Source organism: Salmo salar, chromosome ssa20 (assembly GCF_905237065.1).
Source record: "Salmo salar chromosome ssa20, Ssal_v3.1, whole genome shotgun sequence".
Classification (NCBI taxonomy): Eukaryota; Metazoa; Chordata; class Actinopteri; order Salmoniformes; family Salmonidae; genus Salmo; species Salmo salar.
Genome location: NC_059461.1, coordinates 32,106,476 through 32,250,654, shown reverse-complemented (window position 1 = coordinate 32,250,654; position 144,179 = coordinate 32,106,476). Strand labels below are relative to the sequence as shown.

General features: G+C 42.6%; 7 protein-coding genes, 2 long non-coding RNA genes and 1 other non-coding gene across 14 annotated transcripts; 6 read left to right on the top strand and 4 right to left on the bottom strand.

Moving 5' to 3' along the window:
• Positions 1-1,522: 1,522 nt before the first annotated feature.
• LOC106580453 (poly [ADP-ribose] polymerase tankyrase-1) lies at positions 1,523-26,780 on the top strand. Of its 4 annotated transcripts, none has more exons than XM_014161536.2 (28): positions 1,523-2,016; positions 3,001-3,225; positions 3,674-3,769; positions 4,068-4,104; positions 4,233-4,308; positions 7,725-7,745; positions 9,285-9,379; positions 9,526-9,592; positions 9,732-9,918; positions 14,287-14,408; positions 14,752-14,843; positions 15,039-15,117; positions 15,292-15,463; positions 15,729-15,808; positions 15,953-16,098; positions 16,377-16,542; positions 16,790-17,009; positions 17,382-17,491; positions 17,843-18,031; positions 20,106-20,346; positions 21,113-21,195; positions 21,356-21,476; positions 22,823-22,920; positions 23,732-23,806; positions 24,302-24,407; positions 24,625-24,811; positions 25,011-25,167; positions 25,372-26,780. In XM_014161536.2, the coding sequence occupies exons 1-28, from the start codon at positions 1,569-1,571 to the stop codon at positions 25,456-25,458; spliced, it is 3,783 nt and encodes a 1,260-aa protein (XP_014017011.1). In that variant the 5' UTR covers positions 1,523-1,568; the 3' UTR covers positions 25,459-26,780. The 4 variants fall into 4 exon arrangements, with proteins under 4 accessions (XP_014017011.1, XP_014017010.1, XP_014017013.1 ...); XM_014161535.2 differs by having other exon boundaries at positions 24,616-24,811; XM_014161538.2 differs by lacking the exon at positions 7,725-7,745.
• Positions 26,781-33,417: 6,637 nt separating this feature from the next.
• On the top strand, positions 33,418-45,282 carry idua (alpha-L-iduronidase). 2 transcript variants are annotated; one of them, XM_014161532.2, is made up of 14 exons: positions 33,421-33,814; positions 34,379-34,519; positions 34,656-34,738; positions 40,064-40,171; positions 40,274-40,369; positions 40,539-40,741; positions 40,935-41,114; positions 41,288-41,504; positions 41,979-42,188; positions 44,054-44,175; positions 44,385-44,510; positions 44,658-44,734; positions 44,807-44,907; positions 45,000-45,282. In XM_014161532.2, exons 1-14 carry the CDS (start codon positions 33,666-33,668, stop codon positions 45,098-45,100), a joined length of 1,914 nt encoding a protein of 637 aa, XP_014017007.1. In that variant the 5' UTR covers positions 33,421-33,665; the 3' UTR covers positions 45,101-45,282. The 2 variants fall into 2 exon arrangements, with proteins under 2 accessions (XP_014017008.1, XP_014017007.1); XM_014161533.2 differs by lacking the exon at positions 41,979-42,188 and having other exon boundaries at positions 33,418-33,814.
• Positions 41,595-41,670, top strand: trnae-uuc (transfer RNA glutamic acid (anticodon UUC)). Its single transcript has one exon. It is a non-coding gene; the product is annotated as a tRNA-Glu (tRNA).
• Positions 45,258-47,625, bottom strand: LOC106580452 (purpurin). The gene is made up of 6 exons (XM_014161534.2): positions 47,357-47,625; positions 47,099-47,217; positions 46,769-46,905; positions 46,469-46,581; positions 46,144-46,356; positions 45,258-45,843 (listed from the first exon to the last, which is right to left on the bottom strand). The coding sequence occupies exons 2-6, from the start codon at positions 47,213-47,215 to the stop codon at positions 45,833-45,835; spliced, it is 591 nt and encodes a 196-aa protein (XP_014017009.1). The 5' UTR covers positions 47,216-47,217; positions 47,357-47,625; the 3' UTR covers positions 45,258-45,832.
• A 944-nt stretch (positions 47,626-48,569) lies between these two features.
• Positions 48,570-50,505, bottom strand: LOC106580450 (uncharacterized). The gene is made up of 3 exons (XR_001322894.2): positions 50,198-50,505; positions 49,164-49,262; positions 48,570-48,922 (listed from the first exon to the last, which is right to left on the bottom strand). It is a non-coding gene; the product is annotated as an uncharacterized lncRNA (long non-coding RNA).
• An 864-nt stretch (positions 50,506-51,369) lies between these two features.
• On the bottom strand, positions 51,370-54,441 carry LOC106580449 (potassium voltage-gated channel subfamily V member 2). The gene is made up of 2 exons (XM_014161529.2): positions 53,034-54,441; positions 51,370-52,414 (listed from the first exon to the last, which is right to left on the bottom strand). The coding sequence occupies exons 1-2, from the start codon at positions 54,366-54,368 to the stop codon at positions 52,154-52,156; spliced, it is 1,596 nt and encodes a 531-aa protein (XP_014017004.1). The 5' UTR covers positions 54,369-54,441; the 3' UTR covers positions 51,370-52,153.
• Positions 54,442-55,094: 653 nt separating this feature from the next.
• LOC106580485 (uncharacterized) lies at positions 55,095-58,774 on the bottom strand. Its single transcript, XR_001322897.2, has 3 exons — positions 58,609-58,774; positions 58,144-58,223; positions 55,095-57,988 (listed from the first exon to the last, which is right to left on the bottom strand). It is a non-coding gene; the product is annotated as an uncharacterized lncRNA (long non-coding RNA).
• Positions 58,775-68,737: 9,963 nt separating this feature from the next.
• On the top strand, positions 68,738-71,434 carry izumo1 (izumo sperm-oocyte fusion 1). The gene is made up of 8 exons (XM_014161597.2): positions 68,738-69,184; positions 69,381-69,455; positions 69,547-69,630; positions 69,782-69,802; positions 70,098-70,181; positions 70,524-70,651; positions 70,797-70,947; positions 71,259-71,434. The coding sequence occupies exons 1-8, from the start codon at positions 68,899-68,901 to the stop codon at positions 71,432-71,434; spliced, it is 1,005 nt and encodes a 334-aa protein (XP_014017072.2). The 5' UTR covers positions 68,738-68,898.
• Positions 71,435-75,491: 4,057 nt separating this feature from the next.
• Positions 75,492-78,405, top strand: dusp2 (dual specificity phosphatase 2). The gene is made up of 4 exons (XM_045703226.1): positions 75,492-76,160; positions 76,460-76,590; positions 76,758-76,977; positions 77,422-78,405. Exons 1-4 carry the CDS (start codon positions 75,764-75,766, stop codon positions 77,634-77,636), a joined length of 963 nt encoding a protein of 320 aa, XP_045559182.1. The 5' UTR covers positions 75,492-75,763; the 3' UTR covers positions 77,637-78,405.
• A 27,552-nt stretch (positions 78,406-105,957) lies between these two features.
• Positions 105,958-112,232, top strand: adra2b (adrenoceptor alpha 2B). The gene has a single exon (XM_014161528.2). The coding sequence runs from the start codon at positions 107,301-107,303 to the stop codon at positions 108,906-108,908; it is 1,608 nt and encodes a 535-aa protein (XP_014017003.1). The 5' UTR covers positions 105,958-107,300; the 3' UTR covers positions 108,909-112,232.
• The last annotated feature ends 31,947 nt before the right edge of the window (positions 112,233-144,179 follow it).

Below are 144,179 nucleotides of genomic sequence, written 5' to 3'. Positions count from 1 at the left end.
CCCGGGGAAGGACTGCCCGTTCCATGATCTCGTCATCACGGTTGACAACTCCATTGTGTCCTCCTCCCAGAGTGCTAAGAACCTTGGCGTGACCCTGGACAACACCCTGTCGTTCTCCACTAACATCAAGGCGGTGACCCGATCCTGTAGGTTCATGCTCTACAACATTCGCAGAGTACGACCCTGCCTCACACAGGAAGCGGCGCAGGTCCTAATCCAGGCACTTGTCATCTCCCGTCTGGATTACTACAACTCGCTGTTGGCTGGGCTCCCTGCCTGTGCCATTAAACCCCTACAACTCATCCAGAACGCCGCAGCCCGTCTGGTGTTCAACCTTCCCAAGTTCTCTCACGTCACCCCGCTCCTCCGCTCTCTCCACTGGCTTCCAGTTGAAGCTCGCATCCGCTACAAGACCATGGTGCTTGCCTACGGAGCTGTGAGGGGAACGGCACCTCCGTACCTTCAGGCTCTGATCAGGCCCTACACCCAAACAAGGGCACTGCGTTCATCCACCTCTGGCCTGCTCGCCTCCCTACCTCTGAGGAAGCACAGTTCCCGCTCAGCCCAGTCAAAACTGTTCGCTGCTCTGGCACCCCTATGGTGGAACAAGCTCCCTCACGACGCCAGGACAGCGGAGTCAATCACCACCTTCCGGAGACACCTGAAACCCCACCTCTTTAAGGAATACCTAGGATAGGATAAAGTAATCCTTCTAACCCCCCCTAAAAGATTTAGATGCACTATTGTAAAGTGGTTGTTCCACTGGATATCATAAGGTGAATGCACCAATTTGTAAGTCGCTCTGGATAAGAGCGTCTGCTAAATGACTTAAATGTAATGTTAAATGTACCAAGACATTTTTGCAGGAAGTTGAAGCTCAACAGATGTTGGGTGATGCAACAGGACAACGACCCAAAACACAGAAGTAAATCAACAACAGAATGGCTTCAACAGAAGAAAATACGGCTTCTGGAGTGGCCCATTCAGAGTCCTGACCTCAACCCGATTTGAGATGCTGTGGCATGACCTCAAGAGAGCAGTTCACACCAGACATCCCAAGAATATTGCTGAACTGAAACAGTTTTGTAAAGAGGAATGGTCCAAAATTCCTCCTGACCGTTGTGCAAGTCTGATCCGCAACTACAGAAAACGTTTGATTGAGGTTATTGCTGCCAAAGGAGGGTCAACTAGTTATTAAATCCAAGGGTTCACATACTTCTCCCACCCTGCACTGTGAATGTTTACACGGTGTGTTCAACAAAGACTTGAAAACGTATCATTGTTTGTGTGTTATTCGTTTAAGCAGGCTGTGTTGTCTGTTATTGTGACCTAGATGAAGATCAGATCAAATTTTATGACCAATTTATGCAGAAATCCAGGTATTTCCAAAGGGTTCACATACTTTTTCTTGCCACTGTACGTACACACACACACACACACACACACACAGAACACTTCGCTTCGTGAGAAAAAAAAACGCCACCTGCTGGAGAAGACAGATTTTGGGCCGATTTATCATTCTTGCGCCGCCTCTTCCTCTCTAGTCTGACTTGAGAGCTGCTGCGAAAATGGCGGTGTCTCGTCGCTCATCGCAGCAACAACAGGGTAACCTGCTATCTCCGCCACGAAACGGTTCTCTTTCGGTAAGTCCGCCGGGCTCTCCCTCGCTTAATCTTGTGACAGCGACGTTAGTGCCTCCGGATGGTGAGCGTGGATGCAGCACGGGCATGGAGAATCCTTTGGCCTCCCCGGATCTTCAAACCTCGGCCCTCAGCAGTGGGAGCAGTACAAGCCCGACCACAACAACCTCCGGCGGGGGGAGTAGTAGTGTCTCGAGCCCGGGTTCAGGAGGAACGACCCCTGGAGACGGTAGTGGGATCGGTGGAGCTTTCAGGGAGCTATTTGAGGCCTGTCGGAATGGAGATGTGTCCCGGGTGAAGAGACTTGTAGACTCGGTGAATGTGAATGCGAAGGACATGGCCGGACGAAAATCTACCCCTCTGCATTTCGCTGCTGGTTAGTTAAGATAGCGCTAACAAGCTTTGTTTTTGTGTTGTCAGCGCGAGCTGGCAGGTTGGAGTGTTTTCAAACATCGCATCGGGCTTGTGAAAAATATCAAAATGCTGGTCTGCCACGAAGAGAATGGATAACTAGTTATTAGTTAGCTACTGTACTGTAACTAATTACGAATGCTCATTTAATTTGCTGCTGTTAGTTAGCTAACTACTTTGCCAAGATCAAGGCCCATCGAAAACGGCTAGCTTAGTTGGCTAACTAGCTAATACTAAAAACAGTTTGGCACACAGACCGATAGGGACAGAAGGCCTCAGTTTCTCAGCCTTCGTTGTTACTAGCTAAACATAAACAAAAGTGTATTTTTGGGTGTTTCTCAAGCTATTCCATGTTGAACCCCAGAGTGTGTACTTTTTGGTTCCAACCCAACACTAACACATCTCTGATTCACTAAATCAATAGTTGCTTACCAGCTGATTTGTTGAATCCGTTCTGTTGCAGGGCTGGAACCAAAATATGCATACCTATTTTGGCATTCTAGAGCAGGGTTTCCCAAACTCTGTCCTGGGGCCCATGCAGGGTGCACTCGTCGTTTTTACCATAGTATTACACAGCTGATTCAAATAACCAACCAAATAACCAACTCTTCAAGCTTTGATTATTTGAATCAGTACTTTGATCGCAGGATCGAGTTTGGGAAACCATGTTCAAGAGGAACTGCTAAAAAGTAGTTTGGTTGTTGATATTATGCTCTCTTATTATTTTTTAAATCATAGAACTGACATTACATTTTTGTAATTTAACCTTTATTTAACTAGGCAAGCCAGTTTAAGGACAAATTCTTATTTACAATGACTGCCAAACCCGGACAATGCTGGGCCAATTGTGCGCCGCCCTATGGGTCTCCCAATCACGGCCGTATGTGATACAGCCTGGATTACTGTCACCCTGTATGCACTGACCATGTTTTGTCTGTCATTGTCTCAGGTTTTGGCCGGAAGGATGTGGTTGACCACCTCTTACAGACTGGAGCTAATGTGCACGCCAGAGACGATGGTGGCCTCATCCCACTGCACAATGCCTGCTCCTTTGGCCACGCTGAGGTGGTCAGTCTACTGTTGTGCCAAGGTGCAGACCCCAATGCAAGGGACAACTGGAACTACACACCTCTACATGAGGCAGCCATCAAGGGCAAAATTGACGTGTGCATCGGTAAGGGTGGATGTCAAAAATAAATTGTCTTAAGATGGAGGCTGACATGCACATCCTAAACTTAAGAATACCTGTACTTGGCTAAAAATGATTTCTGTGATAAATGAGAAGACTGCACATGGAATATTGCTGCTCCCAGTGCCTTGTTACTGTACCCAAATATACAGTTTTGTGTCTTTCAACACTCCTAAACCCTGGTAATTTGTCCAGGAAATGTTATCTTGACAATATTCAATCAATCAAATTTATATCAAATTTACATCAGCAGATGTCACAAAGTGCTTATACAGAACCCAGCCTAAAACCCCCAAAAGCAAGCAATGCAGATGTAGAATTGACTTTACTACGGTGATTTACTATAGGTATGTTAAAATACTGTAAACTGTGCAAGGTATAAGACTAATTGAATTAAAATAATGAAACTGTTTCCTATGTCTCCTTCATACAGTGCTTCTCCAGCATGGTGCTGATCCCAACATCCGTAATACGGACGGCAAGTCTGCTCTGGATCTGGCAGACCCTTCCGCCAAGGCTGTGCTCACCGGTGAGTTTCATACAACTACTCCCTTTCAGCCAGTTCTCTCCCCCATTACACTGGGTGTGCTCCTATGTTGTATATTGTATTTTACGTGACTGCAACTATAACGACCTGGGCTCGCTTTCCGAAAAGCATCTTAAGGCAAAATGAATATGGGAACCATAGGATCCTATCGTTCTAACTATTAACTTAGCCATAAGATGCTTTTGGGAAACTGGGCCCCAGCACTGTAACCTTTTGTCTGAATCATGGCTTGTCTTGACTTGGAACTCTGTGCTGTTCTAACCTGATATTTTGTATTCAGGTGAGTATAAGAAAGATGAACTCTTGGAAGCGGCAAGGTGAGTATCTTTATAGACTTGTTTCATTGGAGTGATCTGTTTGTAGTATTAGGCTACCTACCACATCTTTAATCATTTTCTAATACAAAATATTTTCTCTCTCTTCTCTTATGAACTGTGTGCTACAGGAGTGGCAATGAAGAGAAGCTGATGGCACTATTGACCCCACTAAATGTCAACTGCCATGCCAGTGATGGCCGCAAGGTAAGAAGGATATCGCCTCCACAACATTACATGCCCACACTTTATATTAATGTTGTATAATATTGTAGCATATGCTTGATTTGTTCTAAAGATTGGTGTGACCAATGGCAAGAAAAGTCTGGAGAGAGACTGTGTTTTCAGCCTACATTCCAAAACAAAGTCACTTGTGTAGGGATTAAAAACACCATCTCATCCTAGGCGGATTATTATATGTAGAACACTATGAAGAGGATTTGTCATTGGATTGGATTTAGGCAGGGGACGCTTTAACTTGACTCAACTTCTGCCCAGGCCATATTCTCTATATACTGTACTGATTTAACAGTGATATCATGGGTTTTTCTGATTTGACCTAAAGGGTACCCATCTGTCCAAATATTTTCTGTGATCGTAGTTGAAATGTAATCCTTTTCATTGTATATAAATGTATGTTACCGTATTTAACCATTCCCTGTGTGCAGAGGGTTCATTTTGGTACAATGTTTTTGTAAAAAAAAAAAAAACGGTTTAATAGACTACGGATAATTAGTATTTTTGTTCCTACTCCTTCAGTGTTTAGCTATTGCTCCAAATTAATTTTGCAGATGGATTTTCGTGTGAAATATTTTCACTTTTATTTGGGTCCCTCAGTTACCCCTTAATTCTAGTAACACTTATCCTCGGTCTTCTGCACATCAAACATTTGCTATAACCAAGTTGTTGCCAATATCGATCAAATTGTCCTATCAAAGCTGTTATTTGAATATACTAGCTTGAAGCTCTCAGATCTTTGTTTTTGAATAGTTGGTCATGTTTATCACATCATTAATATTCTATCATGTAGTGCAGAGTTTCCCAACCCTCTCCTCGGGGGTTGTTTTGTTTTAACCCTAAACTGGCACACCTGATTCAATTAGTCAAAGGCTTGATGATTAGTTAACAAATTTAATCAGGTGTGCCAGTTTAGGGTTAAAACAAAAATGTGAAACATCTGGGGGGTGGGGTGAGGACAGGGTTGTTAAACCATGATGTTGTGCAGTGATTCCCAACTCTGGTCCTAGAACTCCCAACAGTAAAAAAAACAACATAAAATAAATAAAAATAAAATATTTGTGGCCCATGACAAGCACACCTGATACTACTTGTCAACTAATCATCAAGCCCTTGACAAATTGAATCAGGTTTTCAAAAATGTGCTGTTGGGGGTACTCAAGGACCAGAGTTGGAAACATGGATTGTAGCGTGTATATGTTATGGAAATTCAATTTTAGCTTAATGCATTGAATCTCTAGAACTTTCACTGACCACGTTTACATGCACACTAATATCTTATTATTCGGGATACTCATGTATTGTTTGAGTTGATGCATATAAATATCATATCCCGTTTACAATATCCTGAAAAGGCTTGTATCCTGGTTATGAGAAACCTGGATAAGTTGCCTGGGATTTGCTGATCTTAGATGGGATACTGTGGCATTGAAACATCTTATCCCATTTACTGTTGTTTTTCACAGTCTGCGCAGGCTCAGTTTCACATTTCATGGGTGTTGGGCGACGTTTTCTTCTCATTGTCAAACAAATCACTTCAAAATGTAGGTTACCTGCGGAATTCGATCAACCATAATTCCATAATTTATTTTGCTGATACTCTGTACTGGACCATATAGCCTACTGGCTATATAGCCTATAAGTTTCTGCTTATAATTCCCAACATTTGGTAGGCCATTTGTTTGTCAACTAGTTAGATACATGCAGCTTCTCTTCTATCAACGTATTGCACCAGAAGACTAAATAAAGTAGTGCTCACCAGAATGTCTTGCATCGATAGAATGAATGCATTAGTAACCTGGTTAACATGTCTGTTTCGTTTAGGTGCTGAGGAGAAAATGCAGTAACTCCAAAACAGTGTAAAGATAGGTCCTGTGCAAAATGTCCTAATATCATCAGTTTGACCGGTTTTAAGGAAATGTAAAGCTGAGGACTATGAAACACGTTTCGGATAAGACTTCAGTTCGTCTTGGGTGCATATTTTATGTGGTTGAAATACTGTCTGCTTGCATAAGTGTCAAAGATGACACACTCATTCGCATTTTCTCGAGATGCTGAAAGAAATCATATTTTTCTGTTTGAGACAAAATTAACATTTGTTTAATTTTACTGCAAGAAATGCATAATTCTGCAGGAGTTAATATGATATTACGCTACATGAGGTTAAAGTCCTACAGTCCGTGTCCATATTTCAGTTACTATTCCATTTAACCCCTATGAACTTAAATTATGAATATTCATTCATAGATACAGGGATACTTGTGAGTGGGATATCGAAGGTGAAAGTAAATGGCTTATCCCGAAAAAGACCTCTAGCAGGATATGAGCTACTATTTGGAATACTGTGAACATGGTCATTGGCTTACTGTCATGAGTGCTTTGTGGTAATGGGGTGGTTGTTTAGGATTATTTTAATCTTTGCATTGTTATTAGCTGTTGATGAGTTTAGAGTTTGGATCAGAGGATATTGTTTCACCAGAGCACTCCTCTCTCTACTCAGGGTGTCATGACTTGACAATTAACTTCAGTCTGAGGAAAGTGTACTTAAAGTCAAGGCTCTACTTTGCATTGGTAATTGTGGAATAGTATTGGCTCATTTGTAATTGTATTTACCCCTCGTCTTGTTTGGCACCAGTTTTAATTATTCAGTTTTTCACCCCCAATGCATTCTCATGAGTAGAGAAGTCATCGCCAAAAAGCTAGAATCTATCTCTGAGTTGGCAAGAAACCATATCTTTCTCCTTTTCATAATTTTGAATAATGCATAATCTAGAGTCTATTGGCTCGGATGAGCAGTATTTTTCTGTCATCATAATTCACTCTGGCTAACCAGGTCCCTAAAGTGTATGTTTTAAAATCCTACTCATTATTCTTTGACATTTAGGTTTTCCAAGCACATTACCTTGTTCCTAACTGACATTTAGGAAATCCTAAACAACAACAAAATGTCATCATAACTGCGTTTCCTTCATCTGTTTTGTTTGGGTTTATATGAATGGGCTGTTTTGTTAAGAAGACTCTTGGGCACACTGTGGAGACAACAAAGCACTCACTCCCTGCACCTCTGTGTGCCTGTGCCAGTCTGAGGACTTTGTGTGGGTGTAGGATAAGCACTTTGGCTTTTCCCGAGGGGATAACCAGAGAGCCTGTCTGCCTTATTAAGAACTACGGCGCAACAGTGAGAGTAGTCACATTTCCCTAAAGCTGTGTACTCATTGTAACTGGTGTCACTGAATTTATATGTATGGTTAATTCCGGTGTGTTTCTCACTTCACTCTAAGGGTGATAGGCTAGAAGTATTCTTTTTTGCTGTGAAATAAAAATACTAAAATTTTGTAATTTTTTGTTTTGTTTTTTTGTGTGACTCTGGCAACATTGTCGATCAGTCAACATCCCAAAAAATGCTGGTAAGTTTCTCGATAACTGCCACCTGATTGTTGCACTGTTGTGATTTGTATTTTTTCTTTAATCCATGTTTTATTTGACCAATACGCTGGCTCTCACTTGTAATTGCGCATCATGGAAATGGGTCTACTGGTCACGTTCATATTTCCCACCCCAGTGCTCCTGTCCTGTGAATATGTGTGTGTGTGGGTGGGCGTATGTGTGCCAGACCTGGGTTTAAATAGTATTTGTTGTCTTTCAAATACATTAGCTGTGCTTGATTTGAGCTTTCCTGCTGCAATGGTACAGACGGAATAGTCCCCTAAGTGGACTACCAAAACCATGCCCATCAAGCACTCCAGCAACGCTCAATCACATGCTGAAAGGATTTAAAAGAAAACAGCTGGGCCAACCTACTATTTGAACCCAGGTCTGGTGTGTGTGCGTGTGTGGTGGAGGTGAGTAAGTGGTTCTGAGGCCACGGCCCGCTTCGCTCGTTGGTTTTGGAAAGGAGCTCAAATATACCACATTGCCTGCTTTTCCAGAGTGCCACCCTCCCCTTTCTGCACTCCTAACTACTTTACACACACCCACCTCTGCTAAGTTTCAATCACTTCTTGCTCTTCAATCATATTTATTGTAGGACTGTAACTTTTCTGTTTTGGTCACATGTGCATGTCTGGATGCCTGCACCTGCATTTTGTCAATTGATTCTTGTACTATATTGTATGTTTGTGATTTGACACTGTCCGCTTGTCACGTCTCGTCCTGAATGGGTCATATTCCTTGGTTGAAGAAAAAATATAATTCCTCATCTTTAAGTGCTGTGCCGTCGTCGCTGCTCATGCTTTTTGTATTATTCGATTTCTTTCCGTGTGATTGCCTTCATCAAACATGAATGATATTGTTAGTCTGTCCTGTCTGAGTTGTTCAGTGGTCTTATTTTGTCTTGATACCTACCAGTGCATGAATGCTACTGTTTCTTCCTTTCTGTCCGTGAGGTAAACTGTTGCTAAACTCCTGGGTGGAGAACTATTCCACAGCTTTACGTACACTAACATTATTATGCTTGGCTCACATGGGCACCATGTGATTTGGAATGGCCAAACAGATCTACACAACATATTTTTATGAATAAACAGTAGATTCAATCCATAGCCATATTTTTAGCCTCCTGTATATTATGTTTAGGAAGGAAGGGGTGTAGTTGAGGGACAAGTCAGATTTCCATTTTTCATAACTTGTTTGAGGTAAGCTAGCGTCAGTGTGCGGCCTTAGAAATATATTTTAAGATGGATGATCTGAGAGTTCTGTCAGACTTGCATAGACAGGGCGGTTGAGAACAGGTTGATTTTGTTTTGGGCTGTAATACTCAAGAACCATTCTGAGCTTGCATCCTTTCACCATTCAACTGCAATGAGAACTCAGACCGCTCGTCAATGCAATTTGCTTCCTAGCATAATCAGCCATTCACTCACTCTCTCTGGCTCCCTGAAGGCAGTGTGTTCTGATGTGCATTGACTCTGAGCTCTGTGTGTCTAATGACATGTCCTCTCTTCCAGTCCACCCCACTGCACTTGGCGGCTGGCTACAACCGAGTCCGTATCGTCCAGCTACTGTTGCAGCACGGGGCAGACGTCCATGCCAAGGACAAAGGGTAAGACCAAACTCAATAAAGTCCCGTTGAAGGCCTGTTTTCCTCCACTGTTTCTTCGTCTAAGACCATTCTCAGCTGATAAACGTCTCAATCACAGATTCATAGAATACAAGAACTGTTCATTTGAATGACTATCTCTCTGGCAGTGGCCTGGTACCTCTCCACAACGCCTGCTCCTATGGACACTTTGAGGTCACAGAGCTTCTGCTCAAGGTAAGGGCTCTAAAAGATTCTAGTTCATTTTACAAAATTGATTTCTGTAGAACCGTCATTGATGCCCCTTTTAATTAGACAATTTTAGAATGTTGGTTTTATTGGAGAACAATGAATGAACTCTCCTGTCTGTCTACAGCATGGAGCGTGTGTGAATGCCATGGACCTGTGGCAGTTCACTCCTCTCCATGAGGCTGCATCTAAGAACCGTGTGGAGGTGTGTTCGCTGCTGCTGAGCCATGGTGCAGACCCCACCCTTCTCAACTGCCACAGCAAGAGCGCTGTGGACATGGCCCCCACCCCCGAACTCAAAGAGAGACTAACCTGTGAGTTCAGTGGGAGACTGGAGAGAACACGTGCATGCATACATGCATACAGTGGCAAGAAAAAGTATGTGAACCCTTTGGAATTACCTGGATTTATGCATGAATTGGTCATCAAATTTGATCTGATCTTCGTCTAAGTCACAACAATAGACAAACATAGTGTGCTTAAACTAATAACACACAAATTATTGTATTTTTCTTGTCTATATTGAATACATCATTTAAACATTCCAAGTGTAGGTTGAGAAAAGTATGTGAACCCCTAGGCTAATGACTAGTCAGCTAACCTGGAGTCCAATCAATGAGATGAGATCTCAAAATTTGCGTTTGCTATTCACAAAAAGCATTGCCTGATGTGAACCATGCCTCGAACAAAAGAGATATCAGAAGACCTAAGATTAAGTATTGTTGACTTGCATAAAGCTGGAAAGGGTTACAAAAGTATCTCTAAAAGCCTTGACGTTCATCAGTCCACGGTAAGACAAATTGTCTATAAATGGAGGAAGTTCAGCACTGTTGCTACTCTTCCTAGGAGTGGCCGTCCTGCAAAGATGACTGCAAGATCACAGCACAGAATGCTCAATGAGGTTAAGAAGAATCCTAGAGTGTCAGCTAAAGACTTACAGAAATCTCTAACATGCTGACATCTCTGTTGACGAGTCTACGATACGTAAAACACTAAACAAGAATGGTGTTCATGGCAGGGCACCACAGAAGAAGCCACTGCTGTCCAAAAAAAACATTGCTGCACATCTGAAGTTTGCAAAGGTGCACCTGGATGTTCCACAGCACTACTGGCAAAATATTCTGTGGACAGATGTTTGAAAGGAACACACAACACTATGCGTGGAGAATAAAAGGTACAGCACACCAACATTTTATTTTTTTATTTCACCTTTTATTTAGGCTAGTTGAGAACAAGTTCTCATTTACAACTGCGACCTGGCCAAGATAAAGCAAAGAAGTTCGATACACACAACAACAGTTACACATGGAATAAACAAACATACAGTCAATAATACAGTAGAAAAGTCTATATACAGTGTGTGCACATGAGGGAGGTAAGGCAATAAATAGGCCATGGTGGTGAAGTTATTACAATACAGTAATTAAACACTGGAATGGTAGATGTGCAGAAGATGAATGTGCAAGTAGAGATACTGAGGTGCAAAGGAGCAAGATAAATAAATACAGTATTGGGATGAGGTAGTTGGATGGGCTATTTACAGATGGGCTATGAACAGGTTCAGTGATCTGTGAGCTGCTCTAACAGCTGGTGCTTAAATCTTTTGAGGGAGGTATAAGTCTCCAGCTTCAGTGAATTTTAGATTTTTTTTTGCAGTTCATTCCAGTCATTGGCAGCAGAGAACTGGAAGGAGAGGCGGCCAAAGGAAGAATTGGCTTTGGGGGTGACCAGTGAGATATACCTGGTGGAGCGCGTGCTACGAGTAGGTGCTGCTATGGTGACCAGTGAGTTGAGATAAGGTGGGGCTTTACCTAGCGGAGACTTGTAGATGACCTGGAGCCAGTGGGTTTGGCAACGAGTATGAAGCGAGGGCCAACCAAGGAGAGTGTACAGGTCGCAGTGGAGGGTAGTATATGGGACTTTGGTGACAAAACGGATGGCACTGTGATAGACTGCATCCAATTTGTTGAGTAGAGTGTTGGAGGCTATTTTGTATATGACATCGCCGAAGTCAAGGATCGGTAGGATGGTCAGTTTTACGAGGGTATGTTTGGCAGTATGAGTGAAGGATGCTTTGTTGCAAAATAGGAAGCCGATTCTAGATTTAATTTTGGATTGGAGATGCTTAATGTGAGTCTAGAAGGAGAGTTTACAGTCTAACCAGACACCTAGGTATTTGTAGTTGTCCACATATTCTAAGTCAGAACCGTTCAGAGTAGTGATGTGGGCAGGTGCGGGCAGCGATTGGTTGAAGAGCATGCATTTAGTTTTACTTGCATTTAAGAGCAGTTGGAGGCCATGGGAGGAGAGTTGTATGGCATTGAAGCTCGTCTGGAGGTTAGTTAACACAGTGTCCAAAGTGTCCCAACTGTAAACTATGGTGGAGGGAGCATCATGGTTTGGGGCTGCTTTGCTGCCTCAGGGCCTGGATAACTTGCTATCGTTGACAGAGAAATGATTTCCCAAGTTTATAAAGACATTTTTGCAGGAAGTTGAAGCTCAACAGATGTTGGGTGATGCAACAGGACAACGACCCAAAACACAGAAGTAAATCAACAACAGAATGGCTTCAACAGAAGAAAATACACCTTCTGTAGTGGCCCAGTCAGAGTCCTGACCTCGACCCGACTGAGCTGCTGTGGCATGACCTCGAGAGCAGTTCACACCAGACATTCCAAGAATATTGCTGAACTGAAACAGTTTTGTAAAGAAGAATGGTCCAAAATTTCTCCTGACCGTTGTGCAGGTCTGATCCAGAAAACGTTTGGTTGAGGTTTTTTCTGCCAAAGGAGGGACAACCAGTTATTAAATCCAAGAGTTCACATACCTTTCCCACCCTGCACTGTGAATGTTTACACAGTGTTCAACAAAGACATGAAAACGTATCATTGTTTGTGTGTTATTAGTTTAAGCAGAATTTTGTCTATTGTTGTGACCTAGATGAAGATCACATTTTATGACCAATTTATGCAGAAATCCAGGTATTTCCAAAGGGTTCACATACTTTTCTTGCCACTGTATGTACGTACATACACACACACAGTGCATTTGTAAAGTATTCAGACCCCTTCCCTTTATCCACATCTTGTTACGTTACAGCCTTATTCTAAAAAGGATTAAATAAATAAAAAATGACCTCATCAATCTACACGCAATTCACCATAATCAAAGCAAAAACGGTTTATTTTTTGCAAATGTATTACTAATTTTAAAAAAAAACTTATTTACATGAGTATTCAGAACCTTTGCTATGAGACTCAAAATTGAGCTCAGGTGCCTCCTGTTTCCATTGATCATCCTTGAGATGTTTCTAAAACTTGGTTGGAGTCCACCTGTGGTGAATTGATTGGACATGATTTGGAAAGGCACACACCTGTCTATATAAAGTCCCACGGTTGACAGTGCATGTCAGAGCAAAAACCAAGCCACGAGGTCTGAGGAATTGTCCATTGAGCTCTGAGGCAGGATTGTATCAAGGCACCATCCTTACGGTGAAGCATGGTGTGAGGATGTTTTAAGGGCGGCAGGGATTGGGAGACTAGTCAGGATCGAGGGAAAGATGATCGGCGCAAAGTACAGAGAGATCCTTGATGAAAACCTGCTCAGGACCTCAGACTAGGGTGAAGGTTCACCTTCCAACAGGACAACGACCTAAGCACACAGCCAAGACAACGACCTAAGCACACAGCCAAGACAACGCAGGAGTGGCTTCGGGACAAGTCTCTGAATGTCCTTGAGTGGCCCAGCCAGAGCCTGGAATTGAACCCGGTCGAACATCTCTGGCGAGACCTGAAAATAGCTGTGCAGCGACGCTCCCCATCGAACCTGACAGAGCTTTAGAGGATCTGCAGAGAAGAAAGGGAGAAACTCCCCAAATACAGGTGTGCCAAGCTTGTAGCGTCATACCCAAGAAGACTCGAGGCTGTAATCGCTGCCAATTGTGCTTGAACAAAGTACTGAGTAAAAGGTCTGAATACTTATGTAAATGTGATATTTCAATTCTTTATAAAAAAAATTCTCCCCAATTTCGTGGTATCCTATTGGTAGTTAGTCTTGTCTCATCGCTGCAACTCCAATACGGACTCGGGAGAGGCGAAGGCCATGCATCCTCCGAAACACGGCCCACTGCTTCTTGACACAAACCCGGAAGCCAGCCACACCAATGTGTCGGAGGAAACACCGTACACCTGGCGACCGTGTCAGCGTGCATGCGCATGGCCCGCCACAGGAGAACCTAGAGCACGATGGGACAAGGAAATCCTTGCCGGCCAAACCCTCCCCTAACCCGAACGATGCTGGGCAAATGTGCGCAGCCCGATGGGTCTCCTGGTCGCGGCCAGCTGCGACAGAGCCTGGACTCTAGTGGCACAGCTAGCAACTGTGATGCAGTGCCTTAGAACACTGCGCCCCTCGGGATGCCCTCAGTTCTTTATTTTTGATAAAATCCAGATTATTTCCTTTGTCATTATGGGTTATTGGGTGTAGATTGAGGCAAAATACCTTCCGAATGCACTGTATACATGTGCACACTTTTTATACCTGATAATGAAATAAACACTTGTGCACAGACTACTCTCACAATTCACAAAGACTATATACAGATGAGAATGTCTGCGTGGGCCCATGGCTTTTCTCACATTTCAATCTAACCTTTTTCGTTCAATCTCCTTTCTGCCATCCAGATGAGTTTAAAGGTCATTCACTGCTCCAGGCAGCTCGGGAGGCAGACATGGCCAAGGTGAAGAAGACCCTGGCTCTGGAGATCATCAGCTTCAAACACCCACAGACCAATGAGACAGCCCTGGTGAGATCATCCCTGTTCCTTCTGGCTGATGCTCAATGTCACAGTGCTGACATCTAACATTACGTCATAATCAACAGCTTTGGATGTCACAAATGGCACCCTATTTCCTATTTAAAAAGTTATGGGCCGTGCTCAAAAGTAGTGTACTATATAGGGAACAGGGTGCCATTTTGGACGTATCCTATGTCTGTCAGAATACATTTGTGTAACATGCATAACCTTGCTCCCTTTGTGACATGCATGACCTAGGATGACCACTATAAAAACAAGCACAAAACCTGAGAAGGCATTCACACACACTCCATACAGTGATGTCATTGAAGGTGTTGTCCTTCTGTTTCAGCATTGTGCCGTTGCCTCCCCTCACCCCAAACGGAAGCAGGTGACAGAGCTGCTGCTGCGCAAAGGTGCCAACATCAACGAGAAGAACAAAGAGTAAGACACCATGTCCGTCTTTCCAATAACATTTAATCGGAGGGGGGTGTACCCCCCCCCCCCAAAAAAAATAGTTTCGCATCTATTGGTTTCAATTGAGAATGTTGGCTTGTTAAACTGCAGAATGAGAATCCTCTGAGGCTGATTCCAGCACAAGTAAAGCGATACCTCTCTCTGTCTCTCTTCTGTCTGTAGCTTCATGACGGCCCTGCATGTTGCATCTGAGAGAGCACACAACGACATCCTAGAGGTGCTGCAGAAACATGGAGCCAAGGTACACACTGCAGGCTTCTTCAGTCTCACAAATACCACTTCATTTAATTTATCTTGTCATATCTCTCTCACTGGCTCACAGCCTCCATATCTGATAACTTCAACAAAAAAGATTTTATGAAATAAGTGTATCACATTCCCTCTGTCCTTCCCCCTCCCCCCTCCATCCCTCCAGGTGAATGCGGTGGACACCCTGGGTCAGACGGCCCTCCACAGGGCAGCCCTGGCGGGCCACATCCAGACATGTAGACTACTGCTGAGCTACGGGGCTGACCCAGCCATCGTCTCCCTGCAGGGCTTCACTGCCTCACAGATGGGCAACGAGGCCGTGCAGCAGATCCTCAATGGTACAGTAGTAGAGCGTCTTGGGTTAAATACAAAGATTCTCTTTTTATATTCTACTCTACATTGGGATTGACAAAGATGTTTTATGAACTTCGATGAAAGATGCATTACATACATATGGCCTTTAAATCTAGCCTATGCAGTGATGTTAAGTTAGCAGGATGTATAACAAAGAAATGATCGATTATCTTGCCCGTAAATATTACATAGTGCTTTGTCAAATTTCCCAGTATGTTTTATTTCATGATGTTGATCCATTAAATACAGAAAATGTTCCAACTCGTAACTCTGACGTGGACTACCGGTTTCTGGAAGCCGCTAAGGCTGGAGATTTGGACACTGTGCAGGTAAGCTAATCAGCTACATCGTCTCGGTGTCATGAATTCAATCATGTTACATGCCTCAACCATCGACCTACCATCATGAACCCAAGATATCTTCCTCTGTCACTTTTGATATTATGTCTATGTTGTCTCGTCTTTGTGTTGTAGCAATTGTGCACTCCTCAGAACGTGAACTGTCGGGACCTGGAGGGTCGTCACTCCACCCCTCTGCACTTTGCTGCAGGCTACAACCGTGTGGCCGTGGTGGAGTACCTGCTACATCATGGAGCTGACGTACACGCTAAAGACAAAGGGTACGTGTTGTCTTACTAGTCCACCCTACTACCTCTGTCTTCCTTACTGTCTTTGCTGAGACTTTTGCTTTCACTTCAGAGAGTCAGCAAAAAGGCTTTCACTTTGTATTGAATACATATCTTTACATTTGCTTTCATTCTGCATTGAATACCTCTATCATTGGATTACATTTTGCATTCAATACATACAATACTTGAAAACTGTAGTCATAGAATTACATGACTTATAGGATCTCTGTGCTTTTACTGGTTTAACTAGTCTTCTGTCTGTCCTGCAGTGGCCTGGTGCCCCTCCACAACGCCTGCTCCTATGGTCACTATGAGGTGGCTGAGCTGCTGGTCAGACACGGGGCGTCGGTGAACGTAGCTGACCTCTGGAAATTCACCCCCCTCCACGAGGCTGCTGCCAAGGGCAAATACGAGATCTGCAAACTGCTGCTCAAGGTTAGTCTAGCTGTGCCTTTCATATCAGCTCTTCAGAAATGATCAGGTCACAAAGGCATCAGGCTATATATACTGAGGCAAACGGAAGTATTTATTGTGATAGCTTTTTATAGACTTTGCGCAAAGTGCCAAAGTGGCTCTGTGTATAGCTAAAAGAGATTTTCAGCGCCAGAACAAAGTATTTAACACATTTTTTTAAACATTTTTTTTTATGTACATTCAAGATGATGTATTTGTGTTTCACCAGCATGGAGCAGACCCCACCAAGAAGAACCGTGATGGTAATATGCCTCTGGACATGGTGAAGGATGGAGACACGGACATCCAGGACCTGCTAAGAGGAGACGCTGCCCTGCTGGATGCTGCTAAAAAGGGCTGTCTGGCCCGCGTCCAGAAACTCTGCAGCCCAGAGAACATCAATTGTAGAGACACACAGGGACGCAACTCCACTCCCCTGCACCTTGCAGGTACTGTACCTACCAGAATCAATCAATACATTTTCATATTTTTATAAAGCACTTTTTACATCAGCAGTTGTCACAAAGTGCTTTACAGTTACCCAGCCTAAACCTCAAATAGCAAGCAAAGCAGTGGAATCAATTTATTGAATGGAAAATGTGGAACCCAGACACAAACTTTTACAACCGAAACAGAAGTGGATCCCCTTACATAAAAGGATGACAGGCAACTCATCAAACCCTGGACACTTTGATCATTTGGAGCTATACTATTACTTTGACACATTACATAAAGATCTTTCATTCATGTTTTTTTTTTTTTTTCATAAGGTAGACTGCCATGTTTCATGTTGTCATCCGTCTTGTTTCCCACCTCTGTAGCTGGCTACAACAACCTGGAGGTGGCGGAGTATCTCCTGGAGCATGGTGCTGATGTCAACGCACAGGACAAAGGAGGCCTCATCCCCCTGCACAACGCTGCCTCCTACGGGGTGAGTCGGCACAAACATTACGCCAGGCCGCGGAAGACATTGTACATGCTGTATGGTTTGGCCTAAGGTTTTATAACATAGACAATACATAAATACCTATGCTCTGTAACAACTTGGATGATGACTTAGAAGATATTGTTTGGGTTACAAAACCTTATAGAAAATCCGTACAGCAAATATAAGGACAAAACACCCACACTGTGATGAAAGTGACCTTGTGGAAAGCTTAAGATATGTAACAGTGTGGATGTCATCAGTTTCTGGTCATATCGTGTTATTAATTTCGTCTCTCCTCTCATCTGCTACTTCTATCCTCTGCTCCTCTCCTCTCCTGTCTCTTCTCTCCTACAGCACGTGGACATTGCTGCCCTCCTGATAAAGTTCAACACGTGTGTGAATGCTACAGACAAGTGGGCCTTCACCCCCCTCCATGAGGCGGCTCAAAAGGGCCGGACCCAGCTGTGTGCTCTCCTGCTGGCCCACGGAGCAGACCCCACCATGAAGAATCAAGAGGGACAGACGGCACTGGACCTGGCTACGGTAACACGCCTTGATCTCTTACTGTTAGAACAGCTAGCAATGCCACAAAATGAAGTGTTGTTTTTTGCTGTTACTGGCAGACATTTGCTCGAATGGCGAAGGTGCATAAAGATAGGAATTCAGACATGACTCCATCGTTTGAACACTATCCACAGTTTAACTACGGCGTGCGACCTAGTTCTGAATTATAGGCAGATTGAACCATCTAATTTTTCTCTTTTTTCTAATTGCCGCCGTCTTGGAGCTAGAATTGGGATCATGTACAGTGCATTCGGAAAGTATTCAGATCCTGTGACTTTCAAAAAACAAATGACGTTACAGCCTTATTCTAAAATGTATCCAATTATATATATTTTTCCATCATCAATCTGCACACAATACCCCATAATGACAAAGAAAAAGCAGGTTTGTAGAATGTATTAAAAAAATTAAATAAAAACTTATACATAAGTATTCAGACCCTTTGCTGTGAGACTCGAAATTGAGCTTGGGTGCATCCTGTTTCCATTGATCATCCTTGATGTTTCTACAACTTGATTGGAGTCCACCTGTGGTAAATTCAATTGAATGGACATGATTTGGAAAGGCACACACCTGTCTATATTAGGTCCCACAGTTGACAGTGCATGTCAGCATAAACCAAGCCATGAGGTCAAAGGAATTGTCCGTAGAGCTCCGAGACATGATTGTGTCGAGGCACAGATCTGGGGAAGGGTACCAAAACATTTCTGCAGCATTGAAGGTCCCCAAGAACATTAGTGCCCTTCATCATTCTTAAATGGAAGAAGTTTGGAACCACTAAGACTCTTCCTAGAGCTGGCTGCACGGCCAAACTCAGCAATCGGGGGAAAAGGGCCTTGGTCAGGGAGGTGACCAAGAACCTGATGGTCACTCTGACAGAGCTCCAGAGTTCCTCTGTGGAGATGGTTGTCCTTTTGGAAGGTTCTCCCATCTCTGCAGCCCTCCACCAATCATTCCTTTATGGTTGAGTGGCCAGACGGAAGCCACTCCTCAGCAAAAAGCACACGACAGCCCGCTTGGAATTTGCCAAAAGGCAATGAAGGAGTCTCAGACCATGAGGAACAAGATTCTCTGGTCTGATGAAACCAAGATGGAACTTTTTGGCCTGCATGCAAAGCATCATGTTTGGAGAAAACCTGGCACCATCCCTACGGTGAAGCGTGGTGGCAGCATCATGCTGTGGGGATGTTTTTCAGCGGCAGGGACTGGGAGACTAGTCAGGATTGAAGGAAAGATGAATGGAGAACTGTTCCATGAATGAAAACCTGTTCCAGAGCGCTCAGGACCTCAGACTGGAGTGAAGGTTCACCTTCCAACAGAACAACGACCCTAAGCACACAGCCAAGACAATGCAGGAGTGGCTTCAGGACAAGTCTCTGAATGTCCTTGAGTGGCCCGGACTTGAACCCGATCGAACATCTCTTGAGAGACTTGAAAATAGCTGTGCAGCGACACTCTCCATCCAACCTGACAGAGCTTGAGAAGAATGGGAGAAACTCCACAAATACAAGTGTGCCAAGCTTCTAGCGTCATACCCAAGAAGACTTGAGGCTATAATGCTGCCAAAGGTGCTTCAACAAAGTACTGAGTAAAGGGTCTGAATACTTTGGTAAATGTTATATTTCAGTTTTATTTCTATACATTTGCAAACGTTTCTTAAAAAAAACTTTGTCATTATGGGGTATTGTGTGTAGATTGAGGATAAAAAAATATATATATGTTTAAAAAAATTCAAGGCTGTAACGTAACAATGTGGAAAAAGTCAAGGGGTTTGAATACCATCTGAATTCACTGTATACTGTGCTAATGTCCATACAAAAAAAGAGTAACGATACATTTCGGTGAACATGGCAAATGAGCCGTTTGTTATGAGTACATGGGGGCCGCCATCTTTATGCACCATACCATTCTAAATTCCTACCATTTTTCCCATTATATATATTTTGACACACTTAGCAGAAACTAGGGATTTGGTCCACAGCCTGAAATTCAAACTTTTAGAACAACCAGCTCTCACACATGGTTTTGCCATCTAATTATGTCCTCCTCTCAGGCTGATGACATCCGGGCCCTGCTGATGGATGCCATGCCCCCAGACGCCCTGCCCAGTTGCTTCAAGCCCCAGGCCACAGTGGTCAGCGCCGGCTCGGTCATCTCCCCGGCCTCCACGCCCTCCTGCCTGTCTGCAGCAAGCAGCATCGACAACCTGGCCGGGCCACTCAACGAGCTGGGGGCCGCAGGGACCTCCGGGGTGGCCGACGGGGCCACGGGCTCCGATAGGAAGGAGGGAGAATGTGAGTAGAGAGAGAGAGCCAGGAACGAAACTGGGGCTGGGGTTTTAGCATGAAGCTGATATTCTACTCGTTTTGATATTCTTGTAGATTCAACAGCTCTGTCAACAGCTTTGACTCACTGGTTGAAGTCTAACATGCTGACTAGACCAGTCCCTGGCGTGTGCCATCGCACGCATGTTGATTTTTGTCCAGTCACACCAGACGTGATCAGGACATGCAGGTTGAAATATCAAAACCAACTCTGAACCAACTACACTAATGTGAGGACTGGTTGAAACTCATTAAACATTCATGGCAATTTTGCTTGCTGTTGCTTGCTAATTTGTCCTGGGTTATAAACATTGGGTTGTTATTTTACCTGAAATGAGCTATGTTCTCTACTCCAACAATTAATCCACATATAAAAGGGTAAACCTAGTTTTAGTTTTATAGTCTCTCCTCCTTCAGTCTTCTGACTTTATATTGGTTGGCAACCAACTTTAAGGTGCATTACCAACGGGACTGGAGTGTGGATCTCAGTTCATCTTTCAATCACCCACGTAGATATATGCTCCTAAAAACCAATGAGGAAATGGGAGAGGCGGGACTTGTAGCGCATCAAGCGTCTCAAATAGAACCAAGGTCTATTTTGGCGCCTGGCTATGCAGGCGCGTGTGAGCAGTTTGGATAAAATTATTGAATAACGTGTGGTCAGCATGTAAGTCAATACAGAGGAATCAATATGGCCCATTCATTTCACATACTGAATCTGCTCTTTGTATTCCAGTGGTGATGTTGGACATGAACATCAGTCAGTTCTTGAAGAGCTTGGGTCTGGAGCATCTGAGGGACATCTTTGAGAGAGAACAGGTGAGTGTTTAATGATTTGAGTTTATGCTATATCGTAATTTATTTAATAGGGCATCTAATTAGTCTGACATTTCATGTCTTTTTCCCACTCCTGAAGTAGCTGTTGTCATGACACAGTTTAGGATCCCTGCTCTGTACTGAATGTCCTGTTCTCTCCCAGATCTCTCTGGATGTGCTGGCTGACATGGGTCATGAGGAGCTGAAGGAGATTGGGATCAACGCCTACGGCCACCGACACAAACTCATCAAGGGAGTGGAGAGGCTGCTGGGAGGACAACAAGGTCTGGACCAATGTTCCCTCAAAGGATATTTGCCACTGAGTAAATGTCAGGCCTGCTGAGTGCAAACTTGAACTTTGTGAAAATTCTGTGCAACTTCCAGCGCACATTTATTGTGAACGCTGAGGCTGTACCTGCTTTAAGTTAGTTTTAACAGTGGCCAAGTAAGCTACTGTGGCTATTTCACCATAATGTAGGCCTACCAGAGTGGAGACAAACAATGGAGAAAATACATCCCGTAACATTTTAACATGGAAATAGCTGTTCTATCATTCAGCCTACAGTAACAGCCAATATGTGGTGTTCAATGTAGGCCTACATTCCATGAGACTTTTGAAAACAACAGGCAGTGCTTGACATTAACCTGTTTATCCACTTGTCCTTCAGACAAGGTGACTGAAAATGTTGTTTGATGCAAGAAACCACTTTACAAAATAAAATGCATTATTATTCCCATACGATTTATTACAGGGAATCAGACAAATTATGCTAGCTACCCTCTGCCTATTGGCTACTTAACTTATTCAAGCCTGTCTCAAAATACAACACTTCCCCTTAACATAAAAAAAAGCTTTTTACCTGACTTGCTTTTCAAAGTTTTGTGCTCTTGTAGGAAGAAATCACTCCCCTCACTAACTAGCAAAAGATATTAACAAAATGTGCACACATGACTACATGCAGCTCCTGCTTTGATCTCAAAGTAAGCACATCTACTCACGACCGCTCATGCTGTAAATGGTCCAGATCCATATATGGCAATGGTTGATTTGCATATAGGTCTACTGCAGCTCTGATTGTTTACGCTGCACCGGACTGAGTCTTGTGCATCAATGCAATAGAATCCTACTCTGATAAGTTCTGCCTACAACAAAATTTCTTGCATAGTTTTGCATGCAAAGTCTTTCATAGTTTTTGTTTCGGTATGTTGCATTTAAAGTGGCTAATATTGTGTTGATTCGATCATAATTGCCACAGTAAAGGGAAACATTGATAGTGTTAACTAACAGAGAAAACTCTAGAAAGTTGAGTGAAGTTCAATCTCGTGCTTCTCTCCGTGGGCTGATATTTCTTCTGTGCGGCAGTATCGAAGCTACTGCGCGAGGGATCATTGGTCAGGACATTCCCGAGAAATCTCTGAGGAGCTGATATCTTTTCCCATTTATTGCTGCCTCAGATACTTACACTACTCCTCCTATTCCTGGAATGGAGATTCTCTATTGAAAGTTATTTTTAGTCCAGGACTAAGCCTAATATACGTGTGGGAAACTGGCCCTGAAAGTATAGGTGGGAAGCCAACCCAATGTGTAACCAAGTATGAGTGTGTAACAGGTTATTTGTTTGTTCTCCAGGTGCCAACCCATATCTGACATTCCACTGTGCCAACCAGGGCACGGTCCTCATTGACCTTGCCCCTGACGACAAGGAGGGACAATCAGTGGAGGAGGAGGTGGGTACACCCATACAGAGAGCGATACACTGAGTGTACAAAACATTAGGAACACCTGCTCTTTCCATGACAGACTGACCAGGTGAAAGCTATGATTTATTATTGATGTCACTTGTTAAATCCACTTCAATCAGTGCAGATGAAGGGTAGGAGACAGGTTAAATAAGGATTTTCAATCCTTGAGACAATTTAGACATGGATTGTGTTTGTGTGCCATTCAGAGGGTGAATGGGCAAGACAAAAAATGTAAGTGCCTTTTAACGGCATATGGTAGTAGGTGCCAGGCGCACTGGTTTGAGTGTGTCAAGAACTGCAACACTGCAGGGTTTTTCACACTCAACAGTTTCCTGTGTGTATCAAGAATGGTCCCCCACCCAAAGGACATTCAGCGATCTTGACACAACTGTGGGAAGCATTGGAATCAACATCGGCCGCATCTCTGGAATGCTTTTGACACCTTGTAGAGTCCATGCTCCAAAAAATGTAGGCTGTTCTGAGGGCAAAAGGGGTGCCACTCAATATTAGGAAGGTGTTCCTAATATTATGTTCACTTGTGTATAATGTATACATATGTACGTATTCTATTTGATTCTGTGAGTTGACCTCATCTCACTCTGGTCTGAATGCTGATAAAAACGGAGCCTTTGACAACACTGATCCACACCATCCTAATGAAGCTGAGTGAAGGTTCGGTACCAACTGTCGCTCAGGGGTGAAAGAGTACCATGTTTAGAGAAATCTAATGAAATTCTGTGATTAACAAAAACTGTTTTAAGACGTTTCATGTTTTTTTTTCTTCTCTCTGCTCCAGATGCAAAGTACCATCCGAGAACACAGGGATGGAGGCAATGCAGGAGGGGTGTTCAGCAGATACAACATCATCAAGGTCAGCTTTACATTATATTACAGTACTACACGCTCTACTCTACATTTGCTCATAGGATGGATCTCTTTGAGATAGAAATATACCCATATCTTCAATTTGATACCATCCTCGATCAGTTATTGGTTGTTAAGAATGCACTATGGCAGGGGTCGGCAACAGACGGCCCAAAACTTGCCCGCAAGTGGATTTTATTTATTTATTTTTTAATAGGAGACGTGTTCGTGTTTTTAATGTAATCAATGTATGAAATTACTGTTATTTTCAAATAGTCTCTTTTTGGGCTTAGTTGTGGTCAGTTTGCAGTGTACAAATTATTAGAATTATGTTCCGGCCCCCAATCGTCCACTCCGACAAAAATCAGCATCGGGCTGAATCTAGTTGCCTACCCCTGCACAATGGTTTCAGGAATTTTGATCCCATCTTTTGAAAAGGAAGGAAGATTAGAAGTTCTTAGTATTGCTGCTATAGTTGATTCCTGTCTGTGTGTCCATGCAGATCCAGAAGGTGGTCAATAAGAAGCTGCGAGAGCGATACACACACCGCCAGAAGGAGATCTCCGATGAGAACCATAACCACCACAATGAGCGCATGCTCTTCCATGGTAACAAGACATATTCATATTACAAAGCTGTTTTTTTTTTTTTGTATTTAGTTTTTTTTTACCATGCTCCTTGTTATTTCAACAACAAAAATGATGTCTTAATTGATTATCACTAGAGAAATGTTAACCCTGTGTCATTATTATAATTTTGTTTTTACAAATATCAATTTCAATCGTATTTCACATTGTTCTTGTTTCATGTCTTTTGGTTCTCCAGGTTCTCCGTTCATAAATGCCATCATCCACAAAGGCTTTGATGAGCGGCATGCATACATCGGAGGGATGTTTGGAGCAGGGATCTACTTTGCTGAGAACTCCTCTAAGAGTAACCAGTATGTGTATGGCATCGGGGGCGGCACCGGATGCCCCACTCACAAAGACCGCTCCTGTTACCTGTGCCACAGGTGAGACATGATTGATGGAAAGAACACACATTTAGGTGAATTGAGGGTTTACTGCTATTACTCATGAATAGACTGTTACCAAACTAGTGGCTCTCTCTCAATCAATTAATCCATCAATCACAGCTTTCATCAGAGCTATGATAATTGTGAAACCTCATTACTGAACCATTATTTGACCCCTGTTCTCCGTGACTTCCAGGCAGATGTTATTCTGCCGTGTGACCCTGGGGAAATCCTTCCTCCAGTTCAGTGCCATGAAGATGGCCCACGCCCCCCCTGGACACCACTCTGTGATTGGTCGGCCCAGCGTCAACGGCCTGGCCTACGCAGAGTACGTAATCTACAGAGGGGAGCAGGTGAGACTTAAATTGAATACTATTTTATTTATCCCCTCAAAGGCAAGTCCAGGCAGAAGTTTTACAAATTAGGGGCTGGTCTCCCAGACACAGATTTAAGCCTAGACCTGGACTAAAGCATCCACAGTGGAAATTTTGCTTTGTAATCCAGTACTTATTATTTGCTCTTCTTATTGCCCTTCACTGTCTCATGTTTGTTGGCAGGCCTACCCAGAGTATCTCATCACCTATCAGATCCTTAAGCCGGAGAGCACAGCCACGTCTGCTGCAGGAGAGGATCAGAAGTCCTAGTCCTGCGCCACCAGACCAATTTCTCTCTTTCTCTCTCACACACACATTCTCCTGACCCACAACATTATTGTAATGCCTAAACCTTTTTCAGACTGAGTTCCATTCTTCTTGTCCAGTAACAGTAAACTGGGCAGATGACATTAAATATATTGTAATATACTGTAATATATTATGAAATGTACTGTAATATATTAATGCAATAAGGCCCAAGGAGGTGTGGTGTATATGGCCAATATACCATGGCTAAGGGCTGTATTCAAGCACTCTGCATTGTGTCGTGCTTAAGAACAGGCCTTAGCTGTGGTATATGTCCAATATATGGTATATGTACCACAGCTAAGGCCTGTTCTTAAGCGCAACGCAGAGTGCCTGAATACAGCCCTTAGCCATGGTATATTGGCCATATACTACAAACCCAGAGGTGCCTTATTGCTATTATAAACTGGTTACCAACCTAATTAGAACAGTAAAAATTATGTTTTAATCTCAACTGTCGTATATTATCTCCTGCTTGTGGTGATAGTCTTTCAGTTTCCTTTGCATTGGCTGCATGTATAGACAGGCGCATGTATGGCCAATATCGGGTGTGGGTTCCCCACTAGCTACCCTTGGAGAGGGGGTTGTAGAGATTCACCCTCTCATCTGCCCTGCAGTGTCAGAATAATTGGCTACCATTCTCACCTAATCGTGACTTGGAGAATCACCTATTTTCAACCCTATTGTTCTCAACCAGTCTGTAACCCCTGTAATACTGCCCCCCGCCCACCATCCTTACATACATACTGTATAGCCGTAGAATAGCTTAGTGATTTATAATGATGCAGATAACACTAGTACCACTTGGATTACTCAATATTATTAATAGGATTGTTTTTCTTAACTCTTCTTGAATTACATGCCTGAGGTATATTCCAGATAAAGCAGAACTGAGGAATTAGGATGAGGAATTCTAATTCTATGAGGAGAACACACATGATTTGGAAGAGAACAGTCATCTACTCTGACATATTATTTGTTGTACAAGAAATGTGAACTCCACAACCCAGATTGCCATGGTCTTATTCATGGACTTCTTCAAATTCATGAGTAAAGAGTTGCACTTTTAAATAGATACTATTTAAGTTATTTGACATTAATTGCAAATGTTATGGTAAAAAAAAATGTATGTACAGGTCGTGTAAATGGATGTGTATAACTGTTTTACAATGTCATTTGGAGTTTATTGTAAATTAAGTCTAAATTCCTTTCTGGCCTTGATTCTCTTTACTTTTTTGAATAAACGTTGTCCATGTAAGAGCAGTTCGTTGGACATTTTGTTTTCATGTTGGCTCTGATTATTCTTTACAGTTGGTAAGATACAGTAATATGCAATTAGTATAGCCAAACATGTTACAAAACATTATCTTTAATGATGTATGAAAAAGTTAAACATGATTTAGTAGTAGAGAAAAGTAATTACAGCACTGATAATGCTTTTAAAAGCACTGAATTTGAAAGATGTATGAGGTATGGATACCTTGAAAAAAAATACAAATAAATCCCAACCGCTTGATCAGTTCAACCCCTGATTATTAGTTATTACAGCTCCATAGATAAAATAGTCATACATAAAAAGAAACAAGTCAATGTTTCAACTAAAACCATTACTAAATAATAGCTACTGGACTTTAGTTTTCTGCAATGAGCATTCTGTTTCAGTTGAGTGGAGGTCAACTTGTATCTGGCACTCGGTCACTGTGGCTGGTGTTGTAGGGACTATGGTCAGAGTAGTGGCTGGTCTCTAGGATTATGATAGGCTGTACTCCAATAGTTGGAGATACAGAGAACCTGTTTACATAGTATTGATTCAGGGAATAGGGATTCAAGTTGTTGGGAAACTGGATATAGATGTTATCCATGGTGTACATAGGGTTAAGGTATGAGGGGGGTACGAGGGTTGGTTTCAATGGTTCCTCACTGCTGACCCATCTGTGTCAGTATAATACTTAGATCCTGGAACATTAACAGTTAGGGTTTGGGGTCACTAATGAGAATGTAAAACCAAATATAATGCCATGAAAAGCAATATTTTTCAAATACAGTTCTTAAAGTAAAATCCTTCAAACAACCAATATTTGGCCTGGCTAGTGCAATAAAACACAGCTTACCTCATAGCTCAAACTTCTGGCCTTTCTGACATGGTTTGATCCACCTAAATAACAAAACAAGTTTTAAAGGAGACTTGGATACAGATTAATATAACAAAGACATTCAATCTGGTTATCATGTATATTTTCACTTACTGGAACTGCTAAACAAAGGTATAAAGAACCAAGCAGCAAAATGAAGGTATTCATATCAGACATTCACCTGTCAGACAATGATTGTTTCTTCACAGACTAGTTTTGACTAGTTTTGCTAACTTCGCTTGTGCATTTAAATGCATTTCCAATCACAGAGCAAAATCAAGCATGCCATGCATAAATCATATAAAATCAAAAGTAATTAAAAACTGATGAGAATGGTCCTCATATAAAAAGCTTTTTTTTTTACCTTTGAAAGTGTATTTAGGTTTCTCTCGCAAACTCCTGAGGAGTTATTATTCTGATATACCAATACACTTTACCCCTTTTCAAAAAGAATTATGGCCTTTGAGCCAATCAAAATAGCACACACCTACAGTTGAAGTCAGAAGTTTACATACACTTAGGTTGGACTCATTAAAACTCGTTTTTCAACCACTCTACAAATTTCTTGCTAACAAACTATAGTTTTGGCAAGTCGGTTGTGCATGACACAAGTAATTTTTCCAACAATTGTTTACAGACAGATTATTTCACTTATAATTGACTGTATCACAATTCCAGTGGGTTATAAGTTTACATACACTAAGTTGACTGTGCCTTTAAACAGCTTGGAAAATTACAGAAAATTATGTCATGGCATTAGAAGCTTCTGATAGGCTAATTGACATCATTTGAGTCAATTGGAGGTGTACCTGTGGATGTATTTCAAGGCCTACCTTCAAACTCAGTGCCTCTTTGCTTGACCGTATGGGAAAAGAAAAATAAATCAGCCAAGACCTCAGAAAATTTTTTTGTGGACCTCCACAAGTCTGGTTCATTCTTGGGAGCAATTTCCAAACGCCTGAAGGTACCACGTTCATCTGTACAAACAATAGTACGCAAGTATAAACACCATGGGACTATGCAGCCGTCATACCGGTCAGGAAGACGACGCGTTCTGTCTCCTAGAGATGAATGTACTTTGGTGCAAAAAGTGCAAATCAATCCCAGAACAACAGCAAAGGACCTTGTGAAGATGCTGGAGGAAACAGGTACAAAACTATCTATATCCACAGTAAAACGAGTCCTATATCGTCATAACCTGAAAGGCCGCTCAGCAAGGAAGAAGCCACTGCTCCACACTCTACGGTTTGCAACTGCACATGGTGACAAAGATGGTACTTTTTGGAGAAATGCCCTCTGGTCTGATGAAACAAAAATAGAACTGTCATACTCTGGACCTAGTTTTGTCCCATGGAATAAATGTTGTGGATCTAAATGTTTTTCCTCATAATCCTGGACTATCGGACCACCATTTTATTACGTTTGCAATTGCAACAAATAATCTGCTCAGACCCCAACCAAGGAGCATTAAAAGTCGTGCTATAAATTCTCAGACAACCCAAAGATTCCTTGATGCCCTTCCAGACTGACTCTGCCTACCCAAGGACGTCAGAGGACAAAAATCAGTTAACCACCTAACCGAGGAACTCAATTTAACCTTGCGCAATACCCTAGATGCAGTTGCACCCCTAAAAACTAAAAACATCTGTCATAAGAAACTAGCTCCCTGGTATACAGAAAATACACGAGCTCTGAAGCAAGCTTCCATAAAATTGGAACGGAAATGGCGCCACACCAAACTGGAAGTCTTCCGACTAGCTTGGAAAGACAGTACCGTGCAGTATCGAAGAGCCCTCACTGCTGCTCGATCATCCTATTTTTCCAACTTAATTGAGGAAAATAAGAACAATCCGAAATTTCTTTTTGATACTGTCGCAAAGCTAACTAAAAAGCAGCCTTCACAAATGGAGGATGGCTTTCACTTCAGCAGTAATAAATTTATGAACTTCTTTGAGGAAAAGATCATGATCATTAGAAAGCAAATTACAGACTCCTCTTTAAATCTGGGTATTCCTCCAAAGCTCCATTGTCCTGAGTCTGCACAACTCTGCCAGGACCTAGGATCAAGGGAGATACTAAAGTGTTTTAGTACTATATCTCTTGGACGCAATGATGAAAATAATCATGGCCTCCAAACCCTCAAGCTGCATACTGGACCCTATTCCAACTAAACTATTGAAAGAGCTGCTTCCTGTGCTTGGCCCTCCTATGTTGAACATAATAAACGGCTCTCTATCCACCGGATGTGTACCAAGCTCACTAAAAGTGGCAGTAATAAAGCCTCTCTTGAAAAAGCCGAATCTTGATCCAGAAATTATAAAAAACTATCGGCCTATATCGAATCTTCCATTCCTCTCAAAATTTTTTGAAAAAGCTGTTGCACAGCAACTCACTGCCTTCCTGAAGACAAACAATGTATACGAAACGCTTCAGTCTGGTTTTAGACCCCATCATAGCACTGAGACTGCACTTGTGAAGGTGGTAAATGACCTTTTAATGACGTCAGACCGAGGCTCTGCATCTGTCCTCGTGCTCCTAGATCTTAGTGCCGCTTTTGATACCATCGATCACCACATTCTTTTGGAGAGATTGGAAACCCAAATTGGTCTACATGGACAAGTTCTGGCCTGGTTTAGATCTTATCTGTCGGAAAGATATCAGTTTGTCTCTGTGAATGGTTTGTCCTCTGACAAATCAATTGTAAATTTCGGTGTTCCTCAAGGTTCCGTTTTACGACCACTATTGTTTTCACTATATATTTTACCTCTTGGGGATGTCATTCGAAAACATAATGTTAAATTTCACTGCTATGCGGACGACACACAGCTGTACATTTCAATGAAACATGGTGAAGCCCCAAAATTGCCCTCGCTAGAAGCCTGTGTTTCAGACATAAAGAAGTGGATGGCTGCAAACTTTCTACTTTTAAACTCGGACAAAACAGAGATGCTTGTTCTAGGTCCCAAGAAACAAAGAGATCTTCTGTTGAATCTGACAACTAATCTGGATGGTTGTACAGTCGTCTCAAATAAAACTCTGAAGGACCTCGGGGTTACTCTGGACCCTGATCTCTCTTTTGAAGAACATATCAAGACTGTTTCAAGGACAGCTTTTTCCATCTACGTAACATTGCAAAAATCAGACATTTTCTGTCCAAAAATGACGCAGAAAAATTAATCCATGCTTTTGTTACTTCTAGGCTGGACTACTGCAATGCTCTACTTTCCGGCTACCCGGATAAAGCACTAAATAAACTTCAGTTAGTGCTAAATACGGCTGCTAGAATCCTGACTAGAACCAAAAAATTTGATCATATTACTCCAGTGCTAGCCTCCCTACACTGGCTTCCTGTTAAGGCAAGGGCTGATTTCAAGGTTTTACTGCTAACCTACAAAGCATTACATGGGCTTGCTCCTACCTATCTTTCCGATTTGGTCCTGCCGTACATACCTACACGTACGCTACGGTCACAAGACGCAGGCCTCCTAATTGTCCCTAGAATTTCTAAGCAAACGGCTGGAGGTAGGGCTTTCTCCTATAGAGCTCCATTTTTATGGAATGGTCTGCCTACCAATGTGAGAGATGCAGACTCAGTCTCAACCTATAAGTCTTTACTGAAGACTTATCTCTTCAGTAGGTCCTATGATTAAGTATAGTCTGGCCAGGAGTGTGAAGGTGAACGGAAAGGCTGGAGCAACGAACCGCCCTTGCTGTCTCTGCCTTGCCGGTTCCCCTCTTTCCACTGGGATTCTCTGCCTCTAACCCTTTTACAGGGGCTGAGTCACTGGCCTACTGGTGTTCTTCCATGCCGTCCATGGGGGGGTGCGTCACTTGAGTGGGTTGAGTCACTGACGTGGTCTTCCTGTCTGGGTTGGCGCCCCCCCCCTTGGGTTGTGCCATGGCGGAGATCGTTGTGGGCTATACTCGGCCTTGTCTTAGGACGGTAAGTTGGTGGTTGGAGACATCCCTCTAGTGGTGTGGGGGCTGTGCTTTGGCAAAGTGGGTGGGGTTATATCCTGCCTGTTTGGCCCTGTCCGGGGTATCATCGGATGGGGCCACAGTGTCTTCTGATCCCTCCTGTCTCAGCCTCCAGTATTTATGCTGCAGTAGTTTATGTGTCGGGGGCTAGGGTCAGTCTGTTACATCTGGAGTATTTCTCTTGTCTTATCCGGTGTCCTGTGTGTATTTAAATATGCTCTCTCTAATTCTCTCTTTCTCTCTTTCTGTCTTTCTCTCGGAGGACCTGAGCCCTAGGACCATGCCTCAGGACTACCTGGTATGATGACTCCTTGCTGTCCCCAGTCCACCTGGCCGTGCTGCTGCTCCAGTTTCAACTGTTCTGCCTGCGGCTATGGAACCCTGACCTGTTCACCGGACGTGCTTGTTGCACCCTCGACAACTACTATGATTATTATTATTTGACCATGCTAGTCATTTATGAACATTTTAACATTTTGACCATGTTCTGTTATAATATCCACCCTGCACAGCCAGAAGAGGACTGGCCACCCCTCATAGCCTGGTTCCTCTCTAGGTTTCGTCCTAGGTTTTTGGCCTTTCTAGGGAGTTTTTCCTAGGGAGTTTTTCCTAGCCACCGTGCTTCTTTCACATGCTTTGCTTGCTGTTTGGGGTTTTAGGCTGGGTTTCTGTACAGCACTTTGAGAATATCAGCTGATGTACGAAGGGCTATATAAAAATAAATTTGATTTGATTTGAACGGTTTGGCCATAATGACCATTGTTATGTTTGGAGGAAAAAGGGGGAGGCTTGCAAGCCGAAGAACACCATCCCAACCGTGAAGCACGGGGGTGGCAGCATCATGTTGTGGGGGTGCTTTGCTGCAGGAGGGACTGGTGCACTACACAAAATAGATGGCGTCATGAGGATGGAAAATGATGTGGATATATTGAAGCAACATCTCAAGACAACAGTCAGGAAGTTAAAACTTGGTCACAAATGGGTCTTCCAAATGGACAATGACCCCAAGCATACTTCCAAAGTTGTGGCAAAATGGCTTAAGGACAACAAAGTCAAGGTATTGGAGTGGCCATCACAAAGCCCTGACCTCAATCCTATAGAAAATGTGTGGCCAGAACTGAAAAAGCGCGTGCGTGCAAGGAGGCCTACAAACCTGACTCAGTTACACCAGCTCTGTCAGGAGGAATGGGACAAAATTCACCCAATTTATTGTGGGAAGCTTGTGGAAGGCTACCTGAGACGTTTGACCCAAGTTAAACAATTTAAAGGCAATGCTACCAAATACTAATTGAGTGTATGTAAACTTCTGACCCACTGGGAATGTGATGAAAGAAATAAAAGCTGAAATAAATCATTCTCTCTACTATTATTCTGACATTTCACGTTCTTAAAATAAAGTGGTGATCCTAACTGACCTAAAACAGGGACTTGTTACTTGGATTAAATGTCAGGAATTGTGAAACTGAGTTTAAATGTATTTGGCTAAGGTGTATGTAAACTTCTGACTAAAACTGTACCACATCTACACGGGTGTTATCAGAGTTCTTGTGTTGACTTGTTATATTTCTAATTGACTTTAGATTTGTAACTCCACAAATAAATTTGTCTCATGAAGATGGAATTTACCACATGCAAAACCATTCCCCACATTGGTATCTTGGTTTTAACAGGTACTACCCAATTGTTTTATGTCACCATCCTCTAAATTAAGATTTATGTCAACCTCTGTACAGAATTTGTACCAGATGAAGCTGGGAAAGTGTTTCATGTGTTAAATTTTTTTTATGCTACGAAGAAATGGAGTAGGCAAGAGTAAAAGTCGCTGGTGTTTTACGTCGGCACAATCAGCTGCGCGAGCGGAACTGCAACGTTGATATATGACAACAAACTACTGTACTTAGCTAGCTATCGTTAAAGTACTGAGATATATCATTTAAAATGCTCCTTTATTTCAAGGATGATGCCTAGCTGCTAAACATGTCATAACATTTGCAGCCATTACTTGTGCGACAATGTTTATCTACGTTTTTGTTAGCAGCTTGAGCTAGCTGTCTTGCTAACATGTTCAGTTTGAAGCATCCTGTAAACTTGTTTGTCTTTGCATTGTTGATGACAATACCTAATGCTGTAGGCTCTTCATATGAGATCACAGTGGATGTCGGAAAGCCATCAGGACATCTGAAACATTTCTGGAGGAGCACTGGTTTCTGGTAGGCTGATGCACCTTTTTGATTTCGTTTAGAGTCATGTCATAGAGTCATTTTGTGGCTATGCTACCTTTCATGGCTACTTTCTGTTAGTCAATGACCACTTTGCAACAGTGTTAAAACAAAATATTCAACTAAAACTACCTTATTAAAATAAGGGCAGGACCACATGCAAAAAAACTATTTGTCATAGGCTATTTTGTATTCGTATTTATTTAGGATCCCCATTAGCAGCTACTCTTCCTGGGGTCCAACAACATTAAGGCAGTTAAACAATTTAAAATATTACTATAACACTTTTCACAACACATTACCTGTGTTCCCTCAGGCCACTACTCTACAATCGCATATCTACAATACCAAATCTGTGTGTAGAGTGCATGTTTTTATCGTGTGTATGTGTGTCTCTTCACAGTGCCCGCTGTTCCATAAGGTGTATTTTTATGTTTTTTAAAATCTGATTGACTTTGGTAAACACAGGGATTCCCAATGAGGCAACCACAGAGGAGGCTCAATTTGCCCGACTACTCAGTTCATTGTAAACACATGCTTTCTACCCCTCTCCAGCCCCCCTCTTCCACACACCCATTCCAACCAGTATGACCTGAGCAGGGACCAGGAGCTGAACCTGGCCTACGTGGGCTCTGTCCCCCACAGGGGGATTCAGCAGGTTCGGATCCACTGGATGCTGGAGCTGATCACAGCACAGTGAGTATGGGGGTGCCTGCTTTAGGGCCTTGTGCTGGGTTAGTAAATCAAATATGTAAATGTGAAGTGACCTTTGTAGGTTGTATATCCCATTGTGATATGTCGCGTTAATCTAATTCAGAGTATTGTTTTGTAGCATTGACAAAGGAGAACTCCAGTACAACTTTAGCCAACTGGACCAGCTGATTGACCTCTTGTGGATAAATGGACTACTCCCAGGTACAGTACTTTAACCCACCTGATCTGGTGAAATGTTTTTTATATATATATATATAGAAACAGTTGAAGTCAAAGTTTGCATACACCTTAGCCAACTACATTTAAACTCAGTTTTACACAATTCCTGACATTTAATCCAGGTAAAAGTTCTCCGTCTTAGGTCAGTTAAGATCACCACTTTATTTTAAGAGTGTGAAATGTCAGAATAATAGTAGAGAGAATGATTTATTTAAGCTTTTATTTCTTTCATCACATTCCCAGTGGGTCAGAAGTTTACATACACTCAATTAGTATTTGGTAGCATTGCCTTTAAATTGTTTAACTTGGGTCCAACGTTTCGGGTAGCCTTCCACAAGCTTCCCACAATAAGTTGGAGTCATTAAAACACGTTTTTCAACCACTCCACAATTTTTTGGTTAACAAACTATAGTTTTGGCAAGTCGTTTAGGACATCTACTTTGTGCATAACACAAGTCATTTTTCCAACAATTGACAGAGCTGGTGTAACTGAGTCAGGTTTGTAGGCCTCCTTGCTCGCATACGCTTTTTGAGTTCTGCCCACAGATTTTCTATGGGATTGAGGTCAGGGCTTTGTGATGGCCACACCAATACCTTGACTTTGTTGTCTTTAAGCCAATTTGCCACAACTAAGTATGTTTGGGGTCATTGTCCATTTGGAAGACCCATTTGCGACCAAGCTTAACTTCAAGACTGTTGTCTTGAGATGTTGCTTCAATAAATCCACATGATTTTCCTACCTCATGATGCCATCTATTTAGTGAAGTGCACCAGTCCCTCCTGCAGCAAAGGACCCCCACAACATGATGCTGCCACCCCCGTGCTTCACAGTTGGGATGGTGTTCTTCGGCTTGCAAGCATCCCCCTTTTTCCTCCAAACATAACGATGGTCATTATGGCCAAACAGTTCTATTTTTGTTTCATCAGACCAGAGGACATTTCTCCAAAAAGTACCATCTTTGTCCCCATGTGCAGTTGCAAACCGTAGTCTACCTTTTTTATGGCAGTTTTGGAGCAGTGGCTCTTCCTTGCTGAGTGGCCTTTCAGGTTATGACGATATAGGACTCGTTTTACCGTGGATATAGATACTTTTGTACCTGTTTCCTCCAGCATCTTCACAAGGTCCTTTGCTGCTGTTCTGGGATTGATTTGCACTTTTTGCACCAAAGTACGTTCATCTCTAGGAGACAGAGCGTGTCGTCTTCCTGACCGGTATGACGGCTGCATAGTCCCATGGTGTTTATACTTGCGTACTATTGTTTGTACAGATTAATGTGGTACCTGCAGGCGTTTGGAAATTGCTCCCAAGAATGAACTAGACTTGTGGAGGTCTATAATTTTTTTTCTGAGGTCTTGGCTGACTTCTTTTTATTTTCCCATAATGTCAAGCAAAGAGGCACTGAGTTTGAAGGTAGGCCTTGAAATACATCCACAGGTACACCTCCAATTGACTCAAATGATGTCAATTAGCCTATCAGAAGCTTCTAAAGCCATGACGTAATTTTCCAAGCTGTTTAAAGGCACATTTAATTTAGTGTATGTTAACTTCTGACCCACTGGAATTGTGATACAATGAATAAGTGAAAAAATCTGTCTGTAAACAATTGTTGGAAAAATGACTTGTGTTATGCACAAAGTAGATGTCCTAACCGACTTGCCAAAACTATAGTTTGTTAACAAAAAAATTGTGGAGTGGTTGAAAAACGTGTTTTAATGACTCCAACTTAAGTGTATGTAAACTTCTGACTTCAACTGTATATATATATCTTGTGGCAGACCAGGGGGTTGGGTCAAGACATTTACACAGATCAGACACGGACAGAGTATGATTAGCTCGGTTTCAAGGGTGTTTATTAAATAATAAATCAATAGGGAAAGGATAGTTCTCCCCTATGAGACCCTCTCCGGGATACTGTCTTCAACTATACGGAAGTCACCTTACTTCCCCCAGTCCCCCTCCTCTTTATGGGGCTTGTACAGCTGGTGAGCAATCAGCCCTTGATTACTCACAAACTCCCCAATCAGCCCTGGGCGGAGAGCTCGTCAAGACCTGGCACGTCCGGCAGATGGAGCCATCGCCTCGTGATGTATACTCTGCCTGTCACCAGGCCTCGATGAGTCTCCCCCTGGTGGCTGACCTGCTGTAGGCCCCTATATATGTATATGTGTATATATATGTATATGTGTATATATATGTATATGTATATATATATATTTTTACTGCTCAAAAAAATAAAGGGAACACTTAAACAACACAATGTAACTCCAAGTCAATCACACTTCTGTGAAATCAAACTGTCCACTTAGGAAGCAACACTGATTGACAATTCATTTCACATGCTGTTGTGCAAATGGAATAGACAACAGGTGGAAATTATAGGCAATTTGCAAGACACCCCCAATAAAGGAGTGGTTCTGCAGGTGGGGACCACAGACCACCTCTCAGTTCCTATGCTTCCTGGCTGATGTTTTGGTCACTTTGAATGCTGGCGGTGCTTTCACTCTAGTGGTAGCATGAGACGGAGTCTACAACCCACACAAGTGGCTCAGGTAGTGCAGCTCATCCAGGATGGCACATCAATGCGAGCTGTGGCAAGAAGGTTTGCTGTGTCTGTCAGCGTAGTGTCCAGAGCATGGAGGCGCTACCAGGAGACAGGCCAGTGCATCAGGAGACGTGGAGGAGGCCGTAGGAGGGCAACAACCCAGCAGCAGGACCGCTACCTCCGCCTTTGTGCAAGGAGGAGCAGTAGAAGCACTGCCAGAGCCCTGCAAAATGACCTCCAGCAGGCCACAAATGTGCATGTGTCTGTTTCTGACCATTTGAGCAGACTCCATGAGGGTGGTATGAGGGCCCGACGTCCACAGGTGGGGGTTGTGCTTACAGCCCAACACCGTGCAGGACGTTTGGCATTTGCCAGAGAACACCAAGATTGGCAAATTTGCCAATGGCGCCCTGTGCTCTTCACAGATGAAAGCAGGTTCACACTGAGCACGTGACAGACGTGACAGAGTCTGGAGACGCCGTGGAGAACGTTCTGCTGCCTGCAACATCCTCCAGCATGACCGGTTTGGCGGTGGGTCAGTCATGGTGTGGGGTGGCATTTCTTTGGGGGGCCGCACAGCCCTCCATGTGCTCGCCAGAGGTAGCCTGACTGCCATTAGGTACCGAGATGAGATCCTCAGACCCCTTGTGAGACCATGTGCTGGTGCGGTTGGCCCTGGGTTCCTCCTAATGCAAGACAATGCTAGACCTTATGTGGCTGGAGTGTGTCAGCAGTTCCTGCAAGAGGAAGGCATTGATGCTATGGACTGGCCCGCCCGTTCCCCAGACCTGAATCCAATTGAGCACATCTGGGACATCATGTCTCGCTCCATCTACCAACGCCACGTTGCACCACAGACTGTCCAGGAGTTGGCGGATGCTTTAGTCCAGGTCTGGGAGGAGATCGCTCAGGAGACCATCCGCCACCTCATCAGGAGCATGCCCAGGCATTGTAGGGAGAACATACAGGCACGTGGAGGCCACACACACTACTGAGCCTCATTTTGACTTGTTTTAAGGACATTACATCAAAGTTGGATCAGCCTGTAGTGTGGTTTTCCACTTTAATTTTGAGTGTGACTCCAAATCCAGACCTCCATGGGTTGATAAATTGGATTTCCATTGATTATTTTTGTGTGATTTTTGTTGTCAGCACATTCAACTATGTAAAGAAAAAAGTATTTAATAAGATTATTTCATTCATTCAGATCTAGGATGTGTTATTTTAGTGTTCCCTTTTTTTTTTGAGCAGTGTGTGTATATATATATATATATGTATGTGTGTGTGTGTGTGTGTGTGTATACACTGAGCAAAAGTATAAATGCAACAATTTCAAAGATTTTAGAGTTACAGTTCATGTAAGGAAATTGATTTCACATGACTGGGAATACAGATATGCATATGTTGGTTTCAGATACACACCCCAATTATTTTTTATTTTTTTAAAGGTATCAGAAAACCAGTCAGTACCACAATTTGCCTCATCCAGAGCGACACATGTCCTTCACAGAGTTGATCAGGCTGTTGATTGTGGCCTGTGAAATGTTTCCCTATTCCTCTTCAACGGCTCTGCGAAGTTGCTAGATATTAGCGGGAACTGGAACACGCTGTCGTACATGTCGATCCAGAGCATCCCAAACCTGCTCAATGGCTTACATGTCTTGTGAGTATGCAGGCCACGGAAGAACTGGGACATTTTCATATTCCAGGAATTGTGTACAGATCCTTGTGACATGGGATTATGCATTATCATGCTGAAACATGAGGTGATGGCAGCAGATGAATGGCACGACAATGGGCCTCAGGATCTCGTCACGGTATCTCTGTCCATTCAAATAGACATTGATAAAATGCAATTGTGTTTGTTGTCTGTAGCTTATGACAGCCCATACCATAACCCCACCACCACGGGGCACTCTGTTCACAACATTGACATCTGCTAACTGCCCGCCCACACAACGCCATACACGCTGTCTGCCATCTGCCCGGTACAGTTGAAACCGGGATTCATCTGTGAAGAGCACACTTCTCCAGCGTGCCAGCAGCCATCGAAGGTGAGCATTTGCCCACTGAAGTTGTATACGACGCCGAATTGCAGTCATGTCAACACTCTGGTGAGGACAAAGAGCACGCAGATGAGCTTCCCTGACAGCTTGTGCAGAAATTCTTCAGTTGTCCGGGTGATGGTCTCAGATGATCCCGCAGGTGAAGAAACTGAATGTGGAAGTCCTGGGCTGGCGTGGTTACAAGTGGTCTGCAGTTGTGAGGCTGGTTGGACGTACTGCCAAATTCTCTAAAATGACGTTAGAGGCGGCATATGGTAGAGAAATTAACATTCAATTCTCTGGCAGCAGATCTGGTGGGCGTGCCAGTTGCATGCTCCCTCAACTTGAGACATCTGTGGCCTTGTGTTGTGTGACAAAACTGCACATTTTAGAGTGGCCTTTTATTGTCCCCAGCACAAGATACACCTGTGTAATGACCATGCTTTTTAATCAGTTTCTTGATATGCCGTACCAGTCAGGGGGATGGATTATCTTGGCAAAAGAGAAATGCTCACTAACATGTAAACAAATTTGTGCACAACAGTTGAGAAAAAACCTTTTTGTGTGTATGGAAAATGTCTGGGATCTTTTATTTCAGCTCATGGAACCAAAACTTTACATGTTGCATTTATATTTTTGTTCAGTATATGCTTTCTCAGTAGTATTTTTCTCTTTGACTATGGTTCAGAATGAGTTTTTTTTCTACTTGTTTGTTGCAGGTTTTGAATTGATGGGCAGTGTGAACAACTACTTCACCAACTTTGAAGACAAAATGCAGGTGGTGGAGTGGAGAAACCTGGTGCATCTCATTGCAAAGAGGTATATTGGTGGGTATACTGTTCAGTGATAGGGGAACACACAGTAACATATGTAATCTTATGGATCATATAAATGGTATACTCAATAACACTATTCATCCTGAATTACAGAGAAGTATGGCTTGGGAAGTGTATCTCTGTGGAACTTTGAAACATGGAATGAACCAAACAATCATGACTTTGACAACGTCACTGTGTCTATCCAAGGTATAAAAATAAATAAAAATATTCCGACAGGTGGCATCAGTACTGTACCATCATACTTTCTGTCAGGAATGAAAGAAAGCATAATATAATCTCATCTGATGAATAATAATTTGTATGGAGTCTGTATCTCAGCACCCACTAGAGGCTATTGGTCTGCTTCCACCTCCAGGGTTCCTGAACTACTATGATGCCTGTTCTGAGGGTCTGCGGGCTGCCAGTAGGGCCCTGCGCTTCGGCGGTCCAGGAGACTCCTGCCACACCCCACCACACTCCCCCTACTGCTGGGCCATGCTGCAGCACTGCTACAATGGCACCAACTTCTTCACTGGGGAGACAGGGGTGCGGCTGGACTACATCGCCCTGCACAAAAAGGTGGGCCTGGGACTGTGGTGTGTGTAAACTGCACACCTTCGTTACTATGTTTTAACCATTATTCTGTCTGACTCTGGTCTCCTAACAAGAGAATAGTGCCTAATCCTGACAATTGCAGCACTCACAGTTTCAGGATGAAAACTAGCTTGGGCTTGTGAGACTCAGTTCAAGTTGAGGTTTTGCTTTCTTTCAGGGTGGAGGCTATTCATTACCCATCATGGAACAGGAGATCCAGACAGTGAGAGAGATCCAGGAGCATTTCCCTCTCTTCCGAACTCTGCCGGTTTACAATGATGAGGCCGATCCATTGGTGGGCTGGTCGAAACCTCTGGCGTGGAGGGCTGATGTGACATATGCAGCCATGGTGGTCAAGGTATGAAATAGTTAACTGACTTATCTGTTGTCTGTCCTGATTGCTGTCTCCTATGTCCACCAGGTTTGGGGTCAATTCCAAACTTTCCTCATTGAAATTGGAATTTCAGTATACTGTGCTTATTGAATTGACTGTATTGAAATGGAATTGACCCGAACCCTGCTTTCCACCAGGTGATCTCCCAACACCAGGACCTGCTGTTGTCTGACCAGAACAACACCATCAACTACACCCTGCTAAGCAATGACAATGCCTTCCTCAGCTACCACCCTCATCCGTTCACCCAGCGCACCCTGACGGCACGCTTCCAAGTCAACAACACCGAGCCCCCCCACGTCCAGCTGCTCAGGAAGCCTGTACTGACCGTCATGGGGCTGCTTGCTCTGCTAGGTGAGGCTTTCTCCTGTACTGACCATCATGGGGCTGCTCGCTCTATTTATTTACTTCACCCTTATTTAACCAGGTAGGCCAGTTGAGAACGGTCCCGTGTGGCTCAGTTGGTAGAGCATGGTGTTTTCAACGCCAGGGTTGTGGGTTCGATTCCCACGGGGGACCAGTACGGGGGAATAATGTATGCATTCACTACTGTAAGTCGCTCTGGATAAGAGCGTCTGCTAAATGACTAAAATGTAATGTAAATGAGAACAAGTTTTCATTTACAACTGCGACCTGGCCAAGATAGAGCAAAGCCGTGCGACAAAAACAAAATAGAGTTACACATAAACAAACATACAGTCAATAACATAAGTGTATAGAACTGTTTTTTTTTTTTTTCACCAAATTTAGGTGGGACTTAATCTGTCTACCCAGATGTTATAACTTTATGAAATGTTTAGTTTTTTTAAATTGTTGTTTTGCAAAAAGGAGAGACTCAGGTACTGTCTGAGGTTGTGGAGGTTGGGGGGACCAACAACCGCACTGTGGGGGTCCTTGCCAGCACCCATGACCCCCTCATGTCCTGGACCTCTGACAGCTGGCAGGCCACTGTGCTGATCTACAACAGCGATGACAACAGCACATCTACCACCACTGACCTCATTTGGGTCTCTCTCAAAGGATTCACAGGACAGAAAGGTGGGTGTTGACGAATGTCTCTGAATCAGGACTAAGTTTTACTTCATAGTGCATTCAGAAAGAATTCAGACCTCTTCCCTTTTTCCACATTGTTACGTTACAGCCTTATTCTAAAATTGATTAAATAAAAAAAATCCTTAAATCTACACACAATACCCCATAATGACAAAGCGAAAACAGATTTTTAGAAGTCTTTGCAAATGTATAAAAAAAATAAACATACCTTAATATTTATGTAAATCAGACACTTTTCTATGAGACTCGAAATTGAGCTTAGGTGCATCCTGTTTCCATTGATCATCCTTGATATTTCTACAACTTGGAGTCCACTTATGGTAAATTCAATTTATTGAACATGATTTGGAAAGGCACACACCTGTCTATATAAGGTTCCACAAAACAAAGCCATGAGGTCAAAGGAATTGTCCGTAGAGCTCCGAGAAAGGATTGTGTCGGCACAGATCTGGGGAGGTGTACCAAAAAATGTCTGCAGCATGGAAGGTCCCCAAGAACAGTGGCCTCCATCATTCTTAAACGGAAGAAGTTTGGAACCACCAAGACTCTTCCTAGAGCTGGCCGCCCGGTCAAACTGAGCAATCGGAGAAGAAAGGCCTTGGTCAGGGAGGTGAACAAGAATCCAATGGTCACTTTGACAGAGCTCCTCTGTGGAGATGGGAGAACCTTCCAGAAGGACAACCATTGGTGGAGTGCTACACAAATCAGGCTTTATGGTAGAGTGGCCAGACGGAAGCCACTCCTCACTAAAAGGCACATGACAGCCCCCTTGGAGTTTTCCAAAAGGCACCTAAAGACTCTCAGACCATGAGAAACATGATTCTCTGGTCTGATGAAACCAAGATTGAACTCTTTGGCCTAAATTCCAAGCGCCATGTCTGGAGGAAACCTGGCACCATCCCTATGGTGAAGCATGGCGGTGGCAGCATCATGCTGTAGGGACCATTTTCAGCGGCAGGGACTGGGAGACTAGTCAGGATCGAGGCAAAGATGAACGGAACAAAGTACAGAGTGATCCTTGATGAAAATCTGCTCCAGAGCGCTCAGGACCTCAGACTGGGGGCAAAGGTTTACCTTCCAACAGGACAACGACCCTAAGCACACAGCCAAGACAACGCAGGAGTGGCTTCGGGACAACTCTCTGAATGTCCTTGAGTGGCCTAGCCAGAGCCCGGACTTTAACCCGATCGAGAAACTCCCAAAATACAGGTGTGCCAAGCTTGTAGCGTCATACCCAAGAAGTCTCAATAATGTAATCGCTGCCAAAGGTACTGGATTAAAGGGTCTGAATACTTATGTAAATGTGGTGTTTCAGTTTAATTGTAATAAATGAGCAAACATTTCTAAAAACGTTTTACATTTTAGTCATTTAGCAGACGCTCTTATCCAGAGCGACAGTAGTGAATGCATACATTTCATTTCATGCATTTCTTTTTTTGTACTGGCCCCCCGTGGGAATCGAACCCACAACCCTGGCGTTGCACACACCATGCTCTACCAACTGAGCTACAGGGAAGAGCCTTTTTAAAACCTTTGTTTTATCATTATGGGGTATTTTGTGTGTGTGTGTGTATATTGATACAAAAACTATTTAATACATTTTAGAATAAATGTAAGTAACAAAATGTGGATGAAGTCAAGGAGTTTGAATACTTTCCGAATGCACTGTATGTACTCAACTTTAAATGCTTCTTTGATGTTGCAAACAACATTGCAGTTGGATTAAAATGTATTACTCATTTTACAGTATGTTGACATACTCAGTTCTGTAAGTATTGGATTTGAACTGTGTTAGTAGATGAGCAAAAGAGTGACTTCAGCAGTTTCATGAATTGCGATTTTGACTTCAGGACTTGTGTATGTGACATATTACCTGGACAACAATGTGACCAACCCATCCCAGCTGTGGCAGAGCATGGGCAGCCCAGACTACCCCACAGCAGAGCAGTTCAGACAGCTGAGGAACATTGAGGTACAAATAAAAACACCCTCTTCCATGAAAATAACATTTCTCTCAAATAACTAGTCTCACTCTCAATAAGTAAGCTTGTATTTCAGTCAATCACATCATATATTCCTCTTTGTTTTAAGTGACAGCAATGTATGAACATGGTCTTTTTTTATGGAATGAACTACAGCCATTGTAGCTGAGCTGAATGGTTTGTGTTGATTTACCCCCAGGATCCTCAGATGGATGGACCTCTGCCCTTCCCTGCTGAAGGCATCCTGACCATGCGGGCCAAGCTCTATGTGCCCTCTGTCCTCCTCATACATGTGTGTGCCCAGCCCAAGGCCACGCCAGACCAGGTCAGTGCCACCAGCTGACATGGGCTTTGATGACAGTATTATCCACACCTTGGTGATTAATTTGTCTATTATTTCTCAGGATGTTATTTTCAAACTGTCCTGTTAAATCATCAATACCCTAACTGTATTTTATTGATCTCCTGTAAGGTGAATGGATTGCGATTCATCAGCATCACAAAAAGCCAAGTTATGATTGTGTGGAAAGATCATTGTGTAAATTCCAAGTAAGTACTTTTTTGGGGGGGGGGGGGCTCTTCTACTTAGTGGTGAGTTGACATGTTGTATTTTATTTGTAGGTGCATTAAGACGTTTGAGGTGGAGTTCTCCAAAGACCAGGAAGAATTCAAGAGGGTAAACACCCGGGATACCATTTTCACGTCCTATGTATTTTCACCAGGTAAGAATGGTTTAGAAAGTTCAAACTTTCTTTTGTGATCTTATGCAATAGTTGGCCTGTATTAAGCATTGTGGATTCTCATTTGATTACAGAAAACCTGGAGGTTAGTGGTAGCTATAGAGTACGAGCTGTGGACTACTGGGGAAGAACTGGAGAATATTCACTGACTGAGAAATATTCAGAGGAAAACTAAAAGTGTTTCCTACATGGTACCATGACATTGTACAAAAGCATATTTTTTGTTGTTACATTTTTACTTTCAGAAAATATAATCAGCATTATTGCTGCTCCAATGTATTGTTGACATGGAATAATTTTTCAATACAAATATTTTGTCATTTCACAATCAATAAGTAAAATTATTTATTTGATGTATTTTTTTTATACCATTTTGAATCTTTTTTTAATGCTCATGAGACAGTGATAACATTAGAATGCTCATGTTTTTCCCCTGGACAATGTACTCACCAAGCCAACTAAGTTTCTTTAAACTGTATTGTTGCCATCACAAACTGATGTACAGTGAATGAGCGAAAACGCAGTGGTGTTAATATTCATATAGGTATTTCTGTGATGTAGCATCTACCTCCGTTGGATTGGTGCAGGCATCATGCTCAAATGTACAATTATTTTTATATACAGTACCAGTCAAATGTTTGGACACCTACTCAATTTTTACATTGTAGAATAATAGTGAAGGCAATAGTTTTGATGTCTTCACTATTATTCTACAATGTAGAAAATAAAGTAGGTGTCCAAACTTTTGACTGGTACTGTACATGAGGGGCATAACATTTTAACATTTTTATATAAAAAAAAATCTCTTATGCCATTTCCCTCTTCAGTCATCAGTAAATATCTCTGTCCAAGCCAACACGTTGTAGGGATCCCTTGACAGCACAACATGTTCCTTCTTAGTAGACATTCAGCAAGCTCCTGTTGAGCAGAGAAAAATCAGAAGTGGGTCAACTGGCATGCTAAATTTGTTGGACATCCCAAAAATAAACATTTGCTTTAGTTGTAGAAAGCACATTTATGCTGGTAATAAATATTTGTTGAGTAGGAGATGAGTTAAGTAACTCTCAGTGAATGTTTGTAAAGGCGGCACTCAGCATTTACAGTAATGCAGACTGATCCTTCCTCTTTGATGGTGTAGTCCGGATTACTGTAAAGCATTTCATAACAATTGTTGATGTAAGGGCTTTATATATAAAATAGGAAAAATGTAACCCTTACCAGACTGCAGCACGGGCTCAAATTGTCCGGCCATGCAGATCTCTTCCTGCTTGGCGCGAATGCTCCTCTGGATGGCTGGTGGCAGGCCACGGGGGTTACGGGAGAATATCAGGGAGTAGCCATCCTCACAGCTTCCATCGTCCTTCAGGGTACGGCAGGCATATGTGATGGCATAGTTGTCATAGTCGGTGTCAATCACCCAGTAGTTGTCACCTGAGAGAAGAGGAGAGTATTGTGAGTATCGAGCGCGGCTTACTGGTTGTTATTGCTGCGTCTCTGTGCCTGTAAGTGTATTTGTATATAACGATATATTCAGAAGACGTACCTCCGCTGGACAGATAGCTGGCCAGGCCCTGGTAGTTCATGAACATCTTTCCAGGGTTGGCAGAGTCTGGCACAGTGTACTGGGCAGCCATGTCAGCGCACACAACCCAGAATCTGTAAATAGGTGAAAGTATTTCCAATCAACTTATCATAGATACAGTATTCATGTAAAATGGCTTTAAGTTACAAACATGTAGTAGATGTAAGGTTTTCAGTTTGACCCTTATACACAGATTCGGAAAGCCATGTTCAATTTTTAAGACTAATGTTTCATCAGAAATAACCTTCATGCAGCTCTTACCCGAAAAGTGTGACACGTCCCTTGGAGGCGGCGACCATGGAGCCGTCGTCACCGATGGTGTACTCAGCTGAGATGTTGTCCTGGAGGAACAGTCCCTCAGGGTCCTTCTTCTGCAGAGCGTACCACTTCCCTGCGTACTGGAGCACACACAGATAAACTGGTTGAAGAGCCTTGCAGGTAGCCTAGGAAATTATTATTTCCTCCATACTGGAGCAGGAGTGTTGCAACTATTTTTCTAGCTGTGTACTGTGGCTCTAGCACATAAAAACATAGATGTAGGGCCTTGCAGGACAGCTTGGTCTTCTATAGAGGGCTGTTTGTTTTACTCACTCTCTTGGGGTCAAAGTCCTCCTTGACATTGAAGCTGTCCACCACACAGGAGGCAGCCCAACTCTGCTCCAGACCCGCCAGGAGCACCACTACAAGGGCCAGCATATGGAAGTCCATTTCTAGAGAAGAGAGATATTCTATAAGTATAACTTCATATGTAATAAAAACAAATCAATATTTTGATAGAGCACAATAGCTGTTCCTCTCAATTGGGAACTACATTCTTATAAAAAGCCTATAATATTCGCAAAAACGTACCTTTTCAGGAACAAAGCAAGAGGTTAAGCTTCAATGAAGTTGCAGGTATGCGTTTCTCTTCTGTCAAGGATCCTTATATACCCAAGGCATAGACGAGCTCACTGATTATTTTCACATCTTGGTCCTAAATGGAGGGTTAAATCTTAATCTATTACTAATCCAGTTAACAAAATCCTGCCCATAAACTGTTGCACTCTCCCATACACAATGAAATGGCTTTATGTAATTGGAGCAAGGGTGTATACTAGTCTAAACACAGAGAAAGCACGTCTAGGGAATTAAGTTTACCTTAGCCAAGCCAAAGTACTGTTTACACATGGGCATGGCAACACCAAGGTATTAGATAGTTCTTTAGTGACATGGAAATTAAATGGAAATAAATTACATGCATTTCTTATCAGTTGGTATCACTTTCTTTGAACTCATAAAACATATTCATTGAACAATTATAAATAAAGAGGGATTGGATGTCAAGTTCATGCAGTTGTAAGAGTAAACAATTATTCAATTGTAAGGATACACGCTTTATGAAATGAACAGTCCACGTGGGACTTTATGTTCCTGCCCCTGGGTTAAGTAACATGATCTGTTGCACCAGTTTGGTTCTGTAATCCCAGACATAATGTCCTTGGACAGGAGACCGCTGAAGCGCATTACAAGAGGGTTGACGCCAGGTGAAATGAGTGCATAAGTGTCATTTCAGTGAGCAAGGCCATACATTGGATCATCCCTTGCTAATTTATACTGTGCACTATAGATAATATACATAGTTGACAAATAAAGCTTTTGTATTTTTCTATTATTAACCACTTCTGTCATTGTTGCTGCTTATATTTAGCCTGGGGATGAGCTTGAATTACTGCGCCTTTGCACCGTTGGCTTTCGGCCATGACAGCACAGTGCCAGGTCAAGGGTCTGCTCCACTCCAGTCATTACAGCAGACCACAGTCCTCCTATTTACGTGCATGGCCATGACACAGAACAGTACGATCTTGTTTCATGTAATAATCTTATCATTTTTGTAGCTTCAGTTTTAATATCTAGAAGATTAGAAAGAACAAATATTAGAGTTGATGGTTGATGAATGACGCTTCATATATATCCATAATAGCATATCCATTACTCAAAAACAAAGCAAGTGTGACAAAAAAAGTTATTGACGCAAGTGCAAGGAAAAATGGAGAAAGGATGAAATGAAGATTCAAAGACAGAATAAATATTTACCATTTATTTATCAAGTAGCATGTATGACATTGTCATGAGGGTGTGTAACAAGGGTACAAACATTTAACTTTACTTACAATACTGCATTTGTGATATTACAGTTCTGAATCCAAATAGCAAGCCATTATTTTATATGCCATGTAAATGACTACAAAAAACTATATTTGGTCTCCAGACCAAGTGAGGGTTTATCGGTTAGAGTGCACACGTCAGTAAAATAACGGAGAGTTTTGGACCAAGTATATCCAGGAAAATAAGAGTGGAAAAATACAGGAGCAGTGTGAAGAGCTTCGAAGTAACTTCTCCCAGTGCCAGCTCATTTCAAAATCGATTCTTCACTGGCTGTAGTGAGAGACCAGAAAAAAGTAGATGTCAAGTTTCTATACAGAAACAATTAAGTGTTTAATTACATGAAGCATCTGTTTTACTGCCATATGTTATTATTCAGGCTATTCCTATAGAACATGCAAAATACCTATTGATGGACATATATCTAAGTATGCACATTTGTTTACTTTAAAAGAACAAACATGAGGATAGCAAATTTGCCAGTAATCTCTTAAAAACAAACATGGACGTTTACCTTCAGCTAGCGCCTTGGCAATTTTCTCTTGTTCTTCATGAACCTTCTTCTCCTCTTCCTCAACCCTTCTTTCCTCCGCAGCAATAGGCTTTAGTTCATCTGAAATTAATTTAGAGGGGAGAGTGTCAAAATCAAAACTTAAAATGGAATTACTTCTGAAAAAAAAATCAAACACCATATGATGTACCGGTAATCTATTTATGTGAAGAACTATGAAGAATCCTATGTTATTGCAGGTTTTCAACAAGTCAGTGTCTGCATGGCTTCAATGTTAAGGTTGCTAGTTTAGCTAACGTTAGTCTGTGGCCACAGTATAGGACATTTGTACTCTAACGTTAGTATGCCACAACCTGAGGCGTCCATATGGCATGCCGCCTGTCTGCAGAGTTAGTCAATGTAAAACCTGTATTCAAGGTTCACAACTCACCATATCTCCTCTTGCCAAATACTATACCAGCTATCAACGCTGAGTACCTTGCTGTCTGTAATGAGAAACAAATGACGCATATCAGACAGTGTCACTCAGGCAATGATTTAATGCTAACATTAGACAAATGCTAGCTAATTCACGGCCTTTTTTATTTTACATTTATTTAACTAGGCAATTCGGTTAAGAACAAATTCTTATTTACAATGACGGCCTACCCCGGCCAAATCCCAACGACGAAGGGCCAATTGTGCACCGCCTTATGGGCCTCCCAATCACGGCCAGTTGTGATACAGCCTGGAATCGAACCAGGATAGACCGCTGCGCCACTCGGTAGCCCACAACAACAATCTGCATGCAATGTCAAAGCTGTCAGCTGATGCATAACATGCGCAAATTATTGCAGGTTTGGAAGTAATAGCTATGTGTTGAAAAAGTAGCTAGCTAACGTTATTAATTATTCCACTAGCTAGGTTGTTAGTTAGCCAGCTGTCTGAGATTGGCAGAGATCTTGAACAATGCAGCATTGTGCTGCAAATTAGGAAACAATTTATTTTTAAACCAAACTACTTTCAACAGCATGTTACACAAATGTGTTACCACAAACCTTAATAAGCGGTGACACTGCCACTGGAGGGACCATTTTGCTGCTGGTTTGTGTAGGTTAGCCTGCTCCGAAATTTTGCACAACAGCAACACCAGAGGTCACTTTACAGATGAAAAGGATTGTGGGAAAATGCCGGCGTCTAATTTTGTTAGCGCTATCTGGAATCCTTGGGATGTCCCTCCCCCTAACCATAACCCTTACCTAACCTTAATCACGGATTAAACCATTGAAAATACCGTAATGAAACCGTCCCAAGGATTCCATATAGCGTTATCAAAGCCACAAAGGCAAAGACCCCGCCTATTTCTACAATGTCTCTTTTTAAAATCAATTTTTTAACCTAATCCTAACTTCAACCACATTGCTAACTTTATGCCTAATCCTAACTTTACATTAAGACCAAAAACCTCATGTTTGTTGTCATGAAATTTTACGATATGGACATTTTCACTTTGTGGCTGTGATAACTAGTGAAAACCCCTTCACGTTCACTTGTGGTTCATATGTTTTATAAAATTACAAAAAATATCTTTATTTTATCAAACCTTATAATCCTCAATTTCATAACCGAGTATTTAGCTAAATGTTCTAGATTATCAAGTGTGACGTATTAAACTCGCCCACCACTTTCTGCTCTATCAACACTAACCACAAGATGCCAGCAGCTGCAAGCTTTTGTGGGTCTTTGCTTCAGACAGGGAGCAGGCTAATTGGGCAGGATCAGACAGATTAATAGAGTATGGGATCTACTCCTGCTGTAGTGAATGTATTTGCTGCTACAGAAAGCTTCTCATCATGGTAAGGTGTTCATACATTCCAAACCATACATGCCGAGCCTATTTTAATGATGCAAAACATACCCTCTCTCACAATCAGTAGGTAAACTATGTTGTTTTGTTTTTCCATCTGGGATTTGGCCTCAATCTTGCTCGGCATGACACATGAATGACAACAATTTACAACAACCCCTCTCTTCCTTTAGTTATTATGCCCCCAGCCTCTGGAATAGCCTGCCAGAGAACCTGGGGCAGGGGAGCTGAAACTGTGGACATATTTAAAAGAGATCTTAAAGCACATATTTGTTGTTTTGGTTTTCCTTAGGATGCTTTTTAGTTGTTCAGTTTGTGTCATTCTTTTGATTTTGTTTTGTTGTGTAGAAAATATTTCAGCTTTTGTTTTCATTGTTTTTTATTTGTTTTTTTCCCTGTAAAGCCTGTAAATCACATTGCATTGCAAAATGTACACATAATTGCTTTATTAGTGAGTGACCATGTTTGTCTTTGCAGCAGTAATATAATGGCACATACAAAAATCATGTAGCATTATTTCTCTTTATTGAACATACGTACAAGAAAGGATTGCAAAATCAAATCTCATTAAAGCTCCATGCTATTCAAATGTTGAAAAAACACAAATTAAAACAAAAAAGCAGCATGTGACATAAAGGACATTAAGCAAAGTAGAAAGTGTTTCAATCATTAAATGCATAAAAATATATAAAAAAGGAGCAATAGAATCAACTTGACCTGACAGGGCAAGTTGCTCCATAGCTGTGAAGCTCTTTATGACAATGCACTGTCTATATGGTATTGTTAACAGGCCTACCCTTTGGGGGAGAAGCACTCTCATTAGGTAATATGTGTGAAGTGCAGGGGTTGAAATGGAGAAAGAAAATCACTCCTGGAACCCTCCAATGTAAAATCTATGAATTCAATGTGAAATGCAAAATGTTACATTGCAAAATGTTTTCACGCCCAGAACCCCCTTCCCCCAGACTCCCTCCCATTTCCACCCCTGGAGAAGCATATCTGACGGGTAAGACAAGAGGGTGCATGGGTTTTCAGCAGTTTCAAAGTTAACATTACTTTATTCAACCCGATACTATATATGTTGCCAATGTAAGGAAGATCAGGCAGATATTGTGTCTTACAAAGTCCTAAACAGTTAGCTGTACCATCATGTAGTGTGTCCAACTCCACAACAAAGTGAGATCTTCATTGCTGTCCTTTTGGCAAACCTAATTTTCCCCCGGTTCTTCATGTTTGCGGTGTACTCGTGGGATTTCAGTTTGGCGTAGTAGTCTGAGAACTTGTTGAAGAGGATGGAGATGGGCAGTCCGTTCAGTATGATTCCAAAGGAAATACAGAAGAAAGCAAAGAGACGCCCTAGGATGGTCTCTGGATACATGTCTCCATAGCCCACGGTGGAGATGCTCACCTGGAGGGCAGAAATTGCAAGAGTTATGGAACTTGAACCCCTTTCACAGTGAAAATGTAAAAGTGTTATCTGTCCCACTTCAGTCACAACTTAAGAAATTCCTATCATACCCTTTCAGAGAGAGATATACAGGGCCTAAAAGTGGCCTGACTTTATGTCCAGAGTGTTGATCAAAATTAAGCACATACGGCATGCTTCATGTGGACAGGCATGGACATGGACAGATACACATATTCTAATGGAGATGCGCTGACCTAAAGTCCACCCTGTAATAGCATTATAGTATTAAGACACTATCCAGGAACCATATAAACCATCCATTTAAGTAATGTCAGGCCATGCAGTTCATATGAAAAGGTTACTGGTACTTAGATCAGTGTTTAAGCTTATCATTCAGATAGTGGCCACTGACAGCCATTGTGCAGTAGGTAGTATTATGAGGGGACTACAGAGCGAGCCATATACCGGACACACTACAGACCTGAAGCCAGACCTGAGCCTCCCTGCATCATCGCTGGAAGATCACCAGAAACATAGCTGAATATAAAGCTACAGAGAATGAAAGTTAGATAGACTTTTTTTAAACTCCTAATGGCCTATTGTGAACTAATATACTTACAGCAGCCCACCACCATGCATGGGGGATGCTTGTGAAGTTGGTTTGGGGCACGTCATGCTCCACAGTGTAGACCATGGCAGAGAAGGCGAAGATTCCCATGGCGATGAAGAGGAAGAGGCAACCCACCTGCTGGTAGCACTGGCGGAGTGTGAAGCCAAACGCCCTCAGTCCGGTGGAGTGGCGCGCCAGCTTCAAGATACGAAATATACGCATCAGCCGCATGATCCGCAACACCTGGCCCAGCTTCCCCACCTGCCCAACTGTCCTCATGTCGTGTTCGTGCTTCACGTAGTCATTGTTTTCAAAGCACTCCAAAGCCAGCTGCAGGTACTGAGGTAGAATAGCGATCAGGTCCACCGTGTTGAGCATGCTCCTGGCGAAGGTCTGGAGGTCAGGTGTGGACACCAGCCTGAGCAGATACTCCATGGTGAAAAAGGCAATGCAAAGAGACTCCACAAATTCACAGTAGGTCTTCCCGCTCAATTGGCCAGAGGGAGTCTTGTACTGCATATCCTCTACTGTGTTGAGTGTCATGGCCACCAGGGATACCAGGACAAACAGGCTGGAGACCAAGGCCATGAGCTTGGCAGGGACAGAGGAGAAAGGTTTTTCCATTAGGTTCCAGATCACTCTGCGGTTATGGCCCATAAACATGTCCTGAAACAGCTCCTCATTCTCCTCGATCTCCACCTCGGCCTCCAGCTCTCTCTGGATGTTCAGCTGCTCGTTTATTTCGTCCTGTCGCTCCTCAAAGGAAATCCGGCAGCAGCGATGGGTGTTCTTGATCCTCACGCCCCAGTAGTTGATCTCCTCCAGAAAGTTTCTGGGACACAGCTCGTCTTTTATCCACAGCACCCCAGTTCTGTAGAAGGTGAAGATGTTGTTGAAAATCTCTGGGTCCCTGTCGAAGAAGTACTCATTTTTCTTGACTTGGTAATCGTCACACAGGTCCAGTTTCTTGTTGTGGTCTGTATAGGTGGCAAGCCGCCCTATCCTAGTTTTGGGGTACCTGGCCGCCAACCGGTAAGCTATCTGATAGGACTTCCCCCCAACATTGATGTTAAGATTGTAATTCTTGGTGGGTGAAGCCAGCCTTGAAAGAAGAGCCAAAGGCTTCTCATCTTCCTCATCCTCATACTCAGAGTAGATGTCATAAATGTCCTTGCTCAGTTCCTGCATGGAATTCCACTCTTTTATACAGCTGTCCTTGGTGAATGGAAGGGTGCTGTCTTCTGAGGGTCTTCTAAGTTCAGCACTAGGCCCAGTGACTTTGTAGTTAGGGAAGAGGCTCTGCCTCCTGTTCCAAAGGTTGAGCATCCTCCCGGTGCTTCCCATGTCGTTGCCTTCCGTGGGCTATACAGCAGACGGCAGATTCAAATCTGGGAGCATTACTGTTCTACTTTAATACCCCCCTCTGATTAAGCGCATGCAGAGGATGTTAGCAGGATGCATTGTGTGCCACGGCCCCATCAATGATGCTGACAGAGGATCCATGTGCTTACAGAACATTTACATACCATTATCCCCTCCAGAGCTCCTCTGGCCCTGTGTGTAATGTAAGTGCTTTAATGTGTTTGGACCCCAGGGAGAGTAGCTGCTGCCTTGGCAGCAGCTAATGGGGATCCCTAATAAATACAAATACGTCTGTCAGTGAACACACTTCATTAACTCACTTCCTTAGAGTCTGTAAACAAGTCTGTATACGGTATGTGTCATCAAACTGAGTATACGAAGACAAACTGATACATGAACTCTCCCCTTCATGAATTCATCAATAGGTTTGCTATAGTGTTGTTTTGGGCAGAGTAGGGACTGCTGTTACCTCAACTGCATCCTTGTCGACTGATACTGCTGAGCACATGCGTTCATGAACGCTGGCCAAGCACTGCTCCAATAATCTAGGTGTAGACTAATCCATTGTCTAGGTGATAGTTTCCTTAGGTTTAGGGGACAGATTAAGAATTTGAATTAATGACTCTCCAACAAGGGGATTTTTGTATTCTCTTGTGATACAATACATTCATTTTGGTTTTCACATAATTCCAGAAAATAGTCTGAATGTTATTGTTAATTGTTTATTGCCAGATTGTAATGACACAGAGACCCCTGTGCTGCAGGAGAACAAAGAGGTTGTGTGGGTGTTTAAACAGGATAAGGACTTTAAGATGTTAACATGCTTCCTGTCAGAGTGGACAACAGGTGTCTGTGGTCTCTCTTAGCCTATTAAAATCAAGGCCACAAGCTCACTTTGACAAGATATTAAATTACATTAATTACGTTACAACTACACATGGAGAACAATTATATACAATAACACTGACAAGAAGACTGATAGTGATCGTAGAGAAGATATTAATTCTATAAAATAACTCAACAGCCATTTTATTGTCTGACATAACTTGGCTTGGAAAAGGAATCCTCTTATAGGATATCAGATTATTGACTTGCTGATTAAAAGGTCTACACACAGATCCAGTCAAACACTTGTACTGGGCCAGTTTCAATATAATGTATTTCCTTTTTTCTCCTCTGTTTCCATACCAGTCTATTGGTTAAAGCAATTAAGGACTTAAGCTGAACTTGTTATAGCCTTGATGTTTGAATAGAGCTGCCAGGCTCTGGAGAACTATGTTAGTGTTTCACAAAAAAAACATGTTTATATGAACTAGTGCACTGAGGGTCAGGTCAATCTAAATTGAAATTTGACCTCATCCCTAGGAGCAAGCATTTGTTTATTTTATTTTCACTACAATGTTTTTGTATTTAAGTGAAGAACATGCAGAAATAGTGTTTGTTGTTGACTAGACAGACCTGGTCATTACAGTAATTAGACACACATCAAGACCTATTAGGGTGTAGTACTCAGTCACAAGCAGTATCATACCATAGGATTACGTGGATTTCAATAGGACCTCCAAATGGATTGTAAAGAGTGTTTAAGAGTGAGAGTGAAGAGTGAAGAGTGTACAGTAAATTCAAATTATGAATATTATACATCTTCACAGGTACTTGAATAAGAGGCTTTGAAATGTCAATCAACATTTTATAAATGTTAATGAATACAATTCCCAATGAAGACAACAACAACTTACTTATTTCAGTTGGGAGTTTTGAAAAACAGTGCCTAATAAGTGTTACAAAATAGAGGTAATTTCTGACCAGGCTATTAATGTTAGTATGGTGTTCTGTCCACATTATCAGATGAGTATGAATTTTACACCGCAAGTGGTTTTAAGCGGCTCAAGAGCTTAACATTCGCAATGCATCAGATTACAGACTGTTATCATCTCAGGACAACAGGGGGCTAAACTGGTTGCAGGTTATCATCTATACAACGTGGCAGATGCATTTAGCTACCTTCTGCTGCCTTTTGTATGGTAGGCTGACCATTAAGGGTCCACCTTGGTCTATGGTTCCTATACGTTCCATGTAGGAATATGAAAAAGTACAACTTTACATTTTTTATTTGGGGTCCAAGTAGTGAAGCTATTTGAAAAATATTTTTCTGTGTCTGTGTCACAAGTAAATGATCAATGTGTGTTGTGCGGTGGCAAACATACTTCATGCCATGAGCTTTGGTATCTCTTAACAAATGTGTCTCTGTAATACCAGAAAAAAACAACAACACCCTCTTGTTCACTCACTGCATTGCATTCATACCAGAAGTTAAACGCCATCTGCTCCAGGGTCTCTGTGTCTTTCTGGGTCAGACATTCAATTGTATACCAGACAAACTTTACAGTACAAAATTAAACCAGGAATGTATCATCATTCATTCATTCAATGATAACTGAGGACACAATGGGAGTCACAAAGAATGCCCAACAGCTGGCATTATCTGTAAATCGCCTGTAATAAGTTTTGCAGTATAATCAAAAGGCCCAAAATATCCTGCAGCACACGAAAAGGTACTCTTTCTGACTTCCGTCCTTTTTCTAAATGTTTAAAGAGCATTTATTTACAGATGGTGGATCCTCTTTTGCAAATAGACTAAATGTTGTTGACAGTGTTAATGCAATCTGTGTCACCTTCCAAAATAAATCAGACAAAAGATAAAAGATGGGAAAAAATACATGTGAGACTGACTCATGGAAGACACTGAGCAATATAAAGTACAGTACATCTACATATTTATCACTTATATAGTGCAAAATATTATAGTGATTCATTTTCATGAGCGTTTTAGCCAGTTGCAGCACAGGCGCCCCTCCAGCTCACTATGTGGCTGCAACATGCTCATATGTTCATAAAGACAAATGAAGAAAAAAAAGCCAGCTTTTATGTCTGACTTTAATCAAAGATATAATAACTTCCTCTCTGCTTTAAATGTTATCACCTCTAGCTGGAACTGGCTGAGCTTGAGGTCTTGTTATGTATACTACAGTAAAACAACCTGGCACACCAGCTATGTCATCAGTGGTTCCCAATGGAACTGACTGCTGGGGAGTTAGGCTTAGTATTGGGGAGACTGGTGGAGGTGTTGGCTGCTCCATAATGGGTATGGGGTATGGGCCCGGAGGAGGAGTTGTGCCCACATAGAATGTTTGAATTGTGGCTGTGTCAGTGATTGATGGCAGAGCCGTTGTGACCATAGACCGTATATGGGTTGTGGCATTATCAGAAGTCAGACTGGGAGAATCAGTCACTGCAACGATGACTGGATGCTGTGAGGTAGCCTCAGTTTCTGTCCCATTTAGTACATCTGCTGATGAGGCATCAGTTTGAAGTGCGGTTTGTGAAGCAATTAAAGCATCATCAACTTCTGAGGCTGTTTCAGAGGCTATAGCTTCGCTGTCTGGTGGGTCTGTCTCCTCCTGAGTGTCTGGTATTGCGGTATCAGTGCCAGCGACCATTGGCTGACCATTCTCTGAGGAAGACTTGCTGGACTCCCAGGACTCAGACGATGCCAGGCTGTCAGCCATCATGCTTCTGAATTGGAATCCATGTAGACTGACCTGGTTTCACAAATATAAATACTATTTGAGTGTAGAAACATAGAATAGGACACTTTTGACACAGTCTCTATTCACTGACTTTGTCATTGTGCACATTATAATAATTACAGATTTATCAGAATAAAGATGATGGATAACAGCAGGGGCACTCTTACTGGTTTTGAAGATGCTACTGTTGCCACAAATAAAATATAAAAGGCGGTCCTCAAAACCTCCAATTTTTTTCCCTTCATTTCTGAAAGAGTAAAATAAATGTCACTGTTTTTAACATAGTAAACTTGACAAACAATGTTGAGTACCAAAGGTTTATTGAATACATTAGAATTTAACATAATTCACTCTATAGGGCCATGTGTTTTGAACTATCATGTCTCATTACCTAGATTTTAACTGTTATTTTAAGCCAGGAATTAGAATTACACCCAGAATTAAAGCAATTATCTGAGGATGTAGCTGGACCATCTGACATAAAAAGAAAAGGAGACAGGTTGCTGAAAAAGCTTTAAATAAAGGTTCAAATCCAGGTCATGTGATATGATTGTCCAAAACACAGGACCATTTGACCATTCAACACGATATGGCAAAGACTAGTAGAAAATCCATTTTATTCTAAGCATTACCTTGATTAGGTTGAGTACCCTCTCGTCTTCAGCATAAAAAGGAAGGGGTATACAGTCCCAGTGAATACACATGAAAAGTTCCTGCTCCTGCTGTATATCCAGTGCTACTAAGAATACTATAGAATCAACTGGGATGTATGAATGAACAATAGACACTGTATGAATGGGGTATGCTTATATGCATGATTTGGTGCGTGGAATAAACCAAGTGTCACTCCATGATAATTCATGACATTTTCTGACACATTTACATGGCAATACTGGTATATACTTTAGTCTTGTCTATATTTAAAGAATAGATACTTCAACATTAAATCCCCCAAAGTGTTGAATGAGAGAGTAACAGAAATAACATACAGACAGATGAACCAATGTAATTTGAAGAAAAAACTATAAGCCCGGTAAACAACTACTAAAACAGAATTTTAGACCCAGGGCAATATTCTGTCAAGACTTTACAGTAGTCATTAAATGAAGAATGATTTTTTAATTATATCATACCACCAAACCAAAGGAACAACCTCATTCCTCAGGAACTAAATTCATTTGAGTAAACACAGAAAAACAAATAGACCAATACACATTTTTCCTGAAGCAGAGAAGCTACAATCACGCTGCACATTAAAATGCCATTATCTAATATTCATGAAATAATTAAATGGTAGTATTTCTTCCCAAAATGTGCACAGATACGCTGTAACATCGCAACACGGAAGTTTTATTAATTTATTGCAGATAATTGTTTTACATCCAATGGTAAACAGAAATATGCATTAAATAAAAAGACCCAACGATTGACAGTGTGGATTGTTATATAATAGTCAGCATTATACATTAATTTAGTTTAATCTCCAGCTACTTTCAATACAAAACACAAACACATAAACCTGTTATTATTCTAATCAATATGCCTTCATTGAGGCTCTATCTCCTCGAGTTGTGTGAGGATCTGTGGCTATCTGTGGGGTGAACTGGGGAAAACTACTTTGAATCAGTGAAGTCTGAATCTCGGCAGCCGATTTTCTATGTCCGATGTTTTCTCCTATGATGGGAATAAAAACACCAGGGTAAATGAGGATGGGAGGAGGAACAGAGTCAGGTCGTAGGGGAGGAGACGACATGTTAACCCCACTGTTGCCCATCCCAGTGGCCACCTCAGATGGGAATACAAAGATGGGTCCAGGAAGTCCCTCTGCTGCCTCCACCCTCGTGTTTGTGCTCTGTCCTGAAGGAAGTACAAATATGGGTTACAGGGCGGGATGGGGGCCAATCTGTCTGGTTGGCCACTGGGGGCAGAGGGCAGAATGAATACTCTGGGCTGCTCCTTATCAGAGGCTGTGAAAACATAGACTGGAGGGATTCCGTTTCCTTGTATGGGCACACGGGGGAGGCCTCCACTTTGGTCTGTGTCCCCACGTGTGGAGTCTGAGGGTTGGGTGCAAGGGGCCAGGGCTGGTGGAGGGAAGGGCAGAGGGCCACATAAGTGATCACAGTTTCCACTAAGAAAACAGGAAGGATATACAATACCTGTGATAGGGGGGACAGCGCCTTTGAAAGGAGGGACAGAGGGATCAGAGTTATTAGGGGGATTAATGGGCCTGTATGGGTCCTCGGGTGGGGGTGGTGGTGTGGGTCGGAGCAGTGGAGGAGGGACAGGTTTGGGGGTGCGGTGAGGGGGAAATAGAGGGTCCTCAAAGTAAAAGGTGGGAGTGAAGGAGTCATAGTCCTTGTCCCTCTGATCCAAGGGTCTTGACAGTGGATATCTGAGCAAATGGCTAACTGGATGATGTTTTCTGCTGCTCTTAGCCATATCATCTTTATAAGAGACATAAAATGCAATTTGAATTATGGTAAAGAGCACCAAATTTGTTGATATGACGATATCAGCAGCTTACTGCCTCGTGATTTTAAATGTTAAATGTGAAGAAATGGTCACTTACTGGGAAACTGAAGGAGACTCAACTTAAGCACATGAAAAAAATTCAACATCCTTCTGTAAAAATAGAAAAAGGGAACACTGGAGTTTACGGCCTATAGAAATACATCAACAAAAGTATCAAATGAACCACAAAGTCATCTGTATAATTGAAGATATAATAATTAAATCAGAACGGAGGGTTATCTAGAAGAAAAAAAAGTCAACATTAATGTCAAGAGATGACTATCAAGATTCAGTTGCGCGTATTTTCTTTAAACAATATTGTTGTAAGGATAGGACAGGGCTACATGTTTTATGCATATAATCAAAGGGTGTGGACTAATTAGAGGTGAGATTTTTCCATGTATCACTGAAGCCCATCTGAGAGGTGACACACACAGAGAGAGAGAGAGAGAGAGAGAGCGAGCGTATGGTTATGTCCTGTATTTTGGTTAGTGTTGCTGAGAGAGAGCTTATTGGTATGTCCTGTATTAGTTGTTGCTCAGAGAGAGCGGATGGTTATGTCCTGTGTTAGTTGTTTTTTTGTGAAGTAATATTCTGTTTCATATGTTCCCAGGGGGGAAGGGGAAGGCACCTAAAGAGTGCTTAGGCAAGAGACTTGCGGGCATACATAACCCGTAGTATTAACTGTCTATGCACACTAGGTAAGACCTGGGTGGACCACCCCCTGTATTTTGGTTAGCGCACCAGGTGGTGCTAGTTAGGTAAGTAGTGGGTTATCAGGTAAGGTAGGAGAGGGGGCTTTGACATTTACTTTCTTTGCTTTGGTTCCGTTCAGCCCCTTTTCCCCAAATTTACCGTGTGAAGAAATAAATTCCCAGTAAATGGTAAATTCTCTGCCTTTGTCACCCTTACTCGCACCTACAATCCCATACCTTTTTCACTCCATGGGGAGTTAAGTTGTAGCAGGGTGTTGCGTTCCCTCTTCCTAGGGGCGTGCGTAACAACAGCATTTAATCAAATAGCAAGATTACACCTAGATAGCAACATAGTATTTTGCCATAGGAATGTTTAATATCAGATAAACATGTGGTTGCTAAATCCAGATACATAACAGTAGTAACAGAAGCTTCTTTATAGGCACGTTAAATAGAAACTAAGGTGGTCTGATACACATGCCCTTTCAGGCCATGCAACAAAACAGTGATTCACCAGACCACCACGTAGCTCAAGGCTACATATCAAATTTGTGTTAATTGATTTTGGAATCGTAAAAGCCATTGCCTTGTATAATTAAACAAGTATTGTATTTTCATTATACAATGTGGTCAGAACCAAACGCAAGATGTGATGCGTGTTTTACATTTTTCATTACCTAAAGGTCTGAAATCTGGAAAGTCACTCCATGAGGATGATGCTTGTAAGTACATGTTCATATATTAGTATATATATATACACATTTCCATATTGACATAGCATCTCTGTTTCACTGACACTAAAACGTCTCCATGCAAAGTTTAAAGTTGTGTTTTTTTGCATGCCTCCTTTCATCGTGGTTGTGCCACCCTACTCCACTATTTAAATCAATTTAGTCCTACTTCAGGCCAACAGCCTGAAAGGATGGGACACCACCACTTAACACACCCTGTAACTCTTCTGATGTCAAGTCTCGTGCACCCAAATAACTCTCTGCAGCTGCCACCACAACTTCGATTTTCTGCGACTTACGTTCCATCCATGCAGTACAGTTGATAACCATTGTCTTATGTTTCAGCCAATATATGTTTCAGCCGATCTTCCTGAAACATATATCACTTGTTGACCAACCCTCTGTACTGGTACAGATCTTCTGCTCACACCACTCCTCTCAGGATCCCACCCCCTTGACCCATCTTCCTCTACTTTCTTCACTGCCTCAGCATATGACAACTTCTGCACTACTCTAACCCTGGAAACCTCAACCTGCCTCTCTCTCATGGGACATTTCTGATCCCCAGCCCCATGGGCACCCTTATAACTAACACATACCACTACTTTCCCCAATGTTACACATCCTTTGTCTCATGTCCTTCTGCACACTTCTTACACCTACAGTGGATATAGAAAGTCTACACACCCCTGTTAAAATGCCGGGTTTTTGTGATGTAAAAGAATGAGACAAAGATAAATCATGTCAGAACTTTTTCTACTGTTAATGTGACCTATAATGTGAACAATTCAATTGAAAAACAAACTGAAATCTTCGAGGGGGAAAAATGAAAAATAAAAACCTTACAATAACCTGGTTGCATAAGTGTGCACACCCTCTTATAACTGGGGATGTGGCTGTGTTCAGAATGAACCAATCACATTCAAACTCATGTTAAATAGAAGTCATTACACACCTGCCATCATTTAAAGTGACTCTGATTAATCACAAATAAAGTTCAGCTGTTCTAGTAGGATGTTCCTGACGTTTTCTTAGTTGCATCTCAGAGCAAAAGCCATGGTCCGCAGAGAGCTTCCAAAGCATCAGAGGGATCTCATTGTTGAAAGATATCAGTCAGGAGAAGGGTACAAAATAATTTCCAAAGCATTACATATACCATGGAACACAGTGAAGACAGTCATCATCAAGTGGAGAAATATGGCACCACAGAGACATTACCAAGAACTGGACATCCCTCCAAAATGTATGAAAAGATGAGGAGAAAACTGGTCAGGGAGGCTTCCAAGAGGCCTACAGCAACATTAAAGGAACTGCAGGAATTTCTGGCAAGTACTGGCTGTGTGCTACATGTGACAACAATCTCCCGTATTCTTCATATGAATGGGCTATGGGGTAGGGTGGCAAGACGGAAGCCTTTTCTTACAATGAGAAACATCTAAGCCCGGCTGAAGTTTGCAAAAACAAACATCAAGTCCCCCAAAAGCACGTGGGAAAATGTGTTATGGTCTGATGAAACCAAGGTTGACCTTTTTGGCCATAATTCCAAAAGGTATGTTTGGCGCAAAAACAACACTGCACATCACCCAAAGAACACCATACCCACAGTGAAGCATGGTGGTGGCAGCATCATGCTTTGGGGCTGTTTTTCTTCAGCTGGAACCGGGGCCTAAGTCAGGGTGGAGGGAATTATGAACAGTTCCAAATACCAGGCAATTTTGGCACAAAACCTTCAGGCATCCGTTAGAAAGGTGAAGATGAAGAGGAAGTTCACCTTTCAGCACGACAACGACCCAAAGCACACATCCAAATCCACGAAAGCATGGCTTCACCAGAAGAATATTAACATTTTGGAATGGCCCAGCCAGAGCCCAGACCTGAATCCAATTGAACATCTCTGGGGTGACCTGAAGAGGGCTGTGCACAGGAGATGTCCTCGCAATCTGACAGATTTGGAGCGCTTTTGTAAAGAAGAGTGGGCAAATATTGCCACATCAAGATGTGCCATGCTAATAGACTCCTACCCAAAAAGACTGAGTGCTGTAATAAAATCAAAAGGTGCTTCAACAAAGTATTAGTTTAAGGGTGTGCACACTTATGCAACCAGGTTATTGTGAGTTTTTATTTTTCCCCCTCAAAGATTTCAGTTTGTTTTTCAATTGAATTGTTGACGTTATAGGTCACATTAAAGGTGGAAAAAGTTCTGACATGATTTATCTTTGTCTCATTCTTTTACATCACAAAAACCTGGCATTTTAACAGGGGTGTGTAGACTTTTTAGATCCACTGTAGGAACCTCCCTCCTACACACTTCTGCCACATACCCATAAGCTTGACACCTGTAACAATGTAATGTATTCGGCACAAAAGCTCATACAAGATAACTTATTTCTCTTAAAATCACTTCGGGCAAAGACTCAACATCAAAACTAAAAATAACAGACAATGACTCTTCTGTCTCACCACTCACGCCACCCTGTCTGCGTCGCCCCAAACGACGAGCATCACAAACATAGAGAATCTTCCCCTTCAGTTGGTCAACTTTTACATTTACTTCTATGCCAGTAATCACGCCCTTCACTTGAGAGCAAAACAATTCACATTTCTTTCCCCCATTCATTTAACGTGGATCGCCTTCTCCTTCTGACCAGCAGAAACACAAACAATTATCACAAGACCACTTCTGGTTACCCTCACAGATTCCATTGCACCCAACTCTGTTTTCACCCACCCTGAAACCACAAATGGATCAGACAAAAGGCAAGTGTCCACTTTTTCCAAAAACTTCACTCCTACTGTCACAGACTCTTCTTTATCCTGACCCTTGGTGCAAGCCTCAGGCTCCGAGAACTTCACCACATCACCCACCTCTGATACTTCGACCTCATTTATTTCCACTTCTCCTGTCAGCTCACTCTGCTTCCACTTTCTACCATTCTTCTTTAACAAACCATCTCCCTTTTCCCCGCCATTTTTTACTGACTCAAGCTCACCCTCTTCCTCTCTCTCTCTCTTAGACCTCCTCTGCCTCTCTTTTTCCCTCCATTCCTCCACCATATTCCAAGTATACGTCTCCTTATGATAATACTGCACTACTCCTGACATCTTGTTCTTGCCTTGTCAAGGGATGCAATTTAACCAGCTGTCACAATCTCCGCACAATCACAATCACAATCAATCTCCGCACAAACCCCTCGGGATGTCACTGTCGAAAACCTTGAAATTAGGTAATCGGCTCGGCCTGGCCTTATGCATTTGTATGCCCATATATGGTAGTAAGTCAGACCAAGGATTTTAAGGTACAGATCAATAGCCAAGATACTCTGCTTTCTGCATACGCCCTGCTTTTGCAGATAGGGGCTACCGTTCTCATACCAAACTGAATTGAATAAAGACAACAAATAGGGTCCCCAAATATGGGGATTTTATATTTACGAGGGTATTTAACTGTATTTACAGTGCCTTTGGAAAGTATTCAAAATGACAAAGCAAAAACTTGTTTTTAGAAACGTTTGCTAATTTATAAAAAATGTAAAACTGAAATATTACATTTACATAAGTATTCAGACCCTTTACTCAATACTTTGTTGAAGTACCTTTGGCAGTGATTACAGCATCGATTCTTCTTGGGTATGACGCTACAAGCTTGGCACACCTGTATTTGTGGAGTTTCTTCCATTCTTCTCTGCAGATCCTCTCAAGCTCTGTCAGATTGGATGGGGAGCGTTGCTGCACAGCTATTTTCAGGTCTCTCCAGAGATGTTCGATCGGGTTCAAGTCCGGGCTCTGGCTGGGCCACTCAAGGACATTCAGAGACTTGTCCCGAAGCCACTACTGCATTTGGGCTCCCGGGTGGCGTAGCGGTCTAAGGCACTGCATCTCAGTGCAAGAGTCGTCACTACAGTCCCTGGTTCGAAACCAGGCTGAATCAAATCGTCCGTGTTTGGTAGGCCGTCATTGTAAATAAGAATTTGTTCTTAACTGACTTGCCTAGTTAAAGGTTAAATAATGGCTGTGTGCTTAGAATAGTTGTCCTGTTAGAAGGTGAACCTTCGCCCCAGTCTGAGGACCTGAGCGCTCTGGAGCAGGTTTTCATCAAGGATCGCTCTGTTCAGCTTTGCCTTGATCCTGACTAGTCTCCCAGTCCCTGTCGCTGAAAAACATCCCCACAGTATGATGCTGCCACCACCATGCTTCACCGTAGGGATGGTGCCAGGTTTTCTCCAGATTTGTTGCTTGGCATTCAGAACAAAGAGTTCAATCTTGCTTTCATCAGACCAGAGAATCTTGTTTCTCATGGTCTGAGAGTCCTTTAGGTGCCTTTTGGCAAACTCCAAGCGGGCTGTCATGTGCCTTTTACTAAGGAGTGGCTTAGTCTACCATAAAGGCCTGATTGGTGGAGTGCTGCAGAGATGGTTGTCCTTCTGGAACGTGCTCTCATCTCCACAGAGGACCTCTGGAGATCTTGGTCACCTCCCTGACAAAGGCCCTTTCCCCCCCGATTGCTCAGTTTGGTATCCAGAATGGCGTCCAGTTCTAGGAATAGTCTTGGTAGTTCCAAACCTCCATTTAAGAACGATGGAGGCTGCCGCTGTGTTCTTGGGGACCTTCAATGCTGCAGAAATGTTTTGGTACCCTTCCCCAGATCTCTGCCTCGACACAATGCTGTCTCTGAGCTCTACGGACAATTCCTTCGAAGGAAATGGTTTGGTTTTTGCTCTGACATGTACCGTCAACTGTGTGGGACCTTATATAGACAGGTGTGTACCTTTCCAAATCATCTCCAATGAATTGAATTTACCACATGTGGACTCCAATGGAGTTGTAGAAACATCTCAAGGATGATCAATGGAAACAGGATGAACCTGAGCTCTGAATACTTATGTAAATAAGGTAATTCTGATTAATATTTATAATATATGTGCAAACATTTCTAAAAACATGTTTTTGCTTTGTCTTTATGAGGTATTGTGTGTAGATTGCTGAGGATTTTTTGTTATTTAATCCATTTTAGAATATGGCTGTAATGTAACAAAATGTGGAAAAAGTCAAGGGGTCTGAATACTTTCCGATGGTATGTATCAATAGACCGTCCTTACTATTATTTGCTATTGAATTAAATTTAAATAAAGTGTCTTGACATGTAAATAATAATTTGCAATGACTAATGTACATGCATGGAATATTGATTAGTTGGTGTTATCACTTGGTGATTTTCCTCTCATTATAATCCAGTCATTGTTTATTGTAAAGCCACGTACACATTCTGGTTTCCAAAAACATGGAGTCAGTTGATCTGTTATTATAGCAACACGTTATGTTTAAACTTACATAGAATAGTTGAACGTAACTAATAGTAACTACAATAGTAAATCAAACCATTCCTGTTCATTGTAATTGTTTATCAACTAATTAATGATTGCAATCAATCATTGTTTCATATACATTATCTGCTGTTACCATGAACTGTTGAGTAATTTCATTCTGGATACCAAAGTAGTTTTAGAACAGCTACATGGGTTTAATGTAAAGTGTTCTTACAGTGTTCTGTCCCAAATGGCACCCTATTATTGCGCTACTTTTAACATTTTATTTTACCCCCAAATTTTTAACTTGTCATAGCTGCAACTCCCGAACAGGCTCGGGAGAGGCGAAGGTGGAGTCATGCGTTCTCCGAAACATGACCCACCTAACCGCGCTCTTAACACTTCCCAGTTTAAGACAGAAGCCAGCTGCACCAATGTGTCAGAGGAAACACCGTTCAACTAGCAACCGGGGCCAGCATGCAGGCACCCGGCCCAACACAAGGAGTCGCTAGGGCGCAATGAGCCAAGTAAAGCCCCTAACCCAGACGCTGGGCCAATTGTGCACCTTCCTATGGGACTCCCGGACACGGCCGGTTGTGGCACAGCCCAGGAATGAACCCGGGTGTGTAGTAAAGCCTGTAGCACTGAGATGCAGTGCCTTAGACCACTGAGCCACTTGGGAGGCCCAGTTCACTACTTTCGACCAGGGCCCATAGGTTTCTTGTCCAAAATAGTGCACTTTAGGGAATAGGGTGCTATTTGGGACGTAGCCTGGGTTTGTTACACAGGGTTCATTCTGTTGCTTTATCCATGTCCAGTCATTCTGATAAGTATGGTTTTGATAACAGATAGATATAGCCAGCCAATAAAAAATGGATGTCATTTACATGGTTTGTCTCCTGTCTATCATTGTTAGCCTATTATGTTATTAGTTGTTTTACTGTCATGCCCTGGCAATATATAGCTCAGTGTTGAAAACACCCTGATGAATGCTTTAATACTGAAACACTGACTGCATCCCAACTGGAACCCTGTTCACTGGCCTATATAATGCACTGCTTTTGAACAGATCCCTATGGGCCCTTGTCAGAAGTATTATACTGCATAGAGAATAGGGTGCCAATCATGAACACCTTTTATTGACCCTCCATGACTATACATTATCATGTCAGCTATGTTGTTATTATATTAGTGGATTTGATCGAGCAGTTACAGGCCTTCACTGTTTCACATGCCCAGCTTCCACCACTGAGTGTCAGCAGTGAGCCACAAACTTAACAAAGTGTTCCCATTAGTCCTACATTGAACTATGCAAAGCAATACAGTTGTGATGTCCCTGTAAAGTTACTGCAGGAACACAGTAGAATTATATTTCTATGAAGTGTTTTTAAGTGTTTCAAACTTTAGTGTTTGTGACTTCACAGTACTATGTGTTGCTTGCTGCCATAGAAATGGAATTCTTCATTCTAATTCTATAGTACTCATTCTAATTCTACCACTTAAGTTGCTTTTGTTTAGTGAGCAGTTAGCAAGTTTATCTTCCCGTATTAGAAGGTTGTATATTGTTCCTGCCAACATTGCCCAGTAGACATTAAAACAGCTGTCATGGAGTTACGCATTTGTAGAGCATCATAATGCTTTGGTGTTGAAACGACTTAGGTCAATCGCTCTCCATCTCTATGTCAGTAAAGTTAGCTATGGAAAAGGCAGTTAGGGCCCTGTCTTTCCCCCTGTCTGTCTGGCTCCTGTCTTTCCCCAGCCTTCTATGTCTGCTGTCCCTGCTGTGCTGTGTCCCTGCAGGGAGACCCTGTCTGCAGTGTGACCGCAGGGTCAGGCTCCTCCATGAAGACTACCTATTGGCTGCTGCCTCTGCCACCGTAGAGGACCAGATAGAACTGAAGAATATTCTAGACTACGCCTACGTCACCTACACAACCACCAGCAACCAGTATAGCGGAGTTATTGGTAGGTGGTGGTTACTTACGAGCCAAGCGCACTACCAACTGTGCCATAAAGGTCCAGGCCTCTTAGTAGGCGTTACAGTGCACGTTAGTAAGTGTGTGTGTGTGTGTGTGTGTGTGTGTGTGTGTGTGTGTGTGTGTGTGTGTGTGTGTGTGTGTGTGTGCGTGTGGTGTACGTGTGTACGTGTGTGTGCGCCCAGACCCGACCACCCTATACAGGGCCAGTACAGAATACCAGAGTGAGTTTGACCGTTTCCAAGGCAGCCAACTCACAGGTGTGTGCCTGCGTGCGTGCGTGCGTTTGTGCTTGTGTATTTGTGTGCGTGTGAAACTGACTACCGTCTGTCTGTCCTCTCCCTGTGTAAGGGCCTCTGACGTTTGAGGCCATTCAAATTCTGGAGAAAGGCAGGAAAATTCTAGAGAAACACCTGCAGACTTTTGTCCAGAAAGGTGAAGGGTTCAGCTGTAGCCAAGTGTTAATATCAACAATACCAACAGTAATACTAACAGTGTAATATGTTTATGATTCTTTCTGTAATAACAGTGTATGGCAACACTTTACATAGAGTGGAATTTAACTAATGTCTTTTCATTTTGTCAGGTCTCTGCCCAAACAAATGTGGTAAGCCCATGATCAAATTAATTAATTAGTCTTTTAATCTGCCATTCCTTTCACCCCCTTCCATAGTGCCATCATTTCATCACTTTTACTTTGATTTCCATATCATTACCTCACCTATGGGCCTGTGATCACACACACACACACACACACACACACACACACACACACACACACACACACACACACACACACGCGCGCACGCGCACACGTACACACACACACACACACAACCTCTTCCGTTACAGTTATTACTTTATAGATCAGCAACAACTTGTGCTCTCTTTCTAAACTGCAGGGTTGCTGTACCAGAGAGTAATGAACTGCCTTTCCTGTCAGTACAAGCTGCACACCTGCCCCTCTACCACTCAGGACTGCGGTGGTGAGTGTGTGTGCGTGCATCCATGTGTGCGTCCATGCGTGGGCGAGCCTGTGTGTGTGTGTGTGTGTGTGTGTGTGTGTGTGTGTGTGTGTGTGTGTGTGTGTGTGTGTGTGTGTGTGTGTGTGTGTGTGTGTGTGTGTGTGTGTGTGTGTGTGTGTGTGTCTTTATGCAGCAGTGCTGTCTACTCTTCTTGAATGTCATAGATTTCTTAGGTAATACTGACCTGTTCAAACTATTTTAGTCTGAGGTTAAATCAATCCCTCTGTCTATCCCTCCCTTCCTCTAACCATTCTTCTCTCTTCCTCACTCCCTCCCCCCTCCCCCTACTCCTCTCTCTGGTAGAGTATCCAGTGGAGGCAGCAGAGGGGGGACAGGCAGTGTTGGACTGTTTCCTCCCCTGGCATAGTCTAGTGGTGGGCCAGCCAGATTATCACTACACCTGGGCTCCAGGGACGCAAAGGACTGCAAATGTAAGACGTGAGGGTGCACACACACACACACACACACACACACACGCAGACAAACACACAGGAGCATTCTGGCTTTGAACACATACATGTAATGTTATTCATTTTGTCTTTCATCCATCCCTTTCCCATTTTCACTTCCCTCTAGCTGACAGAGGGTGATTTCAGAGTGTTGGTGGTTACTGAGGATTCCTCTGTGGTGCTGAACCAGCTGCATGTCGATGAGGAGGGCATGTACCGCTGCCTCCTAACGGATGGCAAAGGAACTGTCCTTTCACGCACACACTTCCTGCTCACTGGTAGGCCAGTTTGAATACATGTAGCCCCTGGCCTACTTCAGAAATGCATCGTCCCTTTCTCCCTTCCCTGAATGTTAAAGTGATAAGAGTTGTTAAAAGTTATATTCTTTGCTTTCACTTATCCAGCTGTGTTAGATTAGTGATTACTTCAAGAGGACAGATCAGTCTTTAACAAAGCCATTGATAGAGGCATAGACATTCAGGAGTTACAATTCTCCAGTAGAATAGGCATGAAATCGGATGGAAATAAAGACGTTTGGAAACAGAATAGGCCAGATCACCCTTCACCTCTCCCTCTCTTTTGTCCACAGTCACCCCGTCACCTGTCCCGACTCCCAGATCTCTCCTCACCCTGCCCTCCCTCCCTCCTAGTTATGATGCCTCCCCCATTTCTCACCCTCCCACTGACCTCCTGCTGGTCATCATCATCATAATTACTGCCCTGAGTCTGACGGCCAGCCTAGGCCTTGCTATTGCTTTTGGGTGAGAGAGGGATGGAGGGTGAGAGTGGGGGACAGAGTGAATGATGGGGTGAGGGAGAGGGAGGGAGAAAGACAGAGAAAGGGGAGGAGGAGATAGTGACAGAATGAGTGATTGATTAAATTATGAATGATTGCTTAAATATTTGAGTGGGAGAGACAGAGAGGGGGAGAGAGATGATGGAGGAATGATGGAGGGATTCATTAGAAAAAATATGAATGGATGTTCAAAAGATGAATTGAGAAGTTTGGCCATGTGAAATTGGCAGAACCAGGACAGATCTTCTGTGGTAGCAGACAAGTCCAATCTCATTTCCCTTCCAAAATTCAAAATATGCCCTGTGTAGGAAATCGCACCGATAGAATTGTTCCTCATTACCCTCATATCCCACAGCCTCCCAACAGATGTTACATTTTGAAGTGTCTACTGTCAGTTGCCCGGAATAGTAGATACAGAATTACAATAAATAGGAAAGATACTACACATACAGCAGAGTGAGAAGTAACAGAAATGTAAACTTTTTCCTTGAATAATCAAGGACACATTTCTGGTGTCAGAGTTGAAGAGAAAATAGAATGACATCATGTCATAAAGACTGAACAATGTGTGTGTGTGTGTGTGTGTGTGTGTGTGTGTGTGTGTGTGTGTGTGTGTGTGTGTGTGTGTGTGTGTGTGTGTGTGTGTGTGTGTGTGTGTGTGTGTGTGTGTGTGTTCTACCACCAGATTGATTACTCTGAGACAACAGAGAGAAGAGGAGGAGAGGGAAGGGAAGGGGAGAGATGATGACAGAGGAACAAGAATGTGACTGATGTGGAATATGAGAAGGGATGGACAAGATTTTGAGTTAAATAAACACAAAAGAGTTAAGAGAAAGGGTGTAAATTAATATTGATACTGTTAATAACTGTATCTCAGATAATGTAGCACACACACACACACACATCATTTAATTTAATTCACTTGATTGACCTCAATAAGGTTTTCTGAACGGAGAGAAGATTATAGACACGTGGGATAGGATGAAAAGAGGGAGGATGAGAGGAGTGAGGGATGGAGGTAAAACTCCTGGATTACAGACTTTTTCAGATTAATATTCCCAAACGTTAACATAATTCTAGATAATCCACTGTGGGAGCAGGAGGGGAGGGTAAGTGAGGGGGAGGGAAGGGGAAACAGAGACAGTTTTCATATTCAAGTTTCCTTTTCATTCAGATAAAGAGAGTATGAAAAAGTGGGATAGAGAGAGACACGTGAGTGAGAGAGGGAGGGAGGAGAGAGGGACATAACAGAGAAGTAAAACAGTCTACATTAGGGCCCTTCACTCATCATCACCATCAGTATTTTGTACTGGAGTTATTAGCCAATCAATCAATCAAAAGATAGTTTCCTCTCGCAAAAAAATATTCCATTTGCAAAACCAGCTCCTTCAAAGTGTCCATTGTGTCTCTGCAAAGCGTCATGGTTGCTCAACATTGATATGCGCAATAATACTGTTGATGAACATACACACAAGGTTTTTCTTCACTTGTGCAATGTAATCAAGTGAGTGAAACTGAAAACAAGCTAAGTTATTAGTCATCTTACCTTTCAAAATATTTGAATTTCCTATCTTAACCTTTATTAGTAATAAGAGATACAGGGTCTTGACTACTGTAGCGCTTTTGTTTTATTTCCCACCTTCATGGAATAGCCCCTTTTACTGACAATGCTTGACTTTAAAAGAGACTTGTCACACTGCCTCAGTGTTAGCCACAGCATCCTACATTATGAGGGAGGCATCAATAATTAATTTCACTGTTGCATTGCTCACTGACTCGTTTGGAAAATTAACAAAGTGTATTTTCCCCTATGAAGGTTTTAAAGGTGTGTGTGTGTGTGTGTGTGTGTGTGTGTGTGTGTGTGTGTGTGTGTGTGTGTGTGTGTGTGTGTGTGTGGGGTCATGGGGGTGTTTTCCTCTTGTCGTTCGCTCACATGTCAGCATTACAGGAAGCTGTACCACACACATCCTGTTACTCTAACCTCCATGCGCACCCTCAGGTGCGTTGACACACACACAGTCTCTATTTAAGGAAGGATCATAGAACACTGTACTGTAGCTCTCTGAGTAATATTCTGGGTTTTGTGTGGGAGAGCATGACAGATTGTGTTTGTATTGCACGTCAGTAAAGCTAGCTCAGCGGTTGGCAAGCATGATATGTGTTGCGTGAGTGTGCCTGTTGGCAATTATAACCGTGTGTGTGTGTGTGTGTGTGTGTGTGTGTGTGTGTGTGTGTGTGTGTGTGTGTGTGTGTGTGTGTGTGTGTGTCACTCTGGCACAATACGTGCAGTCTCAGCTTACAAAGGCAAGGGAGGGGGAAAGAGAGAACGGGAGATGGAGGGAGAGAAAGGAAGTGGAGTGGGAGGGAAAGAGTGGGAGAAAGAGTGAATGGATGTGCTGTGGATTACAAGGAAGTGGTGGAGAAGGGAGCAGGAGGTCAGATGACTGTTTAGCTGTATTTTGTGCTGATGGAAGGTAGATACTCTAGCATAGTACCACAGTCCTGCTGCCTACATACAACTACATCATTACAACTACATACATCATCACTGCACACAGTTATGACTCACCAGTGGTAGACAATCATGGTTACTATTGTTGTTGTAAAGAATGAATGGAGCCAAAGTTGAAACAGAGTTATGAATAACAGAGTTAATTAATGCTATGAAAGAGAGTTAATAAATGGAATTCTACAGAACATTAGCTCAGATTAGGGACAACTCCAACCAGACTGGGGTCAGATTAACATGTAAATCAGAGAGAGGGAGGGAGCGAGAGAGAGGGGGTGGGAAACAGTTTATGAATAGGGGATGATGTAAATATTTACCCTTCTCTGCTGTGCAGAATAGCCTAACTCATTACATAAACGCTCACACACACATGCATGAATGCACCCACCAATTCACACACACACACACACATAGTCCTGCAGCCTGGTATATTCCATGCCTGTTTGTTTGGCACATTTTCTTTATAATATTCTCAACATTCACAAAATAGTTGATTTTCTTACTTTTTAATTCTGCATTGTTGGGAAAGGGCTCATAAGTAAGCATTTCACAGTAAAGTCTACACCTGCTGTATTTGGCGCATGTGACAAATAACATTTGATTTGATTTAAAGCTGCAATCTGCAGTTAGAACAATAACAAAGCGGACACCCTGAATCCCTCCCTTGAGATGACGTAGAGGCACCTTCCCTCTGCATCATGATTTCAACGGTAGAGTTGCACCTCTAGGGTGAAAAAGAGATAGATTTACTACTAAATGACCAAAATATATAACTTTTGAAACAAACTGTCAAAATGAAGACCAGAATTGACTTGCTTCACTTTAACTATGCCTAAAACATGTATTTTTGATGAAAAGTTACTCGTAAAATAATATATATATATTATTTTATATATATATATATATATATATATATATATTACTGCATCTCAAACAGACATTCACACACTTTGTATCTGTTCTGTAGTTTGGATGGGTGGCTGGCTGGCTTTCCAAACTATGGATATCCATTCTAATCAACAGCAAGGTATTAATTCTAATCAACGTTCACACGTCCAACTGTAACCAAAGGCAAGGACACAACTAGAGGATGGGAACTGAAACAAAGATATTTATCTGACCATAACCTTTAACCCAACCCTAAACGTATCTGTAAACCCTTGATTGATAACAAAATAGTATGTAAATAATAATATGTTTTATATGTCATAGGCTACCCCCCTGCAATTTCAATGAATCAGCCGTGAATCAATGGAAACAGTTTAAATGAAATGTGTGTGTGTTAAAAATGGGTGCTTCAAGTCTAAACATGATGTAATTTAGATAGAACAAACACAGGGTAAACCCTGAGCACCACGTGTGGTTTTGGAAAATCTGAGTTTTTACGTCAAACACCTTATAAGGAGTTCCGGTACAGACAGATGAGCTTATATGGTCGTTCCGTCTGTGATGTGTCCTTCTTATGTGGAAAAAGAGGGCGGAGTAGCAGTTTGGTATAAAACCCTGCCCCTCCAATCTCATCCCATCTCTTAACAAGAAACAAGAGGTAAAGACAGTTTAGTACTGATTTCGAGGTGAATTGTTTATGGAAATAGTCATATTCAGTACTCTCTGGCTGAAGTCAAATTGTTTGAATTAGTTGATCAAGTTTTAAATATATTCTGATCAAGAACAAGTTTGTTTTGACAAACATTTTGTTGCTTTTAGGCTAGTCTATAACTTTCCACAGGAGAAACAAATCAAAGCGTAATTTTTTTTACCTGTTTATTTTTGGGACCAGAACTAAATAATGTGTTCAAGCAGCGAACCTCTGGAGATAACTGGTATTGAGTTGGCCCACATCCTCAGAACTCCCCGGGACCAGTTCGCCTCAGGCGGCTGTGTACTGCTGGACTGTCGGCCTTTCCTTGCCTTTTCCAGGACTCACATCTCTGAGTCCCGCAATGTCAACTGGAACTCGATGCTCCGGCGTCGGTCCAAGAGCTCCGTTGTTTGTTTGGAGTGGTTGGTCGCGGACAAGGACCTCCTTGGTCAGCTGTGCAGGGGGGATTTCTCGCCAATGGTGGTGCTTGATGAGAGTAGCCTTTCTATGGCCGAACTGAAAGGGGAAAGCTTGGCCAGTATGCTGCTGAACGCTCTACAAGCCGATGTCCAATCCAGCTCAGCACAGATCTGCTTTCTACAAGGTGAGATTTACTAGGCTACAAAGCAAAACAAGTCGACTATTAGATTCATTTTGAATGAAATCAAATGGGCCTATAAAATAGAATAAGAATACCCCAAAAAGTCCAAAGTTGGAGTTGTTAATTAATATTTTTAGGCCAAAATATTATAATAACCATATTATTTTGTTACACACATTTTTTTTAAAATAATTTCCTCTACAAACCATCATCTAACTAGGTCATGTTCCTATCTGGTACAGAAGAGGTAAGGAGTTATGTCATGAGCTGCTGAGTGACATTGTAATGTTTCTCAATGGCAGGTGGCTTTGAGGGGTTCCATGAAGAATATCCAGAAGTCTGTTTCAACTCCCCAGGCCTGCTGGGACACAGCCCTGCAATGATGGACCCGGAGCCAAGCGTGACAGGGCGGAAAACACCACTCTATGATCAGGTGAGAAACTTGGAAAATAACTGAAACAGTTGCATGTGGACATTTGTTCTCAGACATTTGTCCACTACTTTATTTGGTTTGGGATGTTTTTCCTTCATGGATTGAAATCAAAGTCATGTTTTGGTTGGTTATTGTTTTTGTTTGGTTGGTTTGTGTTCGATTAACAGGAGGGTCCGGTGGAGCTCCTCCCCTTCCTGTTCCTGGGCAGTGCAGTTCATTCGTCACGGCGCGAAACTCTCACTGCAGCGGGGATCACGGCAGTGCTCAACGTGTCCTCCTCCAGCCCCAACCTATATGAAGAGGACCTAAAATACATGAGACTCACTGTAGAGGACAGCCTGGCTGCAGACATCGCAGCTCGCTTCCCTGAGGCCATCGCCTTCATAGGTCAGTTCTACTACTAGCATCACCTTCTGGGTGTGTCCCAACAAAGGCACCTTATTCTAATTTGGTACGCAGACATTGGTCAGGTTCCCCTGCTCAGATGTTGCAGTCATCCACCAATGGTTGCGTGCCATGTCATCGACTGTGGCGTCGTGCACCAGATTAATATAACATATGATGTGGTAAGCTGATACGTAAAGTATCTATCAAGGCATTGTTGCTGACGCATGCCAGATCTTACGTCTGAGCAGGGGAACACGACCATTGTCTCCTCTCCTTAATTTGAAAAAGCGGGACAGGTGAAAGATTGCCAATTTCTGGGACATTTCTTTCACATATATCTAGATTGAAGAGATGAGGAAGGAAACCATTTTAGACTATTGAGACTGTGTGCTAAAACACAGAGCTCAAAGCTAACTACCCTGCTCTGTACCTTCTCTGTTGCAGACTCGGTGAAGGAGAGTGGTGGTCGTGTGCTGGTGCACTGCCAGGCCGGCATCTCTCGCTCGGCCACTATCTGTCTGGCCTACCTCATCCACGCCCGCCGCGTCCGATTGGACGAGGCCTTCGACTTCGTGAAGCAGCGACGCCAGGTCATCTCTCCCAACCTGGCCTTCATGGGACAGCTGCTACAGTTTGAGACCGACGTTCTGTGTCACTGACCCCATCATTAGCCATATATTTATATATATGCCTTGCCACTAACAAGACTTGCAGAGATATATTTCTGAGGAAGACTCAAGAGAAATGTATTGTATATATGCACTTCCACTAGGTGGATTAGTCCAAAAAGTTGACTTGGACTGTGATGAATAATGTGTATCGATTTCACACGTTTTTATGTGTCTCTGCATGGCCACAGCCTCATAACTGCTCAGAGAAATGTTTACCCACTCTGCCAGTGGCTGGGCTGTATCTGAGAGAAACCCACAGACAGTACATGGTGAGAGAAATGTATATCTGCTGTACTGCTGGCAGGAGAAATATATATGTGTGTGCTATTTGCCTTTTTGGACATTTTGCAAGGGCTGACATAAAGGCCTATACTGTGCGGTAAACCCCAGCAAGCTGTTGGGTACCGGAGTAATAACTACTGTCTGTAAAACTAAATGTGAATGATTTGTATCTTGATCAGGTGATTTAATGTATTAAGGGCAATACATCAATGCAATCAATTTCCTAACACCAGTGCAAATCTGAAACAAGCTCATCCTCATCAAATCATAGGTGTTGGCTGTAGCTTGCAGGTCTGCTCTGGGCAAAGGGAAGAAGCCATCTCAATCGTTATGGTGTTTTTATAAAACTTATTTTGACTAATTTTATTATGGTTTTGACAGTATTGTGTAACTGTCGGTTACTGCACTTTATTTGCCAATGTGGAGGCAGATTCCTGCTGTTTTTCACAGATTAAATACTTTATAAACTGGAAAACACATGTTTGTCTATGTATGTTTATATAATGACGCCCTGTATACATACAGAGCCTTCAGAAAATATTCACACCCCTTTACTTTTTCCAAATTTTGTGGAGTTACAGCCTGAGTATAAAGTGGATTACATTGAGATTTTGTGTCACTGGCATACACACTGTAGGAGCCAAATATGTCAGTGTATATCGGCATGTTTCCAATTCAATGCATTTCTGTTGTATGGGTGTTTGCCGTTAATCCCCTGTCAAGTGTGTGTACCCTCTCTACAGGCCAATGTAGAATACAGTTAAAAGGCATACATGCTCCAAGGCCTACTGGGAGTGACTGGAATGGCGGCACACAGTCTTTTGACCACACCAGACCATGCTTATCATGCTGTTTGTTCCTTTAGTTTAATGATCAGAATTAGTTTTGGTAGAATTCTATGCATTTTTGTATCCAGAAGACGACAAATGTATTATTTTTCAACTTGAATCAAACTCTGGACATTGGATTTTTATGCGTCAAAACTAACATTTCATGCCTCTCCATTGTGGCTAAAGGATTAAAGTGGAAATTGTATTGTGACATTTATATTGGACAATTTAGCCGCTACACACACAATACCCCATAATGTCAAAGTGGAATGACGTTTTTATCAATTTCTACTAATTCATTAAATATGAAAAGATGAAATGTCAAGTCATTGAGCCAATAAGTATTCAACCCCTTTTTAAAAATGTAAAATTTAGGTAGGCAAGTTGAGAACAGGTTCTCATTTACAATTGCGACCTGGCCAAGATAAAGCAAAGCAGTTTGACACATACAACAACACAGAGTTACACATGGAGTAAAACAAACATACAGTAGAAAAATAAGTCTATATACAATGTGAGCAAATGAGGTGAGATAAGGGAGGTAAAGGCAAAAAAGGCCATGGTGGCAAAGTAAATACAATATAGCAAGTAAAACACTGGAATGGTAGATTTGTAGTGGAAGAAAGTGCAAAGTAGAAATAGAAATAATGGGGTGCAAAGGAGCAAAATACATAAATAAATACAGTAGGGGAAGGGGTAGTTGTTTAGGCTAAATTATAGATGGGCTACAGGTGCAGTGATCTGTGAGCTGTTCTGACAGCTGGTGCTTAAAGCTAGTGAGGGAGATAAGTGTTTCCAGTTTCAGAGATTTTTGTAGTTCGTTCCAGTCATTGGCAGCAGAGAACTGGAAGGAGAGACGGCCAAAGGAGGAATTGGCTTTGGGGGTGACCAAAGAGATATACCTGCTGGAGCGCGTGCTACGTCTATGTAACATGAGTGGTTGACTTTTATTTCTATGGCTAGGCCATTTCAGTGGTTGGGTTGTCATGATGGAATCGCCTGGCTTTCTAATACCTCAGCACTGGTGTTTAGTTTCAGTCAAGTCTCCTTTTTGAAGCCAGGGTGCTGCTATGGTGACCAGTGAGCTGAGATAAGGGGGGACTTTACCTTGCAGGGTCTTGTAGATGACCTGGAGCCAGTGGGTTTGGCGACGAGTATGAAGCGAGGGCCAGCCAACGAGAGCGTACAGGTCGCAGTGGTGGGTAGTATATGGGGCTTTGGTGACAAAACGGATGGCACTGTGATAGACTGCATCCAGTTTATTGAGTAGGGTATTGGAGGCTATTTTGTAAATGACATCGCCAAAGTCGAGGATCGGTAGGATGGTCACTTTTACGAGGGTATGTTTGGCAGCATGAGTGAAGGATGCTTTGGTGCGAAATAGGAAGCCAATTCTAGATTTAACTTTGGATTGGAGATGTTTAAAGTGAGTCTAGAAGGAGAGTTTACAGTCTAACCAGACACCTAGGTATTTGTAGTTATCCACATATTCTAAGTCAGAACCGTCCAGAGTAGTGATGCTGGATGGGCAGGCAAGTGTGGGCAGCAATCGGTTGAAGAGCATGCATTTAGTTTTACTTGTATTTAAGAGCAGTTGGAGGCCACGAAAGGAGAGTTGTATGGCATTGAAGCTCGTCTGGAGGGTTGTTAACACACTGTCCAAAGAAGGGCCAGAAGTATACAGAATGGTATCGTCTGTGTAGAGGTGGATCAGAGACTCACCAGCAGCAAGAGCGACATCATTGATGTATACAGAGAAAAGAGTTGGCCCAAGAATTGAACCCTGTGGCACCCCCATAGAGACTGCCAGAGGTCCGGACAACAGGCCATCCGATTTGACACATTGAACTCTATCAGAGAAGTAGTTGGAGAACCAGGCGAGGAAATCATTTGAGAAACCAAGGCTATTGAGTCTGCCAATGAGGATGTGGTGATTGACAAAGTCGAAAGCCTTGGCCAGGTCAATGAATACGGCAGCACAGTATTGTTTCTTATCGATGGCGGTTACGATATCGTTTAGGACCTTGAGCGTGGGTGAGGTGCACCCATGACCAGCTCTGAAACCAGATTGCATAGTGGAGAAGGTGCGGTGGGATTCGAAATGGCCGGTAATCTGTTTGTTGACTTGGCTTTCGAAGACCTTAGAAAGGCAGGGTAGGATATATATAGGTCTGTAGCAGTTTGGGTCAAGAGTGTCCCCCCCTTTGAAGAGGGGGACGACCGCAGCTGCTTTCCAATCTTTGGGAATCTCAGACGACACGAAAGAGAGGTTGAACAGGCTAGTAATAGGGGTTGCAACAACTTCGGCAGATAATTTTAGAAAGAAAGGGTCCAGATTGTCTAGCCCGGCTGATTTGTAGGGGTCCAGATTTTGCAGCTCTTTCAGAACATCAGCTGACTGGATTTGGGAGAATGAGAAAATGAGGAAGGCTTGGGCGAGTAGCTGTGGGGGTGCAGTGCTGTTGACCTTTTTCAGGCAAGCCTAAATAAGTTCAGAAGTGAAAATGTGCTTACAAGTCACATAAGGTGCATGGACTCACTCTGTGTGCAATAATAGTGTTTAACATGATTTTTGAACGACTACCTCATCTCTGTAGCCCTCACACACAATTATCTGTAAGGTCACTTAGTTGAGCGGTGAACTTCAAAGACAGATTCAACCACAAAGACCTGGGAAGTTTTCCATTGCTTCGCAAACAACGGAACCTATGGTAGATGGGTTAAAAAAAAGGAGACAGTGAATGTCCCTTTGATCATGAAGTTATTAATTACACTTTGGACTGTGTATCAATACAGCCAGTCACTACAAAGATACAGGCATCTGGAGAGTTTAATGGCTGTGATAGGATACAACTGATTATTCACATTGTAGTTACTCCACAACACTAACCTAATTAACAGAGTCAAAAGAAGGAAGTCTGTACAGAATACAAATATTCCAAAACATACATCCTGTTTGCAATAAGGCACCAAAGTAAAACTGAAAATAATGTGGCAAAGAAATGAACTTTATGTCCCGAATACAAAGTGTTATGTTTGGGGCCAATCCAACACAACACATCACCGAGTACCACTCTTTATATTTTCAAGCATGGTGGTGGCTGCATCATGTTATGTGTATGCTTGTCATTGGCAAGGACTAGGGAGTATTTTAGAAAATAAATAAATGGAGTAGAGCTCAGCGCAGGAAAAGTCCTAGAGGAAAACGTGGTTCAGTCTGCTTTCCAAAAGACTGGGAAACAAATTCACCTTTCAGCAGGGCAATAGCTTAAAACACAAGGCCAAATATACACTGGAGTTGGTTACCAAGATGACATTGAATCTTCCTGAGTGGCCAAGTTGCAGTTTTTACTTAAATCGGCTTGAAAATCTATGGCAAGACATGAAAATGGCTGTTAAGCAATGACTTACAACCAACTTGACAGAGCTTGAGGAATTGTAAAAGGAATAATGTGAAGATATTGTACAATCCAGGTGTGCAAGCTCTTAGAGAATTACCCAGAAACACATCTGTAATCGCTGCCAAAGGTGATACTAACATGTATTGACTCAGGGGTGTGAATACTTATGTAAATTCAATATTTCTGTATTTAATTTCAATACATTTGCAAAAATGTGTCATTATGGGGTATTGTGTGTAGATGGGCGAGAAAACATATATTTAATACATTTTAAATTCAGGCTGTAACACATCAAAATGTGGAATTAGTCAAGGGGTATGAATACTTTCTGAAGGCACTGTATCTGTCCTGCCCTCAAATATATCCTGTTGAAAGAAACAACAGCCAACACAAACATATTAGGTTATGGCCACACAGACGCATGATGAGGATGAAATAGTACATGCATTTATTAATTGTCCGTTTTTGTCCATCCAAAAGTTAATCTCAAGTGAACTGGCCACAGCCTTACTTCTTTCCAGCATGTTGGAGCAAAAGCTTGCACAAGCCTGTAGTGGATCAATTTCAGTGCCATAAAGCAAAGAGGGACAGCGAACTCCTGCCTGTATGAAGAACAGATTTATAATGTAACAGCGTCCTCTAGTGATAGCTTTGAAGACCAAGTTTTAGTATTATTCAGATAATAAATGTAGATATCTAGAGATATCCAGTGGATGGCGGTCTAGGACCAGTCCTCCTCAAAATACCGAAATTTGCACCTATGATGCATTTTCCATCACATGAAGCAAAATGCTGCATCACATGATGCAAAATGCATCATAGAGGCCAGATTAGCCTAGGGGCAGCAGATAGCCTAGTGGTTAAAGTGTTGGGCCAGTCACTGAATGGTTGCTAGATCAAATCCCTGAGCTGACAAGGTAGAAATCTGTTGTTCTGCCCCTGAACAAGGCAGTTAACTCACTGTTCTTAGGCTGTCATTGTAAATAAGAATTTGTTCTTAAATTACTTGCCTAGTTAAGTAAAATGCTGTATTTTGAAAGTTACATATATTGAAAACTTGATTGCTGACATGCAAAACATTTTGGGACTATATCAACAATGGACTAATGAAACAAATACCAAAATATGAATCAGACTCCATTTTCATTCATCATTTTACGACTTTTTTGATATTTATTTATAAAATAGCAAATAGAGAGAGGGAGATCTGAGAAGTTAAGGGCAAAAAATGCCAGACTGGGAATTTTAAACATGGAGCCGTATTTATTGAGCGTCTCAGTGTAGGAGTGCTGATCTAGGGTTGAGGATCAGGTCCCCCGTCCATGTTATCTAATGTAAAAAGAAAGACATCTTTCTGACCAGACCTAATGGCATTATGAAGACAAGTGCCTGCTATTTCACTCTAACTTGAAAATGTCATCTAAATGGTCTCAACTGTATAAATCCTCTTAAGGATTCGCCCCTTTCTTTCAATTTTCACCTAAAATGACATACCCAAATCTAACTGTCTGTAGCTCAGGACCTGAAGCAAGGATATGCATATTCTTGATGCCATTTGAAAGGAAACACTTTGACTTTTGTGGAAATTTGAAAAAAATGTAGGATAATATAACACATTAGATCTGGTAATGTATATTCCAGCCCAGGTGCAATTTAGATGTTGGCCACTAGATGGCAGCAGTGTATGTGCAAAATTTTAGACTGATCCAATGAGCCATTGCATTTCTGTTCAAAATGTTGTATCAAGACTAATTGGTTTATTAATACATTTTCAAGTTCATAATTGTGCACTCTCCTCAAACAATAGCATGGTATTATTTCACTGTAATAGCTACTGTAAATTGGACAGAGCAGTTAGATTAACAAGAATTTAAGCTTTCTGCCCATATCAGATATGTCTATGTCCTGGGACATTTTCATGTTACTTACAACCTCATGCTAATCACATTAGCCTACGTTAGCTTAACTGTTCCTCCTTTACATTAAAGCATTTCCCTGATACTTCCGCGTGAGGTAAAATTACCAGATGCATTTTACATTTTATTCGGTGTCCCCACCCCCTCCATCCCTCACCCTAAAATCTCCCCCCCACCCCCATGAGGATACTAGCCTACCTATATGAAGATGGACTGCTTCATTTTCTCAGAATATAATTACATTTTGCTGTCTTGATCAAACCAAAGCCTGGATAAAGAGCTTTGTAGCTCTATGTATTATCTCAGTATGTGTGTGTGTCCTGTTCAGGTCTTCAATCATCTCTTGTTGTCAGAGTTGGTCCCAGTACGAATACAGATCTATCATGGCTAAGGCATTTAGTCAATATCAAGACTCCTTCTCTCTTGGCAAGAATACGTAACAAAATGAAAAAGGACACCATGTGTTCCTTTTACTCAGCACCTTCTTGTCGTTGTTTTAGTACTTAAAGATGATATGTTCCTTACACTCTCTCACTCTCACTCTCACACACACACACACACACACACACACACACACACACACACACACACACACACACACACACACACACACACACACACACACACACACACACACACACACACACACACACACACACCAAGGAAAGAGACAGTGGGAGAGTGTGTGTTTAAATGTAAATGTCAGTTAGTACTATGAACTATGAATAAATCAGTTATTCAGATTAATATTTACTGTCTGAAATGATTAGGTCTGTCTTGCCTCCACGCATCACTCTAAGCAGTTACGTTTAGCCCACATACGGATGGAGATGATTATTTATGAGAGAGAGAGAGAGAGAGAGAGAGAGAGAGAGAGAGAGAGAGAGAGAGAGAGAGAGAGAGAGAGCGAGAGCGCGCTAGAGAGAGAGGGAGTGGGAGAGCAAGAGAGAATACAAACAGAGATTGACATATTGCTTACACTGTGCAGGGTGAAATATTGGCAGGCCAATCATGGCCAATTCAATGTAACACATGCACACACATACCGTGTGCCAAGCAGAATGAGGAACACGTGTGAAATTTCTGGTAGGGCTTTACGTTCTAGTGTTGCTACACACACACACACACACATTACAAGAGAAGCTTTCCCAGAGAGGATGACTGTGTCAGTGTTAAGGCGATTTCTTCAAAATCGTTACATACTTCCAGGCCAACTATACAGTATACAAAGGTGTGCACACACACATACACTCACATACACATATACACACATGCACACAAGTACAAATACACACATACAGGTGCTTTTGTGTGATTGGAATAACATAAGGATACCACCAGCACCTACCCACCTTGGTTCAATTGAGGTTTCTTTCACATACACACACAAAGTGGCAGGCTTTCTCACTAAACCAATGGGTCCCTCCAAAACCTTCTTGCATGGTGATCCACCTAAACCAGGGGTACTCAAATACAAGCCTTGAGGTCCAGAGGACTGCCAGATTCAACTCAACTGGTGTCCCAGGTCTGATTCAGTCCCTGATTAGAGGCGAAGACTGATAGACCTACCAGCTCTCACAGTCTCACATCAGAATTATGTTTCTCAAACGTCAAATGCCAAAGTTGTTCTCAACGTAAAACATTTCAATGTGTTTAAGGTTAAGTTTAGGCATTAACTCTACATTTTAAAGTTTAGGGTTCATTTTAGAAATTAACTCCAAATTCTTAAGGTTAGGCATTCATTCTGAATGGTTAAGGTAAGGGTTAAGGTTTGGGATAGGCTTAAAACATAAATATCAAAAACAACTTTTATAGCTGGATTTGAACACGCAACCTTCGGAATCAGAGGTAGATGAAAGGAACAGCGATCACTGTTGCCCCTAGGAGCCAGTTTTCACTTCATCTCCTGACATTCTCGGACATGGATGGATGTTGAAAACTGACTTATATTATGGGTGACTTGGCTGTTCTAGACCTCCAGGTCAGAATTTCATCAAGGGGCCCTAAAGCCTCTTCTCCAGTGCGTGAGTCACCTTTGAAATAAAAACATGTTTCTAATTACAACCAGCATCAAGCTGGTGGCTCTTCATTTAGGAGACGCTATTCTGAGCCATTCCAACCATCAAGTTATAGAATGAGGCTCTTAGTGGAATGAAATCAGTCACCCTTTGTTAAAAAAAATTATATAGCCTTTAGAAATAATTTTTCCACATTTTGTTGTACAACCTGAATTTAAAATGGGTTTAAATTGAGATTTTTTTATCACTGCCCTACACACAATAAATACCCAGTAGTGTCAAAGTGGAATTATGTTTTTCGAAATGTTTACAAATTAGTAAAACATTTAAAGAAGAAATGTGTTGAGTCAATAAGTATTCAACCCCTTTGTTATGACAAGCCTAAATAAGTTCAGGAGTAAAAATTTGCTTTACAAGTCCTGCTGTTTTTCACACAGATGAAATACATTCTAAGCTGGAAAACAAGTTTGTCTATGTACATTTATATAATAATGTCTTCAGAAAGTATTCACACCCTTTAACTATTCCCAAATTTTGTTGAGTTACAGCCTGAATTTAAAATGGATTAAATTGAGATTTTGTGTCGCTGGCATACACACAATACCCCGCAATGTCAAAGTGGAATTATGTTTTTATACATTTTTACAAATTAATAAAAAATGAAAAGATGAAATGTCTTGAGTCAATAAGTATTCAACCCCTTTGTTATGGCAAGTTGAGGAGTAAAAATGTGCTTAACAAGTCACATAATAAGTTGCATGGACTCACTCTGTGTGCAGTAGTAATAGTTGAGGATAGGGGGCAGTATTTTCATGGCCGGATGAAAAACGTACCCAAATTAAACTGCCTACTACTCGGGCCCAGAAATGAGAATATGCATATTATTAGTAGATTTGGATAGAAAACACTCTGAAGTTTCTAAAACTGTTTGAATGATGTCTGTGAGTATAACAGAACTCATATGGCAGGCAAAAACCTGAGAGAAATTCAACCAGGAAGTGGGAAATCTGAGAATTGTAGTTCTTCTTTTGAATCCCTATCAAAACTACAGTGTCTGTGGGGTCACGTTGCACTTCTTAAGGCTTCCATTGGATGTCAACAGCCTTTAGAAAGTTGTTTCATCCTTCTCCTGTTACTGGGCAGAGAATAGTAGCTCAGTCAATGAGTGGACTGCCTGAGGACAAAGGGCTTGGTTATGCGCGAGCCCGCGAGCGCGCCGTTTATTATTTTTCTTCTTGAATGAATATGCTATTGTCCGGTTGGAATATTATCGCATTTTTACGTTAAAAATACCCTAAAGATTGATTGTAAACAACGTTTGACATGTTTCTACGAACGGTAATGGAACCTTTTGACTTTTAGTGTCTCGATTTACGCTCGTGCGTTATGCCTTTGGATAGTGATCTGAACGCACGAACAAAACCGAGGTATTTGGACATAAATATGGAGTATTTCGAACAAAACGAACATTTCTTGTGGAAGTAGGAGTCCTGGGAGTGCATTCCGCCGAAGATCAGCAAAGGTAAGGAATGATTTATAACACTAATTCAGAGCTTTGTTGATGCCAGAACTTGGCGGGTAGCTGTATAGCTTGCAATGATGGTTGAGCTATGTACTCAGAATATTGAACAATGTGCTTTCTCCGTAAAGTTATTTTGAAATCTGACACAGTGGTTGCATCAAGGAGTAGTGTATCTATAATTCTTTAAATAATTGTTATATATTTTGTCAATGTTTATGATGAGTATTTCTGTAAATTGATGTGCTCATTCACCGGATGTTTTGGTGGGAATACATTTTCTGAACATCACGCGCCTATGTAAAATGCTGTTTTTGGATATAAATATGAACTTGATCGAACAAAACATACATGTATTGTGTAACATGATGTGCTATGAGTGTCATCTGATGAAGATCGTCAAAGGTTAGTGCTTCATTTTAGCTGTATTTTGAGTTTTTGTGACACATCTCCTTGCCTATGTACTGTCCTAACATAATCTAATGTTTTGCTTTCGCTGTAAAGCCTTTTTGAAATCGGACAATATGGTTACATTAAGGAGAAGTGTATCTTTAAAATGGTGTAAAATAGTCGTATGTTTGAGAAATTGAAATGATTCGATTTTTGATGTTTTGTATTTCGCGCCCTGCTGTTCCATTGGATGTTGGCTAGGTGTTCTGCTAGCGGAACGTCTGTCCTCAACAGGTTTAACATTATATTTGAATGACTACCTCATCTCTGTACCCCACACATACAATTATTGGTCCCTCAGTTAAGCAGTGAAATACAAACACAGATTCAACCACAAAGACCAGGGATGTTTTCCAATGCCTCAAAGTAAGGCAGTTGCTGGAGAGGAAGAAAACCGCTCAGGGATCTCACCATGAGGTCAATGGTGAATTTAAAACAGATACAGAGTTGAATGGCTGTGATGAGCTTTGTGGGCACTATGGTGTTGAACGCTGAGCTGTAGTCAATGAACATCATTCTCACATAGGTGTTCCTTTTGCCCAAGTGGGAAAGGGCAGTGTGGAGTGCGATTAAGATTGCGTCATCTGTGGATCTGTTGGGGTGGTATGTGAATTGGAGTGGGAATAGAGTTTCCGGCATGATGGTGTCAATGTGAGTCATGACAAGCCTTTCATAGCACTTCATGGCTACCTACATGAGTGCTGCGGGGGTGGTAATCATTTAGGCAGGTTACCTTCACTTTTTTTGGGGCACAGGGACTATGGTGGTTTGTCTGTTTGAAACATGTAGGTATTACAGACTCCGTTAGGGAGAGGTTGAAAATGGCAGTGAAGACACTTGCCAGTTGGTCTGCGCATGCTTTGAGTACACGTCCTAGTAATCCATCTGGCCCCGCGGCTTTGTGAATGTTGACTTGTTTAAAGGTTTTGCTCACATCATTTGTGGAGAGTGTGATCCCACAGTCATCTGGAACAGCTGGTGGTCTCATGCATGCTTCAGTGTTGCTTACCTCGACGTGAGCATAAAAGGCATTTAGCTCGTCTGGTAGTTTTGCGTCACTGGACAGCTCGCGGCTGGGTTATCCTTTATAGTCTGTAATATTTTTCAAGCCCTGCCACATCCGACGAGCATCTAAGCCGGTGTAGTAGGATTCAATTTAGTCCTGTATTGACGCTTTGCTTGTTTGATGATTCGTCTGAGGACATAGCGGGATTTCTTATAAGCCGCTCCTTGAAGCGGCATCTCTAGCCTTTAGCTTGGTGTGGATGTTGCCTGTAACCCATGGCTTCTGGTTGGGAAATGTACGTTCGGTCTCTGTGGGAATGACGTCATCGATGCACTTATTGATGAAGCCGGTGACTGAGGTGGTATACTCCCCAATGCCATTGGATTAATCCAGTGATATTCCAGTTTGTGCTAGCAAAACAGTCCTTTAGCATAGCATCCGCATCATCTGTCCACTTCCACATTGAGCAAGTAACTGGTACTTCATGCTTTAGTTTTTGCTTGTAAGCAGGAATCAGGAGGATAGAATTAAGGTTCAGATTTGCCAAATGGAGGGTGAGGGAGGCTTTGTATGCGTCTCTGTGTGTGGAGTAAAGGTGGTCTAGAGTTTTTTTCCCTCTGGTTGCACATGTGACATGCTGGTAAAAATGAGGTAAAATGTATTTAGTTTGCCTGCATTCAATTCCCCGGCCACTAGGAGCGCCGCTTCTGGATGAGCATTTTCTTGTTTGCTTATGGCCTTATACAGCTCGCTGAGTGCGGTCTTAGTGCCAGTATCGGTTTGTGGTGGTAAATAGACGGCTACGAATAATATAGATGAGAACTCTCTTGGTAGATAATGTGGTCTACAGTTTATCATGAGGTATTCTACCTCAGGCGAGCAATTCCTCGAGATTTCTTTAATATTAGACATCGCGCACCATCAGTTATTGACAAGTAGACACACACCCCCACCTCTCGTCTTACCAGACGTAGCTGCTCTTACCTGCCAATGCATGGAGAAGGCAGCCAGCTCTATATTTTCCGTGTCATTGTTCAGCCACGTCTCGGTGAAACATAAGATATTACAGTTTTTAATGTCCCGTTGGTAGGATAGTGTTAATCGTAGATTGTCCAGTTTGTTTACCAATGATTGCACGTTGGCCAATAATACGGAGGGAAGTGGTGGTTCACCTACTCGTCGGCAAATTCTTACAAGGCATCACACCCGGGGATTGGGGCTTGTCTTGAGAAAGCAGTATATCCTTCGAGCCAGACTCATTCAATAAAAAATCTTTGTCCAGTTCGAGGTGAGTAATCGCTGTTCAGATGTCAAGAAGCTATTTTTGGCCATAAAAGACAGTAGCAGCAACATTATGTACAAAATGAGTTACAAACAATGCGAAAAATCAAACAAAATAGCACAGTTGGTTTGGAGCCCGTGAAACAACAGCCACAAATTTGCTAAATGTATGATATGTTATGAATGCTAGCTAGGTGGCTAACGTTAGGGTTAGTCTTGGCAAGGTGTTAGGGTTAGGGTTAAATTTAGGAGTTAGGTTAAAGGTTTAAGGTTACGGTTAGGGTTAGGGGAAAGGTTAGCTAACATGCTAAGCAGTTGCAAAGTAGCTAAAAAGTAGTAAGTTGTTGAAAAGTTGCTAAAATGCTAAAGTTGTCCGTGATGAGATTCGAACTCGCAAACTTTGGATTGCTAGACGTTCGTGTTATACCCCACTTTTGTTTTTGCCTTAAATAACCATCTGTCTTATGTAACCATACCACAGGGTTGTAGTGGAGCGGGAAGACAGTTTCAAGTTCCTTGGTGTCCACATCACTAACAAACAATCATGGACCAAACACACCAAGACTGTCATGAAGAGGGCACGACAATGCTTATTTCCCCTCAGGTGACTGAAAAGATTTGTCATGGGTCCTCTGATCCTCAAAAAGTTATACAGCGCCACCATTGAGAGCCTTTTGACTGTTTGCATCACTGCTCTGCATTAGACCGCAAGATGATACAGAGGGTAGTGTGTGCGGTCCAGTACATCACTGGCGCCAAGCTTCCTGCCATCCAGGACCTCTATACCAGGCGGTGTCAGAGGAAGGCCCTAAAAATTGTCAAAGACTCTAGCCACCCAAGTAATAGACTGTTCTCTGTGCTACCACATGGGTACCGGAGTGCCAAGTTTAGGTCCAAAAGGCTTCTTAACAAATTCTACCCTAAGCCATACGTTTGCTAAACAGTTAGTCAAAATCTATCGACACCCTTTTTTATGCTGCTGCTACTTGCTGTTTACCCCACCTACATGTACATATTACCTCAGTTACCTTGACTAACCTGTACCACCGCACATTGACTAGGTACCGGTACCCCCTGTATATGGCCTCATTATTGTTATTTTATTATGTACATTTTATTTATGTGACAAATACAATTTGATTTGATACCAAACGTAACATATCATATCATATGTCTCGGATTTATGTACAGAATAATACGAAATGCTCTGGGAGGGGTGCGTCACTTGAGTGGGTTGAGTAACTGACGTGATCTTCCTGTCTGGGTTGACGCCCCCCCTTGGGTTGTGCCATGGCGGAGATCTTTGTGGGCTATACTCGGCCTTGTCTCATGATGGTAAGTTGGTGGTTGAAGATATCCCTCTAGTGGTGTGGGGGCTGTGCTTTGGCAGAGTGGGTGGGGTTATATCCAGGGGCGGAAATCCCGGGGGGGACAGGGGACACACGACCCCCCCATCCTGGGAAAAATATGATTTGTCCCCCCCAATATATCACTGAAACATAACTATATAATTTAAATAATATTAATAATACGCAATGAAAGCAATTGTGCTGATTATAGACACTTAATAGCGCGTTTTTAAGTTTCAAAAGATTGCGACCCCCCCCACCCTTTGCCTCACAATGGTTTGATCCACTGCCAGTTCCTTAGTTGGCAAGGTAACAGAGGGGTCGTATCTACTGTCTGAAAGGCACTCAATGATCGTAACTGACGTGAGGTTAATCTAGTCAATCGCGCACACACACTAGCTGAATATGCAGAGCTAGCACGCAAATATTAACTATTAAGCTAGCTAGTACCTATTCCATTTATGTGGCGTCGTCAAAGATGGAATCTAGGCTATCGTCAATTTATTCCAAGATCAGCATGCAGATGATGTAAGTTAGTGCTTCAAAGTCCCTGTGATAAGGTTAGCGATAAACTGAAGTCCAAACTGAACAGAACTACACTCTCTTCTACCGTTGTCTTAAATACACTGCTCAAAAAATAAAGGGAACACTTAAACAACACAATGTAACTCCAAGTCAATCACACTTCTGTGAAATCTATCTGTCCACTTAGGAAGCAACACTGATTGACAATAAATTTCACATGCTGTTGTGCAAATGGAATAGACAACAGGTGGAAATTATAGGCAATTAGCAAGACACCCCCAATAAAGGAGTAGTTCTGCAGGTGGGGACCACAGACCACTTCTCAGTTCCTATGCTTCCTGGCTGATGTTTTGGTCACTTTTGAATGCTGGCGGTGCTTTCACTCTAGTGCTAGAATGAGACGGAGTCTACAACCCACACAAGTGGCTCAGGTAGTGCAGCTCATCCAGGATGGCACATCAATGCGAGCTGTGGCAAGAAGGTTTGCTGTGTCTGTCAGCGTAGTGTCCAGAGCATGGAGGCGCTACCAGGAGACAGGCCAGTACATCAGCAGACGTGGAGGAGGCCGTAGGAGGGCAACAACCCAGCAGCAGGACCGCTACCTCCGCCGTTGTGCAAGGAGGAGCAGGAGAAGCACTGCCAGAGCCCTGCAAAATGACCTCCAGCAGGCCACAAATGTGCATGTGTCTGCTCAAACGGTCAGAAACAGACTCCATGAGGGTGGTATGAGGGCCCGACGTCCACAGGTGGGAGTTGTGCTTACAGCCCAACACCGTGCAGGACGTTTGGCATTTGCCAGGGAACACTAAGATTGGCAAATTCGCCACTGGCGCCCTGTGCTCTTCACAGATGAAAGCAGGTTCACACTGAGCACGTGACAGACGTGACAGAATCTGGAGACGCCGTGGAGAACGTTCTGCTGCCTGCAACATCCTCCAGCATGACCGGTTTGGCGGTGGGTCAGTCATGGTGTGGGGTGGCATTTCTTTGGGGGCCGCACAGCCCTCCATGTGCTCGCCAGAGGTAGCCTGACTGCCATTAGGTACCGAGATGAGATCCTCAGACCCCTTGTGAGACCATATGCTGGTGCGTTTGGCCCTGGGTTCCTCCTAATGCAAGACAATGCTAGACCTCATGTGGCTGGAGTGTGTCAGCAGTTCCTGCAAGAGGAAGGCATTGATGCTATGGACTGGCCCGCCCGTTCCCCAGACCTGAATCCAATTGAGCACATCTGGGACATCATGACTGTCCAGGAGTTGGCGGACGCTTTAGTCCAGGTCTGGGAGGAGATCCCTCAGGAGACCATCCGCCACCTCATCAGGAGCATGCCCAGGCGTTGTAGGGAGGTCATACAGGCACGTGGAGACCACACACACTACTGAACCTCATTTTGACTTGTTTTAAGGACATTACATCAAAGTTGGATCAGCCTGTAGTGTGGTTTTCCACTTTAATTTTGAGTGTGACTCCAAATCCAGACCTCCATGGGTTGATAAATTGTATTTCCATTGATTATTTTTGTGTGATTTTGTTGTCAACACATTCAACTATGTAAAGAAAAAAGTATTTAATAAAATTATTTATTTCATTCAGATCTAGGATGTGTTGTTTAAGTGTTCCCTTTATTTTTTTGTGCTGTATATATTGAATGGTCTCGTTGCAAAAGCTAAATTGTCGCAAGGGAACTTTCATTTATTTATTTTATTTCACCTTTATTTAACCCGGGTAGCGAAGATTATAGCAAACACCACTGAAACTGAATTGGTGCTCACTAGCTTTGCAAATTCAGCTATTGTTGGAAGCCAGCCAATATGAAACAAACTATTAAAATTACAAAAGGTTGCAGCATATGTTGTGTAAATGGTGAACTCATACAGCTGTCAACTCTTGTCATTTTAATCCGTTTCACATTTGCTAGCTACCTTTTACATCGAAGCCCAACTAGAATGATTGAAGATGATAGAAGCCCATCTCCTACTGTAAATAACCTACACACTGTGTGTGTAGCCAGCCAGCCAGCCAGCCAGGTAGAAAAATGGCAGAAAAATAGACGGACATCAGAGTATTTTTCAATACACCACATTTTACATTTACATTTTAGTCATTTAGCAGACGCTCTTATCCAGAGCGACTTACAAATTGGTGCATTCACCTATAATATCCAGTGGAACAACCACTTTACAATAGTGCATCTAAATCTTTTAAGGGGGGGTTAGAAGGATTACTTTATCCTATCCCAGGTATTCCTTGAAGAGGTGGGGTTTCAGGTGTCTCTGGAAGGTGGTGATTGACTCCGCTGTCCTGGCGTCGTGAGGGAGCTTGTTCCATCATTGGGGTGCCAGAGCAGCGAACAGTTTTGACTGGGCTGAGCGGGAACTGTGCTTCCTCAGAGGTAGGGAGGCGAGCAGGCCAGAGGTGGATGAACGGAGTGCCCTTGTTTGGCTGTAGGGCCTGATCAGAGCCTGAAGGTACGGAGGTGCCGTTCCCCTCACAGCTCCGTAGGCAAGCACCATGGTCTTGTAGCGGATGCGAGCTTCGACTGGAAGCCAGTGGAGAGAGCGGAGGAGCGGGGTGACGTGAGAGAACTTGGGAAGGTTGAACACCAGACGGGCTGCGGCGTTCTGGATGAGTTGTAGGGGTTTAATGGCACAGGCAGGGAGCCCAGCCAACAGCGAGTTGCAATAATCCAGACGGGAGATGACAAGTGCCTGGATTAGGACCTGCGCCGCTTCCTGTGTGAGGCAGGGTCGTACTCTGCGAATGTTGTAGAGCATGAACCTACAGGATCGGGTCACCACCTTGATGTTGGTGGAGAACGACAGGGTGTTGTCCAGGGTCACGCCAAGGCTCTTAGCACTCTGGGAGGAGGACACAAGGGAGTTGTCAACCGTGATGACGAGATCATGGAACGGGCAGTCCTTCCCCGGGAGGAAGAGCAGCTCCGTCTTGCCGAGGTTCAGCTTGAGGTGGTGATCCGTCATCCACACTGATATGTCTGCCAGACATGCAGAGATGCGATTCGCCACCTGGTTGTCAGAAGGGGGAAAGGAGAAGATTAATTGTGTGTCATCTGCATAGCAATGATATGAGAGACCATGTGAGGATATGACAGAGCCAAGTGACTTGGTGTATAGCGAGAATAGGAGTGGGCCAAGAACAGAGCCCTGGGGGACACCAGTGGTGAGAGCACGTGGTGCGGAGACAGATTCTCGCCACGCCACCTGGTAGGAGCGACCTGTCAGGTAGGACGCAATCCAAGCGTGCGCGGTGCCGGAGATGCCCAGCTCGGAGAGGGTGGAGAGGAGGATCTGATGGTTCACGGTATCAAAGGCAGCAGATAGGTCTAGAAGGATGAGAGCAGAGGAGAGAGAGTTAGCTTTAGCAGTGCGGAGAGCCTCCGTGACACAGAGAAGAGCAGTCTCAGTTGAATGCCCAGTCTTGAAACCTGACTGATTAGGATCAAGAAGGTCATTCTGAGAGAGATAGCAAGAGAGCTGGCCAAGGACGGCGCGTTCAAGAGTTTTGGAGAGAAAGGAAAGAAGGGATACTGGTCTGTAGTTGTTGACATCGGAGGGATCGAGTGTAGGTTTTTTCAGAAGGGGTGCAATTCTCGCTCTCTTGAAGACGGAAGGGACGTAGCCAGCGGTCAAGGATGCGTTGATGAGCGAGGTGAGGTAGGGGAGAAGGTCTCCGGAAATGGTCTGGAGAAGAGAGGAGGGGATAGGGTCAAGTGGGCAGGTTGTTGGGCGGCCGGCCGTCACAAGATGCGAGATTTCATCTGGAGAGAGAGGGGAGAAAGAGGTCAAAGCACAGGGAAGGGCAGTGTGAGCAGGACCAGCAGTGTCGTTTGACTTAGCAAACGAGGATCGGATGTCGTCAACCTTCTTTTCAAAATGGTTGACGAAGTCATCCGCAGAGAGGGAGGAGGGGGGGGGAGGGGGAGGAGGATTCAGGAGGGAGGAGAAGGTAGCAAAGAGCTTCCTAGGGTTAGAGGCAGATGCTTGGAGTTTAGAGTGGTAGAAAGTGGCTTTAGCAGCAGAGACAGAAGAGGAAAATGTAGAGAGGAGGGAGTGAAAGGATGCCAGGTCCGCAGGGGAGGCGAGTTTTCCTCCATTTCCGCTCGGCTGCCCGGAGCCCTGTTCTGTGAGCTCGCAGTGAGTCGTCGAGCCACGGAGCAGGAGGGGAGGACCGAGCCGGCCTGGAGGATAGGGGACAGAGGAAATCAAAGGATGCAGAGAGGGAGGAGAGGAGGGTTGAGGAGGCAGAATCAGGAGATAGGTTGGAGAAGGTTTGAGCAGAGGGAAGAGATGATAGGATGGAAGAGGAGAGAGTAGCGGGAGAGAGAGAGCGAAGGTTGGGACGGCGCAATACCATCCGAGTAGGGGGAGAGTGAGAAGTGTTGGATGAGAGCGAGAGGGAAAAGGATACAAGGTAGTGGTCGGAGACTTGGAGGGGAGTTGAAATGAGATTAGTGGAAGAACAGCATCTAGTAAAGATGAGGTCAAGCGTATTGCCTGCCTTGTGAGTAGGGGGGGAAGGTGAGAGGGTGAGGTCGAAAGAGGAGAGGAGTGGAAAGAAGGAGGCAGAGAGGAATGAGTCGAAGGTAGACGTGGGGAGGTTAAAGTCACCCAGAACTGTGAGAGGTGAGCCATCCTCAGGAAAGGAACTTATCAAGGCGTCAAGCTCATTGATGAACTCTCCAAGGGAACCTGGAGGGCGATAAATGATAAGGATGTTAAGCTTGAAAGGGCTGGTAACTGTGACAGCATGGAATTCAAATGAGGAGATAGACAGATGGGTCAGGGGAGAAAGAGAGAATGTCCACTTGGGAGAGATGAGGATTCCAGTGCCACCACCCCGCTGGCTCGATGCTCTAGGGGTATGCGAGAACACGTAGTCAGACGAGGAGAGAGCAGTAGGAGTAGCAGTGTTATCTGTGGTGATCCATGTTTCCGTCAGCGCCAGGAAGTCTAGGGACTGGAGGGTAGCATAGGCTGAGATGAACTCAGCCTTGTTGGCCGCAGACCGGCAGTTCCAGAGGCTGCCGGAGACCTGGAACTCCACGTGGGTCGTGCGCGCTGTGACCACCAGGTTAGAGTGGCAGCGGCCACGCGGTGTGGAGCGTTTGTACGGCCTGTGCAGAGGAGAGAGAACAGGGATAGGCAGACACATAGTAGACAAGCTACAGAAGAGGCTACGCTAATGCAAATGAGATTGGAGTGACAAGTGGACTACACGTCTCGAATGTTCAGGAAGTTAAGCTTACGTTGCAAAAATGTTATTGACTAAAATGATACAGTACTGCTGGCTGGTGGAGTAGGCTAGCTAGCAGTGGCTGCGTTGTTGACTTTGAACGTGTAGCTGGCTAGGTAACCTCGGTAGTTTCAGTACTACACCTTGTCATGATACAAGCAACTTTGTAGCTAGCTAGCTAACATAACACTAATCAAGACGTTCCTTGTAGTGTATTTAGTTTCAACAATGCTGCTCGTCGGTAATAGTTGGCTAGGTTAGGAAAAATGGCGTCGCGGGGGACGGAAATAGCTGGCTAGCTAACCTCGATGGCTGGCTAGCTAACAATGATCAATTAACAATTATCAAGCTATGACAAAGACAACTAGGTAGCTAGCTAGGTAACACTGCACTAGTCAAATCGTTCCGTTGTAAAGTATTAGTAACTACAGCGCTGCTAGTCGGTAACGGTTGGCTAGCTGGCAGTGGGTTAATGATGACTAGGTGTGTTGAGTAAGTCTGGCGCCGCGTCGCGGCTGGCTAGCACACCTCGATAATACTCAAACTCAAACTACACAATTACCTTAGATACAGAGACAGCAAAGACAACTATGTAGCTGGCTAACTAACACTAACACCACACTAATCAAGTCGTTGCGTTGTAATGTAATAGTTTCTGCGGTGCTGCTAGTCGGTAGAAGTTGGCTAGCTAACAGTGATGACTAGCTAGCTAGCAGCTAGCAGTGTTGACTACGTTAGGAGGACGAAGATAGCTAGCCTCGATAATTACTCAGTTACTCTAAACTACACAATTATCTTTGATACAAAGACGGCTATGTAGCTAGCTAAGAAGAATTGCTCAGATCAAACAAATCAAGCCGTTGTAATGTAACGAAGTGTAATATTACCTGTGGAGCGAAGCGTGGTGCGACTGCTCGCTCCAAACCGGAACGCCTGTCAAAACGCATAGTAAAAACCCTAGTAGCCTAATATCTCAAAGACTAGTTGATAAAATGTTCATAAGAAAGAAATGAAATTCTAATGGAAATGTTTCACAATGATGTCATTAGGCAGAGCAGGCAACAGATGGCACACAGACAGCAGAGTTGGGGACAGATATGCAGGGACAGACTGGCAGAGACAGGGAGTCTCAGGTAAGTTTGTTGAGTCTTTGTTTGGCAACATTATGAAAGGTTCTCAATTTTTTGACTTGTAAAATAGGAACATAATTGGAAAATGCCATGGATACCCCCACTCTCAACTTAAACTGGTGACTGAACTAAGATTTGTTAAAGGCAATGGTATTGCTGTTGTGATTAGTTGTGTAGTTTTGGGTACCGCTAGTTAGGAGTATGGCAAACACCTTATTTCTTTGGTTCCTCAATATACATTTACCATATTACAAAGTAGGCTATGTGTTACAGCACTACATTTGGTGTCCCCCTCAGGAATTGCTCTTGAGAAAATTTCATGTAATTGTCCCCTCCAAAGTTGATATCAGATTTTCGCCCCTGGTTATATCCTGCCTGTTTGGTCCTGTCCAGGGGTGTCGTCGGACGGGGCCACAGTGTCTCCCGACCCCTCCTGTCTCAGCCTCCAGTATTTATGCTGCAGTAGTTTATGTGTTGGGGGGCTAGGGTCAGTCTGTTATATCTGCAGTATTTCTCCTGTCTTATCCGGTGTCCTGTGTGAATTTAAGTATGCTCTCTCTAATTCTTTCTTTCTTTCTTTCTTTCTTTCTTTCTTTCTTTCTTTCTTTCTTTCTTTCTTTCTTTCTTTCTTTCTTTCTTTCTGAGGACCTGAGTCCTAGGACCATGCCTCAGGACTACCTGGCCTGATGACTCCTTGCTGTCCCCAGTCCACGAGGCCATGCCGCTGCTCCAGTTTCAACTGTTCTGCCTGCGGCTATGGAACCCTGACCTGTTCACCAGACGTGCTACCTGTCCCAGACTTGCTGTTTTCAACTCTCTAGAGACAGCAGGAGCAGTAGAGATACTCTGAATGATCGGCTATGAAAAGCCAACTGACATTTACTCCTGAGGTGCTGACCTGTTGCACCCTCGACACCCACTGTGATTATTATTATTTGACCCTGCTGGTCATCTATGAATATTTTAACATTTACATCTTTTTTTTTTTTTTTACATTTTAGTCATTTAGCAGATGCTCTTATCCAGAGCGACTTACAGTAGTGAATGCATACATTTCATACATTTATTATTATTTTTTTGCCCGTACTGGAAACATCTTGGCCATGTTCTGTTATAATCTCCACCCGGCACAGCCAGAAGAGGACTGGCCACCCCTCATAGCCTGGTTCCTCTCTAGGTTTCTTCCTAGGTTCTGGCCTTTCTAGGGAGTTTTTCCTAGCCACCGTGCTTCTACACCTGCATTGCTTGCTGTTTGGGGTTTTAGGCTGGGTTTCTGTACAGCACTTTGAGATATCAGCTGATGTAAGAAGGGCTTTAGAAATACATTTGATTTGATTTGATTTTGAGACCATGCTGGCCCGCTAAAACAGGACTATAAAAGGACCAGTGCACTTCTTTTGTGATTTTTTTACTTTAGTATTTAATTTTTTTATTGAAATGTAGTTTTTATTCAGATTTTTCAGGAGGTGCTGCAGTGACTACTTCCCACGGCTATGCTTAAATATGCTTGAAAATCTATGGCAAGAATTGAAAATGGTTGTCTAGTAATGATCAACAACCAACTTGACAGAGCATGAAGATTTTTAAAGAGAATAATATGCAAATATTGTACAATCCAGGTGTGCAAAGCTCTTAGAGACTTACACAGAAAGATTCACAGCTGTAATCACTGCCAAATTTGATTCTAACATGTATTGACTCAGGGGTGTGAATACCTATGTAAATTAGGTATTTTTGTATTTCATTTTCAATAAATATGTAAAAATGTCTAAAACACGTTTTCACTTTGTCATTAAAGGTGAAAAAAGCTATTTTATAAATGTTGAATTCAGGCTGTAACATAATAAAATGTAGAATAAGTCAAGGGATACGGATACTTTCTGTAAAACAAACATTAATTACATATATAAGGTGTGCTGTCAAAATACAGATTTGCGGCACTGCTGCACAGCTGATTTTATCCTCTAATCAGGGACTAAATTAGACCTGAGACATTTAATTCCTTGGAAGTTGTGGGAATGTACATTTTTGGTTTCTCATTGGTTCTGGCAGTGGTGTAGTGGTGCCTGGAGAAGTGGGTATACTGTAATTTAGCCAAATAAATCCCAAACGGCACCCTGTGTGAAACATTCTATGACAAACAGTGACATACTCAATGACCTAAAATGATCAATCCCATATTGGTCTTTTACAGTCAGGCCAACCCAAGCTGTACTGTGCAAGGAGACGAATAGTAGGCCTACTGTTGAAACAGATAAATGAGACTGTCAACTGAGTCAGAAATTCACAGGTCTCTGTTTTTTTTAAATCAGGTCTTTGCTCTCAAAGTCACCTGTTTAGCAGATATTATTGCGGGTGTAGTGAAATGCTTGTGTTTCTAGCTCCAACAGTGCAGTAATATCTAACAAGTAATATCTAACAATATCACAACAATACACACAAATCTAAAGTAAATTAATGGAATTAAGAATATATAAATATTTGGGCGAGCAGTGTCAGAGTGGCATAGACTAAGATACAGTAGAATAGGATAGAATACAGTATATACTGAGTAATGCAAAATATGTAAACATTATTAAAGTGACAGTGTTCCATTATTAAAGTGGCCAGTGAATTCAAGTCTATGTGTATAGGGTGCTGTAGGTATACTGGAGGGCAGGTAGTTTGCACCCCGGTGATGCATTGGGCAGACCACACCACCCTCTGGAGTGCCCTGCGGTTGTGGGCGGTGCAGTTGCCGTACCAGGCGGTGATACAGCCCGACAGGATGCTCTCAATTGTGCATCTGTAAACATTTGTAAGGGTTTTAGGAGCCATGCCACATTTCTTCTACCTCCTGAGGTTGAAGAGGCACTGTTGCGCCTTCTTCACCACACTGTCTGTGTGGAGGCTGCAAAGACATTTCGTTTTTATTGTGGCATGGTATCAGTGAGTTTCAAATCTATGATCTCCTGGACTCTAACCATGGAATTAGTCCACTGCGCCACCAGGATGGAGCTAGCATGCCTTGTTTTTTTTAACTCATACAAAGCTGTTCATTTTAGTCTATTCAAACAGACCACATTTCAAAGGATACAAGCACTCATTAAGATCAGGTGTGGCCAACAAGTGGGTTCGGTCAACACACCTGAACACACTTAAAGGTTGGGTTTTGATTTTGACAATTCTCACTTGCCCACTAACACAGGACACACAGCTGCAGGGATTGCACTCTATCCAATCCTACTTCAGAACACACAGACATTGAGACATGCTGCGTTCACGTGCTATGGGAGTTGTCGGAAATGTCTTATTCCGACTGGGAAGTTTCACTTGAAATTCACTTCAAGTCTAAATTACAAACTGTTGCTCGAGTTGCAGAGTTGTGACGTTTCACCACTGACCTTTTACCTTTTCAAACAAAAGATGACAATGGTAGGTCTAGGGCCTAATGTAGCTAGTTTGATCATATACTGTAGTCAATGTTAAGCAAGCTAGCTAACTTAATTATAAGCAATGTTATCTAGATTATCAAGCTAGCTAAAATCTTATTGGTTGAAGAACTGTTCTGACCAAAAAGCATATCAGTAACTGCCACAACGAACCACACCCAAAAGTCAAATATCTAGATTTTTCTTAATGAGAAACAGAGTTACACATGCGAAATCGGTCGTTCTGTCGCTCTGTAACACAAAATGTGCAGTGAAGCGTGACAGATATTTCTTTATGATATGTTTGGAGTGTGTGGGGTTGTTCTTTCCAATAGACTTATTTGGAGTGGGTGTGTGAGAGCTGAAAATTGTGTAGAATAACCTCCTGAATCCACTTTCACTGTTTTACCAACCACAGGAGGTTCACACACGACCGCAGGTAACACTTGATTGGAGAGCACTCTCCTGCGAAAAGTGCTTTTTGTATTTAGAACGCTTGGCATTGAACAGAACGAAAGCGGTTATTAGCTTGTGGTTGGGGTCATGGAATCAGAATGAGTTGGTTAGGAATCTAATTCTATGGTCGGTTTCTCACTCCTAACTGACATTGTGTGGGCGATGGAAAATGGGAAACAAACATTATGGCCTCACGACAACCACCCACCAGTTGTTGACACCCGTAATGAGAACATGGCATACTGTGTGTGTGTGTGTGTGTGTGTGTGTGTGTGTGTGTGTGTGTGTGTGTGTGTGTGTGTGTGTGTGTGTGTGTAACTACCAACTCCCACTATAAATGCACGCCTCTGTGTGGGTGTCGATTTGCTAGATTTTACTCTTTTTAGTCGATATTGAACATCAAAACATAAAGCAAATTAATCTTAGGTAGCGTAAATAGAGTCGTGAGAGGGTAAAGTTGTGTGTGTGTGTGTGTGTGTGTGTGTGTGTGTGTGTGTGTGTGTGTGTGTGTGTGTGTGTGTGTGTGTGTGTGATCCTGTATAATGTTGTGTGTGTGTGTGTGTGTGTGTGTGTGTGTGTGTGTGTGTGTATGTGTGTGTGTGTGATCCTGTATAATGCACCGATCTGGACTCAGGGATAGATGTAAAAGAGTAAACAAAAATCCGGGACACTCAAATTTGCTGTCCACCCAGGATCTGCCCTTCCAGGTGGAGTCTCGCAAACTGTCCCCCCGGTTTATCGGCCCTTTTCCGATCTCCAAGATCATTAGAGTCTCTCTTTTCTTGTCCTCCTGGTTTTTGACCCTTGCCTGTCCTGACCCTGAACCCACCCGCCTGACCACTCTGCCTGACCCTGCCACTTGACCTGTACTTTTGCCCTCCTCTGGATTACCAACCTCTGCCTGACCAGACCCTGAGCCTGCCTGCCGTCCTGTACCTTTGCCCCTATTGCTGTAATAAAGGTTTTTACATTGACACAGTCTGCATCAGGGTCTTAACTTGATATCTGATAGGTTAAGTGCCTTGCTCAAGTGCACATCGATATACAGTGCCTTGCGAAAGTATTCGGCCCCCTTGAACTTTTCGACCTTTTGCCACATTTCAGGCTTCAAACATAAAGATATAAAACTGTAATTTTTTGTGAAGAATCAACAACAAGTGGGACACAATCATGAAGTGGAACGAAATTTATTGGATATTTCTAACTTTTTTAACAAATAAAAAACGGAAAAATTGGGCGTGCAATATTATTCAGCCCCTTTACTTTCAGTGCAGCAAACTCTCTCCAGAAGTTCAGTGAGGATCTCTGAATGATCCAATGTTGACCTAAATGACTAATGATGATAAATAGAATCCACCTGTGTGTAATCAAGTCTCCGTATAAATGCACCTGCTCTGTGATAGTCTCAGAGGTCCATTTAAAGCGCAGAGATCATCATGAAGAACAAGGAACACACCAGGCAGGTCCGAGATACTGTTGTGGAGAAGTTTAAAGCCGGATTTGGATACAAAAAGATTTCCCAAGCTTTAAACATCCCAAGGAGCACTGTGCAAGCGATAATATTGAAATGGAAGGAGTATCAGACCACTGCAAATCTACGAAGACCCGGCCGTCCCTCTAAACTTTCAGCTCATACAAGGAGAAGACTGATCAGAGATGCAGCCAAGAGGCCCATGATCACTCTGGATGAACTGCAGAGATCTACAGCTGAGGTGGGAGACTCTGTCCATAGGACAACAATCAGTCGTACAACTGCACAAATCTGGCCTTTATGGAAGAGTGGCAAGAAGAAAGCCATTTCTTAAAGATATCCATAAAAAGTGTTGTTTAAAGTTTGCCACTAGCCACCTGGGAGACACACCAAACATGTGGAAGAAGGTGCTCTGGTCAGATGAAACCAAAATCGAACTTTTTGGCAACAATGCATAAACGTTATGTTTGGCGTAAAAGCAACACAGCTCATCACCCTGAACACACCATCCCCACTGTCAAACATGGTGGTGGCAGCATCATGGTTTGGGCCTGCTTTTCTTCAGCAGGGGCAGGGAAGATGGTTAAAATTGATGGGAAGATGGATGGAGCCAAATACAGGACCATTCTGGAAGAAAACCTGATGGAGTCTGCAAAAGACCTGAGACTGGGACGGAGATTTGTCTTCCAACAAGACAATGATCCAAAACATAAAGCAAAATCTACAATGGAATGGTTCACAAATAAACATATCCAGGTGTTAGAATGGCCAAGTCAAAGTCCAGACCTGAATCCAATCGAGAATCTGTGGAAAGAACTGAAAACTGCTGTTCACAAACGCTCTCCATCCAACCTCACTGAGCTCGAGCTGTTTTGCAAGGAGGAATGGGCAAAAAATTCAGTCTCTCGATGTGCAAAACTGATAGAGACATACCCCAAGCGACTTACAGCTGTAATTGCAGCAAAAGGTGGCGCTACAAAGTATTAACTTAAGGGGGCTGAATAATTTTGCACGGCCAATTTTTCAGTTTTTTATTTGTTAAAAAAGTTTGAAATATCCAATAAATTTCGTTCCACTTCATGATTGTGTCCCACTTGTTGTTGATTCTTCACAAAAAATTACAGTTTTATATCTTTATGTTTGAAGCCTGAAATGTGGCAAAATGTCGAAAAGTTCAAGGGGGCCAAATACTTTCGCAAGGCACTGTATATTTTTACCTAGTTCGGCTCAGGGATTCGACCCAGCAACCGTTCTAATTAGCTAAAATGAGCAAGTTGTTTGTGAGGAGATTCAAACACGCAACCTTTGGCTTAAGAAACCTTATGTCTTATGTAACCATACCAAAGGTACCATATTAGACTTATTAGAGTGTCCTGTATTTTTGTTTGTTGTGTCTAGTCTATGAGACAAGCTTGCAATGCACACTTCTGTATGTGTGTCAGTTTAATGTGCTTCCACTCTCTTCACTATTGAACAATAAGCATTTGATCAATCCATGTCACTAACAACAGTGTTTTGTCTTCATCAAGCAGCGGTCAAGAGGCTAATTCATGGGAACATAAGGTAGCATACAATAGGGTTTTATCTTGCTGAGGAGCCAATAGACCATTATGGAACCAACAATGAAATCATAATCAGGAGGAGAAGGGTGATGATTATAATGATGATGGTGATGATAATGTTATTATTATTTTGTACCTTTATTTTAACAGTGATGATGATGATTGATGGTGATGATTATAGAGTTAGAAACTCACACTGTAGGTCTTTGTAGAAAGATAAATGAGTGTGTTCCAGCTGGAGACCTATGCATTCTGTAGAGTTAATTGACCAAAGCATCGTGGACGGGTTCTACTACAGTGTTTTACATTAAAGATATAACGGCGTACCGATGGACAGTGTGTTAGCGGGTAAAGAGAGAGAGAGAGAGAGAGAGAGAGAGAGAGAGAGAGAGAGAGAGAGATGGCATGGTCTCATGACGCCCGTATTGACATCACTCGGGTTGGAGAAGCGCGAGGAGGAGAGGAGAGGCGCTCCCGTTATTAGACCAGGGCTCGCGGTCACGCTCACTCCTGGAGATGCTGCGAGACAAACTGATAAACTCGAGGAGAGAGGCAAAGAGACGCTGCACTCAGGAGTACCACTGCGTGAATAGACCGAACTAGGGGCCACGAGCCAGCCAAAGCATGACTGCGCATCTTCTGCGCTTGGATATACTAAACACTCGCACACATTCCTACCAAACCGAGATGTGAGCTCTAGTAACGAGGAAACACGAGGAAACTGAAACAGCAACGCAACGACTCTGGGTGATGGACTCAATGCGCAACTTGGAATTATGTTGGACACGGTTTTGTTTTCATGAATTCCAGAACGTTTTTTGGCTACATTGAGGACGTGCTCAAGTTACAACATAAATACTAACTTCACAGTTCCATTCAGAAACAACTTATTATTTAAGAAGTACACTTTACTCGAATAATGTGAGGACATATTTTGGTAACACACCAGTTAGTCTGCCGAAGCTCAACCATTGTATGAGCTAAATCTGTTCAAACCAATATTTTGGTTATTATTACATATTTGTTAGAATAATTTGTTATTAAATTAGTCTACATACACAGCTTGTATATGCTCAGATAGCCTTGCTGTTTGCGTCTCTTAAGAGACAGCGGGGTTTTGGGGGAGAAAGGGCGCGCACACTGACATCTGAAGTTGGTTGTCCTACTGAGGAAAAGATGGCTGTAACTTGTTCCCAATCTCGCCTGTGTCGCCTTGTATTATAGTCAGAAATTAGATTGAAAGGCTATTTCTGTAACCGCCCTGCAATCACGTTCCGCCTCTTTAAAATATAAAAAATAATCAAGCAGCTGTGAGATTACAATCCATTCTGTTTTGTGTGCTGGACTACTTTTAATTGTTTGAGCGGTTTAATTTCATACTGTAGGTATTCCACATAGCCCAGATCGACGGGAAACGTATTTGCGCTCTACTGTATTCATCGCACTCGAATAGAAAACCATTGACCACTGGCGCACTCCATGGGCATAGTTTAGCGTTTGACTGATTAGAATGGACTTGGATGATGAAATTGGCAGGAGAAGGTGAATGAACTGCGATAACACGAAATTATGACTTTTTATAAGGTGTAGAAAGATCAGTTATAGGAGGCTAATCTTTTTTCCCTAAAGTTTTCAGAGAATGCTTTGACAGCAACATAAACAAGCTCAGCTATAGGACTGCTTTTTTAGAATATAATTTTACCTCAGCCATCCTCAAGGACTATAAAACAAACATATTGATTACTACAACATTTTATTAACCACTTTAATCAACCCCATCCATCGTGTTAGTCATGGCATCACCTTTGGATAGTGCATGTTCAGTGGGGCTGGGCAACACTAATAGCTCGACCAGCGGTTTATCTCTTCCCTGCAATCAGAGCGTCGCTTCCCTGCAACTGGCCCCTTACTCCGCCGAAGCCACGGCGCTCTTTGCTACGGCTATCACCCTCATGATAGTCTTTACCATCGTGGGAAACATCTTTGTCATCATCGCAGTCCTGACCAGCCGTGCACTCAGAGGACCACAGAACCTGTTTTTAGTGTCGCTAGCAGCTGCGGACATTTTAGTGGCAACCCTCATCATCCCGTTTTCCCTGGCCAATGAACTGCTGGGTTACTGGTACTTCAAGTCTCTGTGGTGTGAGATCTACTTGGCGCTGGACGTTCTGTTCTGTACTTCCTCTATAGCTCACCTGTGCGCCATCTCATTAGACCGTTACCTGTCCATCAGCCGGGTTACCTACTCCCGCCAGCGCACACCCATACGTATCAAAGCCTCCATCGTGGTGGTGTGGCTCATCTCGGCCATCATCTCCTTTCCTCCTCTCCTGTCGCTGAATAAGAGCGAGCCAGGTGGCGAGGGTAGTGAGAGGGGGCCTCAGTGCCAGCTGAATGACGAGCGCTGGTACATTCTCTACTCCACTGTCGGCTCCTTCTTCGCCCCTTGTCTCATCATGATCCTGGTCTACATGAGGATCTACCAGATCGCCAAGCAGCGCACACAGAACCCGCCAGGCGAGCCCAGGAAGGATGGGGTGGGCTGTGCCACCCCAAGTCAAACCCCTCGGGGGATCCAAGCCAACGGGAAGGAGGAGGGAGGGAAAACCCCAGCTATTCCCCACAAAACTTCCAGCATCAGACCACCCACCCTGGCTATTACTCCATCACTATCCCCCGACCAGGCCAATGAGACCCCCTCTTCTCCCACCCCCAATAACCTCCTTCATCCTCCGGATCCATCTCTAGCTCCAACCCCAACCACCACCTCCCCTCCTACCTCACCCCTGGGTCCCTCACCCTCCTCAGTCTCTCCCTCTCCCTCCTCCACCCTTCCCCCACTTTCCCAGGCCAAACCCAAAGATGGGGAGAAGAAGGGGAAGAAGGGGAAGAAGGGGAAAAAGTATAACAATAATGGGGATAGCTCAAACAGCTCTGACAGTGACATGGAGCACGAGGGAGGGGGGAGGAGGGGAGTCAACACCCCTAGCATGGCGGGTTCACCCGGCATCCACTCCCCTGCCACCATCCAGAAGTACAGGGACATGATCGCCACATCTAAGGGGGCTCGGCTGGTGGCAGGGAGGAGGTCTAAGCCAGACACCACTCCAGGAGCGGCACGTCGTAAAGCCATGGTGAACCGAGAGAAGCGTTTCACGTTCGTCCTGGCCGTGGTGATCGGAGTGTTTGTCGTCTGTTGGTTCCCTTTCTTCTTCTCCTACTCGCTGCAGGCCATCTGTCCTGAGACCTGCGCCCTCCCTGATCCCCTCTTTAAGTTCTTCTTCTGGATCGGCTACTGCAACTCCTGTCTGAACCCCGTCATATACACCATCTTCAACCAGGACTTCAGGAAAGCCTTCAAGAAGATCCTTTGTAAGAACACCAAGGGCACCTTCTTCTAGACTGGTTGCTCTGTAAGGACACCAATGGCAACATTATTTTAGTAAAGGGGCCTGTAAGGTCAGTCCCTTCTTTTCACTCCCCTCTAAACCCGTTGAGGTTTACAAAACAGCACAAATATTCTGTCCTTTTTTGAAAATGTTCACTGATTTTAGATTCTAATTGATGACATTACAAAGGGCTGCCGATTCTACCGTGAACTGCTGCAGACTTTCCAAATAGAATGCGGACTCAGAATAGCTGTAGAAAAGCTCACCTCGCAACAGGGTTAAAAATACCTTGTGTAAGAAAGAAACTCTCTAAGGGCTTGTTGTTTTAGTCCCTTGGTGCGTATCTGCAGAAGTCCAGCTGTTACCTGGAGAACTGTGACGGCCCATTGCAAGGACATAGTGTGGGGAGAGTATGTGCAATATATGTTCAGTGACTTATACTCTGGGGGGCTTTAGCATGATACTGTGTACTAATCTGATCATGATATTTTATTAAAAGGTAGGAGGGATGTTTTGAGGTGTGAGCATCACATATTATGCACAGAAAGTGGATGGAGAGGAGGAAGAGAGGAGGGAAAGAAAATCCATTTTGTATTTGTAGTCACTCGTGACATTAAGGACATGTTGTTGGTAAAATGACAGTGTAGCGCTGCTCTCATCAGAGTCTGATTGACTGACTCATATTAAGGTTGTCTGGGAAATCTGTTTAATTTAAAATTGAGAAACCTTTGGGTACAGAAGTATACCACTAGGGTTGCAAAATTATTTAAACTTTCAATAAATGCCATTGTTTTCCTGAAATCCTTGTTGGAAGATTCCCAGAATCAGGAGGGAATAAGCAGGAAATCCAGAGTCCTCCAGCCTGGATTTCTGGGAAAACCAGGAAATGTATTGAAAGTTCCTGGAATTTTGCAACCCTATACACACACCACTAGTCACTGAGAACTCCTGATCTACACACACCATTCTTTAAAACAATACAGTATCCTTTTATTAGCCGTCTGAAAAACAAAACAGAACAACGTGAGGAGATGATGTTTTGGAGAGATAGAGGACTGAGAATTAACCCAAATACCTGTCAGCCTGTTTAAGTACCTCTCTCTATCAGAGGGCAGAACCATGAGGAACACACAAGACCCAAGTCGTCTGTCTACTTATGTCTGCATAGTTACTTTTTTCCTGCCTCAGGAATAGCATGCGTTCCTGTAGAGATGTTATCCACATGAGAGATACAACAACAAGGCTTTTACTGTTCAACTCCCTCTCAAACGCTGATCCCCACCACTGCTGTAGTGTGGGGCTTAGGCTATATTTTGAAAGACTCCTTTGTAAAACAAACATACCTTGCCTCTGGCTGTGCGAGGACAGCGGGTGCATCTCAATGGTCCATTATTGCTTCCTCTACTCGTGTGTTTTTCTTCATCTGCACTGAAAAACAAAGGATATAGGTGAATGCAAAATGAAGGATCAGGAATTTGTTTCCACCTGCCCGGCTCTGGGTCGGTGCAGGTGGACTAAAAGAACACACTCTCTAAATCCCAAATGGCACCCTATTCCCTTTATAGTGCACAACTTTTGACCAGGGCCTATAGGGCTCTAGTCAAAAGCAGTGCACTATGTAGGGAATAGGGTGTCATTTGGGATTCAGAGTGCCTCGCAGAGAGCCTTAAAGGTACAGTTTTAACTCTCCCCCAGTATCGCTACACCACAGGGTGACCTCTGTTTCCACATTTTTTACATTTACATTTTAGTCATTTAGCAGACGCTCTTATCCAGAACGACTTACAGTAGTGAGATGCATGTTCATACTTTTTTTCATACTGGTCTACCTTGTTCCATCAACATCAACATGGATTAGGTCTGTACATTGAATCTATATAGCACAATTCCAAGTGCTTAAAGCATATTACATTGTAAAGAGAATAAATACTTTCCCAAATTGGGACAAGGAAAGCAAATTCGGACATTAAGAGATGTTTGCAATGCAGTATATAGTCTTTTTTTCTATTAAAGACAATGGACAGTGACTGGTTAGCTTTGTTTGAGTGGATTCACCTGATTTCAGCCTGAAAGGACATTGCTATTACCGAACACACTTCTCCCCATGGAACAGAACAGAGCAGAGGATGTTTATGAGAGGAGGAACTCAGCCACCTACCGCTGGCCCGACACAAACATTTCAAACAGTCTTGAAAAAAACTCTAGTTTATATTGATTATAACACTGAAAGGTCCTGTATATCCTCAACTGTTTCTGGAAGGACATTCATCCCATAAGATAATGTAATACTTTATTAATGAATGATTGATAGATGGATTAATTGATTGATTTGGGAATGTGCCCGCACTGGCTGACTGGACTTCTATCTGGCACTTTCCTTTATTTCTGAGAGGTACTGTGACTCTTTATGGTTGCTCTTTATGTACAGTATTTCTCAGAGACTGACAGGTCATGATGCTCTTTGTGTTTTCTCCCTCACATAGGCTATGTCTGTAATTGTGACTGCTGTGTTATGACACTATGGGACGAGGGCTGTCGGCAACAACCCTTTTACGCTCCTGTGGGAAATTCTGCTTACCCTTGTGTGTGTGTGTGCGAGAGACAGAGAGAGAGAGAGCGAGAGAGAGAGAGAGATACTGTGTGTGTTTGAGCGAGAGAGAGATACACTGTGTGTGTGTGTGTGTGTGTGTGTGTGTGTGTGTGTGTGTGTGTGTGTGTGTGTGTGTGTGTGTGTGTGTGTGTTTTGATAAGAGCCTGCATGAGTACTGTGTGTTTGCTAATGATCCACTTCTAGTGGTACCAGCTGGCTGTTATTGTATACTGTGGATGTCCTCACACTGGTAAGCACAGAAAACAGATGTGGCGATAGAGAATCTGTCCAGAGAGCTCTCCCTGAGGGACACTAGTCACTAGATGGCCTGCTAGAATGGACAAAAGGGAGGTATACCAGAACTATTTAGCAAGCACATTATCTATTTGGTCTTCATTTATGGTTATGGTAACTGTTAAGGATCTGAGTAAGATCAAAGGTGAGGTAAGGGTTAGCTGCTGACATGGCATTTTGTGGTGAAAATTGCATTTTGTCCTTTCAAACATGGCCGTTTAGTGACCCCCGTGGGACAGAAGAGCCCTGGGAAACCAGCTGACACAGACAGAGGGACTCATGCTCTAACGAAGGGCTGCGATTGGATAAGCTATATGTATTATTTATTTATTTTGAGCCATTTTTTGTTTTCTGTTCATTTCATATTTATAGTTTTTTTCTTCCTGGTGGGCTCTCCAAGCAAGGCAAAGCTAATGTGAACAAAACAGAGTAAACACTGTATAAAATCTGAATATGTTGAATGAGATTCATTTATTTAATGTGAGCAGATGAACATGATTCAGGAGCAGACCTATGTATGCAGGAGTTGGGGTTATTTCTATCGGAACTCAGTCAATGCAGAAGATAAATGTCATGAATTGAGAAAATCCTTTACAATATTGGTCATATGGATTGAAACCTTGAATTTTCCACCAGCTTATTTTTTTTGTATTATTTTTTACTTGTTTCTTAAACAGTTAAAATGGTGGTTTGTAAGATACTTTACTGTGCTGATGGATGGCGCTATACATTTCTGTGGTTGTATAAATAACCATGGAGCTCAGCAAACAACCGCCCCTGTGTTGGCACAAATCGTTCTGCGACAATAACATTCTCTTGCATTCTAGAATGTGATTGTCATAGAACTTTTGGTGGCAACAGGGCGGCCATGGAATCTCAATGTATAGTGAAGCATCATTCTCCCTGCTCCTCTGTGACCTGCCTGGACTCTTCTTCTTCCCCTGCTGTGTTTGACCCTGGACTCCCTCCCTCTCCCCTCCATTTAGAAATAAAGCAGTTTAAATCAGCATGGCATGATGTCATTTCAATCACTTAATATCATGTAATACTGTACAGCTATGACGTTAAAGGCAACATGAGTAAATAGGCTTAGCCCATCACCACATGGGGGTTAGATTATTACACACTGACTCTTGGGACTGGCCCTAAATATAGCAGACTTAACTGGATCAATCTTACGGTACTTTTAAAGTTTTGGAGATGCCAAAAGCTCACAGTATACTGTTAACATTGGATTTATAATATGGGATCATTTGTTTCTTATTATGGGACAATTCTAACCTTGTGTACCCCAACACGTGAGCGGGAATGAAGACGTCATTTTAAAGTGGTTGATTTTAACTGAGTATAAGGCATACTGAAAGCAGCATTAGCACTGCCAGTTACTATATCGTCCACATGGAATAAATGCACAGCACACTGTTTAACAATCTGCTTTGAGTGTCACACACACACACACACACACACGCACACGCACACGCACAAGCACACACACACACTCAATGTCAATTTCTCCCTCTCTAAATGACACTTATCTCAGCACATTGTAAAGTCATTTTCTGGAGCATTCACTTGGAGGGGAATGTGCTGGGGTCACTTAAAAATGTCCTTGTTTTTGAAAGAAAAGCAAATTTTTTGTCCAATAAAATAACATCAAATTGATCAGAAATACAGTGTAAACATTGTTAATGTTGAAAATGACTATTGTAGCTGGAAAATGGCTGATTTCTAATGGAATATCTACATTGGCGTACAGAGACCCATTATCAGCAACCATCACTCCTGTGATCCAATGGCGCATTGTGTTAGCTAATCCAAGTTTATAATTTTAAAAGGCTAATTGATCATTAGAAAATTAATTAAAGAAGCAATAAAACTGGCCTTCTTTAGACTAGTTGAGTATCTGGAGCATCAGCATTTGTGGGTTCAATTACAGGCTCAAAATGGCCAGAAACAAAGAACTTTCTTCTGGAACTCGTCAGTCTATTCTTGTTCTGAGAAATTAAGGCTATTTCATGCGAGAAATTGCCAAGAAACTGAAGATCTCGTACAACGTTGTGTACTACTCCCTTCACAGAACAGCGCAAACTGGCGGAGTGGGAAGCCCTGTTGCACAACTGAGCAAGAGGACAAGTACATTAGAGTGTCTAGTTTGAGAAACAGACGCCTCACAAGTCCTCAAGTGGCAGCTTCATTAAATAATACCTGCAAAACACCAGTCTCAACGTCAACAGTGAAGAGGCGACTCCAGGATGCTGACCTTCTAGGCAGAGTTAGATAGAGAAAGCCATGTCTCAGACTGGCCAATAGAAAGAAAAGATTAAGATGGGCAAAATAGCACAGACACTGTACAGAGGAATATTGAAAAAAAGTGTTATGGACAGAAAAATCTAAGTTTGAGGTGTTCGGATCACAAAGAAGATCATTTGTGAGATGCAGAAAAAAATTTAAAGATGCTGGAGGAGTGCTTGACGCCATCTGTCAAGCATGGTGGAGGCAATGTGATGGTCTGGGGGTTCTTTATGTGATGGTAAAGTGGGAGATTTGTACAGGGTGAAAGTGATCTCGAAGAAGAAAGGCTATCACTCCATTTTGCAACGCCATGGCATACCCTGTGGACGGCGCTTATTTGGAGCCAATTTCCTCCTACAACAGGACAGTGACCCAAGTCACAGCTCAAACTATGCAATAACTATTGAGGGAAGAAGCAGTCAGCTGGTATTCTGTCTATAATGGAGTGGTCAGCACTATACTTCCTATTCATTTTGCAATGAATTACATGTATGTTTTCATGGAAAACAAGGGTATTTCTAAGTGACCCCAAACTTTTGAACGGTAGTATATATATCTAACAACTTCATTTCCATCTTAATTTCCTCTGTGCTGTTATTACTGGCAGATCGCTAAAGACTGACTTCGAAATTGGATGTCTGTCCAGGTCCTGAGGACATTGAGAAAGGCCTTCAAAACCGTCCACTAGGAGCAACAGTGAGCGCTATTACCATCAAGTAGGCTAGGGTTTTGCTAGGGCATTGTGAGTTGGGGTGGTGGATGGACATAATCTCATGACTTGGAAGACACTCATTTATTTATTACAATTTTTTACCCTATTCCAAACCTTAACCCTTAACTTTGAAATGTGACTTTTGGAGAAACGAAACGATGATGAGCAGGAGGAGTCAACCTAGTCCAAGGGTGTCAAAAATGCTTTGATATTTGATGTTTCCGGAGCAACTTCGAAATTTGACATATTGAAAAACGTGGATTAACGTCAGAATCTGAAGTCAAATTGATAAAATTGTGAGATCTAGTTGGTTATAAAGCAGGACAGAGAGGGGCAGGAGGGCAGATGACTTGCTTTAGCCAAGAGGCTCTCAGAACGAGGTGCATTTCACAGTGTTATACTGTATATTCATAGGAAGCACAACCTCTCCAGTGTCCCATCTCTGCTGGAATACAAAGCAGCACTTATCAGATGAAGAGGACACTGGAATATGGATGTACAGTGGGGTCCTAAATTATTGACAGCCCTTCATAAAGATGAGTAAAAATTACTGCATAAAATTAACAATTCAAATCCTGAGTTATATTGTATGCTCAAAATAATTGGAAAACGATATTATTTTATACTAATATAATTGCTCAAAGAAAGAGATTTTGTTTAACAAGAAAATATTTTTTTCTCAAATAGGTAAGGGTCAAAATTGATATGTTTTCAAAACCTTTCAATAATTCACTTTGGGAGAATAACGGCACTGGGCCATTTTCAATCAATCAATCAATGAAATGTATTTATAAAGCCCTTCTTACATCAGCTGATGTCACAAAGTGCTGTACAGAAACCCAGCCTAAAACCCCAAACAGCAAGCAATGCAGGTGTAGAAGCACAGTGGCTAGGAAAAACTCCCTAGAAAGGCCAGAACCTAGGAAGAAACCTAGAGAGGAACCAGGCTATTAGGGGTGGCCAGTCCTCTTCTGGCTGTGCCGGGTGGAGATTATAACAGAACATGGCCAAGATGTTCAAATGTTCATAGATGACCAGCAGGGTCAAATAATAATAATCACAGTGGGTGTCGAGGGTGCAACAGGTCAGCACCTCAGGAGTAAATGTCAGTTGACTTTTCATAGCCGATCATTCAGAGTATCTCTACTGCTCCTGCTGTTTCTAGAGAGTTGAAAACAGCAGGTCTGTGACAGGTAGCACGTCCGGTAAACAGGTCAGGGTTCCATAGCCGCAGGCAGAACAGTTGAAACTGGAGCAGCAGCACGGCCAGGTGGACTGGGGACAGCAAGGAGTCATCAGGCCAGGTAGTCCTGAGGCATGGTCCTAGGACTCAGGTCCTCAGAGAGAGAGAAAGAAAGAGAGAAATAAAGAAAGAGAGAAAGAGAGAGAAAAAGAGAGAAAGAGAGAAAGAGAGAGAAAAAGAGAGAAAGAGAGAGAATTAGAGCGAGCATACTTCAATTCACACAGGACACCGGATAAGACAGGGGAAATACTGCAGATATAACAGACTGACCCTAGCCCCCCGACATATAAACTAATGCAGCATAAATACCGGAGGCTGAGACAGGAGGGGTCGGGAGACACTGTGGCCACGTCCGACGATACCCCCGGACAGAGCCAAACAGGCAGGATATGACACCACCCACTTTGCCAAAGCACAGCCCACACCACTAGAAGGATATCTTCAACCACCAACTTACCATCCTGAGACAAGGCCGAGTATAGCCCACAAAGATCTCCGCCACGGCACAACCCTAGGGGGGGGCGCCAACCAGGACAGAAAGATCACGTCAGTTACTCAACCCACTCAAGTGATGCAGCCCTCCTGGGGACGGCATGGAAGAGCACCAGTAAGCCATTGACTCCGCCTCTGTAATAGGGTTAGAGGCAGAGAATCCCAGTGGAGAGAGGGGAACCGGCCAGGCAGAGACAGCCAGGGCGGTTCGTTGCTCCAGTGCCTTTCCGTTCACCTTCACACTCCTGGGCCAGACTACACTCAATCATAGGACCTACTGAAGAGATGAGTCTTCAATAAAGACTCATCAATAAAGACTCAATAAAGACTTTATGAGTTGGAGAACACATTGGATGGGATCTTAGACCATTTCTCCATACAGCATTCTTACAGATCCTTGATATCCTTCATCTGAACTTATGGACTGCCGTCCTTAATTCAATCCACAGGTTCAATGGTTTTTAAGCGCAGATGCTGATGTGGCCATTGCATAATGTTGATTCCGTGGCCACAAAGAAATCATAATTTCTTTGTGGATGTGCTTGAGGTTATTGTCTTGCTAGAAGATCCACTTGTGGCCAAGTTTAGCCTCCTGGCAGAGGCAACCAGGTTTTTGGCTAAAATATCCTGGTACTAGGGAAAGTTCATTATGCTGTTGACCTTAACAAGGGTCAACAGCATGCATTCTCATTTCGACGCCAAACCCATCACTGGTGTGTGTGGCAAAGAGCTCTATTTTCATTTCATTCAGCAGATGAAAATGCCTGGAGTTTTCTAAACAGCATTGGCACTTGGATTGTAACTGGTGCTTTGGTCAGATGACATGAAAATAGAGCTCCTTGGCCACGCACACAAGTGATGGGTTTGGCGTCGAAATGAGAATGCATGAGCAGAAAATAACTCCATACCTTACTAATGACCTGCAACTGGCTCTGAGTAAAGCCTGTGTGTCTATGTATGCTGATATCTCAACTCTATACACATCCGTTTCCACAGTAAGTGAAACCGCTGCAACACTTAACAAAGAGCTGCAGTCAGTTTCAGAATGGGTTGCAAGAAAGAAGCATTATATTTGTGACACATCATTCACTAAACCCTAAACCTCAACTAAGTCTTGTAATGAATAATGTGGAAATTGAGCAAGTTGAGGAGACTAAACTTCTTGGAGTAACCCTGGATTGTAAACTGTCATGGTCAAAACGTATTGATGCAACAGTAGCTAAGATGGGGAGAGGTCTGTCCATAATAAAGTGTTACTCTGCCTTGTTAACAATGCTAACAACAAGGCAGGTCGTACAGTCCCTGATTGTGTTGCACATGGACTACTGTCCAGTCGTGTGGCCAGGTTCCACAAAGAAGGATTTCGGAAAATTACAATATTCTCGCATCGTTGATTTTTAAAACTTATTTCAGCCTTTGAAGGTATAGTCAGTATAGTTGTCTAATGTTGGTGGGGCATGTTAACCTGTTTTCATGATACTCCTGAATCATTATGATCAATAAAATATTTCCTTGGGTGTAAATTTAACACATCTGAGATTTACTTCAAAGTGCATTCATCCTATTGCTTACACCTATCAAGTTGTTTTAGATCTACACAAATACCTAGGGAGAAGGGTTTAGGGTTTCTACTGGACAGTGCCAAATACTGGGTCATAAGCACATGCCCTAGAGATATCTCTTATTGGGACAGTGGTAAGGGCGTTCATCATTGGTGTTGGTGGCATGGGTTTGAAACTTGCTAAGGGAGTCACCCTACTCTCACATTCTAAACAATGTTAATGTCATTATTGCATTTATCAGACATTTCATTTTTTTAAATGGAAATTTCGTTTGAACACTTGGAAATATTATTTATGCATCTTTGTTAATTATCATAATGTGTATAGATTTCTCCTCTTTCACGCATTTCTGGAACTTTGGCTACCAACTTTGTGCATTTGTGCACAATAGCCAAATGCTTTTTCAGGTTTGATGTGGTGTTTCTGGATGAAGAGATCAATGCTGCCTTTGCAGAGTTTGCATTTGACAAAAAGTTTGTTATTTTTCTCCTTGATTTACTCAAAATAATGGGATAATTTCCACAACGAAAAGGTTAAGTGGGGTAGCTACCAACATAGCTACCATCTTTCATTGATTTTTGACTTTACGATAGCCTATTGGAAACGGGTTAGCCTTCAGCATGAATTCCATTAGAATGAGACAAGGCTTTTAAATATACACAGTATATGCAGTACCAGTCAAAAGTTTGGACACACCTACTCATTCCAGGGTTATTTATTATTTATTTTTTTACAATTTTCTACATTGTAGAATAATAGTAAAGACATCAAAACTATGAAATAACACATATGGAATCATGTTGTAACCAAAAAGTGTTAAACAAATCAAAAAATATTTTATATTGGAGATTATTCAAAGTAGCCACCCTTTGCCTTGATGACAGCTTTGCACACTCTTGGCATTCTCTCAACCAGCTTCATGAGGTAGTCACCTGGAAAGCTTTTAAATTAACAGGTGTGCCTTGTTAAAAGTTTATTTGTGGAATTTCTTTCCTTCTTAATGCATTTGATCCAATCAGTTGTGTTCAGACAAGGTAGGGGTGGTATCCAGAAGATAGCTCTATTTGGTAAAAGACCAAGTCTATATTATGGCAAGAACAGCTCAAATAAGCAAACAACAGTCCATCATTACTTTAAGACATGAAGGTCAGTCAATTCGGAAAATTTCAATAATTTCTTCAAGTGCCGTCGCAAAAACCATCAAGCACTATGATGAAACTGGCTCTCATGAGGACCGCTACAGGAAAGGAAGACCCAGAGTTACCTCTGCTGCAGAGGATAAGTTAATTAGAGTTAACTGCACCTGATTGCAGCCCAAATAAATGAACATCAACTGTTCAGAGGAGACTGTGTGAATCAGGCCTTCATGGTCGATTTGCTGCAAAGAAACCACTACTAAAGGACACCAATAAGAAAAAGGGACTTGCTTGGGCCAAGAAACACGAGCAATGGACATTAGACCGGTGGAAATCTGTTCTTTGGTCTGATGAGTCCAAATTTGAGATTCTTGGTTCCAACCGCCGTGTCTTTGTGAGACACAGAGTAGGTGAACGGATGATCTCCCAAGTGGGCTCCTGAGTGGCGCAGCGGTCTAAGGCATTGCATCTCAGTGCTAGAGGTGTCACTACAGACCCTAGTGTGATTCCAGGCTGTATCACAACCAGCTGTGATTGAGAGTCCCATAGTGTGGTGTACAATTGGCCCAGCATTGTCTGGATTACGGTTTGGCCGCGGTAGGCCGTCATTGTAAATAAGAACTGACTTGCCTAGTTAAATAAAGGTAAAATAAAAAATCTCTGTATGTGTGGTCCCACAGTGAAGCATGGGGGTGCTTTGCTGGTGACACTGTCTGTGATTTATTTAGAATTCAAGGCACACTTAACCAGCGTGACTACCACAGCATTCTGCAGCGATACGCCATCCCATCTGATTTGCGCTTAGTAGGACTATCATTTGTTTTTCCACAGGACAATGACCCAACACACCTCCAGGCTGTGTAAGGGCTGTTTGACCAAGAAGGAGAGTGATGGAGTGCTGCATCAGATGACCTGGCCTCCACAATGACCCGACCTCAAGCCAATTGAGATGGTTTGGGATGAGTTGGACCGCAGAGTGAGGGAAAGCAGCCAACAAGTGCTCAGCAACACTTTTTTGGTTACTACATGATTCCATATGTCTTCACTATTATTCTACAATGTAGAAAGTAGTAAAAATAAAGAAAAACCCTTGAGTAGGTGTGTCCAAACTTTTGACTGGTACTGTATATATTTGGAGGGTGTGCTAGCTCTGAGAAGTTCCATTACCAATTTTCTTCCAGTTTTCATTTGGATTTGGAAAACATCCTGAGAGGCTGTTCCCTGTTTAAGGTAGAGACCTTAAAGACATGCTCCGGAACTTTGCACACTTTGTGTTGGATGTGTCAATGTGTAGTTCAAACATGCATAATCTATGAGCAGAATTACTGTTTTACCTGAATTTGCCACAAAATCCCTGATTCTTTTTCTGGAAGCTGTGCTGTGCCATTTTTCCTACATTTTGTCCCACATGGGCCAGCTCCTAGTAATTAGAGTTCAACCAATGAGCTTCCGCCCCTCGCCATGTGATTGACAGCTAACACAAGACACAGAGGTTAGTGCGTACGGCCCTGTACATCACTGGGGTCGAACTCCCTGCCATCCAGGACCTCTATACCAGGCATTGTCAGAGGAAAGCCCTGAAAATTGTCAAAGATTGGGCCTGTTCTCTCTGCTCCCACACGGCAAATGGTACCGGAGCGTTAAGTCTGGGACCAAAAGGCTCCTGAACAGCTTCTACTCACAATCCATAAGACTGCTAAATAGACAATCTGCATTGACACTTTTGCACTAACTCTTTTTGACTCTATGCACATACACTGGACTCTACCCACACACTCACACATACTTACACTGACACTTCAACACATACACACACTCTCACTCACACATACACACATAACACATTCGCCACACACACACTTAAACATATCCACAATCATCACATACACTGCTGATACTGTCTATTATCGATCCTTTTGCCTCGTCACTTTACCCCTACCTATACAGTGCCCTCTGTAATTATTGGGACAGGGAAGCAAATCAAACAATGACTATGAGGTTAAAGTGCAGATCGTCAGCTTTCATTTGAAGGTATTTTCATCCATATCGGGTGAACTGCTTAGAAACTCCAACACTTTTTGTACATATTCCCCCCATTTTAGGGGACCAAAAGGGACAAATTCACTTATATGTGTATTAATGTACTAATAAGTTACATATTTGGTCCCAAATTCATAGCACGCAATGACTACATCAAGCTTGTGACTGAATTTGTTGGATGCATTTGCCGTTTGTTTTGGTTGTGTTTCAGATCATTTTGTGCCCAAATAGAAATGAATGGTAAATAATTGATTGTGTCATTTTGGAGTCACTTTTAGTGTAAATAAGAATAGAATATGTTTCTAAACACTTCTACATTAATTAGGATTCTACCATGATAATGGATAATCCTGAATGAATCGTGAATAATGATGAGTGAGAAAGTTACAGATGCACAAATATCATAACCCCCCAAAATGCTAACCTCCCCTGTTATTGTAATGGTGAGAGGTTAGCATGTCTTGGGTGTATGATTTCTTCACATGATGTGGCGTCGTACACAATTTTCATGGACCACTTTTGGCTTGTGAGCACTACTTTCAAAACTACTGGCTAAAAAGTATACAAAGGCACAGAAGAAGCTCTTAAAAATGCACTTGATTGGTACAACTTGAAATAAAAGATTTGGTTGGTGATGGAGCTGTATTCGGTGGCTGTGAATATGCAAAAGAGCCCTGTGGTCAGTAATAGATGTTTTCTCCTATACGACGTTAAACCATTTAGGGAGTTCCCAGAGTACAGGGAGTGTGTGTGTATGTATGTGGACTCTGACTCGCTGTGGAATCAGATTATTTTTTATCAGGTCAGACATTTATTTATAAATATGGACTCATCACAACAGAGGGCATGTTTGTATTTCAGCTGGAAGTATGTTTGTACAAAACAAAACATTCTTGGAACCTCTATTGAATTAGGAGTGTGACATTTATAAAATGAAATCTTGGTTGATATAGTTACTATCATATCTGGTCCTGTATGGCGGAGATAGCAAGAGCAATGCCAAGATCATGTGTTCAATTCAGGCATACACACATGCCACACACACTGTACAGTATACCAGTGTATGCAATAAGCATGAGCTGACACACCGCAAAATGATTGGATAGGTGCTGACTAATGGAGAGAAAACTATACAAAAAGAAAGAAAGTTGGGTAGACATAACCAACGTTTCGACACGTATTGTTTTCTTCAGCGTCTGCCAAGTGCCTTCTATTATTATTTGATTATCCTGCGTTATGTAATTGATGGATTTTTCCGAAAGCTTGTTTTTTGTTTTTTTTACCCAATTTCTATGACATGTTTACTGTCATTTAGCTAAATTGTTTTGTATGTTTCCCAGAAAGCACTACTAGAAAAGATGTTGGGGTCTACTCAAATGAAGTAGTCAGCTAAAGACAGCATCAAAGAAATCTATTTCTGACATAATGTACAATCAAATGAATGCATTCACAAAACAAACACTAATCTATTCCTCTTGTGTCTGTGATTGAGCCATTCAATCTGTTTCAAAGAAGGGCTACATTCCAATTTCCATTCTAGCATGTCCAATACATCGCTGCATTCTAAGTGGTATACCCAGCAAACAATTCTAGGGAGAGAGAACGTTTTTGTAATGTTACCCGTAATGTTCCCCCTAATGATTGAGTGCGGTGATGTAGTGGTATAAAAGATGGGTAAACTATAAACTCCAGTGGTCAATTGAGATAAGAAGAACAACCACAGAGATAAACCAAAACATATGACATTTTTAGAACTGTATTGTTTGATTGCATTTTCATGCCGGTCTATAAGGAAGGCCTAATGTCATTTTCTGTAGTTAAAAATTACACAAAATGCACATCAGGGCATCCCTCCCAAAATAGTTAATTTGGACTGGACACTAGAAAAGTCCAGAAAAATAGGCTGTGGAGATGTTTATACTGAAATTAATATTTTTAATCACATTCATTTTCTTAGTATCGCATTTGAACTGCACTGCAATACAGTTTTCTGTTTTGTAAACTTCTAAAGTGCAACCGTGTAAAAGCCTATTAGTTTACTCTAAAATGTTGTATTCTATACCCATTTGAAAAGTTACAAGTTATTTTGTTTGATAAGATTACAGATTCTGTCAGGGGACTGCCTTTACATTTCAGGGGACCACACATTTGAGAACCACTGTAACCTCTCTATCTCCTTGCTTCCTATCTCTGTGTGTCCTCTGCCTCCTCCTGCATTGCAGCATGCCTCAGCCTCACCACTGTTTGCTTCACCACCGTCAGTCTCACTATTCTCTGTAAAGCAGTTTTAAAATAAGAATTTTATATACATGAGAATAATATTTAAATTGTCTTTATATTTCATTCAATTTTAGTTCCCACATGCTGTCCCAAAACATACTGATATGAAAGTGCATTCGAACAGTGTAAAAGTCTCTTAGTGTTGTATTCTCTAAAATGTTGTATTCTATACCCATTTGAAGAGAAACAAGTTATTAATGTCCTTATTTACATTTCAGGGGACCCCACAGTTATTTTCTTTGGGGGGGGGAGTTGTCTGTTGACACGACAGGAGTTGAGGGACATTAAAACAATTGCCTTATGTCTGGCATCTTGCAAGTCCAATGTCAGCGGTGTACATCTCTCTGCCACTTGCCAGCTTTGGTCTGGGCTAAGGTAGTTAGTTTCACGTCTTGGCCTGTGGCCTGTTGGACAGAGTGGTGAATGAATGTGCTGTTAATAAGGCAAATATGGGGGAGCAGGAAAAAATATTGAGCATAGCTGAATCATGAGTCCGCTAGTTCACAGAGAAGTAGGCGCAATTCGAACTCAGATTAATAATATTAGCATTCTGACCATTGATCAATGCTGGGAACGCAATAATATGTGGGTAAACAATAATTAACTAAATAAAAAAGGTGAGTAAACACTATTTCACTAATAAAAGGTGCGTAAACGCTTACCCTTCACTACATCCCTGATTGAGTTTCCAGTTTTCCGTTAGTTAGGGGAACATTCTATCTATATTAGTAAAAACCTTCTTAGAACACATTTAGCATGTTTTGGTGTTAAAGTTAGGAGAATATTCTCTTACTGTCAAGAATAATTTATTTAGAACGTGGTTATAATGTTCTCAGAATATACGTCACACCCTGATCTGTTTCACCTGTCTTTGTGCTTGTCTCCACCCACCTGCAGGTGTTGCCCATCTTCCCCATTATCCCCAGTGTATTTATACCTGTGTTCTTCATTTGTCTGTTGCCAGTTCGTCTTGTCTCGCCAAGCCTACCAGCGGTTTTCCCCTACTCCTGTTTGTCTCTAGTCCCTGTTTTCAGGTTTCCCCGGTTTTGACCATTCTGCCTGCCCTGATCCTGCCAACCGTTCTGTACCTTGTGACACTGACCCAGATTACTGACCTCTGCCTGCCCTGACCCTGAGCTTGCCTGCCGTTCTGTACCTTTCGGACTCTGCTATAGATTACTGACCTCTGCCTGCCCTTGACCTGTTGTTTGCTGCCCCCTGTTTTTGTAATAAACATTTGTTACTTTGAACTGTCTGCATCTGGGTCAACGAGGAGTTTCTTCGTGGTCTTATGCAGGGGTTCCAGACCTTGGCCGAACGCCATGACCGGTTGAACACAATGCTGGAACAATTCCTGTGGGTTGTCTGTGAGGCAGCCTACCACGACGGTAACCTCCCAGCCCCTCAGCAACCCAGCTGTTAGCCACCGGCCACCCAGGTTTCCCAAGAACCCCACTTACTTCCCCCGGAACGCTTCGCTGGAGAGTCGGGAACATGTTGGGCGATTCTCGCTCAGTGTTCTCATCTTCTCATCTGCAGCCCTCCTCCTTCCCCTCGAACCGTTCAAAGATAGCGTACCTCATCACGCTGATGTCCGAGCTACGGCAGTGTGGGAACAACAGTCGGCCATATGCTTCAGTCTGGAGGAGTTCGTGGCAGAGGTGAAGTGGGTTTTCGATTCTCCATTGTCTGGGAGGGAAGCTGCCTGGAAGTTACTCCAGCTTCGTTGGCAGTGTTGGCAGCTGAGAGTGCCTGCAACCCGGAATTGCTGTTCGACACGTTCCTGCACGGATTATCGGAGGAAGTTAAGGACGAGCTAGCAGCCCGGGAACTACCAAACGGATCTCGACTCGCTCGTCGCCTTGACCATCCGGATCGATGGGCGGGAACGATGGGCGGGAACGTAGGAAGGAGAGGAGGTCCGATTCCACTCGCCTGCCCAAGGATTCCACCTCGCCTCCGAGGCATCTCGGAAGTCCCCCATGTCTCCTTTGCCGAGAGAACCCGAGCTTCCCCGAGAGTCTCCGAAGTCTGTTGATTCACCTCTTCCAGAGCCGATGCAACTAGGCAGCGCTAGGCTGTCTCCACTCAAACGTTTACACAGGCTTCACATGAAGAGTTGTCTGTATTGTGGGATTACTGGTCATTTTGTGTCCTCCTGCCCACTAAAAGACCAGGCTCACAGGTAAGGGTGAGTACTCTGATGGGCCATACAGATAACCTTTCTTCTCCCCTCCTGCTGTGCTGGTACTCATCGACTCATCGACTCTGGGGCCGATGAGAGTTTTATGTACACTACCCTGGCGTCCGAGCTGGGCATCCCCACTCAGCCCCTCTCCATTCCCATGGACGTTAGAGTGCTGGACGGGTGCTCTATAGGCCGTGTCACCCACAATACCACTCCCATCAACCTACGGGTGTAAGGGAACCACAGCAATGCTATCCAATTCATGCTAATTAAGTCTCCTCAGGTTCCTGTTGTATTGGGATTCTCTTGGCTCCAGCGACACAATCCCCTCATTGACTGGACTGCTGGTGCCGTCATGGACTTGAGCCAGTTCTGCCACGCCCATTGCCTGAAGTCAGCGTAGCCCGTCCCGGGACGTCATCCAGTGGGCTTGGAAGTTGCCCCAGACCTCTCCACCATTCCCGCAGGGTACTAGGTCCTCTGAGAGGTTTTCAGTAAGGCCCGGGCCACTTCGCTTCCTCTGCACCGACCCTATGACTGCGGGATCGACCTTCTCCCAGGCACCACACCACCCCGGCGACAACTGTACTCTCTGTCGGGTCCAGAGACCAAGGCTATGGAGACCTACATTGAGGACTCCTTAGCTGCAGGATGTATCCATCCTTCTGCCTCCCCCGCCGGTGCAGGGTTTTTCTTTGTGGAGAAGAAGGACAAAACCCTGCGCCCGTGCATCAACTACTGGGGCCTCAATGACATCACGATTAAGACTCGCTACCACTCATCGCCTCGGCCTTCGAATTGCTTCAGGGGGCCACCATTTTCTACAAGTTGGACCTGCGGAACGCCTACCACCTGGTGCGGATACGGAAAGGGGACAAGTGGAAGATTGTCTTCAACATGGCCAGCGGTCACTACGAATACCTGGTCATTCCATTTGGTCCTGTACCTTTCGGACTCTGCTATGGACTACGGATCTCTGCCAGCCCTTGCCCTGTCATTTGCCTGCCCCCTGTTTTTTTGTAATAAACTTTTATTACTTCAAACTGTCTGCATCTGGGTCTTATTCTGAGCCGTGATACAACATTCACGTTCTAGACATGTTTTATGGGATGTTGCAAGAACATTCATGTGTTCAGTTTTCTGAGGGTTATGAGAATATTTCATCAACCAACATTCCACCAAATATTCACAGAACATGGTTGCAATGCTAGTTAGCATTGGCTTGAGAAACTACCTCTAAATTTCTTCATACTGGACACAGATACATAAAAATAGTATCCACGAGTTCATCTGACTCTGGAGAAGTTCAGTTGAAGTAGCAAGTATAAACACCATTGGACCACACAGCGGCAATACCGCTCAGGAAGGAGACGCATTCTGTCTCCTAGAGATGAACATACTTTGGTGCGAAAAGTGCAAATCAATCCCAGAACAACAGCAAAGGACCTTGTGAAGATGCTGTAGGAAACAGGTACAAAAGTATCTATATCCGCAGTAAAACGAGTCCTATTTCAACATAACCTTGCGAGGCCGCTCAGCAAGGAAGAAGCCACTGCTCCAAACCCGCCATAAAAAAGCCAGGCTATGGTTTGCAACTGCACATGGAGACAAAGATCGTACTTTTTGGAGAAATGTCCTCTGGTCTGATGAAACAAAAATATAACTGTTTGGTTATAATGACCATCGTTATGTTTGGAGGGAAAAGGGGGAGGCTTGCAAGCCGAAAAACACCATCCCAACCGTGTAGCACGGGGGTGGCAGCATCATATTGTGGGCGTGCTTTGCTGCTGGAGGGATTGGTGCACTTCACAAAATAGATGGCATCATGAGGACGGAAAATTATGTGGATCTATTGAAGCAACATCTCAAGACAACAGTCAATAAGATAAAGCTTGGTCGCAAATCGGTCTTCCAAATGGACAATGGCCCCAAGCATACTTGCAAAATGGCTTAAGGACAACAAAGTCAAGGTATTGGAGTGGCCATCACAAAGCCATGACTTCAATCCCATAGAAAATGTATGGGCAGAACTGAAAAATCGTGTACGAGCAAGGAGGCCTACAAACCTAACTCAGTTACACCAGCACTGTCAGAAGGAATGGGCCAAAATACACAAAGTTATTGTGGGAATCTTGTTGAAGACTACCCGAAATGTTTGACCCAAGTTAAACAATTTAAAGGCAATGCTACCAAATACTAATTGAGTGTATGTACACTTTTGACCCACTGGGAATGTGATGAAAGAAATAAAAGCTGAAATAAATCATTCTCTCTACTATTATTCTTAAAATAAAGTGCTGATCCTAACCGACCTAAAACAGGGATTTTTGTACTAGGATTAAATGTCAGGAATTGTGAAAACTGAGTTTAAATGTATTTGGCTAAGTGTCACGGTTGTCGTAAGGATTTGACCAAAATGCAGCGGGAATGTGTATACTCATCTTCTTTTATTCGGCAGAAAGAAGGAAAACCAAAACAAAAGTATACAAAAATAACGACAATAAACAGTCCTGTAAGGCATATAGCTATACAAGGAACAACTACCCACAAAATCCCATAGAAAACACACCCCTCTTAAATAGGACCTTCAATTAGAAGCAACGAGGAGCAGTTGCTTGCAATTGAAAGTCAACCCCATTAGCTAAGCATAGAAATAGAAAGACTAGAACGAACATGGAAATATACTAACATAGAACATTAACCACAAACCCCGAAACACATAAAACAAACACCCCTCTTACATAAGAACATAGCCCAACAAACCTCGAAACACTCTAAACAAACACCCCCTGCCACGTCCTGACCAAACTACAATAACAAATAACCTCTTTACTGGTCAGGACGTGACACTAAGGTGTATGTAAACTTCTGATTTCAACTGTAGATAAAGGGCCTCATTGCCAAAATCCCGAAGTATCCCTTTAATGTTCTAGACAGGTTTCATGAGAATGTTACATGAGCATTCCTCTGTCCAGTTTTCTGAGGTTTAGGAGAATATTCCATTAAAGTCCCACCAAATATACACAGAACACGTTCTTAGAATGCAATATGTTAATGTTCTAGACACATTTCATGGGAATGTTGTAAAAAAAAAACGACGTGTATAACTTGTCAGGATGTCGCCTGATGGTCCCAAAGACACATTTTCCAAAATAGTTTTGTTTGATTACGCCTTGTTACCAAGCCCATCAAGGCCCTGATTGGTGAACAACTGAATCATTCACAGTTCTTTTTGTATGTTGGCAAGATTGGGGATATTCACACACATAGTGCTTTTAACAGCGTTTTCAACTTATATACACTACATGACCAAAAGCCTGCTCGAACATCTCATTCCAAAATCATGGGTAATAATATGGAGTTGGTCCTCCCCTTTGCTAAAACAGCCTCCACTCTTCTGGGAAGGCTTTCCACTAGATGTTGTACTAATTGGCCTAAACTGAACCATGATTTTTTTGTTGAAGGGGTGTCCACATTCTTTTGTATATATAGTGTATTTGACACACTTTAACATTACGTTGTGCATGTTCATTTTCCACTTTTATGCTGTCCCAAGATACACAGAAATAAAATAACGATCCATCACAAAACGACAAATGGTGTCTTTTCAAAATACAGAAATCATCATATGATGCTAAATGCATCATACAGGGATGATTTCTGTATTTTGAAAATTGCATTTCTTGAAAACATGATTGATGACAAGCAAAACTTTTTTGGACTACTTCAACAATGATGATCAGGCCTACCATCGTATCATCTGAAAACATAATGATTGTGTTGGAGTCGTGCACGGCCATGCAGTCGTGGGTAGACAGGGAGTACAGGAGGGGACTAAGCACGCATAGTGAGTGTGAGCATGGCCGATGTGTTGTTATCTACCCTCACTACTTGGGGGCGGCCTGTCAGGAAGTCCAGGATCCAGTTGCAGAGGAAGGTGTTCAGTCCCAGGGTCCTTAGCTTAGTGATGAGCTTGGTGTTGAACGCTGAGGTTTTCCTCTTGTCTAGGTGGGAAAGGGCAGTGTGGAGTGCAATAGAGATTGTGGATCTGTTGGAGTGGGTCTAGGGTGTCTGGGATGATGGTGTTGATTGAGCCATGACCACTCTTTTAATGCATTTCATGGCTTCAGATGTGAGTGCTATGGGGCCATACTGTAGTAATTTAAACAGGTTACCTTGGCATTCTTGGGCACAGGCACAATTATGGACTGCTTGAAACTTGCAGGTATTACAGACTGGGTCAGGGAGAGGTTGAAAATGTCAGTGAAGACATTTGCCAGCTGGTCAGTGCATGCTCTGAGTATGCGTCCTGGTAATCCGTCTGGCCCTGAGGCCTTGTGAATGTTAAAAGGTCTTACTCACATTGGTTACGGAGCATGATCACACAGTCGTCTGGAACAGCTGGTGCTCTCATGCATGGTTCAGTGTTGCTTGCCTCAAGGCAAGCATAGAAGGCATTTAGCTCGTCTGGTAGCTTGCGTCACTGGGCAGCTTGCGGCTGGGTTTCCCTTTGCAATTCGTGATAGTTTGCAAACCCTGCCACATCCGACGAGTATCAGAGCTGTTGGAGGGCGTCAATGGTACTTCCTGTTTGAGTTTTTGCTTGTAAGCAGGAATCAGACATTAACGCTTGTCCTCTTGTCCAGGACAAGTAAAAAAAATTGTCAGACTAGAAGATTTAAGTTGTTTGAATGGGTAAGTAAAAAAAAATATCACACAAATATCTAAATATCAAACAATTACTTGGATCAGAATTGGATCAGAGAGGTCAACATTGGAATAATATTCAAACTTATTTTTCATGTTCATAAATAAAAAAGCCTACATGCCAAAATGTAGGTGATATGCATATTGGCTACAGTCTCATGTCCAAACCGATGCTGACATGAGGGAGGCGCCATAAAATGTAGCCAAACTTTAATGACACCTTTAATGACATAAATATAGGCTAAAGTTCAGTCATGTTCAACAAATATAATTACGGATAATTAACATTAACGTCTAAAGCAGGGTTCCCCAACTGGTGGCTGGTTTTATTTGGCCCCCAAAGCTTTCTGAGCAAAATACATTTTTTTGTATTTAATTGTTTGACATAAGACTGTAAAAACACCAGGAAATCAGCTCCAAGTGATTTCTATTCAAGATATCTGTACCCAAGTATTCTCACACATAATAGAGACACGTAATTGTAAGCAAGGTTTGAAATTATTATGATTTTGTCAAACACATCTGTTTGGGCTTCTTGCTGTCAATTTGCAGTCTTCAAATTATTTGTAATTATGATCCGGCCGTCAGACCATCCGCTCAATAAAAAATCATCCCGCGGCTGAATCTAGTTGATGATCCCTGGTCTTGATTCTGTCGACATACTCATATTCGAGGCACGGTTTGTTCAAGTCAAATGGTCACAAGTATGGAGGGTGAAGGACAGTGCCTGTTGTGTCCCGCACATCACCCACCTTGAATCTGAGCGGAGGCAGTCAGCATTTTGAAACTATTTAACCATAATCTTAATTGTTTAAAACCTGGACATTTTATGTAATTTATAAAGCATGTCTTACCTTGTTTCAAAGTAGCCTAGCCTAGCCAAAATAAGGGGAATTATTTCAAAAACACTTAATATGCCATTGAAACCAGCATTTTTCTCATGTTCTAATGGTTTTCAAATCAACATTATTTTATTGTTTAGCAGCCAAAGGCATAATCCTAGTCACGTTAATAACCCATGCTAGTTGATGCATCTTTAGACCAACCCTATTTCTTAATTTCGAACAGATATTTTCAACTGTCACATGAAACAGCTTGCTCGTGGGGTAAGCTTTTGAAAACAGTGTTTTCCCTCTAATTGCCTTTTGGAACATTTACATGTAGCCTACAGCCATGTGTACATGGTTGAGCTTATAATATGAAGAAATAAAACTTTATCAACATTTTAAGCTAAACGGAGCTGTTGCATTGCTTTTTTACATTTTTGAATGTGCAGTGGTTGTATGAATTTTGGATCTGTTGTCACAGAACTGTCCCAGAGTCTGTTTTGAAACATATACATATTTTTTAATCGTCCGGGGGACGCCCTTAGAGTTTGAGTCCTGGAGGGAATTATTTTATAAAGACATACAAAGTATTTGGTTGTAATTGTAACGTTGCAATATTTTATAGGCTACCAAGGGTGGCCAACCCTCCTCCAGGCGAGCCTTAAAGGGGCAATGTTGTATTTTGAGGCAGGCTTGAATATGCGAAGAAGCCAATAGGTTAGAGTGTAGCCTACATTCTTTTTGATTACCTATGTTAAAAAAGATAGTAATGCGTTTCATTTAGTAAAGTGGTTCCTTGCATCATACAATGTTGCACAAATTGTGTTACAAACCATTTTTTATTATTGGACAAGTGACTTGAGCTTTTGAATAAGTAAAATATCTGCACTACTTTTCCGATGGACAAGTGGTTCACTAAGTAAAAGTCAAGCCCTGACGAGGATAGAGTTATGGTCAGATTTGCCGAATGGAAGGCAAAGGAGAGCTTTGCATGAGCGCCGCTTCTGGATGAGCATTTTCTTGTTTGCTTATGGCCCAATACAGCTCATTGAGTGTGGTCTTAGTGCCAGCATCGATTTGTGGTGATAAATAGACAACTATGGAAAAATATAGATGAAAACTCTCTTGGTAAATAGTATGGACTACAGCTTATGAGGTATTCTTACTCAGGCAAGCAGAACCTTGAGACTTCCTTAATATTGAAGATCGCACACCAGCTGTTGTTAACAAAGAGCCTATACAAAGAAAAAAACAGCTAGATGTACAGTATATTTTCCATGTCCTTGTTCAGCCACAACACAGAGAAACATAGGATATTACAGTTATTCAGCTCCCGTTGATAAGTCTCGAGCAGAGCTCGTCCAGTTTGTTCTCCAGTGATTGTACGTTCACCAATTGAACGGAGGGTAGAGGTGGTTAATGTACTTGCCAAAGTAGTTTCGTCAGGGTTCCCGCACGTCGGCCTCTCTTACAATGGCTTTTTATTTTTGAGTCTCAGGGATTAGGGCCTGGTATGGGGTGAGCAGTATGTCCTGCGCCTCAGACTCGTTGAGGTATAAATCTTCATCCAAATCGAGGTTAGTGATCGCTGTTCTGATGCCCACAAGCTCTTTTCGGTCATAAGAAACGATGGCAGAAACATTATGTACAAAATAAGTTACGATCAGCGCAAAAACCCCCCAATAAATAGCAGAATTGGTCAGGAGCCCGTAAAATGGCTGATATCCACAGCGCCATTCCTGAGCAAGAGTATGTCTTATGGATTTTAATTGACTTCATAATGTAGATATGTTTACAAATTCTTTCTGGGGGCATAGGGAGATTGTGTGACCCAGATTCAAACAATGATTAAGCATTGGTCTGCACTTTAGAAGTACCAGAAGCAGTCATGACACTACATTCTTAATTAGTACACTTCTTATACTATAAGTGCAAACATAATTTAAGTGCAATTCCGTTCACCAGCTCCAATTCACTGACGTTTTTTGGGAACTGTCACATTCGTCGTAAAGATGGGACCAAGGCGCAGCGGGAATGTGAATACTCATCTTCTTTATTAAGATGAATAACCAAAACAAACACTTAAACAAAACAACGATGAGAAAACAGTCCTGTGAGACATACAGCTACACATGGAACAACTACCCACAAAAACACACCCCTACTAAATAGGACCTTCAATTAGAGGCAACGAGAAACAGCTGCCTCCAATTGAAGGTCAAACCAATAAACTAAGCATAGAAATAGGTAAACTAGACACAGACATAGAAATAGACTAACATAGAACATTGCCCAACAAACCCCGAAACACATTAAACAAACACCCCCTGCCACGTCCTGACCAAACTACAATAACAAATAACCTCTTTACTGGTCAGGACGTGACAGGAACATTTTTGCTGCTGATAACAGCATGCTCCAGTTTAGTGAACAATGTCTCAACAGTCCCACGCTGTCACATTTATTAGGAGTCGACAGTAGTACGTGTGGACACAGCTTGAACACACCAGCAGACCAACACACAGGGAGTGAAATCCCCTCCCTTCGCCTTCTAAGAGACTTTGTGAGCAATTACCAAATATGCTGTGGCTTTATTTAGACAGGCCAGCAGAGAGAGTTCACATAGTTCATGTACTACACACACACACACTAACTCCCTAGTCTCTCCCCATGTCATGGATTAATGACACACACAAACAAACAAACACACACTCATGCACGTACACAGAGCATGCCACACACACTAACTCCCCATTTAAAGGATGATCTCAAGGGAAGGCGAAACTCATACTCATGTTCAAACAGACAAACCTTCAGACACACATGCACACACATGGCCCATGTACATGCACTATGCACTTGCACACACATACAGTGGTACACCCATTCTCTCTTTTTCTCACACACACACACGCTTTCTACCATACACATACGCACAAGGCCCCCCACCTCGCGCACATCTACACACAACAATCCCCCTCAACAATAGAAACATGACTCAACAAAACAAAGGTAATCCTTGTCTCCAAACTTATTGATTTTCTGTTGTTTAATACCTCATTCTGAGTAGAAAGTCATCACCTCAACCTAAAATGTACTGTTTACTAGAATAGTATTGTTCCAACATGTGTGTGCATGTGTATGTATGTCTGTGTGTGCACAAGTGTGTGAGTGTGTGTGTGTGTTTGTGTGTGCATGTGTGTTTGTGCGAGCGTGCGTGCGTGCGTGTGTGATGACCAGTTTTGGCTCAGGAGGAAGAACAGGATGTGAAGAGTGTTGAGCTACAGTAGCATTGCATTCCTACCAGAATCTGCCGTTTTATTCCATTCAGCCCTGACCTTCTAGTGACTACAACCCAGAGTGAAATTTCTGGAGGACACAGGAAGCAAGCTCTGCTGAACTTCGTGGATCTCCCATCAGCCCTAGAGGCTGTAGCATCAAGTCTCAGACAACGCACCCTGCATAACTGATTCTCTGTGTATGTGTGTGTGTGTGTGTGTGTGTGTGTGTGTGTGTGTGTGTGTGTGTGTCCAATCTCTTCTCCAGGCCCTACTGTCTGTAGTCACAGAGAAGGAGGACCTACGCAAACAGAGCAGGCAACACAGCACTGATACTCAATCAGATTAACATTTCTACCAAACAAGTAGAGGTCACAATATGATTGTTTGAAAAGGCAAAATAACTGTAAACGCAATAGACAAAATGCCCAAATCCTTACCTACCAAATAATAATCAGTGACACACTCATGTACACGAGGCCATATATCCAAATCCACAAACAGGGTGGCAATGGAAGAATGAATGAATTGATAGAATTGTCTTATAGCACTGTTGGTGATAAAAGGTCAGAGGGACAAAATCCCTGGCTTCTAGGAAGACAGATTAAGTTAATCTGGAAACACCTTACTACAGTTGCATACATTGTCTACACCCCAAATGGCATCATATTGCCTTAGAAATGCACAACTTTTGACCTGAGACCAAGGTAGTACACTATATAGGGAATAGTGATATGGTCAAAAGTAGTGCACTATTTAGGGAATAAGCTACAATTTGGGACGCAAAAACTGTTTGTTAATTTACATTTCTTTGGGTACACTTTGTATTTTTGGGATGGGAAGAATTACAGTCTGGTAGAAGGAAAAGTCTGGCAGAAGAAAGAGAGTGGTGGAGAGTCTGGTAGAAGAAAGAGTCTGGTGGAGAGTCTGGTAGAAGAAAGAGTCTGGTGGAGAGTCTGGTAGAAGAAAGAGTGGTGTAGAGTCTGGTAGAAGAAAGAGTCTGGTGGAGAGTCTGGTAGAAGAAAGAGACTGGTGGAGAGTCTGGTAGAAGAAAGAGACTGGTGGAGAGTCTGGTAGAAGAAAGAGAGTGGTGGAGAGTCTGGTAGAAGAAAGAGTCTGGTGGAGAGTCTGGTAGAAGAAAGAGTCTGGTGGAGAGTCTGGTAGAAGAAAGAGTCTGGTGGAGAGTCTGGTAGAAGAAAGAGTCTGGTGGAGAGTCTGGTAGAAGAAAGAGACTGGTGGAGAGTCTGGTAGAAGAAAGATAGTGGTGGAGAGTCTGGTAGAAGAAAGAGAGTGGTGGAGAGTCTGGTAGAAGAAAGAGAGTGGTGGAGAGTCTGGTAGAAGAAAGAGAGTGGTGGAGAGTCTGGTAGAAGAAAGAGACTGGTGGAGAGTCTGGTAGAAGAAAGACTGGTGGAGAGTCTGGTAGAAGAAAGAGACTGGTGGAGAGTATGGTAGAAGAAAGATAGTGGTGGAGAGTATGGTAGAACTAGAGTCTGGCAGGAGGACATGTTGGTGATAAACTGTCAGAAGGAAGTGTCTGGTGGAGAGTCTGGCAGAATGAAGTGTGATAAACTGTGTCTTTGTTTATTGTTATCACAGTCCCTGGAGGTCAGTAACGCAAGGCTGCATATTTCAGACTTTTTCGGGATGCTGAACTCGCGCCAAACGCACAGATTGCTCTGCATATATTTTCAGAAGACTGCCATAGTGTGTGTGTGTGTGTGTGTGTGTGTGTGTGTGTGTGTGTGTGTGTGTGTGTGTGTGTGTGTGTGTGTGTGTGTGTGTGTGTGTGTGTGTGTGTGTGTGTGTGAAAGGGAGCTTAGTGCAGAGTGACAGAATGAATCATCTATGGGACAGATGTAGGGATTGTGCATAGGGGCATTCTCTTGATGAAACAGCCATTATATTATTACTTATTTACAAATGTATTTTAATAGATTATTAATTATTTTGAGTGAAATAAATGTTGCCATATTTGTCATTTGCATCATGGATCCTTTTTGAACATCGAAAGGAAGGAGGTTCTCACCCAAGATTTGACGGTACATGGCCCCGTCCATCGTCCCTTTGATGCGGTGAAGTTGTCCTGTCCCCTTAGCAGAAAAACACCCCCAAAGCATAATGTTTCCACCTCCGTGTTTGACGGTGGGGATGGTATTCTTGGGGTCATAGGCAGCATTCCTCCTCCTCCAAACACAGCGAGTTGAGTTGATGCCAAAGAGCTCCATTTTAGTCTCATCTGACCACAACACTTTCACCCAGTTGTCCTCTGATTCATTCAGATGTTCATTGGCAAACCTCAGACGGGCATGTATATGTGCTTTCTTGAGCAGGGGGACCTTGCGGGCCCTGCAGGATTTCAATCCTTCACAGCGTAGTGTGTTACCAATTGTTTTCTTGGTGACTATGGTCCCAGCTGCCTTGAGATCATTGACAAGATCCTCCCGTGTAGTTCTGGTCTGATTCCTCACCGTTCTCATGATCATTGCAACTCCACGAGGTGAGATCTTGCATGGAGCTCCAGGCCGAGGGAGATTGACAGTTCTTTTGTGTTTCTTCCATTTGCGAATAATCGCACCAATTGTTGTCACCTTCTCACCAAGCTGCTTGGCGATGGTCTTGTAGCCCATTCCAGCCTTGTGTAAGTCTACAATCTTGTCCCTGACATCCTTGGAGAGCTCTTTGGTCTTGGCGATGGTGGAGAATTTGCAATCTGATTGATTGATTGCTTCTGTGGACAGGTGTCTTTTATACAGGTAACGAGCTGAGATTAGGAGCGAGAGCGAGTGTCCTAATCTCAGCTCGTTACCTATATAAAAGACACCTGGGAGCCAGAAATCCTTCTGATTGAGAGGGGGTCAAATACTTATTTCCCTTATTAAAATGCAAATCAATTTATAAAATTTTTGACATGCGTTTTTCAGGATTTTTTTGTTGTTATTCTGTCTCTCATTGTTCAAATAAACCTACCATTAAAATTATAGACTGATCATTTCTTTGTCAGTGGGCAAACGTACAAAATCATCAGGGGATCAAATACTTTTTTCCCTCACTATAAGTTTTCAGACTTTTTGGTATGAGACTCGAAATTGAGCTCAGGTGCATCCTGTTTCCATTGATCCTTGAGATGTTTCCAGTGGTGACCCATCATTCAGGGTAGGTGGGGTTGAGCTCAATTTTTTCATGTTATTTTGGCATTAATACGTGTCACAAATCAGTTTGCAAACAATGTAAAAAATGAATATATAATTTAGTTAATAAAGCCACATACAAACATGGTTTCTTGAGTAAGGCAGCTTCAAAATGTAGGTGTTTCAGCCTAGCCCCACACTTTTTGTGGTGGTGGTGGGGCAAGCCAGCAGAGAATACGAAGCATTTTGCCGTGATTGGCTTAGTATTCTGTCACTCATGGGGGCACTACGTCACCGCCAAGTCTAAGGGTAGAGCTATAAAATTTAAGCTCCATGGGTGCTGCCATAGAGTTACATTAGAAGTGCCTATCCAAGGCTCAAGGTCATTGGCCACAGATGAAATTACATTATATCTACAGTAGCTTTAATTGGACTGATCATGTCAACATCATACTTTCAAAATCTTAGCTAGTAGTCATCATCATGAATTCAAGTCGACAATCTACTGGCAAATCATTTTTAATTCTTGTCATATGAAGAGAAATAATGAAGAGAAATTATAGATAAAACCTATCGGTGCTCATCGGCCATTGGACATAAACATTACACAAAACAGTCAACAATATCAGCTAGGTTTTTTTAAAAGCAGTAAATGAGGCTGAATGAGCTGTTTCGCTGCGACAAGGCTCTGCTGATAGCCAGGTGTAGCATTGGTAAGGTGTTGGGACTGCTGTTGGGACTCTGCTGTTGGGACAGCTTTATGTAGGCCTTAACAGTTTGTGGGCGCCGTTTGTCACCGTTATAGCGCAATAAATGTATTGTTTAGTGTTGTGTTGTGTAGTGGCTTTGCTGGCATGCATCCCACATTGGGGAATATACAATGCCTTACCATGAAATACAATGGCACAACTGAAATAGAGGCGCTACTCTTAGAGATTGAGTACAACCAAAATATTTTATTTGGCTCGTACTTTTGTACCTTGACCAGTAAATATAAAAACATAGCTACAGAGGACCATTAGGACATTTCAAGTTGCTTTAGCAATGGTAAATATACTTCAAATGAGTAGACAACACTGACCAATAAGCCATCCATCCTCAACAGCTCCCTCCTGTAGGCGTATAGGCCAACATTACTGTTCTGCAGAATGAACGAGTCGTGTGTTCCACCTGGCCACCACATTCAGCAGGGTCTTTAGCGCATCACATAACCTATCACCTGCACATAAAGAGTGGAAGCCTTTTCGGTTCACATAGTTGAAATCGTTTTAGGATGGTGATTTATGACGATGTGGATGCCATCTATTGTTCCGTTTGTATTTGGGAATAGCATGTCAAAGAAACCCCCTCTTGACTTCAACTTGTTGTGCGATGGTATATGGAAATTGTATGCATTGCTGTTTGTTTTGCTAATGATTGCATCCAAAACATTGGCTTATCAAGGGCTGTGAGACGCCGATCAGCAAGCTCCCGCTGAAAAGTGCCCTTTGCCAAAAACCCAAGGGTGGATAGCACATGGATGTGCACCGGAATGGCATGTGTTTGCCTTTTTAAAGTAGGTCTTAAATCCTCCGAAAAATCCTATGAAATTGGTTTTTGGAAACTATATATTTTTCTGCAGAAAAAGTCCCGCCTGTCTCTAAAAACAAAATGCAGCTTGTGTTGAAAATCTTCAAACAGAGTAAGATCAGCAAACTCTCATTTAATTCATCATTATCTTAGTTTTATATAGTATTTCAACAATGGTTTCACTTTCATACGCATCTTTAATTTAACAAATGATTGTACCTTATATGGATTATTATCATAACAAATGCATAAATGTGGTCAAATTATATAGCATGCCAAGATATGTTACATGAATTCATAATGGGATACAATGAAACTGACAAATAATTTAATTATTCTCCCACAATTTCACAAATTTTCAACATATACATTCACTGGCCAGTTTATTAGGTACACCCATCTAGTACCGGGTTGGACCCCCTTTGGCCTCCAGAGCAGCCTGAATTCTTCCGGGGAATGGATTCTCCAAGTCGAAAACATTCCATATTTTTTAATTTTTTTTATTGAATATTTAAAACATACAATATACTTGCAGTGAAGCCACTCAACTACATCATATTAGTCATCTAACAGATTCCCTTCCAGAGCGACACACAGAAGCAACCAGGGTCAACACCCTGCTCAAGGGAACGTCGACAGATCTCAAAAACAGAGACACGAACCAGCGATCCATCAGCCAATGGCCCAAGCTCCCAACCGCCAGGCCACCAGCCCTCCAAGGTCCCCCCTGAGAAAATAAGATAAAAATAAATAAAAAATAATAATTTCATTCCCCACCCTCCAAGACCCCCCATAACCAACAAAATGAACAAAAGAGAAAAAAGACCAAGACAAAGGAAAACAGAAAACAACAATGCAAAAAACAAAAGACATCAAGGACAACTACAATCATAACAGCAAGGCCAACTGCATATGTTTGATTGCATGTATTACACTATTTACATGTGTGTCCGTGTATGTGCACCTGTGTGCATTTGAATGAGATTGTGTGTATATACATGTGTACACCTGCACTGCATCAGCCTCAGGCAAACCGGCATTAGCTGTAAAAACACTGCCCCTCAGTGTCATGCAAACTTACTTTTTGTTATGTTTTATTTGGACTTTATTTTTTATACTTTTATCTTTGACCATCATTCTATCCCCTGGCCAGCAACTCCTTTCCCACTTGTCTCCAATTCCACATTCTGTCACAGCATAGTTGAAAGATATGTGGTGTGGAGAAATCCAAAGAGGTGGCCAGCAGAGATAGGTGGGATGGGCTGAGGGATGCTGAGGGTTGGGATGTGGAATTGGAGACAAGTGGGAATGGAGTTGCTGGCCAGGGGATAGAATGATGGTCAAAGATAATAGTATACAAAATAAATACCTATCTCTGCTGGCCACCTCTTTGGATTTCTACACACCACATATCTTTCAACTATGCTGTGATGTTTAACATACAATTTCAATCTATCTAATTGAATAGAATCCACAGATTGCGAGTTGAAGATAAATGCTTTAACTAAGAGTATTAGTAATTGACTGACCCGGACTCTCCAGATCTCCTAACAGTATGATTTCTAGGGTCAATTTTAGATCAATGTTATGCATTTTCAGCCATTTCTGAACCTGAGAGCAGAAACAGGCTGCCTGACTGCAATACCAAAATAAATGGTCTATTGATTCTGTATCCACACAGCAAAATCTGCAGAGCTTCGATGATTGTATGCCCCAAATACTCAACATTTTGTTGGTGGCAAGAATTCTATATGATAATTTTAGCAGAAATGCACAAAGTCTTGAATCTTGCTGTAACATGCGTCGTTGTAGGTAGACCAAAATGCAGCGGGTATATTTATCATATTCTTTTATTGAAGGAAAAACAAAACACTTACACAAAACAAACGACGAAAACAGTCCCGTAAGGTGCTCAGACTAAACAGGAAACAACCACCCACAAACACAAGTGAAAACACACACAACTAAATATGGCCTCCAATCAGAGATAACAACAAACAGCTGCCTCTGATTGGAGGTCATTGACAAAACTAACATAGAAATAGAAAAACTAGAAAAACCACATAGAAATAGAAAACATAGAACATAAACCAAAAAACCCGAAACACACTAAACAAACACCCCCTGCCACGCCCTGACCAAACTACAATAACAAACAACCCCTTTTACTGGTCAGGACGTGACATGCGTCGTTTATATATATATATATATATATATATATATATATATATATATATATATATATATATATATAAACTCAAATCAAAAATCTCTTCCCAACTATTTCACAATCTGTATGGCACAGCTGTCAACATCCTGGTGTAACAGTGTAGGTTCCGTCCCTCTCTTCGCCTCAACCCGGGCTCGAACCAGGGACCCTTGCACACATCAACAACTGACACCCCACGAAGCATCGTTACCCATCGCGCCACAAAAGCCGCGGCCCTTGTCGCACAAGGGGAACTACTACTTCAGGTCTCAGAGCGAGTGACGTCACCGATAGAAACGCTATTAGCGCGCACCACCGCTAACTAGCTAGCCATTTCACATCGGTTACACTCACCCCCCCTTTGACCTCCTCCTTTTCCGCAGCAACCAACGATCCGGGTCAACAGCATCAATGTAACAGTGTAGGTTCCGTCCCTCTCTTCGCCTCAACCCGGGCTCGAACCAGGGACCCTTGCACACATCAACAACTGACACCCCACGAAGCATCGTTACCCATCGCGCCACAAAAGCCACGGCCCTTGTCGCACAAGGGGAACTACTACTTCAGGTCTCAGAGCGAGTAACGTCACCGATAGAAACGCTATTAGCGCGCACCACCGCTAACTAGCTAGCCATTTCACATCGGTTACACTGGCCCTCAAATGAAACTGGTATAATTTCCTATTTATGCTATTTTTATTCCTGTGCCAGTTTTGATCCATTATATTGGGCAGACAGACCAGTTCCATACCTCCTCCCAATGTCACCTGCCTCCTCCATTTTTGGGGTAATGCTGTAATCAATTGGTTGTTCTCTTGGATTGAGCAGACCTTCCTGTACAATTCTGATAACTCCATGAAAGACATAACTCTACCATTCCAATTTACAATATAATTTTATCCATAAATACAGGTATTTTACCGCTTCTTCTTGTTTTTAGCTGATAGTATTGGAACCCTGTGTGGTCGTCTGCTGCGATAGCCCATCCGTGACAAGGATTGACACGTTGTGCGTTCCGAAATTCCATTCTGCACACCACTGTTGTACTACGCTGTTTTTTTGTCTGTTTGTGTCCCGCTTATTAGCTTGCACGATTTTTGCCATTATCTTTCAACCTCGCTCATCAAAAAGCTTTTTTGCCCACAGGACTGCCGCTGACTGGATGTTTTTTGTTTGTCACACTATTCTCGGGAAACCCTAGACTCCGTTGTGCGTGAAATGCCCAGGAGGTTTCTGAGATACTGGATCTGGAGTGCCTGCCACCGATAATCATACAACGCTCAAAGTTTCTTAGGTCAATCGTTTTGCCTATTCTAACATTCAGTATAACAGTAACTAAATGCCTCTATGCCTGTCTGCCTGCTTTTTATAGCAAGCCAAGGCCACATGACTCACTGTCTGTAGGAGCAAATAATTTTCTTGAAAGGGGTGGTGTAACTAATAAACTGGCGGGTGAGTGTATTTTCCCTATTCTACGTTTGACAAGCAGTTCCCTTATTCCACCACTTGGCACTGTGCGTACGCATGGTCATGGTTGTGCGTACATTTACGCACACTCTCAAGCAAACGTTCATATTAATAAATCTCACTTTGAGTGGAAATTATCCCACACATGATTTATGCACAGATTTCTGCCTATGCATGATTGATAAATGAGGCCCCAGGGCTCTACAGTGCGACCATTTAACTGAGCTTCAATATTTTGCTCTGCAACCTATCATTTTAAATTAGGAGCAACAGTGCGCCTAAAAACAATTAAGAATTACAGCTTTTTTACCTCAAATATTTTAAATTGTGTTCCTACGTTTTCTTGTGTGCGCCTAAATTTTTTAACTTAGGGGCACACGTTCACCCTATGAAAAAGGGCAGCGTAGAGCCCTGCAGACATCTATTTGTGTTGGCTGACAGACAGACACTATCAGTATCAGCATTCTTCATAGATCCCCCTTCTATCATTCCTTTTTCTCTTTTCTCCTATCAGTCTTTATAGCGGCTTCCTCTCCCTATCTCTCTGACGCCAGACAAAGATGGGACTGTGACAGATCAGAGTTGTAAAGCCTTGACTGTCTGATTATTGCCCTTTATCTTCTTTCTCTCTCTGTGACATTGAGAAAAGTAAAAAGAACAACATCCACAACATTTAGTAGTAGTATAGGCTAGTGCTGGTGATTCGTGTTTGTTGTGATGCTCCATGCATTTCAACTGCCACAGGTTATTTTCCGTGATCCATTTTTTTATTTTCAATAACAACAATTATAAGACAATGAATGTCCCCCCACCACTCTCCTTTTGGCTCTCCGCAGCGTGTTTTTAATAGGAGCTCTTGAGAAGGCGGACATGATGAGTTCACCTCACACATATAGCTAGGCTATGTCACACGACTGGTGTCAACAAGTTCCAGTATAGCCTAATCTTTGCCCATCACTTGTCTCTGGATATGTTTTAGAGGGACTTGATTTATGTAGCTTTAGACTAATTGCTGATATAAAAAGTTGGAAAAAGTTCTCTGCTTGCTTTTAATATTTTATTTTTGCAATGGTAGCATAATATCCTGCTTGTGGAGGAATTCTTAAATGTCATAGGGCTGCAGGCCACTGTTGACCTCTTTTGTGCCCTGTAGGATGACTGTGTACCAGGAACAGTGGATTGTGTAATGTTTCTTCTGATGTAGGGAATCGGGATGGTACATTAGAACTATAATCAGGACTTATGTTTTTGTCACTTTAAAAAGAACATT

Bases quoted from the DNA above. Each gene is read 5' to 3' on its own strand.
- LOC106580453 (XM_014161535.2), top strand. From the start codon at position 1,569: ATGGCGGTGTCTCGTCGCTCATCGCAGCAACAACAGGGTAACCTGCTA. The intron at 9,380-9,525 runs GTAAGACCAAAC...TCTCTCTGGCAG, and splicing joins GTCCATGCCAAGGACAAAGG to TGGCCTGGTACCTCTCCACA. The intron at 15,809-15,952 runs GTAAGCTAATCA...TTTGTGTTGTAG, and splicing joins GAGATTTGGACACTGTGCAG to CAATTGTGCACTCCTCAGAA.
- idua (XM_014161532.2), top strand. From the start codon at position 33,666: ATGTTCAGTTTGAAGCATCCTGTAAACTTGTTTGTCTTTGCATTGTTG. The intron at 44,176-44,384 runs GTACAAATAAAA...ATTTACCCCCAG, and splicing joins GACAGCTGAGGAACATTGAG to GATCCTCAGATGGATGGACC. The intron at 44,735-44,806 runs GTAAGTACTTTT...TTTTATTTGTAG, and splicing joins GATCATTGTGTAAATTCCAA to GTGCATTAAGACGTTTGAGG.
- LOC106580452 (XM_014161534.2), bottom strand. From the start codon at position 47,215: ATGGACTTCCATATGCTGGCCCTTGTAGTGGTGCTCCTGGCGGGTCTG. The intron at 46,906-47,098 runs GTGAGTAAAACA...TGTGTGCTCCAG, and splicing joins AGGACTTTGACCCCAAGAGA to TACGCAGGGAAGTGGTACGC. The intron at 46,357-46,468 runs GTACGTCTTCTG...CTCTTCTCTCAG, and splicing joins CAGCTATCTGTCCAGCGGAG to GTGACAACTACTGGGTGATT.
- LOC106580449 (XM_014161529.2), bottom strand. From the start codon at position 54,368: ATGGGAAGCACCGGGAGGATGCTCAACCTTTGGAACAGGAGGCAGAGC. The intron at 52,415-53,033 runs GTAAGTATATTA...TCTGCCCTCCAG, and splicing joins ATGCATGGTGGTGGGCTGCT to GTGAGCATCTCCACCGTGGG.
- izumo1 (XM_014161597.2), top strand. From the start codon at position 68,899: ATGTCAGTAAAGTTAGCTATGGAAAAGGCAGTTAGGGCCCTGTCTTTC. The intron at 69,185-69,380 runs GTAGGTGGTGGT...GTGTGCGCCCAG, and splicing joins CCAGTATAGCGGAGTTATTG to ACCCGACCACCCTATACAGG. The intron at 70,652-70,796 runs GTAAGACGTGAG...ACTTCCCTCTAG, and splicing joins GGACGCAAAGGACTGCAAAT to CTGACAGAGGGTGATTTCAG.
- dusp2 (XM_045703226.1), top strand. From the start codon at position 75,764: ATGTGTTCAAGCAGCGAACCTCTGGAGATAACTGGTATTGAGTTGGCC. The intron at 76,161-76,459 runs GTGAGATTTACT...TCTCAATGGCAG, and splicing joins ACAGATCTGCTTTCTACAAG to GTGGCTTTGAGGGGTTCCAT. The intron at 76,591-76,757 runs GTGAGAAACTTG...TTCGATTAACAG, and splicing joins AAACACCACTCTATGATCAG to GAGGGTCCGGTGGAGCTCCT.
- adra2b (XM_014161528.2), top strand. From the start codon at position 107,301: ATGGCATCACCTTTGGATAGTGCATGTTCAGTGGGGCTGGGCAACACT.